The 141,621-nt window shown below is 42.3% G+C and overlaps 2 protein-coding genes across 2 annotated transcripts; one reads left to right on the top strand and one right to left on the bottom strand.

The window, feature by feature from the left end:
• Positions 1-23,801: 23,801 nt before the first annotated feature.
• TGDS (TDP-glucose 4,6-dehydratase) lies at positions 23,802-47,273 on the bottom strand. The gene is made up of 12 exons (XM_038759801.1): positions 47,203-47,273; positions 39,913-39,979; positions 39,178-39,246; positions 37,495-37,585; positions 33,774-33,916; positions 33,011-33,109; positions 31,975-32,034; positions 30,269-30,312; positions 29,750-29,915; positions 28,183-28,241; positions 27,225-27,322; positions 23,802-24,954 (listed from the first exon to the last, which is right to left on the bottom strand). The coding sequence occupies exons 1-12, from the start codon at positions 47,271-47,273 to the stop codon at positions 24,866-24,868; spliced, it is 1,056 nt and encodes a 351-aa protein (XP_038615729.1). The 3' UTR covers positions 23,802-24,865.
• Positions 47,274-52,684: 5,411 nt separating this feature from the next.
• On the top strand, positions 52,685-91,349 carry GPR180 (G protein-coupled receptor 180). Its single transcript, XM_038759541.1, has 9 exons — positions 52,685-52,829; positions 61,907-62,065; positions 69,784-69,984; positions 81,157-81,337; positions 81,480-81,529; positions 83,892-84,049; positions 86,006-86,197; positions 88,731-88,808; positions 90,050-91,349. The coding sequence occupies exons 1-9, from the start codon at positions 52,685-52,687 to the stop codon at positions 90,206-90,208; spliced, it is 1,323 nt and encodes a 440-aa protein (XP_038615469.1). The 3' UTR covers positions 90,209-91,349.
• The last annotated feature ends 50,272 nt before the right edge of the window (positions 91,350-141,621 follow it).

The following is a 141,621-nucleotide window of genomic DNA, read 5'->3' as shown; positions in this document are numbered from 1 at the left end:
GAATACAAGGAGGTTTATATCATCATCATCATCAATCGTATTTACTGAGCACTTACTATGTGCAGAGCACTGTACTAAGTGCTTGGTTCTTATATTTTACAATACTGTTTGCCCTCTCTAATTTCCTCACATTTCTTTTAAATGTTACCTGTCTGTCTGCCAAGCCAGAGTTACCTGTTTACACAGCAAAGACAGCTGCCTGGTAACAGTGCCCCAGCCCATCGTCATCATCATCTCTCCCACTAACATGGAAGATCCTCCTTGTATGACTGAAGCCAGGGAGCAAACCCATCTTAATTCTGGAATTTGGGGTGAGTTTCATGGCCAGGCCTTTATTTGAAGATTATATCCATGGTGTGAGAGATTTGGAGAGACAGGCATGGTCCAGAAGAGAGCTGTGAAGATGTGACCCATGGCTGTAGAAATAGTGTGCTCCACAGGGGAGTTTAATCTGTGGTTTTTGTTTCTAGAGCCATTTTGGTGGTTAGGTGGTAGGAGAGGTGGTTACCAAGGACCCCAGCTATGGGGGCTGGTCAGGGAGGGAGACAATTTGCCTGGTCTCCACTCAGAGGGAGAGGGAATGTTAACCACCACTTGCTCATTGCTTGCAGATCCCCCCAGGCCTAGCTGGGTTTCAAATACAGAGCATACAGGTCAGAACAACCTCCTGCTCCAGTGATTCCACTCTTTAAACTGCCCCTACCCTATACTGGACTCGGACGGAGCTATCTTCATTCCAGAAAGCTAAACAATCTCAGATTATTCAATTTTAGATTTGCATGCTGATCAAGTTTGAGCTATTTTGGAGATAAATCTAGATCACTGAACCTGAAATACATATATATTGAGATAAGGCCAGCCAAGTTGAAAATTATTTTTTAGTCAAAAACCAATAGCTTAATTTATTTTAGCATTATCCCTTCCACATTGTATTCTACGTGGACAGTTTGTTCCTAAAGCTGAGGGAGTTTGACTACTGAACTGTTCTGTTCGGTACTGTGTATATATAAGATCTTACAGACTATTTGACCAGCTGCTCAGGCTTTGACTTTCTGTCCAGCATTAACTGCACATATTCTACATGGAAACTTCCTACATGAAAATCAAGATGAAGGGATGGGAAATGTAGGTGGGGCAGCGGAGGCCCTGGGCATCAGTGGTGACTCCTTAATATCATTACTCCCAAGACAGCTAGGCCTGAGGCAGGAGGTAGAAACAGGGAGGCAAGAGAGGAACAGATCACGGGCCATAGTAGGAAAACTAAAGATTGAGAACAGAGAGGACTAAAAAGGAAGGCATTTGAAAAGGAAGAAAAACCAGAACAAGAAAACTCAAGTGGGAGAGTACTTGGCCAGCTGAGAGCTGCCACTTCTACTTTGGTAAGTGTGGGCCTATAGAAGTCCATAGGAGAAGGAAGGCAATGGACCATGGATACACAGGGAAGTACTTCAATCACTCAATCAATGGTATTTATTGAGGGCTTACTGTGTGTGGAGCGCTGTACTAAGTGCTTAGGATAGGACAATACTATAGAGTTGATTATCATTTGTTATCAATTGCTTCCTGTTTTTGAGAGTCAAACTTTTTCTTTCGATGTGTGTGTGTGTGTGTGTGTGTGTGTGTGTGTGTGTGTATTTCCTCTGTGGAGTGGGAGGTCCCCAAGGTTTGATTATTTTCATTGCATTTTTCCCTGTACCTACTGAGAGCTGGAGGCAATATAGTGCAGGATATAATTAACAGTGATGTTGATGATGATGATGACTGCAGTACAAAGCCTCACACATTTCATTGCCTCTTTTCCTGCCAACCAGCCTCCAGCCTCTCCCTTTTCCAAGCTGTGCTACATACTGTTGCATGGATCATCTTCCTGGAACATTGTTCAGCCTACATCTTTCATTTCCTCTAAACTTTCCCCTGGCTTCCTATGGCTCTGTGCATCAAGCAAAAACTTCCCACAGTCGGCTTCAAGGCTTTCCACCATTCACACCACTCACTTATCTCCAACAGTACCCCAACTCTCTCATAGTCTTCCCACACCAACCCCGTAGGTGTATCTCATTCTTGACTCTCCCACTTGTACGCCCTCGCTCACTACACTTCCCTGACTTATAGCCCCTGCTTCCCCACATCAAACAGACTCCAGTTCTCCCCACATTCAAAGTCCTCCCAAATTTCCACCTCCTCCATCCTATGAGTTCCCCCCAGTTAATTTCCCAACACCCTGGGACAGATCATCCCTTCATCCAACCCTAGCATTTTTCATTTACTCCCTCCTTAGCACCCCTATGTGTCTGCTAAATGTAGACTGGGAGCCTGTTGTTGGGTAGGGACCGTCTCTATGTTGCCGACTTGTACTTCCCAAGCACTTAGTACTGTGCTCTGCACACAGTAGGTGCTCAATAAATACGATTGAATGACTGAATGAATGGATGAATTTAGTTTGATCACCTTAATTTAAATCCTTTTATGTTTGTCTCAAGATCTTTATAGGCAGAAAATGTGTCACTTCTGTACATCCCAAGCAGCTAGTACAGTATGCTGTTTAAGTGGGAGCACAGTAAAATGCTACCATTATTAATACTACTATTTTTTATGGTATTTGTTAAGTACTTATGTGCCAGGCACTGTACTAAGGGCTGGGGTAGATAAAAGTTAATCAGGTTGCATACAGTCCCTGTTCTACATAAGGCCCACAGTCTTAATCCCTGTTTTACAGATGAGGTAACTGAGGCACAGAGAAGTTAAGTGACTCATCCAGGGTCACACAGCGGACAAGCGGCAGAGTCAGAATTAGAACCCAGGTCCTTCCAAGCCCATGCTCTGTTTATTACTACTACTACTACTAATACATCAGCAGCAGAGCAAACCAGGCTGTAGTGTGCAATGAGAAATCGGGCATAAGGAGTAGCGAGGCCTAGGGGAAAGTGCCCAAGTCTGAGTGTCAGAGGACCAAGGTTCTAACCCCAGCTCTGCTAGTTGTCTGCTGTGTGGTTTTTCTCAGTCTCCTTTGCTACCTTCTCCTCTGCCTCCCATCCCCTAACTGGGGAAGCCCCTCAAAGCACAGTTCTAGGTCTCAGTCAACACTTACTATGTGCCAGGCACTCTTCTAAGAGCTGGGATAGATACAAGGAAACAGGTAGGAGACAATCTATGTCCCACTTGGGGCTCACAATCTTAATTCCCATTTTACCGATGCAGTAAATTGTCACAACTTTTCTGTGCCTCAGTTTCTTCATCCATAAAATAGGGATTCAATATCTGTTCTCCTTCCTACTTAGAATGTGAGCCCCATTTGGGAGGGGAACTGTGTCTGGGGAACCCAGAAAGGGGAGGAGCCTAGGACTCCTCAGAGGCTTGGGTGCATTGGATTTCAAGATAATTTCCAATAGATTTTGCACATTTTACAACAAATAACAATTTAATATCATTAGTTGAAATGTGATAATTAAAAAACAAAGGGGTGGCAATTTCAATGCCAAAGTAATCAATCCACTCTTGCTCTTGCTATCCTATGGTCCAGTAGCTCTATTTCCACCCTGGCAGCATAACTGCAAATCATTTTGATTCAAGGCTGATCCCATTTAGCTTGCCGCAGACTATAATTCCCAAGCGATCCTCTAATAAAATCCTTTCCAGATATTGTTTCCCAGACAGTACCTGTAAAATACCTCTTTCCCTGCTTAGTCGAATGACTGACATGTACTAGTGTTTCTAGCCAAACTTGTGGTCTGAACATTGCCTGCCTGAATCTTTTTTGGTAGTTTTGCCATTTTTGCTACTCTTGGGCATCTTCTATTGGAGTTTGTCATTGCTGAATTTGTACTTTCCCTTGTCCATTAATATCAGGTTTCCAATATTTGAGTATGATTTTGTTCATTACATTTTTAAGCCGAGAATTCAACTTCAACACTGTATACCGGCATACCTGCCCCTTCAGAACCTAACACAAGCAGCAAGAGGGTTGTGTGGTTGCAACAACCTTTATTAGAAGCATGAACACACTAGTCCTAATTGCCTGGCCTGTCTGCCATTATAAGCTCCTAGCAACAAAAACACTTACGTAACTAAGGCTTATGAAAATAATGCACTTAATTTTGTCACTGAGGTCACAACCATATTGTTGATTTCTTTACAGTTTGAACTTTCTCTTCCATGAATTCTCTTTTGACACAAGAGTTTTGCTCTTTGGATAAGGTAAGATGGTGTTCTTTGCCTGTGAGTTTTTAGCGTGAGGTGTCTATACTCCCTCCCATCCCCACACAGTCAAATGAACTATCTGCACAGGATGCCAGTACAGCATCTGGCCTAATTTTTGAACTTTTCAATCAATCAACCAATCAGTTAATAGTATTTACTGAATGCTTAGTCTATGCAGAGCACTCTAATGAGCCCCTGGGAGAGTACGATATATATTTGTTATAGTATTTTTCTAGCTCTTACTATGTGCCAGGCACTGAACTAGGCACTGGGTAGATACAAGACAATCGGGTTGGACACAGACACAGTCCTACGTAGGGCTCACAGTCTTAATCCCCATTTTACAGATGAGGGAACTGAGTCATAGAAAAGTTAGGTGATTTGCCCAGGATCACGTAGCAGACAAGTGGCAGAGCTGGTATTAGAACTCAGAACCTGTGATTTTCAGGCCTGTGCTCTTTTCACTAGGCCATGCTGCTACTAATGATATGTTAGTACACATGATATCTGCCCACAGTGACCTTATAGTCTAGCGGGGAAGACAGACACTAAAACAAATTACAGATAGAGGAAGTCCCGTAGGCCTGTCCCGAAGAAGCACCAGACACTCTGCAGTGGAAAATGAGTCATCCCACACACAGAACCCTGACTAGAAAGGCAGAAACCCAGTGTTGGGGATGCGGTGTATTGTTACCAGAGAGACATGCTCATGGAGACAAACATTTGATCCACAGAGTCTCTATCCAGTTGAAGCATGGAAAATATTCCATAAACTCTGATTCCCAGGCTCCCTTTCTGCCATCTTCCCCATCTGCCCACCTTTTTGGATGAAAACCGTCACCTTTCCAGACCTAGAATCCAGGTGGTGCCTTCAGATTTTTACCACACTTTAAATGGTGGAAGCCTTTGATCTAGGCTACAAAAGAGTTTCTGGTTCCCAGATCCTTATCTGATTATATCAAAGGGCTCCCTGCTTTTGAAGATCAGGTAGAATCCTTACTTCTTTCTTACTGACCATTCTTACTTAAATGAAACGGACACATTAGCTCTGGCTTAATTAATTTCTCCTAACTTTTATAGAGTCAGGAATCTACAGGTTGTAGCCTTTGTTTAGCCCATGAGTAATGAGATGAATATAATTGCTCCTCAAAATCATTTGTAATGGAGGAACAAGGTGGATCAAGAGCCCTCATCTCTTCTAATTTTAGACACGATTTTGCATGTATTTTATAAGACTAACCCAATTAGCCTAAACATCCATATTTTGCTCCCATTACTTGCCCAGCTGTATTGACACATTGTAGACCCACAGACAACAATTTAGATAGAAAATCAGGACTCCTTAAACACTCTGATACTCAGCCCACCTGCCCGCCCTAAGCACTTATGTATATAGTCTTATACTCTCCTGTCTCCCCTACTTGTAATTTACTTTAGCATCTATCTGCCCCACATGATCGTAAGCGCCATGAGGACAGAGATCCTGTCTATAACTTTCTTGTATTCTCCAAAGCACTTATTACAGGGATACACTTACAGTAAACGTTCAATAAAAACATTGGTTGATGAATTAATTGATTGATCCAGTTATCACCAAAATAGTCTGCTTTCTGTTCTTAGCAACTGGGTGAGGGAAGCAACAGGGCCTAATGGAATTAGCATGGGCCGGGACTTAGAGGGGCTGGGTTTTATCCTGGCTCTACCAATTGCTGTGTGGCCTTGGGCAAGTCACTTAACTTTTCAATGCCTCAGTTGCCTTATCGTTAAAATGGAGTTTGAGTATCTATTCTCCCTTCTATTTGGACTGTAAGCCCCTGGTGGGTCAGGGATGGTGTCCAATTCAATTAGCTTACATTTACTCCAGTTCAGTGTCTGGCACATAATAAGTGCTTAACAAATACTACAGTTATTATAAGCAAGGCATGTTCCCTGCCCACAACGATCTTACAGTCTAAAAGGAAAGGCAGACATTAATATAACTAAATAATTTATGATATTATATAATTTATAGATTCATACATAAATGCTGTGGGATTGAAGGTGGAGTGAATATCAAATGCCCAAAATTCACAGATCCAAGTGCATCGATGATGTAGAAGGGAGAGGAAACCGAGGAATTAATTTAATAACAAATACCATAATCAATTAATTAACAGCTTCTCTTCTGCCTTCCCTTCCATTGTGGTATTGGTGAAGTATCCACTATGCACCAAGCACTCTGCTAAGTACTGGGGTAGATTCATTGCCATCAAATAAGGCTCAGTCATGGAGCTCACAATGTAGTGGGATGGGAGAACAGGTATTTCATATCTATTTTATAGGTGAAAAAGTGAGGCCCAGAGACAGTAAGTGACATCCACGGTAACACAACAAGCAAGCATAAAAATGAAGATTCAATGCCTGCTGGATAACCTTGGGCAAGTCATTTCACTTCTCTATGTCTCCATTTCCTCACCTGTAAATTGGGGATGAAACTCCTGTTATCCCTCCCTCTCAGACTTTGAACTCCATGTGGGGAGAGGCATTGCATGTGACACCTCATTATCCTTTAGCTTCCCCAGTGCTTAGCACACACTAAAAGCTTAGCAAATATCAAAATTATTATTATTAGAAACTGAAAACTGCCAACTGAAAAATCCTCTCCCTACTTCTCACGAACTCCAGGCCTAACGTGTCATAAATTAGTAGTGGACAGTTCAAAGATCAGAGCTCAAAAAGCCCCAAATTATATCTATCAGACAAACGTGCTGCCCTAGCTCTTGAGTTGCGCTGATGTCTAGTAATAATAAAAACAGTAATAAATTTGTTAAGCACTTACTATTTGTCAAGCACTCTACCAAGTGCTGGGGTAAATACAAGGTAATCAGGTCCCCTCATGGAGCTTACAGTCTAAGTAGGAGGGAGAACAGGTATTGAATCCCCATTTTGCAGATGAAGGAACTGAGGCACAGAGAAGTGAAATGACTAGCCCCAGGTCACTACAGACAAGTGGCAGAGCTGATATAACAGCCCATGTCCTTTAACTTCCAGACCTGTTCTCTTTCCACTAGGCTATGCTGTCTAATGGCTCAAGAAGAATCATTGGTCTTCCCTGCCCAGGTCAGTCCTTGTTAATGGTAGCCTTGCTTTAAATGTTCTCAATTTTCTGGGTTCTGATGGAGCCTTCAAAGATGAAGCAATCGGACATCCAGTTCATCAGAAGCTTCCAAATAAAATGCGGGATTCCTGATTCAATTTCACCACTCTAACTGCAGTTCAAAACCCTAATCAAGACACCATACCATCTGTCCTGATTTCTTAAGAGGCAATTACGAAAATCCACTGGAAATCTGAAATTAGCTCTCCTATGACTTCAAATGCTTTTCAGAGGTCAAGGATGAAGAACAGGATCTCAACAGCCAGTTTTTTTCCAATTAGCATCCCCAGGAATCTACCTTTGGAATCATCAATATTGATAGAATGCATTCTGCAAAATGAAAACGAAAATCAATACAAAATATACTCAATATGGCAAAACAATTCCAGTCTTTAATTCAGTATGAAGTTTCACTTCAGCCATAGAATAAGAATAAAAGACAAATCTTGGGTCTTTTAATTCCACAACCTGTAAATGGCCCCTTGGCTCAAGTAGGTTCTCTAATCTTTAAGTTTTAATTAGCTGCCCACAATTCATAGAACATAAGGAATTAAAGGGCTGATATCTCGATCTCCCAGGAAATGACACACAATTAACCTCTTTTTTCTGGTCAAAAGCTGAAATTGAGAAAGGGTAATGAAAATGTTAATCCGTTCCCATGGCAAGGACTATCACAGAATGGGAAAACAACTCAAAATCTGGAATATAGTAGGAGAGAAAGTCCTAAAATGAACAAAAAACACAAATGCATTTTAGTAGACTTTTGGTATTTGTGGCGAGTTACATCAATGAATCAGATGGGTCACCAAATACCTGGTAAAAAATGTCAAATTGTTCTTTGTACTTTATTAACCTACCTTTCTGTCTCCTCTCACTTTTTCAATAGATCATATTTTTTTCAATCAACTGAATTTAGTAGGCTTTTTCTGCATGCAGAGTGCTTAGTAAGCACTTGGGAGAGTAATAATAATAATAATAATAATTAAAGTATCTGTTAAGCGCTTACTATGCATGAGGTACTGTACTAAGCACTGGATAAGAGTTGGTAGACATATTTCCTGATGACAGTGGAGCTTCAATCAGTAATGAACACAGAACTACTGTCAGACAGATCTTCCAGAGTCTCATTTTTCATTTTGTCCAGTTACTTTGAGGATTCAGGAAGAAGAAACATTCCCCAGAGAGCCCAGATGAGATCCTCCATGGCTAAAACACTGAATCTCCAAACCTAGAGCTGGAAGGACCCTCAAGAAATCAACCTGTGGAACTGTCTGCTGGGATGAAGGGCAGCTCATCAGCTGGATTGAACTCATCAGATCCGGTAAGGGCACAAAACTGAAAACAAAACATTTCTGCCTGGGAAAAATTGTGTATACAATAGCAGAAAGCATCATGGCCTAGTGAGAACAAAAAAGGCCTGGGGATCAGACGGCCAGGATTCTAATCCTGGGTTAAGATTAGAAGGTCCTGGAAGGTCTTTGGATTCTGATCTGGATTTTCCACTTGTCTACTGTGTGACCTTGGGCAAGTCACTTTACTTCTCTGGGACTCAGTTCCCTCATCCATAAAATGAGGATTACTATTAGTAGTAGTAAAAATAATAATGATAATTATGGTATTTGTTAAGCACTTACTATGTGCCAAGCACTGTTCTAAGACTGGAAACCCCATGTGGGACAGGGACTGTGTCCAACCTAATTAGCTTGTATCAACCCCAGCACTTAGTACAGTGCGTGGCACATAGTAAGTGCTTAACAAATACCATAAAAAGAAAAAATCCTGGGTCCACCACCTGTCTGCTTTGTGGCTTTGAAAAAATCGCTTAATTTCTCTGTGCCTCAGTTTGCTTACTGGTACAAAGGGGATAAGATACTTGCTCTCCCTCCTACTTAGACCATGGGACAGGGACTGTGTCCAACCTGATTATCTTATATCTACCCCAGTGCTCAGTACAGTGCTTGCACAAAGTAAGGGCTTAACAAGAACCATATAAAAAGAATGTTCACTGCACACCTTTCATTTGAAAGGGCCTTAAAGTTAACTAATGCTCATGCCATTGGGAAAAACAAACCAGGTGAATCAATCACTCAATTAATCAGTGGTATTTATTGAGTGCATAGTGTGTACTCTTGGGAGAGAACAGTAGATGAATGACTAAGCCATCCTGACCACTGGTTATCTTTTCTATACATAGCGATCTTCAGTTTCTCCAGGTCCTCTAGCCTGTAAGCTCCTTGTGGGCAGGAATGTATCTACCAACTCTGTTGTACTGTACTCTCCCATGTGCTTAGCACACTGCTCTGCACACATTAAATGCTTTAATAAATGTCACTGGTCAATTGATGGACTGAGTGACCTGGAAGCTCTTTGGAATGAACCATTCGGTTCAGGCCAGTAGGAATAGAAAGTGGACAGAGTGGACAGAGTGATGCCATCCATTGATTTGCCTGGGATGTTACTCAAGTCAGTGGCCCTTACAGGATGATTTGGAAAGTAAAACAACACTCACTAAGTCTTATGTATACTGATATGAGTAATGTTATAATCGCTAGATCTGTTCACCCAAACTTTAGAGGTTCTTTCAAGTGCCTGGAGTTCCACTAAGGGCTCTGACTGTAAGGGAAACTTCAGATCAGTCTTCCCTCTCCTTCCACTTACAGGGAGAATTTCTAGGAAATGAAATCTCACCATTATGGGCCAGAAAGCACTCTGGGGGCATTCAGCACTCTAAGATGTCCCATCCCAGAAACAATCAGGACAGCTGTTGTGACACAAGGCTGACTAAACCATCGTGCAATTGTGGCAGCCACAGCAACTGTTAACCACGTTTCTTAGGGCTGGAGGACTTTTGTACCTTTGGCATTGCAACTGAGACAGTAGCTGACATGTACAGTTTGGCAAACCCAATATTCACAGCTCCTGGCTGTCACACAGTCTATCTGTCCCTAGCTCTGGCCGACAAGCAGCAGAGTGGTGCTTTGCTTTGGTTTTCAATAGCTTTGTCTCATGCAATCCCTCCTAATTAAACTTCATGCACCTTCAAAATGGGAAGAAATTACTCAGCTTTCAGGTAGGACTTTATATTATCAAAGGGCTTTGTTTTTATTAGTTTTGCTTCATATCATCCCTCTGATCAAATCTGTATTATTATAAAAATCCTTTTATATACCCAGATATGAATGACATAACTAAAAAGCTCAGCAAACTCTGAACACGAGCAGCAGCACAAGACACCTTAGTGTGGGAAAATAGAACAGCCTGGTCCCTGAAAAGATTGCCATCAGATTTGTAAAGAGGAGCTCCAAGTGACTGGTCACCTTGTTTGTTAATGTGTAGAATGCCGAAAATAATGCTTCAGGATCCTTGGGAAAAGTGATTGCTACCAAACGGTACAGTAAATGGGTTGGGCACATAAAATTTTTTTCCTACCGTCTGACTCAGAGGCTGCGTTCCTTGATCCAGAACAGTGCTCTGCACACAGTAAGTGCTCAATAAATACGATTGAATGAATCCAGAAGGGACATAGCAGGGCAAACCACACGCACGATAATCAATCTCTTCTCACAGAATCTCCAAACTGAAGCTGCAGGACCTAGTTTTTCCATTGTTTTCAACAGGTGACTCCATCATCATCATTTTCATCATCATCACTGTGTAGATTATAATTGCTCTATCAGAAAACATTTAACAATATCAATATGACATTTTTTAGCAGGAAAACTTTATCTTTAATCTTGAGATTCATGAATTGGAACTTTCAATAATAATAATAATAATATTGCTACTATTGTTATTGAAAGTTTGAGTGTTTTGCTGATATACATAATGCAATTTTAATATTTTCTGTATTTGTCTTTCTCCCGATTTTAATAAAGCAAAATATCATTTTCCTTTACTTATCCATTCCTTTATTTAGGCTGAAATTATGCCTTGTAGGTCTCTGCTAATGCTTTACATAAATAATCAATCTCCATTCTAAATAACTTTATGGATTTTTTTATAATAAAAGCATCTTTTAGGTATCTTATAATTTCCTCCCTTTCCTCCAATCGTCTCTTGATTAAGTTCTCTGCCATTGATTTTGATGCTCTATTATTGGATAAAATGTGTCTTATTTTATTTGGCAGAAACATGCAGTATGGCACTTTTCAAATTTGTCAGATTAACAACTCTGGGAAAATGTGCTGTGATTTTGGAAGTTTCGAAACATATTTCTAAACATATTAATCAAGGGCTGTAAGGTATCATATTCTAGAATCATTCCAAAATATAAAATACCTCCAGTATTTGATAGATGAGCTTTTTAAACTGAAACTGATTAAGGTAAAAGTCACACTAAGTAATAAGGACGGCTTAAAGCTGGGAATGGAGTTTTTCAACCATACAATAATTTCCCAACTACCAAGCAGCCAACAGAATATGCTGAAAAGAAGGGATATCTTAACTTCTCTTTGTTCCTTTGCTCTCTCACGTTACTTCCTTCTGGTGTCAAACACTGGTGTACATGCAAAATAATCACAGTCACTGACCTACAGGAGCATCTTTTACCCATTTAACTAAGCACAGTAAAATTCTGTATAAATTACCACTCTTCCTCCATAACAATAATAGTGGTATTTGTTAAGCATTTACAATGTGCTAAGCACTGGTAACATCCAATATAAGCAAATAGGACTCTGTCCCTGTCCCATAGGAGACAAGGGAAAACAGGTATTTTATCCCCATTTTTACAGGTGAAGAAATTGAGGCACAGAGAAGTCAAGGGGCTTACCTAAAGTCACACTCCAGGTAAGTGGCTGAACTCATCCTATCCCGACTGGATTACTGCATCAGCCTCCTTTCTGATCTCCCAACCTCCTGTCTCTCCCCTCTTCAGTCCATACGTCACTCTGCTCCCCAGATTTTCTTTCTACAGAAACATTCTGGGCATATCACCCCCTCCTCAAAAATCTCCAGTGGTTGCCTATCAAACTCCATATCAAGCCAAAAGTCCTCACCATTGGCTTCAAAGCTCTCCATCACCTTGCCCCCTCCTACCTCACCTCCCTTCTTCTCCATCCCAGCCTGCACACTCCACTCCTCTGGTGCTAACCTTCTCACTGGGCCTCGTTCTCACCTGTCCCACCTCCAACTCCTATCCCATGTCCCAATCAATCAATCAATCAATCGAATTTATTGAGCGCTTACTGTGTGCAGAGCACTGTACTAAGCGCTTGGGAAGTACAAGTTGGCAACATATAGAGACAGTCCCTACCCAACAGTGGGCTCACAGTCTACTTCTGGCCTGGAACGCCCTCCCTCCCCAAATCCGCCAAACACTCACACTTCCCCCCTTCAAAGCCCTACTGAAGGCTCACCTCCTCCAGAAAGCTTTCCCAGACTAAGCCCCCCCTTTTCCTCCACTCCCCCTCCCCTCCCAATCTCCCCACTTGCTCCCTCTGCTCTATCCCCCTCCCCACTCCACAGCACTTGTGGGTATATATGTACATACTTACAATTCTATTTATTTTATTCATGATGTATATAAAGCTATAATTCTGTTTATATTGATGCTATTGATGCCTGTTCACTTGTTTTGATGTCTGTCTCCCCCCCCCCCCTTCTAGACTATGAACCCATTGTGGTCTGGGATTGTCTCTATTTGTTGCTGAATTGTACTTTCCAAGCGCTTAGTACAATGCTCAGCACACAATAAGTACTCAGTAAATACAGTTGAATTAATAAAAGTCCCCTCAGTAGTGTTTACACCAGAGATTTCTCTATCTCTGCAGAATGGGGGAGGCAGATGATGAGGATGTTTGAGCTCAACTTAAGCTAGCTTTGGATGTAATACTGTAACTGTTCCTTCTCTGTAAAACATTATTTGGATTTTACTCCCTCTTCGATTAAGCACAGCATTTTAGTATATTAAACTCAGCCCAACCATGCATAGGGCTGTATTTGGGGGTGGGGAAAGGACCTGTTGTGGTAATTTGCTTGTTTTAATCGCATCTGTTAAGTGCTTACTATGTGCCAGGCACTGTACTAAGCACCGGAGTAGATACAGAATAATCAGGTTGGAGACAGTCCCTGTCCCACATGGGGCTCACAGTCTTAATTTCCATTTTGTGGATGAGGCAACTGAGGCTCAAAGACAAGAAGTGACTTGTCTCTTCTGAGACTAGAACCCAGGTCCTTCAGATTCCCAGGCTCATGTTCTATCTAGTAGTAGGCCATACTGCTTCTTATTGACTGTGGGAGAAAGAGGAAGTGTGTATGTATGTGGGGGGAGCTTAAAGAGCAGAAATCCTGCCCTGAAGTCTCTCCCTTCACTCATCATCATCATCATCATCATCAATCGTATTTATTGAGCGCTTACTGTGTGCAGAGCACTGTAGGATGTGAGGGGTGAATGAACTCTTCACCCAAACACGGTCCAGTGGAAAGTGCCTGGGCCTTAGAGTCAGAGGATGTGGGTTCTAATTCCTGCTCTGCTACAAATCCGCTGTGTGACCTTAGGCAAGTCACTTCACTTCTCTGTGCCTCGGTTACCTCACCTGTAAAATAAGGATTGAGACTGTGAGCGCCGTGTGGGACGGGGACTCTGTCCAACCTGATTACCTTGTATCTACCCTGGTGCTTAGAACAGGGTTTGGCACAGAGTAAGTGCTTAATAAATGCCACAATTATTAGCCATGTGAATGCCCCTGCCAACTTGCCGGTCTTTCTGATCTGGAAGGGTTGGGAAAAGAGGAGGGAAAGGGGGTGGAGGTAGAGAGGGAGATAGAAAGAGAGGTAGCGGAAAAAGCACAGTCCTGGAAGTCAGAGAACCTGAGTTCTGATCCTGGTTCTGCCCAGTGTGTGCTGTATGACCTTGGGCAAGTCACTTAATTTCTCTGTGCCTCAGTTCTCCCTCCTACTTATACTGTGAGCCCCATGTGGGACACGGACTGTATTGTGTAGTGGATAGAGCACGAGCACGGAAACCAGAAGGTCATGGGTTCTAGTCCCACTCTGCCATATAATAATAATGATGGCATTTGTTAAGCACTTACTATGTGCAAAGCACTGTTCTAAGCCCTGGGGAGGTTACAAGGCGATAGGTTGTCCCATGGGGGGCTCACGGTTTTAATCCCCATTTTACAGATGAGATAACTGAGGCACAGAGAAGTTAAGTGACTTACCCAAAGTCACACAGTTGACGGAGCCGGGATTTGAACCCATAACCTCTGACTCCAAAGCCCGGGTTCTTGCCACTGAGCCACGCTGCTGTGTATCTTTGGTCCGGCAGTCCCTTTGCTTCTCTGGGTCTGTTATCTGTAAAATAGGGATTGAGACTGTGAGCCTCACATGGGATTGTCTCCATTGTACTTCCCAAGCGCTTAGTACAGTGCTCTGCACACAGTAAACACTCAGTAATTACGAATGAATGAATGAATGACTGTGTCCAACCCGATTTGCTTGTATCCACCTCTGCGCTTAAGTACAGTGCTTGGCGCATAGTAAACGCTTAACAAATGCCACAATTATTATTAGTACCTATCCATGTTTGACACATGGTAAACGCTTAATAAATACCATTTAAAAAACGATAAAGGAGGGGAGAGAGAGATAGGAAGAGAAAGGAAAGAGAACAAAGGGCATCCTCCGGCAGCCTCACATCCGCCAAACTAGCGTACTTCCCCCCCCTCAAAGCCCTACTGAAAGCTCACCGCCTCCAGGAAGCCTTCCCAAAGGCCCCCCTTTCCTCCGCTCCTCCTCCCCTCCCCCCCCCCCGCTCTTCCCGCCCCACGGCACTTGTGTATATATGTACATATTTATAATTATAATTTTATGTATTTCATTAATGATGGGTATATATCTATAATTTTATTTACAATGATGCTCCGCCAATTGTCAGCTGTGTGACTTTGGGGCAAGTCACTTGACTTCTTTTTGCCTCAGTTACCTCCTCTGTAAAATAGGGATGAAGACTGTGAGTCCCACGTAGGACAACCTGATCACCTTGTATCCTCCCCAGCGCTTAGAACAGTGCTTGGCACATAATAAGCGCTTAACAAATGCTATTGTTATTATTATTATGCCTGTTTACTTGTTTTGATGCCTGTCTCCCCACTTCCAGACTGTGAGCCCGCTGTGGGCAGGGATCGTCTCTATTTGTTGCTGTATTGTACTTCCCAAGCGCTTGGAAGTCAGAGGTCACGGGCTTGGGAGTCAGATGTCATGGGTTCAAATCTTGACTCCGCCGCTTGTCAGCTGTTTGACTTTGGGCAAGTCACTTAACTTCTCTGTGCCACAGTTAACTCATCTGTAAAATGGGGGTTAAGATTGTGAGCCCTACATGGGACAACCTGATCTCCCTGTAGCCTCCCCAGAGCTTAGAACAGTGCTCGGCACATAATAAATGCCATTATTATTATTATTACTATTATTATCATTATTATTATTATTATTATTATGCACGTTTACTTGTTCTGATGCCTGTCTCCCTGCTTCCAGACTGTGAGCTCGTTGTGCGCAGGGATCGTCTCTATCTGTTGCTGTATTGTACTTCCCAAGCGCTTTCACATGTCTGCTGTGTGACCCTGGGCAAGTCACTTAAACGTCTCAGAGCCTCAGTTCCCTCATCTGTAAAATGGGGATGAAGACTGTTGAGCCCCACGTGGGACAACCTGATCACCTTGTATCCCTCCCAGCGCTTAGAACAGTGCTTGGCACATAGTAAGCTCTTAGCAAATGCCATCATTAGTATTAGTACAGTACGCTGCGCACAGTAAGCACTCAAGAAATGCGATTGAAGGAAGGCATTTCTGCAGTTTTAGGCCGCACGATCACCTCCCCCGCGGGTTTTCCAGGGGCTGAGAGTGTCCGGAGGTTTATTCATTCAATCGTATTTATTGAGCGCTTGCTGTGTGCAGAGCACTGTACTAAGCGCTTGGGAAGTACAAGTTGGCAACATACAGAGACGGTCCCGACCCAACAGTGGGCTCACAGTCTAGGGCTCACAGGTTTAATCGGGAGGGAACCTCCACCGCCGCCAACTTGTCAAAATATCAGGTGTGCGTGGAAAGAAAAGACGAAATGCCGAAGCCCGGGATCGAACCAGGGACTTTTAGATCTTCAGTCCAGCGGTCTTCCAAATGAGCTATTTCGGCCCCACACCACCCTTCTCTTAACAGCCTTCATCTCACCTTCCCCTGGCGTCCCTCATTGTTTTGTTTGTGTTTCTTCTTTTCAGGTTTAACAATCCCTTCGTTTTTACAAATAACCCTTACTCAGCAATATATTGGAAGGTTACTTGAATTCCTGAGCAGTTGGTGAGACTCTGAAATTCATTCATTCATTCATTCAATCGTATTTATTGAGGGCTTACTGTGTGCAGAGCACTGTACTGGGAATTCTTGTGAAATTCTGTTGTATTGTACCCTTCCAAACGCTTAGTGCGGCGCTCTACACCTAGTAGGCGCCCAATAAATAAGAACAATAATAATAATAATGATTGCATTTATTAAGCGCTTACTATGTGCAAAGCACTGTTCTAAGTGCCGGGGAGGATACAAGGTGATCAGGTTGGCCTACATGGGGCTCACAGTCTTAATCCCCATTTTACAGATGAGGTCACTGAGGCACAGAGAAGTCAAGTGACTTGCCCAAAGTCACACAGCTGACAATTGGCGGAGGCTGAATTTGAACCCATGACCTCTGACTCCCAATCCCGGGCTGTCTGATATCACTGATTGATTGATTGATTGTCTTCTATACTGTGAACCCATTGTTGGGTAGGGACCGTCTCTATATGGTGCCGACTTGTAGTTGCCGACATGCGCTTAGTACAGTGCTCTGCACACAGTATGCGCTCAAGCAATACGATTGAACGAATGATTGATTGAAATGGTTCTAAATATTTTCATTTGTCTGTCGTGCATCTAAACTCCAAGGCTGTGTTTACCTAACACTTGGTAGAAAAGAAGTGTGGCTCAGTGGAAACAGCACAGGCTTGGGAGTCAGAGGTCATGGGTTCGAATCCTAGCTCCGCCAATTGTCAGCTGTGTGACTTTGGGCAAGTCACTTAACTTCTCTGGGTCGGTTCTCTTATCTGTAAAATGGGGATTAAGACTGTGAGCCCCACGTGGGACAACCCGATCACCTTATATCCTCCCCAGCGCTTAGAACAGTGCTTTGCACATAATAAGCGCTTAACAAACGCCATTATTATTATTGTTACAGTGCTCGCTCATGGTAAGTGTGTCCAAATACCACTTGGAGTAGTGGTAATCGGAGTTGGAGTCATATTAGTAGTTGCTGTAGTGGTGGTAGTAGTAATCCCGGTCCTGCCACTTGTCTGCTGTGTGACCTTGGGCAAGTCACAAAACTAGGTATAAGGGAAGAAGATAATGATAAAAAGAAAGGGAGAGTGAGAAAAAAAGAAGGAAGGCAAGACAAGTGCTTAGTACATACAGAACTCTGAACACAATAAACATTTAATAAATACTATCGACTGATCGATTTATGAAGGGGAAGTTGAACCACCCAGGTGTACAGTTGTACAGGTGTACAATTTATAGTGCTGATTTAAAATGTACAAAGATTTTTTTGAACTAATCTTTCTTTCATTCATTCATTCATTCAATCATATTTATTAAGCTCTTACTGTGATGCAGAGCACTGTACTAAGGGCTTGGAAAAGTACAATCAGCAATAAAGAGTGACAATCCCTGCCCACAACGAGCTCACAGTCAGGGAGGGGAGTGAGAGACAGACATCAATACAAATAAACAGGCATCAATATAAGTAAATAAAATTACAGATTCATTCATTCATTCAATCATATTTATTGAGCGCGTACTGTGTGCAGAGCACTGTACTAAGTGCTTGGGAAGTACAAGTTGGCAACATATAAAGACAGTCCCTACCAAACCGCAGGCTCACAGTCTAGAAGGGGGGGAGACAAACAAAACATATTAACAAAATAAAATAAATAGAATAGTAAATATGTACAAGTACATATATATATATATATATATACACACACACATAAATTTATATTTATATTTATATATATATATATATATATATATATATATATACATAAATGCTGTGGGCCTGAGAGGCGGGGGAAGAGCAAAGGGAGCAAATCAGGATGACACAGAAGGAAGTGGGAGATGAGGAAAAGTGGGGCTTAGTCTGGAAAGGCCTCTTGGAGGAGATGTGCCTCCAGTAAGGCTTTGAAAGTGGGGGAGAGTGATTATCAGGTGGATTTGAAGAGGGAGGGTGTTCCAGGCCAGAGGCGAGATCGAGACACAGTGAGAAGGTTAGCACCAGAGGAGCCAAGTGGGCCGTCTGGGTTGTAGGAGGAGAGATGCAAGGTGAGGTAGGAGGGGGGCAACGTGATGGACTGCTTGAAAGCCAGTGGTGCGGAGTTTTTGTTTGATACGGATGTGGATAGGCAACCACTGGAGATTTTTGAAGAGGTGGGTGGCAGGTCCTGAACGTTTTTGTAGAAAGATGGTCCAGGCAGCGGAGCAAAGTATGGAAAGGAGTAGGGAGAGGCAGGAGGTTGGGAGGTCAGCAAGGAGGCTGTTGCAGTAATCTAGGTGGGATAGGATAAGCGATTATAGTAACGTGGTAGCAGTTTGGATGAAGAGGAAAGGGCGGATTTTAGCAATGTTCGGAAGGTGGGAGCTTTAGCTGGACTATTAGTACCGCAAAATGTATAAACTTCAACAACATTAAAAATAGTGGTAGGTTTCTGGGCTTCTCATGAAGTCCGGAGCATTCACCATGTTATGGGAAGTAGTAATATTCATGACAAGCCCAAATCCATCAGGTACTATTACATTTAAAAAATACCCTTTGGCATGAAAATCTTTTTGCTTATTCTCAGCCTCCAATTAGGCCTGTTTTTGTAGCTGTGGTTACTAGATGTGTCTACATATAAGATAAATTCTTTTGAAATTCTGTCACCTCCTTTGCCTCTGTATTAAAATGATGACCTTGGTAAAGAATACAAGCAAAAAAGCATGTATAGAAGGTTGAGCCAAGTATAGTTACTTAGGCTCATTAAACCACAAGTTGATAATCTCACTGTCATTGTTATGTTGAATCATAAAAGCACACCTTTGGGCATCCTTACCAGGCCAAAAACAACTAAATTTTAATTATGCTCCAGATCGACCAACCCAGCTTTCCATAGCCAATTCTCCCACCTCCACTAAGCAAATGCCTGTGAACCTTGCACAATGCCCTAAAGGCTGAAAAGCCTGAATCTGTCAAATGAAGAGGATAGGTGAGTTCCAGAGCCACGGACTCCTCATGAAGAATGTTCCCGGCTCCACTCTCTTTTCTTCCTTTTGATCAAGTTCATCGAACCACATATCCGCATAAACTCCTCCTAATAATTGAGTGCATCATATGCCAAGCACCGTGCCACACACTGAGGCAAGTACCAAATAATCCCTCCTACTGGGAGAGATTATTAAAGCAGCATAGCTTTCTAAATTAATGGAAAGAGCCCAGACTTGGAAGTGATAAGATGTGGGTTGTAATCCCAACTCTGCCATATGTCTGCTGTGTGACCTTTTTTCAAATCACTTCACTTCTCCGTGGTTCAGTTACTTCAACTATAAAATGGGAATTAAGTCCGTGAGCCCTATTTAGTGCAGGGACTGTGACCGATCTGACTACCTTGTATCTACGCCAGCACTTAGATCAATGCTCGACACATAGTTAAGTGCTTAACATATACCACAGCTATTTTTAGTATTAGGGAGGGAGAACAAATATTTTATCTCCATTTTACAAGATGGAGAACAAAGGCATGGGGAAGTTACGTGACTTGCCCATTAAGTGACTTGTCCAACGTCATAAACAGAGCCAGGACTTTTACCCAGGTTTCCTGATTCTCAGTACTATGATCATCCCACTTGGACAAATTATCTAGCAAGCATCTCAAGGAGGACTGTCCCTACAAAGGAGTATACAGGGTTTTAAGGGATACAAATCCTGGAAAATCCTACTCCTCCCAACAGCTATGGCTACCCTTCTGAAAGCAAGAATTTCATCCTAGATCATTTCAGATCATTATCAGTCATACTTTCTGAACATTTCCTGAAGAGCACTGAACTAAACACTTGGGTTAATACCAGAGTTGGTGGACACCTCCTCTACCTATAACAAGCTTTATGGACTGGGGATGAGCTTATAGTGCAGAGACGAGTTTACAGACTCAAAACAGTCCAAACCGCTTCATCTTGGCCAGAAGTTTTACAGTCAAAGAAAGAGCTCAAGAGTTACTTTGGTGTACAAAACATGGATCCTTCTCAGGGTATCTTGCGAGGCTAGTTCACTTCCCATCCTTCCAGCCCTCTGTTTTTGTCCTGCTTAGGAAAGCAGTCTTCAATCTGGGAAACTGTGACATTTACTACCTCCCTAAGGGAAGATGTAATAGTAGTAGTAATATTTATTGAGCCCCCTCTGAGTGCAATACATTATATTAAGCACCTAAGTACAAAACAAGCAAGTGACTCTCCCCTGCCCAGAAATTACTTCCATTCTAATTGGGAAGAAAAACATGAAAATATTTACAAATGGAGTAATTACAGTTCAATAGCATATACACAGTAGTGCTCAGGATGGGTATACAGAAGGGCAATACTGCTGGAAGAGTTGTATGATAAGTGGCATTAGGATGCCTGGGATAGGGTTATATTTCAGAGTAGAGGTTTTGTTGATCGGGGCGTATGTACCTCAGAGGAATCGCTTTCAAGCTTTTTTCAAACAGTAAATGGTTATTTAAAGAAGGTAGATATAGAGACCATGGCTAACAGATGGAGAAAAATATTCCCCAAAAGGGGTCATTAATACCTTTGGTAGACCAGCAATACAAGGAGAGTCTGACAATGGGTAAAAATCATTCAATGGTAACCAAAACAGTGAAAATTTGCTACCTAAACCAGTCCACCTTTTCTGTGTGTTTAGGGAGAAGGAAGGTGTCTGTCAATCGGCATTTCAACAGTTCTCTGAATACTCCCTAGCCAAGAATTCCTCTTCCAGACTAGGTTACAGCTTAGGCACATCCCACTGGGACTGCTTCCTCTAAAAACAAGCCATCGCCCCAGTCCCTGCAGATCTTATGCTATTCCCCACGCATGGCAAAAACTTAATGAAATCATACAGTTGGGAAGGACCTCAGTTCTCACCCTCAGAAAGAACCGTACCTCAAAACCAGAAAAGGAAGAATCAGTCCTTTAAGGAAGATTTCTGTAAGGTGCCTCCAATGGTTGCCCATCCATCTCTGCACCAAGCAGATACTTCTCACTCAAAATCAGCTGTCTCCCCCTTATTTGCCCTTATTCCTCTCCCACTACAACCCAGCCCATACACTTTGCTCCTCTAAAATCAACCTACTCACTGTCCCTCATTCTTGCCTTGCCCTTTCTCCTACTTGGAACCCCATCCATCAAAATATGTTATCACTCTCCCACTTTTCCAAGCCCTACTGAAATCATATCATCTCCCACTCCCTTCTGCATCACCCTGACTTGCTCCCTTTGCTCTCCCCCCAATTCCCAGCCTCACAGCATTTATGTATGTTTCTGTAATTTTATTTATTTGTACTGATGTCTGTCTCCCCTGTCTAGATTGTGAGCTCGTTGTGAGCAGGGAATGTTACTGTTTATTGTTGCACTGTACTTTCCCCAGGCACTTAATACAGTGCTCTGTACACAGTAAGCGCTTAATAAATGCAATTGAATGAATAAATGAATTAATCTTCTCCCGGAAACCTACCCAACTAGGCTTTCTCCTCACCACTCTATTTCCTCTCCTATGTACTTAGTCCCACCCACAAAGCACTTGGAGAAACCCCTACAACCCCACCTCCACAGCACTTACTCATACATATCCTTATATTTAGTTGGTTCCCCTATCTGTAATTTATTTACACATCTGTCCTGTCTCTTTTGTTGCCTTCTGAAAATTAAAAGGAATGGCAAAAGTAATGAAAATTTCAACTAGAAAAATCATATCTTGGCCTGGGGATATGGCCTCCCTTTCTAAATTTTTTTCTTGAAAGAATACAATCAGACTTAAGAATCAGACCCACATTTATGTATATGATGCATAGCATCACACAACTGCACCAACCATGTACTTAATTTATTTAAGGAGTTGAGTCCTTAGAACTTAGTATTTAATTTCATTGATGATTCATTCAGACCTTTAGTTTTGACTTTGCATACATAATACTGAAAAATATGACTGCAGAAATTAGAATTCATTCATTCATTCAATCATATTTATTGAGCGCTTACTGTGTGCAGATCACTGTACTAAGAGCTTGGGAAGTCCAAATCGGCAACATATAGAGACGGTCCCTACCCAACAACAGACTCACAGTCTAGGAGGGGGAGACAGAAAGCAAAACAAATAGACAGGAGTCAGTACCATCAGAGTAAATAGAATTATAGCTATATATACACATCGTTAATAAAATAGAATAATAAATATGTATAAATGCTATGGGGAGAGGCAGAGGGTAGGACAGAGGGAGGGAGGGGGGCGATGGGGAGGGGAGGAGGAGAGGAAGAAGGGGGAATACTAAAATAACACCAAGTAGAATATTAGTTTGACTAGTACATTAGCATCCCAAATCACATTGTCAACTCTAGAGAATTTAAAACCACAGATTCATTTATTCTTAGCTATGTGATCAAATATACTTCTGATTCATTCATTCATTCAGTGGTGTGCAGTGCACTGTATTAAGCACTTGGAAAGTACAATTCATCAAGAGATAAGAGACAATCCCTACCCAACAATGGGCTCAGTCTGGATATACACACACACACAAACGTGTGTACATATATATATATATATACATTTATATATATATACACATATATAGTTATACTTAAATGAAAATTGAATAGAGGTGGGACTTTCTAGCATTTTCTATGCAAAGGGAATTGCCCAGCCCATATAGCTTTTCTGACAAATTTTCTAGCAATGTTGACAATAGGCACACTGGGCAATTAACACCACTTGTAAAATTTAAATGGAATTTAACTACAGTTGAAGATAGAGATTAGAAGTCAGAGAACTAACCTGGTTCTTGCTTATTTAAAAGCAAGTTTCTTGATAGTGATTTTCCTAAATTGTAGAAAATAAAATTTTGAGAAAATGAAAACATAAGGATTAGTCATATGGGGAAGGGAATATGGAGTGACTATTGCTGTGTTATTACCTTTTACATGTTCTATTTAGTTGATCCAGGAAGTCATTTAGGAAAAGACATTTGAAGTGCATCATTAAACGAATTTCATGTTCTGGAAGGCTTCTATTCGGCTTGTTAATAAAACTATCCTCCTTACAAATACATCAAAGGTAGGCGCCACATTTAATTTATACTTTGTAAAACCTCACTGTACTCCATGTCATGCAACCCTTTGACTATTAATAAATGTAACAGTAAATCCACTGAGTCAGAAGATATATTTTTAAATGCTTTAATAATTTTATATGAACTTTAGAAATTAGAATATTAAAATGTTACAAGAAAGTACCCAACTGTAACGTCACACAAAAATATTTGAACATAGTAAAAATACAATTTACAAATAAATCTACATTTAAGAAAGTGGAATGCTTTTTATGATCAAAAATTATCCTAAATATATAATTAACTTTGTTTCCTATGAAATATTTTCTCCAACCTACTTAGACTACGAGTCTCGTGGGACAGAGGCTGTGCCCAACCTGATTAAGTTGTATCGCCTCCAGCGCTTAGATCAGTGCTTGATACATAGTAAGCACTTAAGTACCATAATAATAATAATAATAATATTTTATTTTTCTTTTCATAAGTTCATTATACACTTATAATTAGGCCATTAAACATTCAAGTTTTCCAACCTATGCATATTTAGTAGTGCATACTGTACACTTCAGTAATGAAAAACTAAGGAGAAGATATATTCACTCAATTGTATTTGTTGAGCTCTTATTGTGTGCGGAGCACTGTACTAAGCGCTTGGAAAGTATAATTCAGCAACAGAGATAATCCCCGCCCAACAACGAGCTCATAGATAGTACAGACATCACACACCCCAACTGCAGTACATTTTTTAAATTAATAAGCTGAAAGACAACTGAGTGTTATAAATTAAAATTATGTAAAATGCTATAGTTTTTCTCTCATTCAAGGTGATCAAATTTTAACTTGATATGCATACAGCTAACAAACTGTTTTGAAAATGTAAAAATATTCTTCTCATATTCATGTTGAATTTATGAAAAACATCACTTTTTAAAAGTTTAAAAAGCTTCATTAACATTATAGAAGTAAACCAAATTGTTAATAATCAATTGAATAATCAATTGAATAATTGAAATATACTTCATGTATTCATAGGATTCCAGAGACCACTCTGTCTTTGAGTATTTGTCCAAAAAGACTTGCATCTCCTCCCAACCAGAGAAATGATGGTTTGGGTGACTCTGGGGTGCAGACTTTCATCTTTGGAGGTAGAATCACTTGGTTTTCCCCCAAGTCCCTCACTGGATGAAAGGCTGTGTGACAGGAAATGGATCCAAAGCTTTTTCTGCATTCTTCCAGTTGTGAAAATTCTCCCTATACCATTCAACTGATTAGAAAATAATTAGTTAAATTAGGTGACATGAACAGGTTTTGGACTCTTCTTCCTGCTCAAGAAAAATGGTAAACTACAACAGCAGTTTGCTAAGAATATCGTTTTAAAAATAATACAGACTGCTAGAAGTACACAGATGTCTACTTAAACAATTAAGAATGCTTCATGCAGACCTTTCTCTCCATTAACAAGGTATTAAGCAGAATTTTGGTGGCTTATTCATGACCTTCCTTCCTCTCCCCCTCACCCCCTCTCCATCCCCCCAATCTTACCTCCTTCCCTTCCCCACAGCACCTGTATATGTTTATATGTTTGTACATATTTATTACTCTATTTATTTATTTTGCTTGTACATATCTATTCTATTTATTTTATTTTGTTAGTATGTTTGGTTTTGTTCTCTGTCTCCCCCTTTTAGACTGTGAGCCCACTGTTGGGTAGGGACTGTCTCTATATGTTGCCAACTTGTACTTCCCAAGTGCTTAGTACAGTGCACTGCACACAGTAAGCGCTCAATAAATACGATTGATTGATTGATTGATTGATTGACCTCAGTATAATTCTCTCTTGCTGACTGTGTTTTAGGCATTTCACATCACAACTGCCCCAAAGTCAAATCCACATTATTTGAAATTTAGACTAGCTGCTCTACAAGGAACTTGGTGATTATCCATGGATCACATTTACCCATGCTAACCCTACCCCAATTAACAAAGAAAATGGAGTTTCCTCATTTAGTCTGTTAAAAAAGTCAAAAATTCTCATGAGTTTCATTCTTTGATTCCATTTTCCTGGAGGTAATGAATGAATTTGCTTCTCAAATCACTGATTAAAGCTAGCACTTTCTCATCTCAAGTGACTGTGATTACATACTACAAGTGTATAGGCCCTTTTAAACTATTCATTCATTTTATTCAATCGTATTTATTAAGCGCTTACTGTGTGCACAGCACTGTACTAAGCGCTTGGGAAGTACAAGTCGTCAACATATAGAGACGGTCCCTACCCAACACCGGGCTCACAGTCTAGAAGGGGGAGACAGACAACAAAACAAAACATGTAGATAGGTGTCAAAATCGTCAGAACAAACAGAATTAAAGCTATATGCACATCATTAACAAAATAAATAGAATAGTAAATATGTACAAGTAAAATAAATATAGTCATAAACCTGTACAAATATATATATATATATATATATATATATATATATATACAAGTGCTGTGGGGAGGGGAAGGAGGTGGGGGGGGGGAGATGGGGAGGAGAGGAAAAAGGGGGCTCAGTCTGGGAAGGCCTCCTGGAAGAGGTGAGCTCTCAGTAGGGCTTCGAAGGGAGGAAAAGAGCTAGTTTGGCAGATGTGCAGAGGGAGGGCATTCCAGGCCAGGGGGAGGACGTGGGCCGGGGGTCGACGGCGGGACAGGCGAGAACGAGGTACAGTGAGGAGGTTAGCAGCAGAGGAGCGGAGGGTGCGGGCTGGGCTGTAGGAGAGAAGGGAGGTGAGGTAGGAGCGGGCGAGGTGATGGACAGCCTTGAAGCCCAGGGTGAGGAGTTTTTGCTTGATCCGTAGGTTGACAGGCAGCCACTGGAGATTTTTGAGGAGGGGAGCAACATGCCCAGAGCGTTTCTGCACAAAGATGATCCGGGCGGCAGCATGAAGTATAGACTGAAGTGGGGAGAGACAGGAGGATGGGAGATCAGAGAGGAGGCTGATACAGTAATCCAGCTGGCATAGGATGAGAGATTGAACCAGCAAGGTAGTGGTTTGGATAGAGACGAAAGGGCAGATTTTGGCGATGTTGTGGAGGTGAGATCGGCAGGTTTTGGTGACGGACTGGATGTGCGGCGTGAACGAGAGAGTGGAGTTGAGGATGACACCAAGGTTGCGGGCTTGTGAGACAGGAAGGATGGTAGGGCCGTCTACAGTGACGGAAAAGTTAGGGAGAGGGCAGGGTTTGGGAGGGGAGATAGGGAGTTCAGTCTTGGACATACTGAGTTTTAGATGGCAGGCAGACATCCAGATGGAGATGTCCTGAAGGCAACTATCAAAAACTATTTACCACAGCAGTGCCATTAGAATGAGGGAGTTTTATATTTGCTGCTCTACCTAAGGGCGAGTTTAACAGACCATTCTGAAACCAAAGAGCAAAATTTCTTTTGCTATTTCCATGACTCTCCACTGAAGTTCTACTTCTAAAATAAACTGTTTTGCCTTATCTTTCAAATCTCTCCACATCAAAATGATATCCATTAATGTAAAACATACTTGTTTTCTTTATTCCTTCTTTCCAAGGCACCTTAGGTCTCCATCCTAATCCATGCATTTTTTCAGATTTCATTGGGTACCCCATATCATTGGATGGTCTGAAGGAAAAAAAAAACGTTTAAAATTAAAGTTTCTGGGTGAAATTCCAAGAAACCGACTTCTCATTAAGCAAAGAAAAAAAAGGGAGAGATAGATCCTTGCACTTTCAATCTGGTTCTACATCAGGCAGAAATCAGACCTTCTTGAAGTGACTAAAGTTTGGATCTCCAAACCTAGCAAATTCCCCTAAGAAGTTCCTTTGTCCCATCTTTCCAAGTCCAGGCCTCCCCATTCACAATATGTTTACCAGTTTCTCCCACCTTGTCTCCCTGATCCTCTCGCTATTCTAAATCTAATTTTGTAACTATATTTTGCCTTCTGTGCTCCCCTGAGCCTTCCCACACATGGCAATTCCCAATCCCTCCCCAAATCACACCTCCCCCCCAGCTCCCTGGGGCTATGAAAAAAGTCTGAGTACATCAATTCTTTCTCTTCTCCATCAGTGCACATATACAGCACAGGCCTGAGAGTCATGAGGACCTGGGTTCTAGTCCCGGCTCCGCCACTTGTCTGCTGTGTGACTTTGGGCAAGTCACTTAACTTCTCTGTGCCTTAGTTACCTCATCTGTAAAACGGGGATTGTCCTGTGGGGGACAGGGACTGTCCCCAACCTTAATGTGCTTGTATACACCCCTGCACTTAGAACAGTGCCTGGCACATAGTAAGTGCTTAACAAATACCACAGTTATTACTATTATTTTTGCAGGTGGCTTACAGGTGTGGTCTGGAAGTAATGCACCAGAGGTGGGGGGGTAGGCAGGGGAGGAGGAATTTTTTGGATTCTTTAAGTCAAAGTGTATAAACCCATGCTACTGAAAGAGGACATTATAACCCTTCAATTTTTTCACCAGTTACTCACCTGTCATTAACATAATCAACCCAGTTTTCAGTTTCAGACTCTGAACTGGTCTCTTTTATCTACCCAAAAAGAGATCACTTTTAATTCAAACTGAAGCATAAAAGGTCATAAAAGCACAGTAATCTATAGTAAACTAAAGAGATTGAACACTTTCCCCAAAACTGCCGAAAAGTAGTTCCAATCAAAATTCCAAACACTTTTTTGAGTCATCTGTATTCAGACTAAGAACCCAGCTGTTTCTTCTTAGCTTCACATTAGTCAGAAACATATATAGAGGTTCTTTTTATCTATTCATGTTCATGGTTTTGTATTTGTTCAATCTCCACAAGACCATAGGTCACGTCTTCCATCTTCCTTAGTAATTTCCAAAAATACCTAATATACTAGATTATTTGCATTCAGGAGATACTTGATAAATTCTGATTGAATAAGCAAAGTAGAAAAATGACAAAAAATTGTAAATTCAAAATTCCTGGTTATTTGATTAATGGTTGAGCAAAAAAATAATTTATATCCTGAGATCTTTGAAAAAGACATTAGTCTGAAGAATTACTTTGATTTAGTTTCTTATTCTGATCCCTGAAAAGTCCAATTATCATTAGTAGGGAAACTACTGGTATAAAATTTACAGGGTGCCTAAAGACACTATTTTTCCTTGCATCACATTTAATATAAAGACTAAGAATGCAAGTAAAAATTCCCTACTGATTGCCTTGAGGAAATGAAGAAAACAATTTAACAATGTTTCATTAAACAAAAAAGACCATACCCTAATCTTTTTTACTCATAAGGATAGTTACTTAATAATAGAGAAAAGTTTTCGACAGAAATCTTGGATCACTTTCTATCACTGGAGCAAAGGAGCAAAACATTAAACATTTAATCAATCAATCAATGGTATTTATTGAACATTCATTAAAAGGCATGGTGTACTCTCACACCGAAAAATACTGTCTTTTATACCAGGGCTGCAATAGTGTTTGAAAGATGATATGCTGAATCATTTCCCAATAAGCACGCCTTGCATGGGGTAGCATATAGATTAAATAGTTGAACTGTAAAACAGCCTGCTAAAATAGTCATCCGGAGGCACAACAGCTGCCTATATAATTCACTAATTTTGAACCTATAATCATGGGCTGCAGCAAATTTATCAGAAAAAGTGGGGAAAGACGAGGGGAGAAACAATTTTATGGTCATATGACAACACAGATGACATTTACTCCTGAGATGTTGCTATTCACAGGGGCTGTTAGCATTTTCTACAGGTGAACCAGCATGGTTTGGTGGATTGTGCGCGAGGCTGGGAGTCAGAAGAACTTGAGTTCTGATACTGGCTCCGCCATCTGTCTGCTCTGTGACCCTGGGCAAATCACTTAAATTCTCTGTGCCTCAGTTACCTCATCTGTAAATGGGAATTAAGTCTGTGAGCCCTATGTAAGACATACTACCTTGTACCTACCCCAGTATTTAATACACTAACTGGCACAGAAAAAGCACATAACAAATGCCATAAAAAACCCTATACATATAATTATTAGCTGGATGGTTTTCAAAGGACACTTACCAATTGGATTAACTCTTTAGCAAGTTGGACGACTGACATCTCAAAATTGGTTCCAATGTTATAAATTTCACCTGGCTTCCCATTTTTTAAGACAGTGAGAAATGCTTCCACTACATCCGTGGCATAAAGGAAATTTCTTTTCTGAAGCCCTGAACCATGAATGCAGCTAAAGAGATTAAACACACTTTCCGTCAAATATAAGTAACCAAATAAATTATTCAGCTATTTAAGTGTTTTGTAGGAAAAACAACTCAGTTCTACAAATCCATTTTCTCATTCCTTGACAAAGTTAAACTTTATGCAAATATATGAACAAATTCTAATAGTATTATTCAAGGAAAAGTTTCATTTAAATGTATCTGAAAACTAAATTAGGTATGAAGGAAAATAATTAAATAGGAAATTTTATAACAAAAACAGTCAGCAACAATTGCCAGAAACAATGCCATTATTATAGACATCACCACCAATAACAAACACTAATTAACACTAAAACTAAAGGATAAAAAAAATGCATACCATTTCCTGTTGTGCTGTAATAGGGAGATAAATTTTGGAATAACCTATGAAGAACATTTACAGGTTATCACAGATTTGACAAACATTCAGGCGCTTTCCTCTTTACAGCTCCTGGCCCAAGAATCAAGGAGCTTTCTACAATTCCCCTGTAAGAGTTTTACAAGCAAAGATTTGCTAAAAATATACTGGACTTTCATTTTACTCTGAGAAAAAGCAACATAAAGTGGATCAGCCTAAAATGAAGCAGTCAGTGGACAAGGGATGGATGGGTTCCACACCATAAATAAGCAGCTTAAGTCATATTAAAGATGCTTAAAGCAAGGTCCTAAGAGTTTGCTAAGATAACCGAGGGGGAAAAGTCGGCCCCAAAGCTCTCAAGTGCTTCCCTAATGCCTTGCTCTTGAAGGGGGAGTGTAAAAATTGAAATGCACTACTGAGTTCCTAGATTCCATACACCAGTGCACCTCACATGAATGTGGGAGACTACTTGGAAGGCAAAAAACCTTAGCAAAAAAACAGTTTTATGGCATTAACTGTGAGACTCCCCTTCATCCTCAACTCCCCTAGAAAAAGTGTGCCACTGTATAAATAACTTTTATAAAACAGTGGACACCAATTACTACATTCTAACCAGATTATGTTCTAGTGATTTTAAAATAGTGTAAACTTTAAAAGTAAAAAAAAAACTCACCACTATATAATAATAAACAGACATCCTTAAGGCTCAATACAACATCTTCCTAATAATACTTTGTGGATTTCACATTACCATAAAAGATGTCTAGTACCTCCCAAGCTCTCAAGTCTAATTTGGGACAGCTACACTACTACAATGAAGGAATGGCAATGGAATAATTCATACTTTTCCATTTCAAAAGGCAGCTCCATTAGCCATAGCTTCCAAGCACTACAGGTTTCAGATGTCCTTGAAATCATCCAATAGTTCAAAAGACTAAATACAATTAAGAGCAAGTGAAAGACTGCTAAAATTCTACTTTAGTAATGTTGCATGGGGATCATTTGGTGAGCAAAAATTTCTACACACTGATCAGGAGTTTCTGACCAATCTTATGTATTATAAATTATTTATTTCTATTAACGTCTGCCTCTCCCTCTAGAATGTAAGTTTGTTTTGGGCAGGATATGTATCTGCCAATTCTGGTGTACTGTACTCTTCCAAGCACTTAGTACTGTGCTCTGCACATAGTAAGCACTTAATAAAAACCACTATGTGAATCAATCAATCAATATTCATCTCCCCTGGAAAGAGCCAGCCTGAGAGACCTCCCGGGAGGAACAGCAGAGAGTCTGGAGAGAACCTAGCAGAATGGTTCCCTATGGCCGGGCCCAGCTTTCCTGCTTTTCCTCCTTCCTCCTCCTCCAGGCTAGCTTTCTCTAGACACCTCCTCTTGCCCTTCTCCACTGCTGCCTTGTCCTGCATGATCTTCTCAGACTATGGGCCTCAAGTGGGACAGTAACTGTTTAACCTGATTATATTACATCTGCTCCAGCAATTAGCACAGTGCTTGGCACACAGTAAGCACTTAAATACCATAATCATTATTACTGTGATTCAGATTCTGCAGCTATGCTATCAACTGTGTCCCAGTTCTTTTGCATATTAAAGAGCAAAACACTTCTGAGAGCGTAACAGATGTGTGTATCTATATACATATATAAATACGATTGAATGAATGAGTATATACCTTTTCTGGATATTGATGTGGTCCATAAACGTTACTGCTTCTTGTGATGACAACTGGAAACTTAAAATATGAAACTTTGAATTAATGGAGAGGATAAAATAAACCTTAGTCTCAGGATGACAACAGGCGTGTAAAGGTGTGCCTGATTGGAAGGCCAACTTTGCCTTTATATATCTTTGCACATCTATTTTTTTCTTTTTCATTTCTAAAGAACAGTAATTTACTAGAATGTGATTTATAAGATTTCTGCATCCAAATGGCATTCCTCTCCCTGTTTAATCAAATGGAAAAACCATTTATTTTTTTTACCTATGGAATTTAAAGATGAACCATAGACTGTAGTAAAGCTTAACATCTACATGTATTTTAAGACACTCAGATGGTATTATTTGATGTCATCTAATTCATCTCCCTAGCTAATTTTCTTAGGTTAAGCATATAATTTCCATATCAATTCCCAATATATCCTAATTTCAACTGCTTCTAAAAACACCTGGCAGTTGTAGAAAGGAATATATTGCATCTAAAGGAAATACAAACTTGGGAAATCTCTTTTTAAAATGCCATTTACATCAATGCACTCCAAATTTGAAAGCATTTCTATTTAAAGGATTATCTGTAACCTCTCAGGCCCAAAATGCATTCTACCTGTAATACTGCAACCTCTCTTCTTCAACAGACAAGCATCTTAGTTACTTATTCTATTAATTTTGATGGTATTGACACCTGTCTACTTGTTTTGTTTTGTTGTCTGTCTCCCCCTTTTAGACTGTGAGCCCGTTGTTGGGTAGGAGCCGTCTCTATATGTTGCCAATTTGTACTTCCCTAGCGCTTAGTACAGTGCTCTGCACACAGTAAGCGCTCAATAAACATGACTGACTGAATGAACAAAAACCTTAGGAACTTGATATAGGTGGACCCTGAGTTTGACTTTTGTTTTCTCACAATTCACTTGAACCCAATCTTCTCAGCATATTTTCCCCACTTCAGTAAGAGAAAGATGAACGGTTGTTATTGCAAATGCAAAAGGACAAACCTTATATCTTTCCCAGTAAGACTGAACAAAGCATTCTGCAGCTGCTTTAGATGATGCATAAGGATTAGTAGGTTGTTTGGGTGAAGACTCATCAAATTCCTAATTTTTTTTAAAAAAAGACATTAAAAAAGACAGTTTTTTAAAAAGGCAGTTTTTTCTGCATGGAAATTTTAATTCAAGAGAAGTCAGAAGTGTGCTACAAAATCATAACATTTGGTAGATTCAAATCAATGGAATTTACTGAGTGCTTATTACTTGCAGAGCGCTGTACTAAGCCCTTGGGAGAATACAACAGAATTGGTAGGAATGTTCTCAAAAGGAGCTTACAACCTATTTAATTAGAACTTTGGTCATTAAAAATGCCAGTTGTCAAACCAACTGCCACATACTTCATTGATAAAATTAAAACCATTAGGCGCATTCTCCCTAAAATCTCCCCTGCTTGTCTCCAGTCTCATCCTAAGTCTGCCCCACCTTCAACTCTCCCATTTTACTCAGAAGTATAGCTAAAAATCTGCTGCCTCCTCTCAAAATTTCCCTCCATATGTGCCTCCAACCCCATTCCTTCTCACCTTAACCAAATGACTTTGGTAAATAGCATTTACTAGGCTGGGTGCCTTCCAATTCATACTGTTTGAAAAAGAATTATTACTTTAGCTTCTACGAGTACCGCATCTGTCACCAAATTAGAACTACAAATTGAAAATGTTATTAAAAAGAGTTACAAAAAATAGTTCAGGGAATGAATTTTTCCCCCACTCACCTGATCAAGGCTACCTCCATATACTTCATCTGTGCTGACGTAAATAAACTTCTCCACTCTGGCTTCATGGGCAGCGCTAACCAAAACGTGGGTGCCGTAAACATTCACATAGGTAAACTCGAGAGTGCGAACAAATGAGAGATCTGAAAAGATATACAGATCAAAAACGTTATGAGATGAATGTGCAACCAAATGGTATCAAATCTCTCTGACTTTGATGGGTGTGTAAGTTATGTGCTTAGCAGGTCACTGGCAGGGGAAAGGACCTACTTTCCAGGGAAAGATCTAGGAGAAGGGTGAAGACCAGCAGCCAACCTGTACCGTGGATCTTCAAGTTTTGCAACTGATTAAACATAGCCCAACTACAAACCCCTGGTGGCATGGATTTAATAAAACATCTTTGCCTCAAGCAGTCCCATAAAAATGAACTTTCATGGCCTAATGGAATATTGTATTTAGTCCCTATACACTCAGTTTGGTCACAACGCACGTTTTCAACATGAACTTTGGCTAGATTGCAATAAGGGTGCATACAGAAAATGTAAGCCTGTTAGAGCTAGGAGTTCCATCGTATCGAGAAATGGCTTACGTGTGTCCATTCAGAATGGGAATGGATATTAAAGAGCAAGTTATCCCTAATGTAAGGCTTTGCAGGAATGCCATCCTCACCTTAAAAGAACTGGGTGTATGACGAAAACCACATGAGAAAATATAAAGGTAAAATGTGACCAAAGTGAGTTACATAAAAACTACAAAAAAAACAGCTGATTGCTTTTACTAAAATTATTTTCATTTTCTGGGTTATTTTCTGCTTATAGTGCATATCCATAATATGAATTATTAAAAACCACAATTTATAAAATACACCGTTAAGCAGCAAAAAACTCTCTTCTAAAGTTAACAGCTTATGTATTGTCCTAAATACCAAAAAAAGAAGAAGCATAACAACTTTGAATAGCATAACATCAACTGTACTTTAAAAAAAAAATGCCTTTTTAAATAAAAATGTATTTACCACATTAGCAAGTTATTGTGCTGAACTTACAAACTTGGACCTCAAGGGCTTAAATCTCAGAGATAACATAGACACGCGAAAATAGGGCACAGTGAAACATAGACCAAGGGATATATAAATGAACTGTTAAAACTCCTTAAAAAACTTACTTTGCTACCCTCAAAAAATGCACATATTTCAACTTCAAACTACTCACTAGAAGAGATCTCTGGGAAAACCACAGTGTGGGAATGCCTTCCAAGTTGAATAGACCGCCCAACGGAGATCCTGGAATCTATAGGCCTTCTAATCTAAAGGCCTTCCCTGAGACCTATGGCCTAATCAATGAATCAATCAATTTATTAATCAGATTTGAGTGCTTACTGCAGACCACAGTCCTAAAAAGAGCTGGCAGACTTGTCCCTTGACCACAAGGAGAGTTCAGTCTAGAGGGACCTAGTACTGTTATGGTCCACCCCAAGTAGATGAGGATTCCCAGAACTAGGAACTATATTTTGCTGCAATATAAAACCTGGAATACTATAATATACTCACACTGCTGTAATAGGGACAGAATAGAGCTGGAGATGGTAGAAAGGACAACTGAACTGCTCAGGAAAAGTTTTCACGAGAATTCAATTCACATGATTAGAACTCTTCAGTCAAGACAGATAAAGGTTAAAAGGGAATTTTAAAAGTTTGTAAAATTTACCCAGGGCTTGCATAAGTCACAATTGCAGTTAGGCAAAGTGCACAATAGGCTAAGGGAACAATATCAATCATATTTATTGCGTCTGAAGAAGATGGGTTCTAGGCCAACAAAGGGAAGCACCTTGGCTCATACTGAGCAGACAAAAAATATCTGTGGTACAAGAGAAGTCTAGATAAATTCATGAATATGGACAAGGGATTCACAAGAGGATAACACTGGCAATGGTAGAGCTGTAAAAGAAAAGGTCAGGGATGTTAGAAGACATCTGCTGTACTGGTAGGAAATAGTCTAAGATGGACAATCGTTGTACTCTATGTGCCTCTATGTATCTCATCACCACAATTAGAGGTACAATGTACCAGTCATCTGACCCAATAATGACATTTCTTATGTATTAGGGTCAGAGACTGTGCTTGTTACTACACAGAGTAAGTGCTCAATAAATACGACTGACTGACTGACTCACTCAGCTGTATCATACAGCACAGCAGATCCTCTTTATACTCTTTTCAACACAGTACAAATGGAAGCTATTGTTGTATTGTACTTTCCCAAGCGCTTACTACGGTGCTCTGCACACTAAGTGCTTAATAAATACGACCAAATGAATGAATGAATGAAGATAGGCAATCTGGACCACACCATATTGATTTTTCAAGCTACCTGATGCCAAAGTTCATGTCAACTAAATACTTGATGCCAAGGTTCATGTCAACTAAATACCACTGATAAGTGTCAAATACAACAGCAACACGAATAAACACGAAGAAATGCAATGTTGATAACCCAGCTGTCAATCTAGCCCAGTAGGACAGAATATTGATATAATTCAGTATGACTTTTCTTTTATCAGTGGCATCAGGGCAAATTTAGAAAAGCAGTGTTAATAGTTGTCCTCCTTGCCAACTATTCTGACAGCCTCTTGTATTCCCAACTTTTATCCTTTATTAAAGTTTCACTCCCCATTAATCTATTTAAACCTTTTTTGAGCCTTATATCCTTAACTTTCCCCTGTACAATTTTTTTATAAATGTATTAATTAATTTACCCAAACCCTTCTTGAACTACTGACATTTTCTGCCTGCACAACTACCCAGAGTAATGAATTCTATGTGCTTACCATCTGCTCTAAGACAACCTTTTGTTTGTTTTGAATCTACTACCTTCAAACTCCCATGAGTGTGCTCCAGTTTTGGTGTTCTAGATTTAGAAAACAATTTCACGTTGGCCATGTCCACACCTTTCTACAATCACAGAAGGGGAGTGGAGGAAGGAATAGTCAATTTAGGGAGTTCCTTGCATGTTATGTGATTTTCGGGAATTCCCCGACAGTATCTCAAAATCGAAAATTCAAAAAAGACATTTAAAGCTAGGTGATTTTCAAATACCAAATCATGGCCACATTTCAAGTACAATGAACAGGCACAATATGCATTCAGTTATAGCAAAATGGGTGTTTTCACTATGGGTTTTCTCTAGAATGTGGCTGCAGAATCAGGGAACTTTCTTCCAACAAGAGCCTGCCTGAACACACCATGAGGGGATCCTAGAAGAAACAGACGGGCGCATGCATACAGTTGTGGATGTGGTGAATACAATATCAGCTTTTCTTAATGCGGGGTTTTTCAAGAATGCAAACTCCATGCTCTAGGAGAACTGGGCATATAATTAAGGACAGAGGGACCGAACAATGCTTAGACTCAAATTTTACAGAATTTTTCACCTCATATGTTTATATCTTACATTTGGACTATTCCTTGGAAAGTGTTCCTTGGTTGAGATTATATTCATTTTAAGCCCAGAGCTTTTTGTAGACAAATTGTAAATGGGTTTATAATGGACTAACCACTAAAATGACTCTGATCGCAGAAATACTAACTTCATAATTTTAGAAAACTTTGTTTCTGAATTACCACAAAAGGAGAAAAAACCCATTAAAAATGAAGGCGGTAATGGGACTATGGCAAAATACATATAATTTATAAATTAACAAGGTATTACCCAACATTGCTCACCTACATGGGTTTGTGCCGCAAAATGTAGTACTATGTCAATTTTCTCTGTTTCAAAAAGATGTTTTACAAAAGGAGCTTCGCAAATGTCACCCTGAATAAAACAATGATGATGACAGTAATGAAAATCAGAACCTCTTAAGTTTTTAAAGATTACATTCACTATAACTTGTTTTTCTTTCATGTGAAAAATGTTGATTATGGTTAAATAAAATCCATTCTACACTACTACATTAGCTACTGTACTAGAAAAGTCAATGAATGAGTCATGATACAGCTTTGTCAATTGTGTAACTTTTTGAAAATGCATACACACTGAATCCAGTATTTGGGCTTTCTCAGACATAAACAGTGTCTTGTGAGACATTCCGCAGCTAAAACAAATGAGAACATATTGTCATAAGACTCACTCACAAGACCAAATCAATGAAGTTAACATGAGTTTTCTCAAACCACTAAGATCAAAGACTATCCAGAAGCAAATATGAACTTTGGGGCTGTTAAAAAAAAAACACTTCTGGCCCAAAAAGGAAATAGGCAATTTACTGTGAAAAATAATACCCACAACATTAAAATATAATATACTTTTAAAGTAAGAAAAATCAGAAGTTTTTTAAAAGGCACAGTTTTTTATTTTTAAAACTTGATTTTTTGTGGTTTAAAAAGCAGTGTTCATTCAGCATTTAATCACTGTTCTAAACAAAAAAAATGAAATTGTACGTTGTAAGATACATTTGCACTCAATTTTTTTTTAACTAGAATGGAAAAGTACTCTAAAATGCTATTTGTAAGTTTCCAAACAGTAGTCTAAAGAATTTTAACGTGTTGAAGGCCTCACTCCTACCAAACCTCCAGAACCTTTACACTCTTTTCCACCCATTACAGGTCTTCTCCACACTCCAGCCTCCCCCTTTCTTGCCTTTCTCAGATGGTCTGAGTGCCCTTGCTCTGTTTATTTTAATCTAAGCTCTGACTACATTTACTTCAATCCAAACACGCTCAGGTAAGGATCTTTTTTTTCTCTCCCTTCTCCTTCCACCTTCCTGGCATTTCCAGAGGTTGTGACGGAAGGCTTATTCCATATTACTTATATGTGTAAAGAGGCACAAACAATATTGTGAATCCAGATACTGAAGGCTATCTTTCATGGGTCAAGGCACCTGCCCTAGACATCATTTGGGCCACAGCACACTTGCAGTGCTGGAACGAGATCTCCAGTGACTTTTATCCCAGGAAAATGAAGTACATTTTAACACGGGGGTTCAGGAATATTAACAACAGAATGATAAAGCGGCCACCTTTATCCCACCACTAAAATATCAGCACTGGGGAGCCCTGAAGCGGCAGGGGCGTAGTTAGCAAGTAATGGTTAAATTTTTTGGCAGCTTAAAGAGTGGCTTCTTATCTAATGGCTAGGTCCCTTGGCATACATTTCAATCAGCTTTCTTTGAAAAGTCAGTTCTCCCATTACACAAGTTTCACTATGTGTTTTAGATAAAGTATCACTGGGGATTTTGAAGAATGTTCTTTCAACAACATTTGCTGTTAGTACAGTGCTCCGCATACTGAAAGCACATAGTAAATACCATTCAAGGAGCTTACAACTCAGTGGTCTGTACTTCAAAGTTAAAAAAAATCCCACCAAAAAAATGAGCAACTTGCTATAATACTTAGAAAGTTTTTTACCTTTATAAACTTGTAGTTTTGTTTGTTAGATATGGTTTCAAGGTTTTTCAGACTTGCACAATAGTCCAGCTTAAAAGAGAAAAAAATGAATATCACAATGAAAACATAAACCACTTAATGACATCAACTTCTTTTGATAATGCAGTAGTGAATACAATGAATCTAAGTACAATGTCTTACTTTAAGAAATTCTGATATTCACAGATTTCTGTGCCTTGAAAAAAGTACAGCAGTTTATTCCTATGTCTAGATTTGCCACCATTACTCTAGGACACTTTCAAATTCTAATACAGACTAGATTTAAAGCTAACAAAAATTCTATTCAGAGAGAAATGTCACGGACCTACAGATTAAACTTTGAACATAAATTTCAACTATAACTTATTTTATTAAAAAATTAAATGGAATGTTTTTTATCTCCAGTGTAAACATTCTCCTTACGAATTTAGGACAGAAAAGAGGGTAACGAAGAAAAACTTCTTCCATTGTTAAATTAAAATCCAACAGCAGAATTTAAAGAAACAGTACAGAAGCATGAAGAGCAATGAAATCACTACAGTTTGTTAAAGAAATAAAGCTACTTAACTGGTGGTGTACTAAAGAACTTTATGCTCATTTTACTACCATGTACATAACTTGATAAATTGGATGAAAATAACTTCAAAAATACCATTAAGCCAGGATGGTATTTCTGTGCTCAGTATCATACTAAACATTTTTTATACCAAAACTTACCTTATCTAGATTTATGATGATATAGTTTGGGTAATTTTCTACTAGAGACAGAATTACATGTGATGCACTGTAAGAAAGGAAAAGAAACTTTTAAAAAAGAACTGTAGAAATATTAAAAAAAAAAATCAACCCAGCCTACTCGGCTCTAGGAGGAAAGAACATCACCCAAAGGTTACTTACCGACAAACCTTGTGTTCAATGACCAACTCCGCCCATAAATTTCATAAGTAGTCCAATATTCCTCCCATTCCCAAGCACTTATATACATACTCTTATACTCTGTGGCTTCCCCTACCTGTAATTTATTTTGTTATTTGTCTCGCCAGATTATCAGTGTTTTGAGGGCAAGCACTGTCTACTTCCTTTACAGTATTTTCTCAAGTGCTTATTAGCTCAGTACTCTGAACTAAAGAGTAAGCCCTCAATAAATACCACTGATTGACCAATGAGGAAAGCTCAACTTACCCTAGGCCTTAGCCTCTCCATCTGAAGAAAGGCTAGTTATCTAAGAAAATGATTTGGATAAACAGCTTAATGTCATAAATTGCTTCAAGATTCTCATATGAACAGTAGTCCTGAGATCTGCCATTGATTGGTTCGCAACTGACCTTTCAATTTTGCTTGCTAGGTGTTTCTGACTCAAAGAGTTTATTTTCCCCAACTACACTTCTTCTCATGTCCTCTAATTCAAACAAGTTAGCCGGCTAAATCACTCGATCAGTCACACTTACTGGGTGTTTACTATGTGTACAGCTCTATACTAAGTGCTTGGGAGAGTTGGTAGACATGTTCCCTGACTTACTATCTAGAGGGCTTACCCTTTGCACATGACTGTAGTGCCACCAAGCCATTTCACATGTCTGTAATGTTCTCCTATATCTTTAATAAATCAGGTCTTCCCTATCCTAAAAAAAAAAAACCCCTCCCTTGACCCCATGTGTCCCTCCAGTTACCACCTCATCTCCCTCCTACCATTCCTCTCCAACCTCCTTGAGCAAGTCGTCTACACACACTGTCTCCATTTCCTCTCCTCCAATTCTCTCCTTGACCCCCTCTGATCTGGCTTCCAACCCCTTCACTCCACAGAAACTGCCCTCTCAAAGGTCCTCAATGAGCTCCTTGCCAAATCCAATGGCCTCTACTCCATCCTAACCCTCTCAGCTGCCTTCGACACAAGCAACCGCCTCTCTAGGAAACATTATTTAAACTTGGCTTCACTGAAACTGTCCTCTCCTGGTTCTCCTCCTATCTCTCTGGCTGCTCATTCTCTTTTTTGGGCTCCTCTTCTGCCTCCCACCTCCTAACTGTGCGAGTCCTCAAGGCTCAGTTCTAGGCCCCCTTCTATTCTCCATCTAAACCCTGCTCCCTCGGTTTAAACTACCATCTCTGTGCAGATGATTCCCAAATCTACATCTCCAGCCCTGATCTGTCCCTTTCTCAGCAGTTTCGCATTCCCTTTTGTATTCAGGACACCTCTAATTGGACCTCCTTCCAACACCTCAAACTTAGCATTTCCAGAACTCCTTGTGTTCCCACCTGAACCCTGTCCGTCCCATGACTTTCCTGTCACCGTACTCAGCACCACCACCCTCGTGGGCTCATATGTTGCCAACTTGTACTTCCCAAGCGCTTAGTTCAGTGCTCTGCACACAGTAAGCACTCAATAAATACAATTGATTGATTGATTGATAAGCCTGTAACCCTTGCGTTAGCCTCGATTCATCTCTCTCATTCGATCTGTCCCCGAATCCTGCCGGTTTAACCTTAGCATCGCTAAAATCTGCACTTTTCTCTCCATTAATCCAAGTACTTATCCTAACCCACCCTGATGACTGCATCAGCCTCCTTGCTGACTTCCCTGCCTCCTATCTCTTCAGCACTTTTGTACATAACCGTGGCCTAGAAGATAGAGCAAGAGACCGGGTGTCAGGAGGACCTAGGTTCTAATTCCGGCACCATCACTTCATTCATTCATTCAATCGTATTTATTGAGCGCTTACTGTGTGCACAGCACTGTACTAAGCGCTTGGGAAGTACAGATCGGCAACATACAGAGACGGTCCCTACCCAACAACGGGTTCACAGTCTAGAAGGGGGAGACAGGACAACAAAACAAAACAAGTAGATAGGTGTTAACACCATCAGAGTAAATAGAATTATAGATATATACACATCATTAATAAAATACATGTGTACAAATAAAAGAGCAATAAATATGTACAAATATATACAAATACAAGTGCTGTGGGGAGGGGAGTAGGGCAGAGGGAGGGGCGTGATGGGGAGGAGAGGAAAAGGGGGGGCTCAGTCTGGGAAGGCCTCCTGGAGAAGGCTTTGTCAGTTGTGTGACCCTGGGCAAGTCATTCCACTTCCCTGTGCCTCAGTTACCTCACCTATAAAATGGGGATTAAGACTACAGGACATGGACTGTGTCCAACCTGATTAGCTTGCATAATAATAAAAATAATGGTATTTATTAAGCACTTACTATGTGCAAAGCACTGTTCTAAGCGCTGGGGAGGTTACAAGGTGATCAGGTTGTCCCACACGGGGCTCACAGTCTTAATCCCCATTTTACAGATGAGGTAACTGAGGCCCAGAGAAGTTAAGTGACTTGCCCAAAGTCACACAGCTGACAAGTGCTGGATCCAGGATTTGAACCCATGACCTCTGACTCCAAAGCCCATGCTCTTTCCACTGAGCCACACTGCTTCTCGGGTTATTCATTCATTCATTCATTCAATCATATTTATTGAGCGCTTACTGTGTGCAGAGCACTGTACTAAGCGCTTGGGAAGTACAAGTTGGCAACATATAGAGACGGTCCCTACCCAACAGTGGACTCACAGTCTAGAAGGGGGAGACAGAGAACAAAACAAAACATATTAACAAAATAAAATAAATAGAATAAATATGTACAAATAAAATACACATAAATACATACAAACACATATATACATATACACAGGTGCTGTGGGGAGGGGAAGGAGGTAAGGCGGGGGGATGGAGAGGGGGAGGAGGGGGAGGGGAAGGAGGGGGCTCAGTCTGGGTTAGGGTTACTATAGTACAGTAAGCGCTTACTATGTGCCAAGCACTGTTCTAAATGCTGGGATTGATACAAGATAATCTCAGTCTTAATCCCCATTTTACAGATGAGGTAACTGATACACAGAAGGTTTGGTGGCCTGCCCAAGATCACACAAAGGACGAGTGGCTGAGCAATCAATCAATCAATCGTATTTATTGAGCACTTACTGTGTGCAGAGCACTGTACTAAGCGCTTGGGAAGTACAAATCGGCAACACAGAGACAGTCCCTACCCAACAGCGGGCTCACAGTCTAGAAGGGGGAGACAGAGAACAAAACCAAACATATTAACAAAATAAAGCAAATAGAATAGATATGTACAAGATAAATAGAGTAATAAATATGTACAAACATATATACAGGTGCTGTGGGGAAGGGAAGGAGGTAAAATGGTAAGGAGGTAAGGTGAGCAGGGATTAGAATCCACATCTTCTGCCTCCCAAACCCGGGCTCTTTCCACTCAGCCTCGCTGCTTCTTGCTCTGCACGCAGTCATTGCTCAATCGTATTTATTGAGCGCACAGCATCATCATCAATCGTATTTATTGAGCACTTACTATGTGCAGAGCACTGTACTAAGCGCTTGGGAAGTACAAGTTGGCAACATATAGAGACAGTCCCTACCCAACGGTGGGCTCACAGTCCAAAAGGCTCACACTACAGCACTGTACTGAGCGCTTGGGAGCGTACCTCACAATGTAACAGACATATTCCCTGCTCACAGCCAACCGGGAATTAATTCCACGGATTGATTGACTGGGGCAGGCTGCCACTCCTCCTCCTCTCACAGTCCCTCTTACCCTCCCGGTGGGCAGGGAACCCGTCCACCAACTCTTCGTGCAGTGCTTTGCACACAAGTCAGCGCTCAATAAACACCAGTGATCGATCCCCTTCAATGTCCACTCTTCCTTCCAGCTTGGCCTCCTACGGTCCCTGGAACAATGTCACCCTTGAGTTCCCGACCCCACGGCGAGGCTGCCACGTCTCCTTTTGGCGGAGGCCCGGGGAGGACGCGTACACGGGCGAGGAAAGGAGAGGAGAAGAGGGGAAGGGAGAGGAGGGGAGGGGAAGAGGGCCGCCCATCCCAAGCCTCGCCCAGGACAGTTGGCATTAAGGGCCTGAAGAAGAAGAAGAGGTCACTGGGCTGGGCGTGCGACGGGCCTAAACCTGCGGAGCCCGAGGTTTGTCCAATCACATTTATTAAGCATTTATTCTCTAAAATCACATTTTAGAGAAGCAGCGTGGCTCAATGGGAAAGAGCCCGGGCTTTGGAGTCAGAGGTCGTGGGTCCAAATCCCGGCTCTGCCAATTGTCAGCTGTGTGACTTTGGGCAAGTCACTTCACTTCTCTGGGCCTCAGCTACCTCATCTGTAAAATGGGGGTGAAGACTGTGAGCCCCCCGTGGGACAACCTGATTACCCTGGAACCTCCCCAGCGCTTAGAACAGTGCTTTGCACATAGTAAATGCGTAATAAATGCCATCATTATTATTATTGAGCGTTTACTGCGTGCACAGCACTGTACTAAGCGCTTGGGAAGTACAAATCGGTAACATATAGAGCCGGTCCCTGCCCAACAACGGGCTCCCGGTCTAGGTCACTTGGGGCCACCAGCCGGGCCAGCCCGGTCTGGGCCTGGGAAGGGGAATGGGACGAAATAGCAATAATAATGATAATAACGGTATTTGGTAAGCACTTACTATGTGCCAAACGCTAGGGGAGATACAAGGTAATCAGGCTGTCCCACGTGGGGCTCACAGTCTTCAGCGAAGCAGTGTGGCTCAATGGAAAGAGCATGGGCTTGGGAGTCGGAGGGCATAGGTTCAAATCCCAGCTCTCCGACTTTGGGTAAGTCACTTAATTTCTCTGGGCCTCAGTTCCCTCATCTGTAAAACGGGCATGAAGACTGTGAGCCCCACGTGGGACAACCTGATCACCGTGTATCCTCCCCGGTGCTTAGAACACATAGTAAGCGCTTAACAAATGCCATCATTATTATTACTATTATTAATCCCCAGTTTACGGATGAGGGAACTGAGGCCCAGAGATGTGAAGCGGCTTGCCCAAAGTCACCCAGCTGATTAAGGTCGGGATTAGAACCCGTGACCCGGGCTCTTTCCACTAAGCCACAATGCTTTTTTTAAAAAAAAGGAAAGGACAAAGCAGGGCAGGGCTCCGAGCTCCGGATTTGGAAATTCCTACGGGCCAGGGATCGTGTCTCCCAAGTCTAGCGTGCTCTCCCCAGCGCTCAGCACAAGGCTCTGCACAGAGGAAGGGCTCGATAAATACCACCGATTGGCTGAGATTAAAATTCATTCATTCATTCAATCGTCCTTATTGAGCACTTACTGTGTGCAGAGCACTGGACTTAAGCGCTTGGGAAGTGCAAGTACAGAAGCGGAGTGGCTCAGTGGAAAGAGCCCCAGCTTAGGAGTCAGAGGTCATGGGTTCAAATCCCGGCTCCGCCAATTGTCAGCTGTGTGACTTTGGGCAAGTCACATAACTTCTCTGGGCCTCAGTGACCTCATCTGTAAAATGGGGATGAAGACTGGGAGCCTCCCGTGGGACAACCTGATCATCTTGTATTCTCCCCAGTGCTTAGAACAGTGCTTTGCACATAGTAAGCGCTTAATAGATACCATCCTTATTATTAAGTCACTCCTCTGGGCTTCAGTGACCTCACCTGGAAAATGGGGATTAAGACTGTGAGCCCCCCATGGGACAATCTGATCACCTTGTAAACTCCCCAGCGCTTAGAACAGTGCTTTGCACATAGTAAGCGCTGAAGAGATACCGTCATTATTATTAAGTCACTTCTCTGGGCCTCAGTGACCTCACCTGTAAAATGGGGATGAAGACTGTGAGCCCCCCGTGGGACAACCTGATCACCTTGTAACCTCCCCAGCGCTTAGAACAGTGCTTTGCACATAGTACGCGCTTAATAAATGCCATCATTATTACTATTATTATTAAGTCACTCCTCTGGGCCTCAGTGACCTCATCTGTAAAATGGGGATGAAGACTGTCCCCGTGGGACAATCTGATCACCCTGTAACCTCCCCAGCGCTTAGAACAGTGCTTTGCACATAGTAAGCGCTTAATAAATGCCATCATCATTATTAAGTCACTCCTCTGGGCCTCAATGACCTCATCTGGAAAATGGGGATGAAGACTGTCCCCGTGGGACAATCTGATCACCTTGTAAACTCCCCAGTGCTTAGAAAAGTGCTTTGCACATAGTAAGCGCTTAATGTTGGGTAAGGACCGTCTCTACATGTTGCCAACTTGTACTTCCCAAGCACTTAGTACAGTGCTCTGCACACAGTAAGCGCTCAATAAATATGATTGAATGAATGAATAAATGCCATCATCATTATTATTATTAAGTCACTCCTCTGGGCCTCAGTGACCTCATCTGCAAAATGGGGATGAAGACTGTCCCCGTGGGACAATCTGATCACCCTGTAATCTCCCCAGCGCTTAGAACAGTGCTTAGCACATAGTAAGCGCTTAATAAATGCCATCATCATTATTATTATTGTCACTCCTCTGGGCCTCAGTGACCTCACCTGTAAAATGGGGACGAAGACTATGAGCCCCCCGTGGGACAACCTGATCACCCTGTAAACTCCCCAGCGCTTAGAACAGTGCTTTGCACATAGTAAGCGCTTAATAAATGCCATCATCACAATTATTATTAAGTCACTCCTCTGGGCCTCAGTGCCCTCACCTGTAAAATGGGGACGAAGACTGTGAGCCCCCCGTGGGACAACCTGATCACCCTGTAAACTCCCCAGCGCTTAGAACAGTGCTTTGCACAGAGTAAGTGCTTAACAGATGCCATCATTATTACTAAGTCACTTCTCTGGGCCTCAGTGACCTCACCTGTAAAATGGGGATGAAGACTGTGAGCCCCCCGTGGGATCACTTTGTAAGCTCCCCAGCGCTCAGAACAGTGCTTTGCACATAGTAGGCGCTTAATAAATGCCATCATCATTATTATTATTAAGTCACTCCTCTGGGCCTCAGTGACCTCATCTGGAAAATGGGGATGAAGACTGTCCCCGTGGGACAATCTGATCACCCTATAACCTCCCCAGCGCTTAGAACAGTGCTTTGCACATAGTAAGCGATCCATAATAATAATTATTTGTTAAATAATTATAACAAATAATAAAAAATGCCATTATTATTATTATACTTACATGAAACCAGCGCCGCCCGTCACGAGGACCCGCTTGGTGAAGCGGGTCGCCTCCCCGGAGGCGGCCGACATCTCCCGAAGACGTTCGGCCCCAGGCCGTAAAGCAACGCCGCTCGGGACTGCCGTAAACGGCCTCCTCCCGGCTTTTCACTTGACGGCGGCCCCTAGTGACGGACACGTCACCGCGGCAACGGGCGGGGGAAAGCGGGTCCGGGCCCCAGGCTGGCGAGTGGCCGTGTTTTCGCACATGCGCAGTCCTGGATGTTGGGGGGGGGGGTCTCCCTACCAATCAATCAATCAATCAATCAATCAATCAATCGTATTTATTGAGCGCTTACTGTGTGCAGAGCACTGTACTGAGCGCTTGGGAAGTACAAGTTGGCAACATAGAGAGACAGTCCCTACCCAACAGTGGGCTCACAGTCTAGAAGGGGGACGCAGAGAACAAAACCAAACATATTAACAAAATAAAATAAATAGAATAGATAATGAACAAGTAAATGTACAAGTATTTATTACTCTATTTATTTATTTTATTTGCACGTGTTTATTCTATTCATTTTATTTTGTTAATATCCCTTCCCCACAGCACCTGTATATATGTATATATGTTTGTACATATTTTTTTACTCTAATTTATTTGTACATATCTATTCTATTTATTTTATTTTGTTAGTATGTTTGGTCTCTGTCTCCCCCTTTTAGACTGTGAGCCCACTGTTGGGTAGGGACTGTCTCTATATGTTGCCAATTTGTACTTCCCAAGCGCTTAGTACAGTGCTCTGCACCTAGTAAGCGCTCAATAAATACGATTGATGATGATGATGATCCCTACCCAACAGTGGTCTCACAGTCTAGAAGGGGGACACAGAGAACAAAACCAAACATATTAACAAAATAAAATAAATAGAATAGATACGTACAAGTAAATGTACAAGTATTTATTACTCTATTTTATTTGCACGTGTTTATTCTATTCATTTTATTTTGTTAACATCCCTACCCAACAGTGGGCTCACAGTCTAGAAGGGGGACACAGAGAACAAAACCAAACATATTAACAAAATAAAATAAATAGAATAGATACGTACAAGTAAATGTACAAGTATTTATTACTCTATTTATTTTATTTGCATGTGTTTATTCTATTCATTTTATTTTGTTAATATCCCTACCCTACAGTGGGCTCACAGTCTAGAAGGGGGACACAGAGAACAAAACCATATTAACAAAATAAAATAAATAGAATAGATAATGTACAAGTAAATGTACAGGTATTTATTACTCTATTTATTTTATTTGCACGTGTTTATTCTATTCATTTTATTTTGTTAATATCCCTACCCAACAGTGGGCTCACAGTCTAGAAGGGGGACACAGAGAACAAAACCAAACATAGTAACAAAATAAAATAAATAGAATAGATACGTACAGGTAAATGTACAAGTATTTATTACTCTATTTTATTTGCACGTGTTTATTCTATTCATTTTATTTTGTTAATATGTTTGGTTTTGTTCTCTGTCTCCCCCTTCTAGACTGTGAGCCCACCGTTGGGTAGGGACCGTCTCCGTATGTTGCCAACTTGTACTTCCCAAGCGCTTAGTACAGTGCTCTGCACACAGTAAGCGCTCAATAAATACAATTGAATGAATGAATGAACTTCATTTTGTTAATATGCTTTGTTTTATTCTCTGTCTCCCCCTTCTAGACTGTGAGCCCACTGATAGGTAGGGACCGTTTCTGTGTGTTGCCAACTTGTACTTCCCAAGCGCTTAGTACAGTGCTCTGCACACAGTAAGCGCTCAATAAATACGATTGAATTCATTCATTCATTCGTATTTATTATCATTCGTTCATTCAATCGTATTTATTGAGCACTTACTGTGTGCAGACCACTGTACTAAGCGCTTGGGAAGTACAAGTGGCTCCGCCACTGATATAATAATAATAATAATGGCATTTATTAAGCGCTTACTATGTGCAAAGCACTGTTCTAAGCGCTGGGGAGGTTACAAGGTGATCCACGGCCGCAGAGCCCTACTTAAGTGGTGCCCAAGCAGGGCACTGCCACCCTGCCACCCGGCCCGGCCTGGGGCACAGCGCCCATCCCCGGGAGCCTCACTAGAGAAGCAGTGTGGCCCAGTGGAAAGAGCACGGGCTTGGAAGCCAGAGGTCATGGGTTCTAATCCCGCCTCTCCCACATCTACTGTGTAACCTTGGGCAAGTCACTTCACTTCTCTGCGCCTCAGTGACCTCATCTGTACAATGGGGATTAAGACTGTGAGTCCCCCGTGGGACAACCAGATCACCTTAATAATAATAATACTGGTATTTGTTAAGCGCTTACGCTGGGGAGGTTACAAGGTCATCAGGTTGTCCCACGTGGGGCTCACAGTCTTCATCCCCAGAGAAGCAGCGTGGCAAAAGAGCACAGGGCTTTGGAGTCAGAGGTCATGGGTTCAAATCCCCGCTTTGCCACTTGTCAGCTGTGTGACTTTGGGCAAGTCACTTCACTTCTCTGAGCCTCAGTTACCTCATCTGGCAAATGGGGATGAAGACTGTGAGCCCCCCGTGGGACAACCTGATGACCTTGTAACCTCCCCAGCGCTTAGAACAGTGATTTGCACGTAGTAAGCGCTTAACAGACACCATCATTATTATTGTCATTATCCCCATTTTCCAGATGAGGTGACTGCGGCCCAGAGAAGTGAAGTGACTTGACCAAAGTCACACAGCTGACAAGTAGCGGAGCGGGCATTTAAACCCGTGTACCATCCCCAGCACTTAGAACAGTGCTTTGCACATAGTAAGCGCTTAACAGCGTGGCCCAATGGAAAGAGCACGGACTTGGGAGTCAGAAGACATGGGTTCAAATCCCGGCTCTGCCAATTGTCAGCTGTGTGTCTTTGGGCAAGTCAAATAACTTCTCTGGGCCTCAGTGATCTCATCTGTAAAATGGCAATTAAGACTGCGAGCCCCCCGTGGGACAACCTGATCACCTTGTAAGCTCCCCAGCACTTAGAACAGTGCTTTGCACATAGTAATCGCTTAACAGATGCCATCATTATTATTAAGTCACTTCTCTGGGCCTCAGTGACCTCACCTGGAAAATGGGGCTGAAGACTGTGAGCCCCCCATGGGACAACCTGATCAACTAGTATCCTCCCCAGCGCTTAGAACAGTGCTTTGCACATAGTAATCGCTTAACAGATGCCATCATTATTATTAAGTCACTTCTCTGGGCCTCAGTGACCTCACCTGGAAAATGGGGATGAAGACTGTGAGCACCCTGTGGGACAACCTGATCACCCTGTAAACTCCCCAGCGCTTAGAACAGTGCTTTGCACATAGTAAGCGCTTAACAAATGCCATCATTATCATTATTAGGGAAGGAGCGTGGCTCAGTGGAAAGAGCCCGGGCTTTGGAGCCAGAGGTCATGGGTTCGAATCCCGACTCCACCACGTGTCTGCTGTGTGACCTTGGGCAAATCACTTAACTTCTCTGAGCCTCAGTGACCCCATCTGTAAAATGGGGATTAAGACTGTGAGTCCCACATTGGACAAACTCATCACCTTGTATCCCCCCCCCGGCCCCGCCCAGCGCTTAGAACGGTACTTTGCACACAGTGTGACCAAGTCACTTAATTTCTCTGAGCCTCAGTGACCTCATCTGTAAAATGGGGATTAAGACTGCGAGCCCCACACGGGACAACCTCATCACCTTGTATCCCCCCCGCTAGCGCTTAGAACGGTGCTTTGCACGTAGTGTGGCCTTGGGCAAGTCACTTAACTTCTCTGAGCCTCAGTGACCCCATCTGTAAAATGGGGATTCATTCATTCATTCATTCATCCAATCGTATTTATTGAGCGCTTACTGTGTGCAGAGCACTGTACTAAGCGCTTGGGAAGTCCAAGTTGGCAACATAGGGAGACGGTCCCTACCCAACAGTGGGCTCACAGTCTAGAAGGGGGAGAATTTAAGACTGTGAGCCCCACCTGGGACAACCTCATCACCTTGTATCCTCCGCTAGCGCTTACAGCGGTGCTTTGCACGTAGTGTGACCTTGGGCAAGTCACTTAACTTCTCTGAGCCTCGGTGACCCCATCTGTAAAATGGGGATTCATTCATTCATCCAATCGTATTTATTGAGCGCTTACTGTGTGCAGAGCACTGTATTAAGCGCTTGGGAAGTCCAAGTTGGCAACATAGAGAGATGGTCCCTACCCAACAGTGGGCTCACAGTCTAGAGGGGGAGAATTTAAGACTGTGAGCCCCACCTGGGACAACCTCATCACCTTGTATCCCCCCGCTAGCGCTTAGAATGGTGCTTTGCACATAGTGTGACCTTGGGCATGTCACTTAACTTCTCTGAGCCTCAGTGACCCCATCTGTAAAATGGGGATTCAGTCATTCATGCAATCGTATTTATTTAGCGCTTACTGTGTGCAGAGCACTGTACTAAGCGCTGGAGAAGTACAAGTTGGCAACATAGAGAGACGGTCAATCAATCAATCAATCGCATTTATTGAGCGCTTACTGTGTGCAGAGCACTGTACTAAGCGCTTGGGAAGTCCAAGTTGGCAACATAGAGAGACGGTCCCTACCCAACAGTGGGCTCACAGTCTAGAAGGGGAAGAATTTAATCAATCAATCGTATTTATTGAGCGCTTACTGTGTGCAGAGCACTGTACTAAGCGCTTGGGAAGTAAAAGTTGGCAACATCTAGAGACAGTCCCTACCCAACAGCGGGCTCACAGTCTAAAAGGGGGAGACAGAGAACAAAACCAAACATACTAACAAAATAAAATAAATAGAATAGATATGTACAAGTAAAATAAATACATAGAATAATAAATATGTACAAACATATATACATATATACAGGTGCTGTGGGGAAGGGAAGGAGGTAAGATGAGGGGGATGGAGAGGGACTGTGAGCCTCGCATGGGACAATCTCATCACCTCCTATGCTCCCCTAGCGCTTAGAGCATAGTAGGCGCTTAACAAATACCATCATAATCATCATTATTATTATTATTATCATAACCCGGAGAGGAGGAGGCTCCGGGCCTCCGCCCAGGGGCCCCACTGAGCATGCGCGGGGGGACTCGTCAGCGCGCTCGGGCCCGAATGTCCCCCGAGGCGCCCCGAAAAGGCGGGAACCCCGGTTCGTGCGGAGCCACGCCCCCGCGCCGCCCTCCGATTGGCGGGCCGCGTTCCCGCCCCGCTGGGCTCGGCGTGTGATTGGGCGGGACTGTGTCAATTCCCAGGCCGGCCCCGCCCACCGCCCCAGCTGTCTACGTGGGCGCTGGCAGCCCGGGGAATCAATCCATCCATCGTATTTATTGGGCGCTTGCGGTGTGCAGGGCACTGTACTAAGCGCTTGGGAAGGACACGTTGGCAACACAGAGGGACGGTCCCTACCCAACAGCGGGCTTACAGTCTAGAAAGAGTGGGCAGGGGGCATCCTCGGTTGGTGATGCGGGGGCTGCTGGCGATGGTCCTCCACTGCTGCTGCTGTTGCTGGCTGCCCGGCGCCCAGGGCAAGACCCTGCGGGGCAGCTTCAGCAGCATCTCGGCTCGGGAGGCCCGGGGCCAGACCATCGGCCACTTCCAGTTCCGCGGTAAGTAGCCCTGGACGTAGTTAGTACACGTTGGAGACATCTAGAGACGGTCCCTACCCATCAGTGGGCTCACAGTCTGGAAGGGGGAGACAGAGAACAAAGCCAAACATACTAGCAAAATAAAATAAATAGGATAGATAGGTACAAGATAAATAGAGTAACAAATATGTACAAACATATATCCATATATACAGGTGCTGTGGGAAAGGGAAGGGGGTAAGATGGGGGGATGGAGAGGAGGACGAGGGGGAGAGGAAGGAAGGGGCTTGTTAATATGTTTTGTTTTGTTCTCTCCCTCTTCTAGACTGTGAGCCCACCGGTGGGTAGGGACCGTCTCTAGATGTTGCCAACTTGGACTTTCCAATCGCTTAGAATAATAAGCGGATAATCAATCAATCATCATCAGTCGTATTTATTGAGCGCTTACTATGTGCAGAGCACTGGACTAAGCGCTTGATCAATCAATCAATCGTACTTATTGAGCGCTTACTGTGTGCAGAGCACTAGACTAAGCGCTTGGGAAGTACGAGTCGGCAAGCGCTTAGAATAAGCGGATAATCAATCACTCAATCGTATTTATTGAGCACTTACTGTGTGCAGAGCACTCTACTAAGCGCTTGGGAAGTACAAGTTGGCAACATATAGAGACAGTCCCTACCCAACAGTGGGCTCACAGTCTAGAAGGGGGAGACAGAGAACAAAGCCAAACATACTAGCAAAATAAAATAAATAGGATAGATAGGTACAAGATAAATAAATAGAGTAATAAATATGTACAAACATGTATACAGGTGCTGTGGGGAAGGGAAGGAGGTAAGATGGGGGGATGGAGAGGAGGACGAGAGGGAGAGGAAGGAAGGGGCTTGTTAATATGTTTTGTTTTGTTCTCTCCCTCTTCTAGACTGTGAGCCCACCGGTGGGTAGGGACCGTCTCTAGATGTTGCCAACTTGGACTTCCCAAGCGCTTAGAATAATAAGCGGATAATCAATCAATCGTATTTATTGAGCGCTTACTGTGTGCAGAGCACTGGACTAAGCGCTTGGGAAGTACGAGTCGGCAAGCGCTTAGAATAAGCGGATAATCAATCACTCAATCGTATTTATTGAGCACTTACTGTGTGCAGAGCACTGTACTAAGCGCTTGGGAAGTACAAGTTGGCAACATATAGAGACAGTCCCTACCCATCAGTGGGCTCACAGTCTAGAAGGGGGAGACAGAGAACAAAGCCAAACATACTAACAAAATAAAATAAATAGAATAGATAGGTACAAGATAAATAAATAGAGTAATAAATATGTACAAACATGTATACAGGTGCTGTGGGGAAGGGAAGGAGGTAAGATGGGGGGATGGAGAGGAGGACGAGAGGGAGAGGAAGGAAGGGGCTTGTTAATATGTTTTGTTTTGTTCTCTCCCTCTTCTAGACTGTGAGCCCACCGGTGGGTAGGGACCGTCTCTAGATGTTGCCAACTTGGACTTCCCAAGCGCTTAGAATAATAAGCGGATAATCAATCAATCGTATTTATTGAGCGCTTACTGTGTGCAGAGCACTGGGAAGCGCTTGGGAAGAACAAGTCGGCAAGCGCTTAGAATAACAAGCGGATAATCAATCAATCAATCGTATTTATTGAGCACTTACTGTGTGCAGAGCACTGTACTAAGCGCTTGAGAAGTACAAGTCGGCAACATATAGAGACAGTCCCTACCCAACAGTGGGTTCACAGTCTAAAAGGGGGAGACAGAGAACAAAACCAAACATAATAACAAAATAAAATAAATAGAATAGATATGTACAAGTAAGATAAATAAATAAATAGAGTAATAAATATGTACAAACATATATACATATATACAGGGGATGAAGACTGTGAGCCCCCCGTGGGACAACCTGATCACCTAGTATCCTCCCCAGCGCTTAGAACAGTGCTTTGTACATAGTAAGCGCTTAATAGATGCCATCACTATTATTAAGTCACTTCTCTGGGCCTCAGTGACCTCACCTGGAAAATGGGGATGAAGACTGTGAGCCCCCTGTGGGACAACCTGATCACCTTGTAAACTCCCCAGCGCTTAGAATAGTGCTTTACACATAGACTGTGAACCCACTGTTGGGTAGGGACCGTCTCTATATGTTGCCAACTTGTACTTCCCAAGCGCTTAGTACAGTGCTCTGCACACAGTAAGTGCTCAATAAACACGATTGAATGAATGAATAGTAAGCGCTTAATAAACACCATCGTTATTATAATTATTAAGTCACTCCTCTGGGCCTCAGTGGCCTCATCTGTAAAATGGGGATGAAGACTGTGAGCCCCCCGTGGGACAAACTGATCACCTAATATCCTCCCAGCGCTTAGAATAGTGCTTTGCACATAGTAAGCGCTTAATAAATGCCATCACTATTATTAAGTCACTCCTCTGGGCCTCAGTGACCTCATCTGGAAAATGGGGATGAAGACTGTGAGCCCCCGGTGGGACAACCTGATCACCTTGTAAACTCCCCAGTGCTTAGAACAGTGCTTTGTACATAGTAAGCGCTTAATAGATGCCATCACTATTATTAAGTCACTTCTCTGGGCCTCAGTGACCTCACCTGGAAAATGGGGATGAAGACTGTGAGCCCCCTGTGGGACAACCTGATCACCTTGTAAACTCCCCAGCGCTTAGAATAGTGCTTTACACATAGACTGTGAACCCACTGTTGGGTAGGGACCGTCTCTATATGTTGCCAACTTGTACTTCCCAAGCGCTTAGTACAGTGCTCTGCACACAGTAAGTGCTCAATAAACACGATTGAATGAATGAATAGTAAGCGCTTAATAAACACCATCGTTATTATAATTATTAAGTCACTTCTCTGGGCCTCAGTGGCCTCATCTGTAAAATGGGGATGAAGACTGTGAGCCCCCCGTGGGACAAACTGATCACCTAATATCCTCCCAGCGCTTAGAATAGTGCTTTGCACATAGTAAGCACTTAATAAATGCCATCACTATTATTAAGTCACTCCTCTGGGCCTCAGTGACCTCATCTGGAAAATGGGGATGAAGACTGTGAGCCCCCGGTGGGACAACCTGATCACCTTGTAAACTCCCCAGTGCTTAGAACAGTGCTTTGCACATAGTAAGCGCTTAATAAATGCCATCATCATTATTATTATTAAGCCACATATATACAGGTGCTGTGGGGAAGGGAAGGAGGTAAGGCTGGGGGGGTTGGAGAGGGGAAGGAGGGGGAGAGGAAAGAGGGGGCTCAGTCTGGGAAGGCCTCCTGGAGGAGGTGAGCTCTCAGTAGCCCTCCTTCCCCTTCCCGTCCCCCCTGCCTTACCTCCTCCCCCTCCCCACAGCACCTGTATATGTTTGTACGTATTTATTACTCCATTTATTTTATTTGTACATATTTATTCTATTTATTTTATTTTGTTAATATAATAATAATATTCATTCATTCAGTCGTATTTATTGAGCGCTTACTGTGGGCAGAGCACTGGACTAGGCGCTTGGGAAATACAAGTCGGCAACATCCAGTGATGGTCCCTAACCAACAACGGGCGTGGGCCCCATCCTGGCTCAGTGGAAAGTGGCTTGGGAGTCAGAGGTCATGCGTTCAAATCCCGGCCCTGCCAATTGTCAGCTGTGTGACTTTGGGCAAGTCACTTCACTTCCCTGTGCCTCAGTTACGTCATCTGTAAAATGGAAATTAAGACTGTGAGCCCCACGTGGGACAATCTGATCACTTTGTAACCTCCCCAGCGCTTAGAACAGTGCTTTGCACATAGTAAGAGCTTAACAAATGCCATTATCATCATCATCATCGTCCTTGTGCGCCCAGCCCCCGCCCCGCCCCCCTGCTCATCCCTCACTCATCCCTTCAACCGTATTTACTGAGCGCTTACTGTGTGCAGAACACTGTACTAAGCGCTTGGGAGGTACAAGTCGGCAACATCTAGAGACTTGTCAGCTGTGTGACTTTGGGCAAGTCAACTTCCCTGTGCCTCAGTTACGTCATCTGTAAAATGGGAATTAAGACCGTGAGCCCCACGTGGGACAATCTGATCACTTTGTATCCTCCCCAGCGCTTAGAACAGTGCTTTGCACATAGTAAGAGCTTAACAAATGCCATTATCATCATCATCATCGTCCTTGTGCTCCCAGCTTCCGCCCCCCTACTCATCCCTCACTCATCCCTTCAACCGTATTTATTGAGCGCTTACTGTGCGCAGAACACTGTACTAAGCGCTGGGAGGTAAAAGTCTGCAACATCCAGCGACGGTCCAGAAACGGGCTCATCTCTCCTCCCCGGAGCCTGGGAAACGGAGTAATCAATTAGTAGCCTTATCTTCTCTGTGCCTCAGTTCCCCTATCTGTCAAATGGGGATGAAGACTGTGAGCCCCCCGTGGGACAACCTGATCACCTTGTAACCTCCCCAGCGCTTAGAACAGTGCTTTGCACATAATAATAATAATAATGATAGCATTTGTTAAGTGCTTACTATGTGCAAAGCACTGTTCTAAGCGCTGGGGAGGCTACAGCCCGTTGTTGGGTAGGGACCGTCCCTATACGTTGCCGACTTGTACTTCCCAAGTGCTTAGTACAGTGCTCTGCACACAGTAAGTGCTCAATAAATACGATTGAATGAATGAATACAAAGTGATCAGGTTGACCCACGCGGGGCTCAGAGTCTTAATCCCCATTTTACAGATGAGGTAACTGAGGCACAGGGAAATTAAGTGACTTACCCAAAGTCACACAGCTGACAATTGGCAGGGCCGGGATTTGAACGCATGACTGGCCCAAGGTCACACAGCTGACAAGCGGCGGAGCCAGGATTTGAACCCATGACCTCTGACTCCCAAGCCTGAGCTCTTTCCATTGAGCCACGCTATGCTTAATAAATGCCATCATTATTATTACTATTAGTGAGCGCTTACCTTGTGCAGAGCGGGGACGGTGTGAGCCCAACATCCCCCGTGAACCTGCTCACCCTGACGTCCCTCCCATCCCCATCCCGACTGTAGGCTCGTTATGGGCGGGGAACGCGTCCTCTAATTCTGTTATACTGTAGTAATAATAGTAATGATGCCATTTGTTAAGCGCTTACTACGTGCGAAGCACTACTGTCTCTATATGTTGGCAACTTGTACTTCCCAAGCGCTTAGTACAGTGCTCTGCACACAGTAAGCGCTCAATAAATACGATTGATTGATTGATTGTTCTAAGCGCTGGGGGGATACAAGGTAATCAGGTTGTCCCACGTGGGGCTCCCAGTCTTCATCCCCATTTTACAGATGAGGTCACTGAGGCCCGGAGAAGTTATGTGACTTGCCCAAAGTCACACAGCTGACAAGCGGCAGAGCCGGGATTTGAACCCATGACCTCTGACTCCTGAGCCTGTGCTCTTTCCACTGAGCCACGCTGCTTGTCTCCCGTGCTTGCTCAGTACAGTGCTCTGCACGTGGTAAGCGGGCAGTAAATGCCAATACCAATCAATACCGTGGGAGGAACCTGGGATCCGAAAGGTTTGAGAATCAGCGTGGCTCAGTGGAAAGAGCCCGGGCTTTGGAGTCAGAGGTCATGGGTTCAAATGCCGATTCCGCCACTTGTCGGCTGTGTGACTTTGGGCAAGTCACTTCAGTTCTCTGGGCCTCAGTTGCCCCATCTGGAAAATGGGGATAAAGACTGTGAGCCCCACGTGGGACAACCTGATTACCTTGTACCTCCCCCAGCGCTTAGACCAGTGCTGGGCAGTAGTAAGCGCTTAACTACCATCATTATCATTTGAGGTCTGAGCCTGAGGGCCCGGGGCCGGTGGGGGGCCGGGGGAATATATTTAGAACTGTAGACACTCTCCCAATCATTTCAAATAGTAATTTGGCTATTTCCACTAGTCCTGCTAAGAAGTTAAGTTCAGAATAAGCATGGCCAGTTTCAGCATTTTTCTTAGCTAAGGTAAATGAATTTGTTCATTTGTTGATCAGTTCTTGAATCATGTGGATAAAAATAACAATAAAGAGGCCTGCATCTGCATTTGTCTCACACCGAACAGTATGTTTTGAGCACTTAACTATGTGCCTAGCCCAGAATGAGGCTCATGAAGAAATACAAGACAAATCAATCAGTTGATCAATCAGTCAATGGGAAACCCATTCCCAAGGTGCTTACAATTAAATAGGGGATATGGCCGAGAAAACAATGAACAAACAATAAAGTGATAGTAAATAAATAATAGACACAAATTGTACTTTTCCCAAACACTTAGTACAGTGTTCTGTACACAGAAAGCACTCACTATTCCTTTGATGATAAAAAAATAAACAGATAAATAGTTAGATTCTGAAGTGACTGACCAGGAAGGGAATGAATCAGGGAATACTGTATTGAGGTAACATTTTAGGGAGGGGTTTGTAAGGAGAGATGTGGTTTAATGAGGTTAAGGAGGGAGTCCAGGGAAAAGGTTTAACCCTCCGTCAGAGGTAGCAGTCACAGTTCTGCTAATTATACCGTTCATTCAAAGGCTCTATTTTTGCTTTTACTGCATTGGCAAAATTCAGGTAAATACTAGTGAATTATTTAGAAATCTGTAAATATGCCGGCCACAAGGTGAAAGCAGATATTAGGAACAGTACTGGAGATTTATACCATACTCATCTCCCATAAAGGCTAGCGTTTCCACAAATGGAATATGGAATTTGTGTGCGTATATAGTGTAAATAGAGTTTCACATTTTCTGTTTCATAATCAATATCCTAAAAGTCAATTGGGTTATAACTAATTAGACTATTAGACTATTGATAATGAAATATAAAATGTGAAATTATATTTTTTAAAAAAAGTATATATAGACTGCCAGAGAATATTGAAGATAAGTAGTCTGTTTTCAAGGGATTCCCAGATAACTATAGTTGATAGAGGAGTGATTATAGTTATTAATTAAAACTGGCTGTTTGGATCAAATTCTTCAGCCCCTTTCACTGATTTTGAACTTCTGCGTTCATTACATGAACAGGTTTGTAGTTTTTTCCATGTTAATTTTGTTGCCTTCTGTCTTATAACCCAAATGGCACAAAGAAATGGAGATAGAAAGGGTAATTAAACATGTTTTTATTCCATTCCACTGGCAGCCACCTCTTACCGTTGGAGTGTCTGACTTTGCCGGGTTTAACATTGGACTAAGCATTGGGTCTGGAAAGGACTGAAGGAGTGCTCTGCACATAGTAAGCGCTCTGCACATAGTAAGCGCTCAATAAATACGATTGATTGATTGATTGAGTGTGACAAGGGCTAGATCCAGAACAAGATTGTGAGCGTCATGTGGGAGAAGGGCTGTGTCCCACCTGATTCACTTGTTTCTACCCCAGTGCTTAGAACAGTGCTTGACACATAGTAAGCGCTTAACAGATCCTATTAAAAAATGAGCCAACAGCTAGGTAAACTATGCAGTTCTGTAGAAGTTTGGGGTGATGTGGAGATGTGGACATCTCAAACAGCACTCACACCCGCTTTCTGACATATTGTGGGTTCTGGAGGGAAGAATCATGTCCATTGCTATATGTGCATCAAAGCGTAGTATAGTCTTTGGCCTTCAATAATGACACATTCATTTTTCTAAAGCACTTTCATATTAGTGAGCTCATTTTACCTCACAATATCAGAGATGGGGAGAGGCAGTTATTATTTCCATTTTACAGATGAGAAAACTCAAGCCCAGCAAGATTAAGTAAGCTGCCTCCAGCTGTAGAATTGGGACTAGAACCCACAACTCCTGCTTCCCAGATCTGTATTCTTTTTACCTTATCTCTATGCACCTGGATTGACTGCCTTCCTGCTTGAATATTTGTCTATAGCTCTATAAGCAGGCCATTTGAAACCATATATCCTTGATAATTCAGACTTAAGGGTTTCCAATTTCTCAATTCCACAGTTGACTCTAGGCCAGAATCATTTTCTCCAACTCAGTGTAGAAAAAACAGATTCTGAAGCAGAGTTGGTATACCTAAAATAATCATTCCACGGGTAGCATGAATTTGCTTGGCATGGAAGATCTTGGTAGTAAGTGCAATTGGAACCTGCGTGGTGTCTCTGATTTCCAATAATCCTAGCTTTCAAGCCTGCCAAGACCTAGGGAGAAAGCAGCTTGTAGATATAGGCCCTCCTTCCCATGCCCCACAGCACGCATGTAGGTATCATTATATTTAGTTGCTTCCCGTAGTCATAATTTCTTTTAATGTCTGTCTCCCCAATTAGACTGTAAATTCCTCAAGAGCAAGGTTTGTGTCTCCCAACTGTATTGCACTCACATGTGCACTTAGTATAGTTCCCTCAAAGTGCTCAATAAATATCGTTGTTGCCCATTCCTCAGATTTCACTCTAGAAGAGACAGGGATCTGAGAATAGGGCTCCCTTAATAGTTAGTCTCTCCCCACGACTCAGAATAACAGGTCCTTTGAGCCACAGGAAATTTTGAATGAGGCACCCAAAGAGCATCTCCAGCAGCAGATTGGCACTTAACAATGACTCACGGTGCTCTTAGCCACTCGTGGCCCATTGGAAGACTGTATTTTGCATTGTGGACTATTTAATCAAAAATTCATCAGACCTTATAAGAAAAAAATGCAAAACTTGAATGGAGTAAAAAGCATTTTGCAGGGAAATTCCCCTTTTTGTTGCCAACATAAGAACAATAAAAGGCCTGCTGTACAATTGTGAATGGGCAGGGAACATGTCTGCTAATTCTGTTGTACTCTCCCAAGTGCTCTGCACATAGGGAGTGCTCAGTAAATACTACAAATTGATTCATATAAACGTTCATTTGTATTAAAGAGTAAGGCCAAAAGTGTTTGTCCCAGCTGTGATTCAATTTGCATATCCTACTGTAGCTTTCATTAGCATTTGTAACCAAATTAGTTGATATCTTTTTATTTTTTAAATATCAAGGTGATCATCCTGTTGTGTGTCAGAATCAATAACAAAACAACAGCTGTTGTAAAAGAAGCTAAACTTTACCTATTCCAAGCTGTATCTTTCATTAGCATTTGCAACCAAACTAGTTGATATCTTTTTTTTTTTAAATATCAAGGTGACCATCCTCTTCTGTGTGTCAGAATCAACAACATAGCAACAGCTGTTGGAAAAGAAGCTAAACTTTACCTATTCCAAGCACAGGAATGGTTCATGCTGCAGGAAAGTACCCAGGATTACAGCTGCACAGAAAAATTTTCCAAAGCTCAGCTGACAGGTGAGTTCATTTTTGTTATTGTTTTCTCACACCATATCTATCCACCTCAGCACTTAGTACAGTGCCTGGGACATAATAAGCACTTAACAAATACCATAATTATTATTATTATTATTATTATTACAAGGGAAATATATTTGTTACACATTTGCCAGATGATAGGTTTAAGAAAGCTGTTATAATTATGAAATTGTATTCCTTGATAGTGACAATTTTTTTAAATTTAGCCTTCAGTGGTCTAGAAATCATTCTCTTTTAATGTTCTCTCTTCAGACTTTCAACATCATCTTCTTAAATCACCCCAACAAAACTAATGTTTCTTAACAGACTTGCAGTCTACAGTCATAAAACTGAATTCCTTTATGCTAAGTACAGTTACAGCATCTAAATTCTCCAATAATGAAGTTTAGGAGTCAAGCCTCTCCACAGATCACATCCTTTGCAATGTAGATGTACTGCATTAGTTAACTAATGAAAGCAGAAAACACCAAAGCAGTTACTGTGGGGATGTTCACTTTTCCGATGTTCATTTTCCTCCAGTGATGGAAAATTCTGTGTTGCCTAATGGAAGAAAGCTAGTCTAGGTTCTAATCCTTGTTCTGCCACTTGTCTGCTGTGTGAACTTGGCCAAGTCACTTCACTTCTCTGTGCCTCAGTTACCTCATCTGTAAAATGATTAATACTGTGAGCCCTACGTGGGATATGAACTGTGTCCAACCTGATTACCTTGTTTCTACTCCAGCACTTGGAACGGTCCCTGGTGCACACAGTAAGCGTTTAACAAATACCATAATTATCCCAGTAGACTGAGCTCGTTGGGAGCAGGAATATGTCTGTTGTACTCTCCCAAGTGTTTAGTACAGTGCTTTGCACACAGTAAATATAATTGAATGAATGGATAGGTGCTCGTCCCAGGCTCAGATTTAGAGCCCTATGTTAAGGAACATGGCTTAAGTGACCACCAGATTTCTGTTTCTTCCTTTCCTTTTTTTCTAGCCCAATCCATTTCCTAAAAGATGAACTAGTAATAATATTAATTGTTTTGTTTGTTAAGCACTCACTTTGAGCAGTGTGGCTCAATGGAAAGAGCACAGGCTGTGGAGTCAGAGATCATGGGTTCAAATCCCGGCTCCGCCAATTGTCAGCTGTGTGACTTGGGCAAGTCACTTAACTTCTCCGTGCCTCAGTTACCTCATCTGTAAAATGGAGATTAAGACTATGAGCCCCCTGGGGGACAACCTGATCTCCTTGTACCCTCCCCAGCGCTTAGAACAGTGCTTTGCACATAGTAAGCGCTTAATAAATGCCATTATTATTATTATTATTATTATGTGCCAAGCACCACACTAAGTGCTGGGGTAGATAAAAGATAATCAGATTGAACACCACCCTGTCCTACTTGGGGCTCACAGTCTATAGCAGGAAAACAGGTCATGAATCCCCATTTTTCAGGTGAAGAAACTGAGGCATGGTGAAGTTAAGTGACTTGCCCAAGGCCCATACTCTTTCCATTAGGCCACGGTGTTTGGTCAGTAGTGCTGTCTACCAATAGCTTCCAAATTTCTAGACCCCCAAGAGAGCTGCCAGAGGTTGTCAGAAGCATAGGGGAACTCTGAGGCAAGGAAAATTTGGAGGGGTTTTGGGAAGACCACCTGAATTTAAAGTCATGGATCTGGCAGGAGAGCCAAGAAAGCAACTTTTGAGAGATCCCTGCAGCACATCTATAAGCCTGGTGGACAGAAATCATGACAGAGGTCACCCTCCTTGAATGAAGGTTTTGGAAAGATCAAGCTGGATGGAGGCAGCTTAAAAACCAGACAGGCCCGATATAATACATGTCCAAATCCCTACTTGTTAAAGATGTTAAAATGTGGCAGATAACGGAAGAAGTTAATTATGCAGTTAGGTTCATTCAATCGTATTTATTGAGCGCTTACTGTGTGCAGAGAGAGTTGGAGCAGTAGCTGACACTCTTGTTCCATGTAGGCTGAGTATCCTTTATAGAATTGACTCTCAAATTTTGTATTTCCTCAAGTTGTTTAAGCAGCGTGCCATAGTGGAAAGACCACGGACCTTGAAGTCACAGGATGTGAGTTCTAATCCCGGCTCCACCACTTGTCTCCTGTGGGATCTTGGACAAGTCATTTAACTGGGCCTCAGTTTCCTCATCTATAAAATGGACTTTTTACAGATGGCATAGTGGACTTTTTACAGGACCAGCGTGTCCTACTGGATAAAGCACAAGCATGGGAGTCAGAAGTTTCTGGGTTCTTGTCCCAGCCTCACCACTTGACTGCTGTATGCCCTTGGGCAAGTCACTTCTCTGGGCCTCAGTTTTGTCAACTGTAAAATGGGAATTGAGACTGTGAGCTCCATGTGAGATGGGGACTGTGTCCAACCTGATTTGCTTGTATCTCCCCAGAGCTTAGTACAGTTCCTCACACATAATAAGTGCTTAACAAATGCCTTAATTGCTATTTGAAACCTACTCTCTTCTACTTATATTGTGAGCACCTATTTGGGACAAGGGAATGTGTCCAACCGAGTAATCTTGTATCTTAATACAGTGAGTGCTAGGTAAATAATAAGCTATTAACAAATACCATAATTATTATTAGTAGTAAGAGCAACCCAAGGATGCTTCCACGCCAGAGGTGAAATATGGTAGGTAACCATTTGATCTTCCTAACACATCCCCTTATCTGAAGTAAACTGTACTTCTTTTGAGGGGCAGGCCATATCTTGCACTGCTTGAATCAAATTATGAGGCCCAGTGGATAGTGTTATGGTTTCAGTAAAATATGAAGAAACCCATTATCTACTACTAATAAGCTAAGTTATTTTGGTTCCCAAGTTCCACTGTGACTTGGTAGGTTGTGATAGATAATTCAAATTAACCCAACCGCTTTTGGCATTAGCTTTTAGACTAGATCTGCAATCCAGGCATAGAAAACACCTGTGGGGGTTTTTTTGTTTGTCTGGGTTAGTGTAAAGTTGTGTACACTAGTCATAAGGATTGTTGATGTTTGTCAGTAGCAGTACTGCATTAGCTGCCAGACTACATTGTACTTGAGGAGAAATTCTTTGGGTAAGGTTTACACTCCTTTCAACCCATGTGTTGAGAGATGTAGAACCTTGCCAACTCACCAGGGTCATCAATTGGCTGCATTAGATCACCAACCTGGGTCACTCATTGAGAGACTAGGAACCAGCTCCAAGACAATGATGTCCCTTGTTTCATTGGAACTTGGGAAGAAGAGGTTTTCTGGAGCCAACTCAGCTCTCCCCGGGTGTCCTCAAAATGAAGGAAGATGGGTCCAACACAAGCAGGGGGATGTTCCAGTGGCTGATTTGCTCATCTGCCAGGGATCTATCCCCTCAAAACAATTGTCTACTATTTCAGCAAGTCATCATGTTCCCTGTGAAAGGCGGTGGAATTTGCTTAGCCATGCTGAAGGGCTGTTTCTGGCAATGAAAGAAAACTCCCATCTTCAAAGGCTGCATCATCGTCCTTTAAAGCAAGAAGATGCTTATTGCAGCAGACACCTGGAGCTTAATTAATTGATTCTAGTATTTGTTCAGCACTCACTGCGTGCCGGGCACTGTACTAAGCTCTGGGGTGAATCCAAGCAAACTGGGTTGGACAAAGTCCGTGCTCCACGTGGGGTTCACAGTCTCGATCCCCATTTTACAGATGAGGAGACTGAGGCTTAGAGAAGTGAAGTGACTTGCCCAAGGCCCCACAGCAGACAAGTGGCAGAGCAGGGATTAGAACCCATGACCTTCTGATTCCCACGCCCGTGCTCTATCCACTAGGCTAAACTGCTTCATCTACTTGCTCTACTTCTTATGATGTAAGGTAGGTAATGTAGGAATTATATTGTGCTGTTGCTCCAGCCCTTTCAGCCCCATGGGCCAGGACTAGTGAGGCGAGGGCCACCTAGCCCCAGCCCCTTTCCAAGCCCTCACTTGCTCACCTCTTGGCACCTGCTCACTATTCCAGTTAAAGATATTTCTTTTTAATCTGCAGCTCTTGGACACATCATCGCAGTGCTCTGCACATAGTAAGCGCTCAATAAATACGATTGATTGATTGATTGATTGATCGTTTTGGTTTGCAACTCTTCCGTTCATGAGCCTAGGCTACCCCTGATAGTCATTTTCTCTACATTCAGGCACATAATAGTAGTAATAATAATAGGAATAGTAGTACTTATTAAACATTGTGTGCCAAGTAACATGCTGAGCACCGGAGTAGAGAAAGATGATCAGATCGGACACAGTCCCTGGTCCAAACGGGGCGCACAGAGATACTTTCTAATTAAACCTCAAGCTATCAATATAATGACTCATCTGAGATAGGAAGAGAGTCCTTACTATGTTAACGTTCCCATTTTACGAGACTAAAGGCGCTTATAGTGTACTTGCTTTCTTCTAGGTTCTCTTAATGCACCTCATCATATGTATTGCACTTCTTTTTCCTTCTAAATGGTCCTAGGAATTTTAATCTTTTCTCATATGTTAATTTTATTCCTTTTCACTTCCCTCTACTAAAGTAATAGATTAAACCGTGACTTTTAAGAACAAAGAGTTTGGGAAAGATGGTTAAAGTTTGGAAGAGTAGTTCCATGCCCCTCTAAAAAAAATTGGGCAGCAAGACCTAGATGAAGACCTTGAGAAGCAGCACGGCTCAGTGGAAAGAGCATGGGCTTTGGAGTCAGAGGTCATGGGTTCAAATCCCGTCTACACCACTTGTCACCTGTGTGACTTTGGGCAAGTCACTTAAGTTCTCTGGGCCTCAGTTACCTCATCTGTAAAATGGGGATTAAGACTGTGAGCCCCCCATGGGACAACCTGATCACCTTGTAACCTCCCCAGCTCTTAGAACAGTGCTTTGCACATAATAGGTGCTTAATAAATGCCATCATTATTATTATTATATGAAAGGAATACAACCATAAATGGAAGCATTAATTCATACCAATTTTTCAGGCAGTAGCTGTTATTATTATGGCACTTAAGCGCTGTGTCAAGCACTCTTCTAAGAAAACTACTTGATAGCCATAATTATTTTTCATGTGATTTGATACTTATCTTAGTTGCCTTGCATGACATAGTCAACGACCCAATTGAGCAAGGAGCCTAAGCCCCACTTTTCTAGAATCTGAAATTGTGGCAACTGCAGGCTTTACTTACTTTCCTTCTTCTTTATTTGTTTGAGCCCTGAGGCCCTTCCTCTCTGGGAAGTAGCACGAGCCAAGTGAGGGGCAGAGTAGCCCTGGTGGTGAGCTATTTTTGTGTGTGGTATTTGTTAAGCGCTTACTATGTGCCAGGCTCCATGCTGAATGCTGGAGTATTTACAAGCTAATCAGGTTGGACACAGTCCTTGTCCCTCATGGGGCTCACAGTCTTCATCCCATTTTACAGATGAGGTAACGGAAGCACAGAGGAGTTAAATGAAGAGAAGCAGTGTTGCCTAATGGATAGAGCATGGACCTGGAATCAGAAGGACCTGAGTTCTAATCCCAGCTTCGCCACTTGTCTGCAGGGTGACTATGGCAAGTCACTTCACTTCTTTGGGCCTCAGTTTTCTCATCTGTAAAGGCCCATGTGGGACATGGACTATGTCCAACATGACTTACGTGTATCTACCCCAGCGCTAGTACAGTGTCTAGCACATAATACTTAACAAATACCATAAAAAGAAAAAGTGATTTGCTCCATGTCACACAGCGGACAAAGGAACCCAGGTCCTCTGACTTCCAGGCTTGTATTCCTTCTACTGGGCCATGTTGCTACATACTGCTTAGAACGATGTTCTGCACACAGTAAACGCTCAATAACCACAATTGATCCAGAGAGCTTTAGAGCATATTTCCATCTCCATGCAAGTCCACAATCCACTCTTTCTACTCTCTACTGTGTGAAGATTGTACTAAGAACTTGAGAGAGTAGACTATGATAGAATCTGTAGGCAAGATCTCTGCCCACAAAGTTGTTTTTTTGTATTGGGCTTTTTTATGGCATTTTTGTTAAGCGCTTACTATGTGTTAAGCACCATTCTAAGTGCTGGAGTTCATGTGAGTTATAATCAGGTTGGACATAATAATCCCCACAGGGAGCTCGCAGTCTAAAGAGGAGGGAGAATAGGTATTTCATCCCCATTTTACAGTTGAGGAAACTGAAGCACAGAGAAGTTAAGTGACATGCTGAAGGTCACACAGCAGGGAATTAGTGGTGGAGGTGGAACTAGAAACTAGATCCACTGACTCCCAGGGCCCTGCTCTTTCCACTAGACCACCCTGCTTTCCAGAGCATACAGAGCTCACCGTCTGCAAGAGGAGACAGACATTACAGAGAGGGGAAATGGAAGAGCATATACATAAGTGCTGTGGGGAGGAGGGTGGAGTGAATATCTAGTGCTTAAGGGGTACAGATCCAAGTACATAGACGAAACGGAACGGAGGGTGAGTAGGGAAAAGGAGGGCTTAGTCAGGGAAGGCCTTTGGGAAAGATGGGATTTTAGGAGTATTTTGAATGTGGGGAGAGTGCTGGTCAGCCAGATATGAAGGGAAAAGGGAGTACCAGGCCAGAGGGAGGTTATGGGCAATGGATCAGAGGGAAGAGGATGAGATCAAGTTATAGTGAGTAGGTTGGCACTGGAGGAGTTAAGCATGTGGTCTGAATTTAGTGGTAAATCAGTGAGATGAGGTAGGAAGGGGCAAACTAAATACTTTGCTAATGATAAGGGGTTTCTATTTGATGCAGAAGTGGCTGGGCAACAATTAGCGGTTTTTTGAGGAGTGGAGAGACATGGACTGAATGTTGTTTTAGAAAAATGAACCACATGGCAGAGTGAGGTATGGACTGGAGTGGGGAAAGACAGGAAGGAAACAGGTCAGCGAGAAGGCCGAATCAGTAGTCAAAATGGGATGTAAGTGCTTTGGTCAGTGTGGTAGCAGTTTGGATAGAGAGGAAAGGGAGAATTCTAGAATTGTGAAGGTTGAACCCACAGGCTTTAGTGACAGATTGAATACATGGATTGAATGAGACAGATGAGTCGAGGATTCTGCCAAGATTACGGGATTGTGAGACGGCAGATGGTGGTGGGAAAGTCAGGGAGAGGACAGGCTTTGGGTGGGAAGTTTTGGACGCATCGTTTGAGGTGTTGGAGAGACATCCAAGTAGAGATGTCCTGAAAGCAGGAGGAAATGTGGGAACACAGAGAAGGAGAGTGGTCAAGGCTGGAGTGGTAGACTTAGTAATCATCCGCGTATAGATGGTAGTTGAAGCCGTGGGAGCGAATGAGTTCTCCAAGGGAGTTGGCGAAGGTGGAGACTGTAAAGAGTTAATAGATGAGAGGGGGAAAAAAACATGAAAATAAATTACAGATAGGGGAAATGGTAGATTTTAAGGATATACCATTAAATATGCCTGTTATAGCCAAACTATTTTGTAACATGAGTTATTATCATTCATACCCTTGAAGAGAAATAGTTTTTTCCTAAATTTTAAGAATTTATTTAATGAATATTCTCCTGAGCATCAGAGGATAAGATCCTTTATACGTTTAAATGCTTTAAAATGGTTTTAAATGTTGCTTGTAATAATTCTTCAGAATAAAACCAATTTCCATCATTTCTTTGTCTTGTAAGAAATAACAGTTGATATTGTTTCATTGGTAAATGCTTATTTCTCATTTTGCTTTTTTTTCCTAGTGGCCTTAAATAACACAGAACATAATCTAACCTTATCCCAGATTCCATATCCACAAACGTGGTATGTGTTTTATGTGGACAAGTTTACATGCAAAGAAGACCACGATAATTCTGAGTTGGAAGATATCCCATATGAAATGGTGTTACTAAATCCAGATGCTGAAGGGAATCCATTTGATCATTTTAGTGCTGGAGAATCAGGTAAGAGTTATTTTCTTGAAATCATCAAATATGTACTATTGAAAATTGGTAACTTGTGAAGGACTGAAGGTGATACTCTTTCATTATCCCTTATCTGATCTAAATTATCCTCTATAATCAGAAATCATTTGTGTAACACATATGACTTAGTGGAAAGAGCATGGACTGAGAGTCAGAGGACCTGAATTCTAATCCCGGCTCTGCCACTTTCTTGCTGTGTGACCTTGGGCAAGCCACTTAACTTCTCCATGCCTCAGTTTCCTCAACTGTAAAATGGGGGTGAAATAACTATTCTTCCTTTTACGTAGACTGTGAGTCCCATGTGGAACAGGGACTGTGTTCAACCTGATTGCTTTGTGTCTTTCCCAGCACTTAGAACAGTGCTTGACACATAGTAGCACTTAACAAATACCACCAATAAAGAGTTTATCATTCTGGCTGATAGAAGTATTGAGAAGCATATATGTTCCTATCTATAATTCCATTTATTTATATTGATGCCTGTTTACTTGTTTTGATGTCTGCCTCCCCCTCTCTAGACTGTAAGGCCATTGTAGGTGGGGATTGTCTCTCTTTATTGCTGAATTGTACATTCCAAGGGCTTAGTAGAGTGCTCTGCACACAGTAAGTGCTCAATAAATATGATTGAATGAATGAATAAATGAGTTGGGATAGTATATTGAGGTTGAAGTACTGTGGGAATTGGGAATCCTGCATTGATTCCTTCAGAGGAGGCTTTATAACTCCTTGTCTCCATTTTCCCTTTCTTTCAACCAGTGTGCTTAAACAGTATGGATTAAGGCATTTTCAGTAAAATGTAGAATACAGCACCTTTCTTCGGGATACTGATGAAAATTGAGTATTTGGCAATATATATGGGAAGATGCTGTGTGACCTTATTCAACTTCTCTGTGCTTCAGTGCCTCATTTGTAAAATGGGGATTAAGACTGTGAGCCTTATTCATTCATTCATTCAATCGTATTTATTGAGCACTTACTGTGTACAGAGCACTGTACTAAGCGCTTGGGAAGTACAAATCGGCAACATATAGAGACAGTCCCTACCCAATGTTAGGCTCACAGTCTAATAATAATGATGGCATTTGTTAAGTGCTTACTATGTGCAAAGCACTGTACTAAGTGCTGGGGGGATACAAGGTGATCAGGTTGTCCCATGTGGGGCTCATAGTCTTCATCCCCATTTTACAGATGAGGGAACTGAGGCTCAGAGAAGTTAAGTGACTTGCCCAAGGTCACACAGCCGACATGTGGAGGAGCTGGGATTAGAACTCATGACCTCTGACGCCCAAGCCCATGCCCTTTCCACCGAGCCACACTGCTTCAGTCTAGAAGGGGGAGAAGGACTGTGGGACAGTGTCCAACTTGAACTCGTACCTACCCCAGCCCTTAATACAGTGCCTGGCATATAGTAGACACTCAACAGATGCCATTTAAACAAACAAACAAAACCTTGCTGCTTAATAGAGTGTAGAAACTAAACTCGTCTATTCGGTTTTCATTCCTTCAGAAAGATAACAGAGCATCCTGGAGAATCTTGAATTATGTCCATGCTTATGCAGTGGAAAATCAACATTTTGTTTAAAGCAAAATTCCCTGAAGACAAGTTTAGGCCATAGTTCTAAGCAAAATAGCCAGTTTCACCTAATTGTTGTTGTATCCTCCTGTACAGTGGATGTTGCTAATCAAAACAGTTAATTAGCAGTTATACTGGCCTTTGTGAATAGAAATCTGTCAATGGGATGCATGTAAGGGATGCATGAAGTAACAAGCTGAAAGTAGAAAGCTTGAGGCCAGTAGACCAGGGAGTTAGAAAGACCTTAAGAAAAGACTCACTCCCTGAGTTATTTTTAATGCACTTACTAGCTCAGTAGAGACAAACATGGAGAGCTAATTAATCCAATATAAGAAACATCTGTCAGTGTGTTTTAACCCTGTGAGTAACTAAAAGAGCAAGGAATGATTTGAAATTTTCCCAGTCTGGTAATACTTCATGGAGCCAACACACGCAGGGTTTTATATTGAATGTGTAGGTAGGTTTGGGATTTCAGGTTTCAAAAATTGAATGGCAAAAATGTTGGGGTGCTTTGCTTTTAGTTAGCTTGGCTAAGAATTATGCTTTAATTTTTAAAATTTCAGGTTTACTTTAGTTTTAATTTTCTATTTCATGTACAATAGCATACACAAGGCAAGCATATCTTTGGTAACATTTACTCTTTTTCAACAATTATAAATGATGATAGTGGCCAACAAATCCTCAAAAGCGTCTTGTTCTGGCAAATCCAGCATTTAATCCCAGATTTAATACTGTCCAATCTCGGTTTTCAAATAAGGGCTGTATATTCAAATGAGAAGAATGATAACAAAAGAAAAAAAGCCAAATTGGCCTCAGTTGTCAGTTACTCAATGAAATTCCAGTTTCCTTACAGAGTGTGGAAAAAGGAAAACCTTTGAAAGACATTTTGACGCAGTTATAAGTAATCAAACCTTTCAAATATAACTTTATAAAATAGATGTTGATAGTGGATATAAAGGCATTCATCACACAGATGCCCTAAATCATTTTTTAAATGATATTTAAGTGCTTATTATGTGTCAAGCACAGATCTAAACGCAGGGGTAGGTACCAGTTAATTAGAAGTTAATGAAAAGCAGCATGGCTCAATAGAAAGAGCCCGGGCTTTGGAGTCAGAGGTCATGGGTTCAAATCCTGGCTGCGCCAATTGTCAGCTGTGTGACGTTGGGCAAGTCACTTAACTTCTCTGGGCCTCAGTTACCCCATCTGTATAATGGGGATTAAGACTGTGAGCCCCCCGTGGGACAACCTGATCACCTTGTAACCTCCCCAGCACTTAGAACAGTGCTTTGCACATAGTAAGTGCTTAATAAATGCCATCATTATTATTATTATTATTATTATTATTATTAGATTGGACACAGACCCTTTCCCACATGGGGCTCACAGTCTAAGTAGGAGGGAGAAGAGGTATCCCCATTTTACAGTAGAGGAAACTGAGGTACAGAGAAGTTAAGTGACTGGCCCACGATCACACAGCAATAAATTGGCAGAGCTAGGGTTAGAACCCAGATCCTTCTGACTCCCAAGCCCATGCCCTCTCCACTAGGCCATGCTGTGACAGAATGAAGTTGGATTCACAATTGACTTGTCCATTTTGGCATCCAAAATGGTTAAGAAAAATCTCGAGTTTTTAATTGTTCAATTTTGAGGGGGTCTTTTGTTTTACCCAATTTAAAAAAAATTGGAAGAATTACAATTTTACTATACTATTCTATACTCTATATATGCACATACATAAATATGCATATACATATATATAGAATGGCCATATATATGTGGCTTGTATCTCCAGTGCCCATTCAGTGCTGCACAGAGATAAACAAGTAGAAAATTGAAGCAGAAAGGTCAGCATGTCTTTCAGCAGATCTCTACAATGAGGCAAACAGCTTTGTACAAAATTGAAAATCTTAAAAGCTGGAATGCTGTCCAATCCTCTATATGGCTAGATCTGGACTTACTCCAGAAGACATGTCCAGCTTGAGTAGTTTCACCAACAAACCGTACTCAGCAGCAAGTGGCCGGGTAATAGCTCCAAGAACGCAGACAGCTCAGCAGCACTGAGGCAGTCCTCACAGCCACACAGCTCTACTGGGTGGAACATGCGAGGAGAATTGGGTGATAAACAAAACTGTGGACACATGCAAACCAGAAAGGCAGAATGGATTAGTTAAAAGCAGAATGAAGCACACTCTCAATCAGTGTGACAAAGTAGCTGGTTGTTTAGACACCCCTGCAGCACCCAGGCCAGCCGGTCAGAAGGTTTGCCCTTCTCAAGCTAAAAAAAAAATCAAGATAAAGAGTTCAAAAACAGAATTAATAGCTAAAATAATATTGATGGCAGAAGTGATAATTACGTGAGTTACAAATTGGTAAACTGGCTGGGTGCTATGTTTTTGGTTGGGGGGAAATGGCTTCATGTAGAAGTGGAAAGATATTGGTAAAAAAGAGATACTGATCAATTGGAAAACCTTACTCTTGACTTCATAATACTAATAACACTAATAATATGGAGTTTATATAGATCCTTTCTTCCATGAACTCATAGCTGTTCACGTATTCTGTTTCATTCATCGTTACCAAATCATTTGAGGTGGATATCTTGCCAGTTTAGCTAGGGATCTAGTAGCTAGTGGACTAGAACTCTTGCTTCCTAGCTGCCAGCCTTAGCATGCCTTCCTTAAAAACTCTTGTTAATACTGAAAAGAAAAGAAAGTCTGTTGTACATGCACATGAATCTGTACCTCCTAAGGTCTTTATACCCACTTACCCCCGGCTCCACTTACCCCCGGCTCCACAGCACTTATGTAAATACCCCTGTATTCTCCCATTCCCTTATCAGTAACTCATTTTAATGTCTGCCTTCCTCTCAAAAGTGGTCATGTCTATCAACTTTGTTGTATTCTTCTCTCTGAAGCCCCTTGCAGAGTGGTTTGGCACACAGTAAGCACTCAATAAATACCATTGATTGATTGATGGTATTGATGATTCTGAATTCTAAAGAGATATGTGGGTCTCTTATGAGCTTTATTCATTCATTCAATCGTATTTATTGAGCACTTACTGTGTGTAGAGCACTATACTAAGCGCTTGGGAAGTACAAGTTGGCAACAAATAGAGACGGTCCCTACCCAACAATGGTTTCTTCTGCATCCTCTCAAGCATTTTAGTAATGTTTTAGTTGTACGGAGGAGTAGTAGTAATGGTGAGGTGCAAAAAATATTTTTTCCTCTTGTTATTTCTGCAATGTGTGCCTCCACAAAGTCTCTTTTTTTCCATTTCAGAAATATATTCTGGGGTACACTTTTCTTAGGCCACTTCACATTTCTCTCTGTAAGTTCTACCACTTTCTGATGAAAGTTGGCTAACTAACACATATAACGAGAAGAGCTTTGTATTTGAATGTCCTGAAGCACATAGTCGCAATTAAGACAATTTTCAATTCTTGCAAAATGTCTTTGTATTATTGTATTTCAAAAAAATCATGGCATCTGAGTGAAGGACAATTTACCATATCTTGTGTATTATGCAGGCTTATTCGCTGAGTAAGAAACCACTTTCAGCATGTCATCTTATTCTAATAGACAAGTTTTTCTTGATCATGAGCATCATGTCAAAGAGCAGAATAAAATTACAATGTTCCAAAAGAGTCAGAGGTGTTAACATTTAGTTGAATTGAAACATGGTACATATATAGGTACACTTTACTGTAAATAGGTCCAGCTGTATGGATATGGATTTGTGGAGCAGCATTTCCTAGTGGAAAGAGCACTGGCCTAGGAGGAAGAGGATCTGGCTTCTAATCCCAGTTCCATCATTTGCCTGCTGTTTGTTCTGGGGCAAGTCACTTAACTTCTCTGGGTGCCAGTTTCCTCATCTGTAAAATGGGGTTTAATACCTATCCTCCTTCCTACTTTGACTGTGAGTCCCCATTATGAGAAGCAGCGTGGCTTAGTGGAAAGAGCATGGGCTTCGGAGTCAAAAGACATGGGTTCTAATTCCAGCTCCGCCACTTGTCTGCTGTGTGACCTTGGGCAAGCCGCTTAACGTCTCTGTGCCTCAGTTACCTCATCTGTAAAATGGGAATTAAGACTATGAGCCCCACGTGGGATAACCGGACTATCTTGTATTTACCCCAGCACTTGGAACAGTGCTCGGCACATAGTATGTGCTTAATAAATACCATAATTATTAATATTATTATTATTATGTGGGGCAGGAACTGTGTCCCACCTGATTAATTTGTAGCTACCCCAGCCCTTAGAAGAGTGCGTGACATATAGGAAGTGCTTAACAAGTACCATTAAAACAAAATGATATATCCTTTCTCATGGATTCACTGCCTAGGTAGTATAGTTCCACAGACCAATAAGGATATATAGTTATTTACATAATGAGGAAGCATAGTCATAATCAAACCTAGCCTCAGCATGTAGCATTGCAGTGGACCATTCGGGGGGAAAAAAAACAACAACAGAGAACAGTCCAGCATAGCAAACCACTGTCAGGACAGAGGGGCACATTTCGGGAAGAGACTTCAGAAATTAGTCCAGAAGAAACGTTTCAAGGAGTCAGTAAAGCAGCAGTCCAAGAGGGTTTCCCTTCTCACAGGCATTCAAACCTCCATCCACTGGACAAGTCAGTCTAGGCTGTCATATTGGGAAGGAAAGGTTTACAATTGGAAATCCGTGACCTTCTCCCCAAACCTGTAGCTAGTTTGTTCAGGAAGAATGGGAAATGACCTTGAGAGAACAACAGCTCGAGGACCAGGTTAGAAACCCTATGATTGATTCCAGGATACTGCCCTTCTTGGTGCTAACCTGATGAACAGCTGCAGCAGCCTCCCAGAGGTACAACTGAAAGTTTGGCTTGATTAGTTATGATTGTTAAGGTAACAATGGGGGTTTGTTCACTCTTCTGAGGAAGAATGGCCCTTCATAAAATCAAAATCGTAAGCTGAAAAGAAAATGAACGAATTGATAACCTACAGTGGTTTTGTTAGAATTGTATTCGCTCCTAAGATTATTGAATCATGATTTATTTTTAAAATTTCTTGTATGAAATTAAGGCGATAATGATTTATGCAAACTCTAGTGAAATTGTACTTTGTGAATCAAAAGCTGCTTAAATGCCACATAAGTGATTCCCAAACTAATTCGCTTCATACTTTGCACTCTGAATAATTTCCTCTATTTTGAATATAATTACTTTATGTGGTGGGTATCCCATTCATTCTGAAAGTTCCCAATCCTTCCGTCATATACTTCTTATTTAAAAAACTTTATTTCAGTTATTTCTAAAACGTTAATACTTTGGAGACTCTAATTGTATAGCCTGTTTACAAGTTAATGAAACAACTTTATTCTGTATTAAAGTTATTCGGAATAAAATACGTGAGAAATCGAATATAGTATTTTAATACATTAATACGAAGAAATAGAGTGAATATTATTTCAATTTTATTTTAAGAACAAATAAAAGCAAATTTTAAAAACCAATCCCCAAACCTACCATTTTTTTTCTTTACCCATTCGTTATAAATAGGTGTAGCTGTACTAGTTCCCAGTTTAGACCCTTGTCCCCAGAAGCATCTGATCTGGGGCTACTGCTCAGTAATAAAGCTCAATTCTTCTCTAAGTCCAAGGAGAGTTTTTCCCTAGTGCAGTTAATTTCCGTAGAATGGACTTTATTTCCTATTATGTGAAATGAGGGTGACACCCAGTGGCTAAAGTGTCGATTAAATTTTTTTCTTACTTTTTTTTTTAATCACTTTGTCATGTATTTTTTTTGTGGCATTTAAGTGCTTACTATGTGTCAAGCATTACTCAAAGTGGTGAGGTTAGATACAAGCTAAGCAAGCCAGATACAGTCCCCATCCCACATGGAGCTCACCGTGTAAGTAGCAGGAGAAAAGGAATTGAATACCCATTTTGCTGTTGAGTAAACTGAGGCATGGGGAAGTGAAGTAACTTGCCCAAGGTTACACAGCGGGCAAGTGCTGAAACCGGGATTACAGCCAGGTCCTCTGACTCCCAGGCCCGATTTTATCGATTTTATCCATTGTGCCATGATGCTTCCCATGGTTGAAATAATTGGTTGAATCATTTGTTGAACTGATCCCTTGCTATTCGTTTGTTAGCAATAATTGAAATAAAGTTTTGCAAATAAGAAACATAACAAAAGGATTGGGAACCTTCAGAATGAATGGTACAGCCGCCACATTTGAAACTGAAACTTTGGGTTTTGTTTTATTTTAAAAGAGAATTTTATGTCATGGCGTATTTTAAGAAAATATCAAATTCTTTATGACAGGTGAGCCCCCCACCTGATTCAGGTATCTGATTCCCACCTCTGTATTCTCTCCCAGCACACAGAAAAGTGCTTTGCACCCAATAAAGGCTTAGTAAATACTACTGCTATGGATTAGCCAACTTTCTCCTGGTGAAAAATCACCAGGCTCAAGTGTGCACCAAGTGGGAGGTGCCCCCATAATGTCAGCACTTTCCGTCTTTACTTTCTTCTCCTGAGCATGTGCCACCTCCCAAACCTAGAGGTTTTCCAGGGAAAAATTAATCTGCAGCTACAAGCAGGGGAAGAAATGTGGAGCCACATGCAGAAGAGAGCATAAACTAGCCAACTTCGCTCCTAACCCAAACCACCTCCCCCTTTTCCTCCATTTTACACATTCCTTAATCAAACATATTCATTGACCACTTTTGTGTTCAGAGCATTGTACTGTTTGACAGAGTTGGTAGGCACTTTCCTGCCCACAACAAGTTTACAGTGCTTCCTTTCTCATATCTCCTACTCCCACACTCCTTCTTCTCATCCTGTTGCCCCCCTCCCCAGAGACCAGGTCTTCCCCTCCATTCATCTTTCCTTCACCCTTTTCTTTTCCCTTCTTTGTCTCCCTGCCTTTCTGTCTTCCAGCTATATTCACATTATTTTTCTGTCTCCTTTTACAGTATCTCTATTTGTCTTCTCTGCCTCTCTTCCCCCACCTCTCTGGCTGTATCTCACCTTTTCTGTCTTTCTATCTTTTCTTCTTCGCCTCCACTTCAGTCCTCCCTCTGGGAAACAGGAGTCATATGACTTGCACGGGACACGCCACTCACCCAGGCGTCCCGTCCCTCTTCTTGCAGAAACAGCTAACCAGAGTTTGACTCTTGCTTATGAATGCTACTGTGGCCAGGGTGTATCAGAGAGGAGAAGCAGGGAAGGGTGGGGCAGTCCTTACAATTCCCAGTGGGTGGGCTGGTGAAATCTTTCCCTGGGCCATTCTTTGGGAGCATCAGTTTGACAACCCAGTTTTTTCCGGTGCCATTCGAAAAGCTAAACTTCTTCAGAAAACCCTATCTGGTTAGCACATAATGACAGTAACTGAGGTTTTGTTAAACGCTTACTGTGGGCCAGGCACTGAACTAAGCGCTGAGGTGGATACAAGCAAATCGGGTTGCACACAGTCCCTGTCCCACATGGGGCTCGCGGTCTCAATCCCCATTTTACAGATGAGGTAACTAAGGCGTAGAGAAGTGAAGTGACTTGCCCAAAGTCACACAGAAGACAAGTGGCAGAGCTGAGATTAGAACCCACAAGTTTCTGACTCCTAGGCTGTGCTCTATCCACTAGGCCATGCTCCTTCTCATAAACTACCTCACTACTGCCCAGAGTAGGCCCTCAGTAAATACTACTGAAAGGGCATAAGGAGGTGGAAAGACAGTCCTTGGAGGGGAAGGTCCCGATGATCTTCCCTGCTCCAGGCACTGTCTCTAGTTCCAAACTGACATGGCATCCACAACAGTCCAACATTTCTGAAGGCTGTTGCCGGTTCTTGGCTCCCAAGGGATGGAGGAGGAGGGAGACAGGGCCTGGGCACTCTCAGCCACCTCCTTGGGATGTGAGCGACCTGCCACAGAACCTGACGCACCCGTGATTTGACAGGCACTTCTGATTTCCAACTTAAATAATGACAAAGCATTTTTGAAATTGAAAACCAGTATATCTGGACGTTAGCAGCCAGCTGAATTTCATACTGGAACCATTGTTCTCATTAACTCTCATGTACAAAGCTGCATTATAGAGTTCAGTATTGCTAAGGCTGTTTCATTCATTCATTCAATCGTATTTATTGAGCGCTTACTGTGTGCAGAGCACTGTACTAAGCGCTTGGGAAGTGCAAGTTGGCAACATATAGTGAATAGTGAAGAGAGCACGGGCCTCAGAGTAAGAAGGTCATGGCTTCCAATCCTGCCTCCTCCACTTGTCTGCTATGTGATTTTGGGCAGGTCACTTCACTTCTCTGGGCCTCAGATCCCTTATCTGTAAAATGGGGATTGAAGCAGGGACTGTGTCCAACCTGATTTGCATGTATCCACCCCAGCACTTATCATATTATTATTATACAGTGCCTGGCACACACAGTAAGTGCTTAAACACCACAATTATTAATTATTATTATCATTTAAAAAGGGTACTGGGGTGTTCCAGAATAAATTAAAACTATAATAATAATTGTGTTTTTTGTTAAGCGCATCCTCTACCACTGGAGAGGATACAAGCAAATCGGGTTGGACACAGTCCCTGTCCCATACGCTTAGTACAGTGCTCACCACATGGTAAGGGTTCATTAAATACCATTGAATCCTATGCCCACAGTAGCACTCAATAAGTACCCATAACTGAACACAAAAGGATCTAAAAGAATGCAGAATTGCCTGATTGCAAAAGCCATGATTCCAAACAAGACAAAACTTCAAAATACTTGCACAAAAGCGAGGACAGCTGAACTATATGTATCCAGAGTAACGCCTGTCTTTATCGCAGAAGTGAAAAGTCGGCTCTGCGTTTTACTACAGATACGTAGTCCCTAAGTAGAGAAATAGTTTCAGTTTAAACACTTCCCATTAAATGGCCAACAGTTTGGATTTTACAGACATTATTCTGGGAGTTTAATAATAATAATTGTGGTATTTGTTAAATGCTTATTATGTGACATTCTATTTATTTTATTTTGTTAGTATGTTTGGTTTTCTTCTCTGCCTCCCCCTTTTAGACTGTGAGCCCACTGTTGGGTAGGGACTGTCTCTATATGTTGCCAACTTGTACTTCCCAAGTGCTTAGTACAGTGCTCTCTGCACACAGTAAGTGCTCAATAAATACGATTGATTGATTGATTGATGTGACAGGCACTGTACTAAGCGCTGGGTGGATACCAGCAAATCGGGTTGAACACAGCCCCTGTCCCACGTGGGGTTCACAGTCTTAATCCCCATTTTACAGATGAAGTAACTGAGGCACAGAGAAGTGAAGTGACTTGCCTAAGGTCACACAGCAGACAAGTAGAGGAGCAGGGATTAGAACCCATGACCTGACTCCCAGTCCCACGCTCTATCCACTGTGCCATGCTGCTTCTCACCTCGCCATGCTGCTTCTCAGCATCGAGATTTCCATCATCAAACTTATGCATCATTTTTCATTTCTAAAACTGATCACCAGAGATGTTTTTGATAGGCTTTTTCTAATTGGCTTACACCTGACTTTGTTTTACTGAAGTAGACTGCCTTTTCTTCTTTTTACAGGGTTACATGAATTCTTTTTCCTCCTTGTCCTAGTGTACTTTGTGGCTGCTTGCATTTACGCTCAGTCACTGTGGCAGACAATAAAGAAAGGAGGACCCATGCATACAGTCTTAAAGGTGCTGACAACTGCATTGCTGTTGCAGGCTGGTTCAGCTTTTGCTAATTACCTTCATTTCTCCAGGTAACAATATCACTGCAGTTCTGTTTAAATCATTTATGCTAATTAATCTTTCAAGGTTATTCTAATATAATTGTTAATAATGTGTTTTCTTTTTATTATCTTTGTTTTGAAAACTAAAAACAACCTTCTTCATTTTTTTCAGTTACTCCAAAGATGGCATAGGTGCTCCTTTAATAGGTAGTTTGGCAGAATGTAAGTATCTTGTATTGTACTCTCCCAAGCGCTTACTACAGTGCACTGCACATAGTAAGCGCTCAATGAATACTATTGATTGATTAATTGTTCTGTCTTTTCTCATCTTCGATGCCTGTTTGAACAATTCAACCGTACCATCAATTTTTGGTAATAACTGTTTTAGTTGGAAAATTAGTTGGAAAATTGGAACATTGAAAAACGTTGCAATGTGGGATTAATTTGAAAATGGATCAAAATATTAAATAAGCCCCATACTGTGACAGATTTTCAAAGGTGTCCCATCCTGAAGATGTCACATCCCAGAAGGCACTGGATCTTTAGTAAAATCCTGGAATAGATTATTAATGGGTTGCTGCTCTTCTTCCTAGAGGCTTTTGTCAGGAACTTCGTCGAAGTTCCCAAGACCATTCCCATGATTTGCCTTCCATATTAGTACCCAAAAAAACCTATTTAGTTCTTGTTTCAAATTTCACATTCCAAATTAGGTAATTCCTTTTAGGGGTTTAACATTCTTTCCATTTCCAAGGATTCCATCATTTTCCCCAGTACTACCAAATGGAATAGCCCATGGTTTTCTTTTGGCTGTCTATATGCATTACTTGTCCATGTACCCATTCTGTTTGATAAGCCTACTGATTATTGTTTCTAAAATGCAGTGAGTGTGATTTTCCTGTAAATAGGTACAAAATTGATTGCTCCTATCTCTCTAGCCAAGATAACTAAGATAATATTTACAGTCACCTCTTTATTTAGTTCCATGTGGTTTAACTGTGGTTTTAACTGTGGGACTTTTGATTCTCCTTCTCCCAATTGCTTTTTTGCCATTCAACAGCTAGCCTTTTCCCTTTTTTAAAATATCCATTCCAGTGACAGCAATGATAGCAAGCTGAAAGGGTAATAAAATATATTTTTTTTTACATGCCACATGGAACTGGTGCTATACTTTTAGGTCAGAAATAATCAGTTTTCAATAAACTCTGTGTAAAACTTGCAGTGTTCACTGCAGTGAACTGTTCTGAGGGGCTTGGTCTGAACAATGCCTTGAATATGAGTTTTACTTTTACAACAATCTATTTGCTGCTTCAGGGAATGGCCTCCTGGTGGCACAGCCTACCAAGGCATCGGGGATTTTATTTTTCTTTGGAACTGAAACTGGGTGAAGCTGCATAGATTAATTTAGGGTATCACAAAAAGTGGTCATGAGGATCATTTCAAAAATATTTCATATTCACTCTTTCGTTTAATTCTGCCCCCAAAAAGGGAAAAAAAACCAGCTGTGTTTAGTCAGTGCAGGACTGGACTTGATCACTTCTGAATAGCAACTTGCATAAAGGGGGAAATCAATTGAGAAGAAAGCATAAAAACTAAATCAAGTAAGCCCACACAATGCTCTCACATTGATTCTTTTAGAGATGATCTCTGGACAGTATTAAAACACTTTTTTTTGGAGGGGGCTTTGGGAGCTTTTTAAACAAAGAGTAGGATCATTATGTGTATTCTTTTTGTGGAGTTTATAAAATGAAGAAAGCTAAAGACCCCAGGAAACTTTTCTGATACCACAGTTGGTGTTTCTGTTTTTATTAACTTTATCAGTGTCTGTTTAAAAAGATCCAGATTTACTTTCCATAAAAGAAGTTACACTAAAACACAGAACTAAAAAAACAGAAATGAAATAACACAAGGATTGGAAAAGATGCAATTTTTTTTCATGGTGGTAAAATGAGCTTTTGGGGTGTGGTGATGCTGAATTTATGAGCAAACATGTTTGAGATAAGCAAGAAAATGTTGGAAATAATAGATTATAGTTATTAGTATACATAGAGAGACATACTATGTAAATTGTGATTTGTCCTGAGTGAAATGATTCAAAAGAATTACATTTACTCACAAATTAAGGAGTCATTAATCTAGTCATTCTCCAGTTCTTTAAAGTAAGGAATATGCTCCCTCTGGGCTATAAACTCATTGTGGGCAGGAGACATGTCTATGTTTATGAGCAAACATGTTTGAGATTAGCAAGAAAATGTTGGAAATAATAGATTATAGTTATCAGGATACACAGAGAGACATACTATGTATGTTGTGATTTGTCCTGAGTGAAATGATTCAAAAGAATTACATTTACTCACAAATTAAGGGGTCATTAATCTTGTCATTCTCCAGTCCTTTAAAGTAAGGACTACGCTCCCTCTGGGCTATAAATTCATTGTGGGCAGGGAACATGTCTACCAACTCAGTTGTTTTGTACTCTACCAAGTATTTAGTTCAGTGCTCTGCACAAGTAAGCACTCAGTAAATACGATTGATCGATTGCTTTGTTTATAACTCTGTAAACTTACTTTTGTCTCCCGTCAATCAGTGTGTGACATAGCTTCCCAGGTACAGATGATGTACTTACTGCTGAGTCTGTGCATGGGTTGGACATTAGGCCGAATGAAGAAGTCTCCAAGTCGGCCCCTCCAGTGGGATTCTACACCAACGTCCACTGGCATAGCAGTCGTCACTGTCATCACACAGGTCTGAATTGATGCTTTTTCCTCTTGCTGTCTGAATTGCGTGGGACAGAAATACACAGCACTTCAAATTTTTGAATAGCTCACACTCTGTACAATTCAAAGGAAAGAAGGAGTGTAGCCTAGTGGAAAGAACATGGGTCTAAGAGTCAGAGGCCCTGGATTCTAATCCCAGATCTGCCTCTTTTCTGTCATGTGTTGCCTTGGGTAAGTCCTTTAACTTCTCTGCGCCTCGACTACTTTGTAAATGGGGATTAAATCCTATTCCCTCCTATTTAAACTGTATCCTTATGTGGGACAGGTACTGTATCCATCCTGATTATCTCATATATTCCCCAGCGCTTAGTACAGTGCTGAACATATAGAAAGTACTTAAGTAGCATTAAGAAAAAAAAATAATCACAGAAATTTGTACTATAATGTGAGCTTTTCCTTAATGTGGGATTCTGAAAGAAGGCAACCCTTGCATTATAAAGAGAACTGGGTATACTAATGAATTATACATAAAATAGAAATGAAAATGTGTATCTGAGAGTGGCAGTGAGCTGGATGTTCTGAGATTATGTGTGGTGCTTTTGCATTAATTAGAAAAAAGCATGTTTTACAATATGGATTTGGGGCTCTATCTTAAAAAAAGTAAATGGGATAGTTCAGTAGAGAAGTGGAAGCAGCCATCTCAGACATGGAAAACAGTTTGAGCAAAGGTTTTACAAAGGAGTGGTGTTATTCAGTCTGTCACCAAATCCTGTTGGTTATTCCTGCACATTTCCAGAATCCACCTCTCCCACACTAAATAAACTTTCACCACATTAGTCTGTGTCATACATATCCTGGCTTGACAACTACATCAGCCTCCTTGCTGATCTATGTGCTTAGTACAGAATTAGATGCACAATAAGCTCTCAATGAATACTATTGATCTCCCCCCTACCATTCTTTCTCTTCTTCAGTCCATACTCCTCTCTCTCTTCTACCCATTTTTATAAAACATTGTTGTGCATAGGCTTCCCCACTCCTCAGGAACCATGGTTTCCCCTCCATCTCCTCATCAAGCAGAAACTCCTAACCATCAATTTCAAGAACTCAATCAGTTCTCATCCCACCCCGCCCCATTATCCTTGCTCTTTTTCCACTAGACCCCAATTTGCATACTTGGTTCCTTTCAATCTAACCTACTCGTTGTGCCCTATTCTCAGCTCTCTCAGTATTTGCCTCTTGTTCACACCCTCCCTTCTGCCTGGAAATCCCTTCCCCTTCATATTTGGCCAACCACTGCTCTCCCCATCTTTAAGGCCCTCCTGAAATCACAGCTTCTCCAAAGGGAATATAATTCTAATCTTCAATTACTTATCTATATTATTTCATTTTCCTTAGGCCTTAGTCTGGTACACTGCACACCCTAGGAACTCCGTGAATACTATTGATTGATTATTGATTGAAAAGTTTGTGTATGGAGAATGGCGAGCATATTTCCCTGAAAGGGAGTGCTGTGTAGTAAGTGGTCGATACACAGGGGGCACTCGATTCATTCATTCATTCAATCGTATGTATTGAGCGCTTACTGTGTGCAGAGCACTGTACTAAGCACTTGGGAAGTACTAGTTGGATAAATGGTGTTGATGATAGGAGTGGTGCTTGCAGGTTTGTAGCAGAAGATGGGAGCTGTTATGTATGCAGAGGCTGTTGATGTGGTGCCCTGAACCCTGAGAAAATGGGATTGTAGTTTATCCAGAAGTCAGATGTTAATTTACTGACCGTCTTTAGCTGTTAGGAAAAAAACATATCTTTGAGCTCTTGTGTATAATTTTATTCAATAAAACCTCTCCATTCCTAGTTCATCACATCAGGGCAGGGTCTGCCTGATGTGGCAGCTTCCTGAGGAATGTATACCGAAGTCACGAAAAGATGAATTTAAATAGGAGCAACATTTGTGCAAATGTAATTTGTTGTTGTTTTGCAGAGCATATTGCTGTTGTGGGAGCAGTTTGAAGATACCAACCACCACAGTTACCACGCACACCACAGCTTAGCCGGAACGCTTCTCATCATTTTAAGGGTTTGCTTAGCATTGTCACTGGGCGGTGGTCTCTACCAGATCATCATGGTGGAAAGAAGTACACTGAAAAGGGAGTTCTACATTACATTTGCCAAAGTGAGTTCCATATACAGCATAGTTCATTTCCATTAGTCATTGTCTTACGATACTGGTGGGTAGCTTGTCGTGGCAGGCAAGAGATGTGGGCACCTCTCTCTTTGGTAGTGCTACTGATTAATTCTGTGGCTTTGGGAGAAGCTGATGTCCAGGCTGGAGAGTTTAATTCATTGCTTTTCAAGCCCAGTCCATTTAAGTGATCTTCTATGTTGAATTGGCACTGTCCCACCCTGGGCTTTTCCCCCCCAAGGTCCCCTTCCTTTTGAAAATAGGCTCGAGGACTGCAGGTGGCCAACAACCTTCCCTGCTTGAATTACCCTAGGAAATCAAGTCCGTTATAAGTCATCTGAGTAACTCATTTTCAGAAAGGCCGTGGCCCACTTCAGTGCGGACCCCAGACACTTTTCTGATTCCCTGAAGTAGAGAAGCAGTGTGGCTCAGTGGAAAGACTCAGAGGTCATGGGTTCAAATCCTGGCTCCACCAATTGTCAGCTGTGTGACTTTGGGCAAGTCACTTAACTTCTCTGGGACTCAGTTACCTCATCTGTAAAATGGGGATGAAGACTGTGAGCCCCCTGTGGGAAACCTGATCACCTTGTAACCTCCCCAACCGTAGAACAGTGTTTTGCACATAGTAAGTGCTTAATAAATGCTATCATCATCATTATTATTATTATTATTATTATTATTAACCTGGCTTCCACAGGAAGCTCAGAATTGACCCAGGATACTCAAGGCAGCTGGCCTTTGGACCAGTTCCCTTCCCCAGCTCTGATGAGGTTTTAGAAATGCAGTTGGTCAGGCAGCAATCAGCAGACTGGAACAATTCTTTCTGAAATGAGGGTATCACCATCTCCTGTCCTGCTGGACTGTTGTAAATCCCAAAGAGACATTTATTTTCAAGAGGTTATAAAATGCTCTGGGCTTCTCAGTCAGTCAAGAGTATGTATTGATCCCCTGCCGAGAGCAGAACACTGTACTAAGCTTTTGGGAGACTAAATGTTTCCATTGTATTTATTGAGCGCTTACTGTGGGCAAAGGAAATAGGAATAGGAAAGAGAAGCCTGTAAGTTAATCAATCATATTCATTGAGCACTTACTATGTGCAGAGCACTGTAATAAGCACTTAGGAGGGTACAGTTCAATAGAATTAGCAGACCTGTTCCCTGCCCATAACAAACTTATAGTCTAGAGAAGTGAAGGGGGGGCTCTTGGTAGAGAAGCAGCGTGGCTCAGTGGAAAGAGCCCGGGCTTAGGAGTCAGAGGTCATGGGTTCTAATCCCGGCTCCACCACATGTCTGCTGTGTGACCTTGGGCAAGTCACTTTAGTTCTTTGAGCCTCAGTTACCTCATCTGTAAAATGGGGATTAAGACTGTGAGCCCTGCATGGGACAACCTGATTACCTTGTATCCCCCCAGTGCTTAGAACAGTGCTTAACATAGTAACCACTTAACAAAATGTCATTATTATTATTATTCACATTCTTCTCTTCTCTTGCTTTTTCTCTCGCTTCTCTGGCTTGAGTCTTTCAGTAGTTGTAGTGTGGGTAGCCTAGTCTATCATCTGCCTCCAAGTCTAAGTTCTGTACCCACGAGCATTTCATCAACGATGAAAGCAAATACATCTGGGCAATCTGGTCCGTTCCTCAGAGTCTTTAACCAATGCATGGCAAGACCTGATGCAGACTGAGGCTCCCTAACTTCCCATACTGGGCACTACCTCAAAGTCTGCAGCAAGCTGCAAAGGTTTCAGATAAACAGAGGGAGAAGGGAGGGGCGGGGGAGCTCACACAAGGGGAAGCTTCACATCTGCTTCACAGTAAGAGCTCAATAAATACGATTGATTGAGTGATCTGCTAGCCAATCAATCAGTAGTATTTATTGAGAACTTACCATGTGCAGAGCACTGTACTTAGCTCTTGGGAGAGTACAATACAATGCAGTTGGTAGATATGATCCGTGCCCCCCAAGAGCTAACGGTCTAAAGTGGGAGACAGACTCTAATATAAATAAATAGAATGTTAAGTGAGAGTTCCTCCTGGAAGAAGAATACTCTAATTTTGGTCCCTTGGAGAATTGTTCGGGAATTTGATGAACTGAAATGTATGATATTCTTTCACCTGAGTCTACAAAACAAAGCCAGATTTTGAAGTGTTGAATAGGTTGACTCCAGACATGAGTTTAAAAAAAATGATGTATTAGTTCACAGATAATGTGAGAGTTACATTCTTGAAGAACCCTGACTAAGGAAAACTAGCAATGCAGATCGCACAGGCTGACCCATTACACATGTGTGCATGTAACTTTCTCCTACATCTTATTGCGTTCTACCCAGACAGACTCATGTTCCCTAATTCTCTATCTAAAATGCAAAGGAACATCTAAGTGTACTCTATTCCTACTCATTGATTTCTTAATAGCAGAAGAATTAAATATTGGATTTGCTACTTGAAATGGTTCAAGCCCATATTAATAATAATCAAATGTTGGGGCCTAAGAGGAAAAACCATAGAATGCCTTTCTTTTCTTTCAGGGCTGCCTCCTATGGTTTTTATGCCACCCAGTTCTTGCAGCGATAGCTATGATTTTAAATGACTACCAAAGAGAAAAGGTATGTTCAATCTAAACTATTTGTTTAGGAAGGCCGGTAATACACAAATTCTGAAACAGTTCCACTTACCCCTATTTGTTGGGATATTTCCAAGTTTTCAGAGTAGTTGGGAAGGTAATAGTAATACTCAGGTTGAAGTTCTCTGGACTGTAAACTCCTTGTGGGTAGGGATCGCATCTCTCAACTCTATTGCATATTTCTCTCCCAAACGCTTTGTAGCGTGCTCTGCACACAATAAGCACTCAATAAATGCCATTGCTTGTTTGATTTTTTGATAGAAGGTTCTGTAGAGTAAGAATAGTATAGTATTAAAATGAAGCAAAAAAAGGTTTCCTTGGCATTTCAAATTTAGATAAAAAGGAGTTTCCCTAGATTTTTTTTTCTTGCTAATTTTTAAATCGTTATTGAAATAACAAGATGAGGCTAGAACACACTGTGTACCGTAGCTAAATAAAACTCCTCTCCAAAATCCCTAGTATAGTTCATTCTTCAGGTAAATACAGGCCAAAACCTAGTGGATTTGCATGAAACTGTCCTGTTGCTTTTAACATGCTGTAGTTGAGAGAGAGAGAGAGACCTGCCCCACTCAAATATGCTTATTTTTATTTGTGTTGATACCTTCTTAGGTGACTAACCCATCATTCCACAGTAGAGTGTTGCCAAGAGCTCTCTCTTTACAAGCAATGTAGTGTGTGCATGAAAGCACAAATGTTTTCTGAGTCTGAGGTAGTCTTTAAAGGATAGATAGGTAAGAAGGTAGTCTACTAAATAGAGAAGCATCCTGAACATTTGAAAGACCTTTTAGAATACCGTCAAGGTTCAGGTATGAAGTTTTATTCCAAATACTCTATTTTCCAGGAACTTATTTTTTCCCTCTGTGTGTAGAAACTCTTTATTACTGGAGCATTCTTCCCTGAGAAGTTGGTCTAGTGAATTACTCTTTTGTGCTCCCATGGTTGTCAGCAAATACACTGTTAAATGATTTTGGGTGGGGTTTTTTTGTTTGTTTTTTTTTTACCTCTGAGAAAGTGCAATTCTAAGCAGGTAGTATTTTTCTTTTAAAATTTGCTTCAATAGAATATTTTCTTAATGCAGTTTAAAGGAGTGAAATAGCATTTTTTAATTACTATGTGAAAGTGGCCTGATAGATCGAGTATTATTTCTATACTAATGCATGCAGAATGTTTACCTTTTGTTCTGTGTTAAAAAAAAGACTGATTTCTTCTTTCCCCTTCTCTTAGGTTGTTACCATGGGTGTTATCCTCTGCCAATCTGTTTCTATGGTTATCCTCTACCGACTTTTTCTGTCTCATAGTCTGTACTGGGAAGTTTCTTCACTGTCTTCGGTAACACTACCACTGACAGTAGCATCTGGACACAAAAGCCGACCGCATTTCTGATCTGTGGTTAAGGGCAAAGTAGATACATTTGAGAGGAGGGGCAATAAGGATCTCTTTCACCACTCTGCATTCACTCTGTGAGAAAGCTGAACAATAAAAGCAGAGTAAGCTATTGGTTCTGCAACAGAGCAGTATCCAAAATGAAAAAATCCCGTGGAAGAAACGGAGTCATGAAGTGTATTTAAAATGGGAACTTTTAAAGAGACATTGTTCTTTAATGAGCAGTCATTTCTGAACAGAAACAAAGGAGAAAAAAGCTGTTTACAGTTTTGTTTGAGATTCTTTTCACTACATGTTTCTTCATCTTGTATCAATATAGCTGACTCAGGTTTGAAGGCTTTATAAAGAGTAATCAGTTAAATGATTACCTGCTCAAACATGTCTAAATTGCCTCCTTATGAAATCAGTGTAATGCACTTGAGGAAGAGTTGCTTTCTTTCAGGAAATACAGTTTGTGTTTAAGTTTGAAGGGCTTGGAAAAGAAAATCACTTCAGGATATGAATGTAAAATGTTCACAGTTAATGGTTATAAGCCTGTCTTTGTGCAATGGGGAAAAATCACACCTTTTCTACCACTATGAGCTGTGGTTCTTTTCTTATGACAAATATTTTTAATAAAATTAAATTTTTAAATATTATATGGGTGAGATAGGCTAAGTGCTCAGAAGAAAGCTGTTAGTAAATTATAACACTGAGGTGAAGAAAACAGCAGTTGGCATGTTTGAAAAGAAAAAAGGAAAATGAAATGTGTGATATGGTACTAGAATTTTAATCCTGATATAATTCATTTCTCTTACACTGAATCCTCAATCATAATTAAGCCATATACGCAGATTAAATTAACAGAAGCATTTCACATAAATGTGGGTTTCAGTCATCAACTAACCATGAATTCCTGCCCAAGGATACTTAATCAGGATTAAATTTTCTATGAATAATTGAAAAACAAAATACTCACTGGATTTGTTATAATCCATGTTGGCACTGTGTTCTAAGTAGTTGCCATCTTGAATCCATTGTAATAAAGCCATACTTACATTGCCTGAGTTTTGAGAATGCCAATTTAAAAATATACTTTCTAGAAGTACGTGTTTATTGGAAGTGTGATTAAATGTTTGACAATTGAAAATCTCCTCTCTACAGCATGCATATTTCCAGCAATCGTTGCAAGATTTTTTTTTCCAGTTTTCATTAGTCAGATGATTCAGACCTTTCATTTCAATCTCCTGGATATTACTCTGTGAGGATTTTATTTTCTAGTAAAGGTATTGCATTTTTAAAGAAAAAATAGCAAATTGACCATATAATTAATCTTTTTGTATTAAAACAGTTAATGATAGAGTTCATTTTAAGAATAGTCATGGCTTTGTCTTTGTTAGACTTTGACCTCAATCCTAGCCTTGTTTGAAATTAATAGTATTCTGTTTAAAGTATTATGACTAAGATAAAATGGCAACATGACAAAGTGCAGTATGCTCATTAAATCATCTCTTTAGCAGTTCTTTGTAAAATTCATTTCATAAATGAGAACTGCAGGTTCAGGCTGGAAAATCTGAGTTGTTTGAGTTTCACAAGATCCGCAGAACGGTCACAGCTTTCTTTTATTAGAGTCACAAATAACCACAATCAGTTTCTTTAGCGTGAACTGCAGGTAAATTAGCTTAAATGAATCCAAGAAGTGAAGCCATTTCATAGGCATTGCAGATCTCTAACCTTTGTAGGTATCACTTTTAAAATTTCTCCTGCAAAGAAAAAATTACTACACCTGCAAATAATGACAAAAAAACTACAGTTGGATGCAGTGTTTAAAGCTTTTTCCAAGCTTTAAAAAAAAATTCATCCTGAATTGGGAGGTAGTCATTTTTCTACTTCTGTAGTATTGTTTTATTAATGTACTTTTGTCATTCTGGGACCCATTGCTTAACTAAAGAAAAGCAATACTTGCTATAACGTTCTCTACCGAGTTCAGAATTCATTATAGGTCTGAGTCAAAATAACTCGCAACCTCTAACAAGCAAGAGCATTCATTCCCAACTCTCACCGCACCAACTCACTTAAAAGCACAAATTTATTTAAGACATATTGTTATGGTAACTAGGCCTCTTAACTGTACTTGCCCACTGAGGGAACTGTTACAAAAAATTGAAAACTGTTTCTCTAGCAGTTAGATCCTGCAATTCCCTGGTTAATAGTGCCTTTCACGTAAGAGTTTTTCGTACCCGTCTTGGACTGAGTGGTTCCTTCTCTGACCTTGTGTATTGCATAAAGCACGAAACTTGTAGGGATTAATGATTTCTCTTTGTCTTGTTTTTGGTTTGTAGGGGTTTTTTTGGTGTGGTATTTTGTTTATATGTTAGAATTGTGGTTAAAGTGAAAATGCAATCAAATTTATTGAGCTCTTACTCTGTGCAAAGCACTGTACTAAGCTCTTGGGAGAGTACACTATTACAACAAATAGACACCTTCCTGCCCAAAATGAGCTTACAGTCTAGAGGGGGAGACAGACATTAATATAAATAAATAAATAGATAAAAAAAAAATATCCATGAAAATGAGCAGTACGCATGTTTGGAGTTTCACTATAATTCAAAGCTTTTTGTGATGCCTTGAACAATGTTCTTTTATAACATGGGGGTTATGGGTTTGATGAACCCTACATTTAGAAAGACTTGTTCTACTGGACAGGCGCCTTGACTGATAGTGCAAGTTGTACGTGACTGTTTCTTTTGACCCTCCATCGTGTTTTGAGAGAGTTGCTCATTGTTGGAAGTTCCCTATCAGTATTTTCTATTCAAAATCTATTGTGAACAAAAGTATTTGTGGAAGAGCGGGTTGTATTGTTGCATGTCACTTAAGATTTTTTACACTACTATGATAGAAACTGCCAAAGAATGCACAGGTTTACAGATGTCCCTATTGCACCATCTTGCCGTAATGTCACATGGTTTTAGCACTGTAAGTAATGCAGGCAACCTGAGAACCATATTTCCCATATTATATGTTGCAACATATAATATAGGCATATTATATTTCCTATATTATATGTTGCTAACTTGTACTTCCCAAGGGCTTAGTACAGTGCTCTGCACACAGTAAGCGCTCAATAAATGTGATTGATTGATTGATTTCCCAAGTCTTTGCCCAAGTTTATAAGCCAAAGGTGAGAATTTTCATTCCTCTCTTTATTCCCACCCTACTCCCGCGACCATCTGGGCCAACTGATAATTCAGTAGCCGGATGATTTTGCAGCCAAAGAGACTCAGGATCAGAGCTGGGCTAGGTCTCTGGGGGCCAAACAGGAGCTGGAGTGCAGGACCCATACATTTCTCCCTCCCCTTGGCTCCAAATAGCACCCTTCCCCTTCAGCAGTCAGGAGAAATTCCCACTGACATGTGCAGCAGGAAGAGAGTGAACTGGGTGGGAGGTGGGGAGGTCACATGAAGTAACAACGAGGGAATAATGTGTAATAATAATTGTGGTATTTCTTACGCACTTACTATGTGCCAAACACTGTATTAAACAAAGGGTAGTTATAAGATCATCAAGTCGGATACAGCCCACGGTGCTCCCAGCCTAACTGGAAGGGAGAACAGGTATTGAATCCCCATTTTACCGATGAGGAAACTAAGGCTCAGAGAAGTTAAGTGACTTGCCCAAGGTCATGCCACTGACGAGTGGAAGAGCCAGGATTAGAACCCAGGTCATCTGACTCTCAGGTTTGCCGTGCTCTTTCCACAGGGAAGAAGGAAAAAGAGGGGACAAGTATGGGGGCAAGTAAGTAATATGCCACAGAAAGCTTCTAATAGGGAAATACTGTAAGATCACTGTGTGCATGGAATGTGTCTACTATTTCTGTTGTAGTGTACTTTCCCAGGCGCTTAGTACACTGCTCTAGAAATAATACACACTCAATAAATAATAGGTGTTAAGCACTTAATATGTGCCAAGCACTATTCTAAGTGCTGGGCTAGCCGCAAGATAATCGTGTTGGACACAGCCCCTGTCCCACATAGGGCTTCACAGTCTTAATCCACATTTTACAGATGAGGTAACTGAGGCATAGAGAAGTTAAATGACTTGCCCAAGGTCTCACAGCAGACAAGTGGTGAAGCCAGGATTAGGATCCAGGTCCTTCTGACTCCCAGGTCTGTTCTCTGCCCACTAGGCTACACTGCTTCTCAACTCTTCCCTGTACAGCCCTAATGGCTGCAGATTAGGGAACAGTTCAGTTTTATGAAGTGCACTCCTCTCCGTGAACCAGGTACAGCGTGAGAAACGTGACATCATAATCTTCCCCTTTTAAATGTAACCAGCCAGAAAGCTAAAAAGGATCTGGAGCTCCATTATTTTGTAGTGTCCAGAGGTAAAGTTGGTTAATGTATTGAGTTCTCTTTATTGTCCGGTTTCAGTGATTTCAAAGTCGGCTACAAATTGACGATTAAAGGTGATGGAATTTCCTGAATTCAGTTTGAAAGCAGGGGCATTAAAGGCTAAGCCGTTGAACAGTCCTCCAAAGAGCCATCTAAAAATGAACGTTGGGTCTAGTATGGAAAAGTCTGGGTTTTACTCACGTTAACATTTGGAAGGGGGGGTGGTCAGCTGAACGGTCTGAAAGTATGATGGCCATCTGAATTGGTAAATGTGCCCCCATACCTCTCTGTGAGTAGTCATAACAGTAAACATAGGTCTTGGATCTGTTTAGGCCAAATGTAAGAGAAAGAATTGTAATAAATTTTGAGTATGTGATCTATAGCTCTGGTACTTTGTGTCTGACTTGGTGCCATCAGATAAACTTCTATATGGGTGTAATAGAAGCAGGGAAACTTTTGCAGTCCTAAATATTGTTTTTAATCTGAGGATGTTTTTAAGTATGAACGCATGCCTTTTTAGGTCCCGCTAACAAAAATTCACCTTTGTGTAAGAGTGTTACTCTTAGAGGAAGCCCACCTAGGGGAGAAATAGAACATGGAAGCTGAGAGACTCACAAAGAAAAAGTCAGGGAGGTCTGAGATGTTCTTTCTTTCTTTGGCTCCCGGTGCCACTGCCCCCTCCATTATGGCTGAACGTATGGGACCTTCTTGGATGCCTCAATCCTACTTCCTCTCCTAGGGGAGGGAGACCAGTGTGGTAATTTCATTAAGCTGATGGGTAGCTGAGGAGGTAACTGCCATGCCTGCCTCCCAAGGCCATTTTTGCCAGAGCTCTGCGTCCTCCAGGAACGAGGACGGTGAGAAGGGGTGATTTCAGAATATAGGGAGTGTAAGAAAAGGTGTGTGTGGCAAGAAGACTATTTATTTTTTAAAGCATAGCTTACCTATGTGATTGAAAAAGAAAGTAGGTGTGATTGGAAAATGTTCAAGATTCTAGCTAATGTGCATAGTACTGCATTCCAGCTTACTCCCACACAAAATAAACATTTAGGTTACATTTAATAAATCTTCTGCCTATTTTCCAGGTCACTCAAGCATGGAAAAACATGTTTGGTTTTTGGTTTTTTTTTTCAGTACGTGAACAACTTCCCAGAGTAAATTTTTTATAGCAGTTGTCATTTAGAGATGTTTGACTATTGTAAAATGTGCAATTTAATTGCTGTGCTTTAAGTTCCTTATAATCTTTGAGCAACATGAAGGACAGTTTGTTCACTCTTTTGTTCACTCTATGCTACTTAATACTCTTTGAAATGGCCTATGTTCTCAAATGAAAGTTCTTTTTTTACAGTACTTGTTAAGCACTTACTAAGTGCTAGCCCCTATACTAAGTGCTGGGATAGATAGAGGATAATGTGGTCTGACAGTCACTGTCCCATGTGGGGCTCAGTCTAATTCAGTCTAGTTCTCTTAAAATTCCTCAATAAAATTCTATATTAGTCTTCCCTAAAGAGCAGCATAATCTCCGGGGAAGCTGATGCACATAATGATGCAAGGGAGGAGAGCTTAGGAGGGATTTTTAGGAAAAAACAGAATTTAGAAGTAAAATTGGATCTGTTTTTCAAGGCCTCCTAGAACTCAAAACTTATAGGTTCACTGTGCGCCTTCACTGAGCTGAAGTGTGCATGTGTTTTCTGCTTTTCCAGCTTTAAGAAGTTCATCTCCAGCCCCTGGGATTTTTGTTGTCACCATTCATCACTGTCCCCTGCAAACGCCCTTTCAGTTCTAAAATCATTATTTTGACTTCTTTGAGTCAGAAATTCTGAACTCTACACTCATTTCTACTGTGAACTGTGTGAGCAAATTATTTCCCTACCCCTTACTTTCTCCTTATTCTCCATATGAACCAGCCCTAGACTCATCAAAATGCATCGTACTGTTCAGAGTTCTTGACACTACGCTGGTTTATTTGCTGTCATGCTCAAACTCCTGCTATGAGTTTCAACAGCCATGGCATGTCTAAACTGCATTATCTTTAAAGTGTTGGCACTACTGAAAATTGAAAGGAGCCAAATGCATAAAACAAAACATTTCAAAGGGTTTCTGGGGATATGTTCTGAAACCAGGAAGTGCAAGTTGGATTGAGTGAGTGAGAGAGTGTGTATGTCTGTAATCCGTGGCTCCCATTGCTGCTGTATTTTGTCTCCATGCATAGTAACTATTTATATGTGCTTCATGTGAGCTGTGGGAATCTGATTATTATAACTCCAACAGCACATGTAAGGTGTGCTTCTTTGCCTATAAATCAATATTTATATGGTGATTTATGATTAAACATTTAGGAATGAAAACTCAAAACAATGGGCGTAGGACCCAGATCTAATGGTCTGTTTTATGGAGGAACAATCAGAATATAATAAGTACACATTCTAATAAAGGTAGAGGCACTGGAACAGATGAAAAGTGAACACTGTTTTTTATTGCCATTTGAGACTGTGCAGAGCTGGACACAAACAGTAAAGGGTTTAAACTATCGTATGCTTCACAGTGTCAGAGGGTAATAAAATGAGAGATTCTACTGCCTTCAAGTGCCAGGATGACTTTCCATTTATAAGATCACATTACTGTTTTAATACTTTTCTTTTCAGTTTGATCTTTTTATATGGAGGGAGGCTTCAGGGGATTTGAAAAAACACACCTCCCTGTCTTGTTCCTTTTCAAAGAATCAAATACCATCTTCTACAGGTATCTCACACACTATTGGAAATTAATGCAGTTTTTTGTTTTCCCCAGCTAGAGATCAATTCTGTATAGGGTAGAAATGTTTACGTTAACACTATTGGGGAATTTTGTAATATCTGTCATTTGAGGATCTTCCAGGGCTTTATGAAAGTTAAAAAGCCCTATGAGAACCCCAAGATGTCAATACTGTTTTCTGGTTGATTCTGGTGGTTTGGATGAGAAAATTGAGAAAGAGAAATGCGAACTGTGACTTACTTAAGGGCTGAGATTTTGAAGGTTAAGCCAGGGCCCTCAGCCTTCAATAATAATAGTGACATATATAAAGCAGCAGTTCATGCTGAAAAATATGGGTCAAACTAAGTGCTATAGCCCCTAAAATGGCTTACTAAAAGGTCCGGAATATACTAGGACTGTCTATGGCAGAGTCCGAAGATTTGTTGTATAAAATAATTTTAACTAGGGTTATTTTTTCCCCCCTTGAATTCTTTAGACTTGCTGTGTTTGTAAGGAATTCCTCACCTCCCTCAGGGCTAGTGGACAGCAGTAGGGGTAGATGAACAGCTATTCTGCTCCAACGCTGCTTCCACTTTTATCACTAAATAGTTTCCGTCATCACCGGTCATTACAGCATAAGACCCTTGTAGGCAGGGATTGGATCATTTCTTTGGTTATTCCCCAAGAGCCTACTGCAGTGCATTAATGCTATAACTGCTATTCCGGTCACTGTGGAGAAGTAATGTGGAGGCTGTGGCTGTGCAATTATAGCCTTTGTTGTTGTTTTTTTCATAGCATTTGTTAAGTGTATTTGTTGTTTGCCAGACACAATACTAAACACTGGGGTAGATACAAGCTAATCAGGTTGGCTACAGCTCTTGTCCCACGTGGGACTCACAGTATTAATCTCCATTTTACAGATGAGTAACTGAAGCACAGAGAAGTCGAGTGACTTGCCTGAGGTCACACAGCAGACAAGTGGCAGAGCTGGTACTAGAATCCAGGTCCTCTGACACCCAGGCCCGTGCTCTTTCACTTAGGTTACGCTGCCCAATTGTCTTCCACATCTGACTCAAGCTCCTGAGCCTCACATTCAGCTACCTCCCCTTCCTGGCCCCCACACCCCCAACCCTAAAGCTGGCTAAGCTCACTCTATTTTAGCCCTTTAGTTGAATTTTCCCTCAATCCCCAGGAGAAAACTGCATAAAATATGTTCAAGGAAAATATCTTTCAAGCTAATGACGAAAGCCATAAAGCCAAGCACATTTACAGAGGTGGCCGCCCTAACTGATTTGTTTGCTGAAGAATTCAGAAAAGGAGCTCAGTGCATCATCATCATCGTCAATCGTATTTATTGAGTGCTTACTGTGTGCAGAGCACTGTACTAAGCGCTTGGGAAGTACAAGTTGGCAATATATAGAGACAGTCCCTACCCAATAGTGGGCTCACAGTCTAAAAGGGGGAGAGCAGGGTGGTGAGGACATGGAGGGGGAGAGAGAAAGGGTCTAGGAGGGGGAACGGTGAAAGGAGGAAAGTTCAAAGATGGAGAGGGAAGATTTTCAATCAATCGTTGAGCACTTACTATATGCAAAGCATTGTACTAAGTGCTTAAGAGAGTATAATTCCATATAATTAACAGACATTGCTCGGCCCATAATGAGTTTTCCTAAAAAAGGTTTACTAAGGGGACTTATTAAGGGGCACTTAACAGATACTACCGTAATGATTCCCTTCATTCTCTGTACTCTAGGCAGTTTGCTTTCTAGGACAAAACATTTTCTCCAACTCCATGATCTGCCAGTTTGCTTTTAATGAAATGAGACACATTAATAATTATTATTATTGTTATGAATAATAATCATAACTGTGGTATTTATTAAGCATTTACCATGTGCTAGGCACTGTACCAACTGCTGGGGTGAGCACAAGCAAATCAGGTTGGACGCAGTCCCTGTCCCACTTGGAACTCACAGTCTTAATCCCCATTTCACAGATGAGGTAACTAAAGCACAGAGAAGTGGAGTGAGTTGCCCAAGGTCACACAGCAGACATGTGGCAGGTCCAGAATTAGAACCCCTGTCCTCTACCTCCCAGACCTGTGCTCTTTCCACTAGGCCACACTGCTTCTCCAAGTGAGGGAAATATATCTGTAAGGTTTAATCTCGGCCCTGACATTCAGGCTTTACAAACTACCCAAACTCTCTGCCTCACTTTCCACAGCTAGAGAATGTGAAAAGGATTCAAGGACATCGTGATGATTGGTTATTTATTATTTATGAAATTCATCGAGTAGAGAAATCACATACCTGAGAAGAGAGCGAAAGTGACACAGAACACAAGCTGGCAGGCTGATGTACACATACAGTACGTCAGAGAAGAAGCGTGGCTCAGTGGAAAGAGCCCGGGCTTTGGAGTCAGAGGTCATGGGTTCAAATCCCGGCTCCGCCACTTGTCATCTGTGTGACTTTGGGCAGGTCACTTCACTTCTCTGTGCCTCAGTTCCCTCATCTGTAAAATGGGGATTAAGACTGTGAGCCACACGTGGGACAACATGATCACCTTGTAACCTCCCCAGTGCTTAGAACAGTGCTTTGCACATAGTAAGTGCTTAATAAATGCCATCATTATTATTATTTTTACAGGGAGGAGGAGAAAGTGCCTAGTACAGTGTTCCGTGCACAGTAAGCACTCTATATATACCGTTGATATTGACTAATTATCAAGGACTAAGTGCTGGAGCAGGTCTGACACAAACACTTCTTACAGTCAGTTTTAAAGTACTCAATTAGCTTGTTCCATTCTACCTCACTTCACTAATATCCTACTATAGCCCAGCCTATACACTTTGCTCCTCTAGCACCAGTTTACTCACTGTGCCCCAATCTCGTCTATCTCATTGCTGAATCCTTTCCCACATCCTCCCTAGAGCCTGGGTTCTGCGGTCTGAACAGCAAAAGGATGACTTCAATATTATGTAGCCTCTCCACAACTACCTTAACAGAAATCCTTTTCTGGCCCTAATACCATGACCCTTACCTAAAATTTCAGTTTTGTGTGCTCTGATCTTAGTTGGGCACTTAGTATGTGTGTTTTATTGGGCACCGATACCCAAGTGAGATCAGGTTTTTCCCATGGTACAATACTTGTCTATAAGTGCTTTGAGATCTTTAGATGAAAGGGCCTCTGCAAGCACAAACTACTTATTTATATTTATTTCATCCTCAGTACACATTTGGTTCCTCAGTGCTCTGTCCTAGATGGTTTTGCTTAAGGCAGTAATTAAAATTCCTTCTTATATTTTGAATTCTTAGAGGAACACCATCTTCTTTAATGATGCTTTATATAGTGTTACAGTTTATGACCTCACGTTGTAAAGTGGATTTTATGTGATACCATCCAGGGTCTGCCCACAGACAGAACTCTATTACGCATATTCAGTATGTGTGTGAGATGGGGTGGGAAGGCGAGATGGCGTTTTATAGTGAGAGACTGCTTTGCAGTTAAGCGGAGGTTAAAACACTTGCCAACTGAGAGCAAAATTTCTCAAAGCCGCAAACTGATCATTACTTATTAGGGGACCCTTTCACACTGTCACTCACATCAACAAGGTGGTGCACATTGCTTATTTGGAATAATATTTGGGATAAAATAATCTGAAGAATTTGGTTATAATTGCTAAGGAATATTTCATCAAAGGCTGAGAAAATTCAATGGAGAAATGCTATGCGAGCAGGCAGTTTCACAAATCCATGCGTGTGTGTGTGTGTGTGTGTGTGTGTGTGTGTCTGTTTGTGTTCATTCAGTAGCAGCAAATGTTTTTTCAAATATATTCTATTCAGGTGACCCTGGGTAAGACAATTGAATTCTCAATTGTAATCCAAGTATAAAAAGTCTTTCTTGGAATTTAGGGTGGACCAATATTGACATTTTAAACATCTGTTTTCAGGATTTTTTAAATGCTATCTTCAATATTTTCATCAGGCCAAAACTTGCCATGTGAGGTTCAGAGAATATAAGAGAAAATAGTTTTACAAGTATGTTTCCCTGTGTTACATGAGTGCTTTAATTTAGGAGTTAAAAAAAAATCTTTGAAGTGTATCAGCCCTTACACGTTCCCAAGATCTGGAGGATTAGGGCCTTCATTTGCATTTTTGCACTTGTTTAGCTCAAAATAGTTCAAAATAAAAACCAAACTTTGGCAAGTGATTAGTCCATAATAGGATTTTATTGCTTCTGGTATTACTAGAAAAAAAATTAAACAATGTTTTCCTTTGAAGAGTGTCTGCTGCCTCATGTGGAGCAACTACTTTTGAAAGAGGTTTTGTATGGGTCTTCAATCAGCTACAGACAAGTTGCCTAATAACTATGAGGATGTAGTGTGGAAGTATATTGCTCAGGAATTGCTTGCAGGTCAAGTCATACCTCTTAAAAAAATAAATTATCGAGTAAATGGATCAGTTGAGTACTCGTGTGACAAATAAGCTTAGGCTGAAAGTCATTAAGTTTCTCTCCCGGGATTCAGTCATAGGAAGAAATCAATCAATCACTGGTATTTATTGAGCCCATACCATCTTTCGGGTGATGTATTAGAAACTTGAGTGGGTACCATACAAGTTGGTCACTTGCATCAGTGCCCACAAGGAGCTTAGAGTCTAGAGGGGGAGCCTGACATTGAAAGAAATTGTAGTGAGGGGAAATGGCAGTGTGTAAGGATGTGTAGATAAGTACTGTGGGGCTGAAGGTAGGGTGAACATCAAGTGCATAAGGAGCTACAGAGCATAGGGATGCAGAAGGGAGAACAAAAGTGGAAATGTGGGCTGGGACAGGGAAGATCTCTGGAGGAGATTAATTCATCAATCATTCAATCCAGTGCTTAGAACAGTGCTTTGCACATAGTAAGCACTTAACAAATACCATCATTATTATTTACTGAGCACTTATTGTGTACAGAGCACTGCACTAAACACTTGGGAGAGCGCAGTACAAGAGATTTGGAAGGGGTAATAGAGATAATAGAAAGCATCAGATCTTGCTGCACTGGGCCAGTATCTGAGCGCAGGCGATGGCTATCCATGCGGCTTTAATAATGACAAAACCATTCCTAACATCCTCATCCAGACTGTCATGCAATTCGCCCCTGGTCTGATCCCTTCCTAAAAGACTGGCTAGGCCTTCAGCATAGTGGCCAGGGTTTCAGTGGCAGTGGTGTGGAGAACTCAGGCCCCACAGCAGCCCAAGGCAGAGCAGAGGTGACAGGAAGGAGATAAGATAGAGCAGCAGCCCCAGTCACTAGCTTCCCGAGGCTCCCACCTGTGCTTCCCACCTCCCCTCATTCCCTTGAAACCCGGAAGAGGTGGACTACTGCTTAACATGGGAGAGCAGGCATGAAAAATCTAGGAAACCAATGAGTGAATAAATGGATCAATCAGTAGTACGCACAGAATGTCTGTGTGCAGAGCACTGTACTCAGATCTTGGAAAAGTACAAAAGAGTAAGCAGACATGACCCCCTGACTTCAAGGAACTTACAATCTAGCAAGGGAAACAGACACTAAAATAAATTACAGGTAGGGGAAGGAACTGAGCATTAAATATAGTTATACAAGTACTGTGGGGAGAGGCGAAAAGTTCCTAAGTGCTTAGGGGTAGAGACTAAAGTGCATGGGTGATTTAAGAGGGAGAGAAGCAAGAGCCGAAAGTGTACACCTCCTGACTTCACCAATAGCTATGTCTTGCCTACTATGGTGTAATAACAACAACAATAATAATAGTAATACTTTATAAATGCTTAGTTTGTCACACACTGTACTCAATGTTAGGGTAGATATGTTAATGACAGTCCCTGCCCCAAACAGGACTGACATCCTAAGCTGTAGGGGGAACAGGTATTAAATCATCATCATCATCAATCGTATTTATTTAAGAGGGAGAGAAGCAAGAGCCGAAAGTGTACACCTCCTGATTTCACCAATAGCTATGTCTTGCCTACTATGGTGTAATAACAACAATAATAATAATAATAGTAATACTTTATAAATGCTTAGTTTGTCACACACTGTACTAAATGTTAGGGTAGATATGTTAATGACAGTCCCTGCCCCAAACAGGACTGACATCCTAAGTTGTAGGGGGAACAGGTATTAAATCATCATCATCATCAATCGTATTTATTGAGCGCTTACTATGTGCAGAGCACTGTACTAAGCACTTAAATCCTCATTTTACAGATGAGTAAACAGGCACGGAGAAGTTAAGTGACTTACCCAAGGTCACACTGTAGTTGAGTGGCAAAGCTAGGATGAAAACCCAGGTCCTCCGACTCCCAGGCCTGTGGTCTTTCCAGTAGGCTTCTAGCAGAAGAAATCTGGTATGAGTTTGTTTTTCCCCTGTGTGTGTGACTGTCATCCCTACCTGGTTGTCATCTGTCTGCCCCCTTTACCAAACTCTGCATTTCCCTCCCTCCATGTTTCTGAGTCTAGTGCTCTCTCTATTTCAAACAAAAACTCCTTACCACTGGCTTCCCGATTGGCCTGCCCGCCATCACACCGCGTGGCCCCCGCTGCTCCCGGAAGGCTCCCCTGCTTCCACCCCCACCCACTTAAGCGACCTTCCTTCTAGTGCCCCCCAAACCCCCTTACCGATCCGGTCCTGACTGACTCCCCTCCCCCCACCCTGGGAAAAAGGCCAAGTTACATTAACGACAACCTCATTCACACCTACTCAGCCTTCCTGTCATCATCATCATCATCATCAATCGTATTTATTTAGCGCTTACTGTGTGCAGAGCATTGTACTAAGCGCTTGGGAAGTACAAATTGGCAACATATAGAGACAGTCCCTACCCAACAGTGGGCTCACAGTCTAAAAGGGGGAGACAGAGAACAAAACCAAACATACTAACAAAATAAATAGAATAGATATGTACAAGTAAAATAAATAAATAAATAGAGTAATAAATATGTACAAACATATATACGTATATGCAGGTGCTGTGGGGAAGGGAAGGAGGTAAGATGGGGGGGATGGAGAGGGGGACGAGGGGGAGATGTCCCGCCACCGCCGCCGGCCCACGTCCTCCCCCGGGCCTGGAATGCCCTCCCTCTGCCCATCCGCCAAGCTGGCTCTCTTCCTCCCTTCAAGGCCCTACTGAGAGCTCACCTCCTCCAGGAGGCCTTCCCAGACTGAGCCCCTTCCTTCCTCCCCATCGTCCCCCTCTCCATCCCCCCTCCCTTCCCTCCCTCCCTTCCCCACAGCACCTGTATATATGTTTGTACATATTTATTACTCTATTTATTTTACTTGTACCTATCTATTCTATTTATTTTGTTTTGTTAGTATGTTTGGTTTTGTTCTCTGTCTCCCCCTTTAACACTGTGAGCCCACTGTTGGGTAGGGACTGTCTCTATATGTTGCCAGCTTGTACTTCCCAAGCGCTTAGTACAGTGCTCTGCACACAGTAAGCACTCAATAAATACGATTGATTGATTGATTGCTTCAAAGCACTCAGTCACCTTGCCCCCTCCTACCTCACCTCACTACTCTCCTACTACAACCCAGTCCACACACTTTGCTCCTCTAATGCTAACCTTTTTACTGTGCCTTAATCTCATCTATCTCATTGCCGACCCTTTGCCCATATCCTTTGGCCTGGAATGCCCTCCCCTCCTCAAATAATAATAATGTTGGTAAAGCCGACAATTACTCTCCCCCCCTGCAAACCCTTATTGAGGGCACGTCTCCTCCAAGAGACCCTCACTGACTAAGCCTCCCCTTTCCTCCTCACCCACTCCCTTCTGTGTCACCCTGACTTACTCCCTTTGTTCATTCCCCTTCTTAGCTCAACAGCACTTATATAATAATAATGGCATTTATTAAGTGCCTACTATGTGCAAAGCTCTGTTCTAAGCGCTGGGGAGGTTACAAGTGATCAGGTTGACCCATGTGGGGATCACAGTCTTAATCCCTATTTTACAGATGAGGTAATTGAGGCACAGAGAAGTGAAGTGACTTGCCCAAAGTCACACGGCTGACAATTGGTGGAGCCGGGATATGAGCCCATGACCTCTGACTCCAAAGCCGGTGCTCTTTCCACTGAGCCACGCTGTCATTTATTTATATTAATGTCTGTCTCCCCCTCTACCCACCCAGACTGTAAACTGGCTGTGGGCAGAGAATGAGTCTCTTTATTGTTGTACTGTACTCTCCCAAGTGCTTAGTACATATTCTGCACACTCTAAGTGGTCAATAAATACGATTGAATGAATGAATGAATGTTTCTGTCTCCCTTTCTCCTCACCCCATCTCCCACGAGCCCCAAACACTTATGCGCTCTTTTTGGTCAGGAAGGGCACACAGTAAGCACTCAATAAATACGATTGAATGAATGAATTTTGGACCCAGCTCCAACTTCCACCTGGCAGAAACCTGGGGCCCTGCCTGTGATAGGGCATCCTCAGTAGGGAAACATGTCCACCCAGCAGGGCTGCATGTGGGTTATTTAGACCGCTATGGGATCACAGAAGGTAGTCCCTATTTTCCCAGATTTCACCGCACAAGACAATCCAATTCTCCATTTTTTAAAAATGGTAATTGTTAAGCACTTACTATGTGTCAAGCACTGTTCTAAGTACTGGGATAAATACAGGTCAATCAGGTTGGACACCACCTGGGCCTCACAGGCTAAGTATTGAATCCCCATTTTACAGTTAAGGAAACTGAGGCACAGAGAAGTTAAGCAACTTAACCAAGTCACACAGCATACAAGTGGCAAGTGGCAGAACCCAGGTCCTGTGACTCCTAGGCTCATGGTTTTCTCACTAGATCACGCTGTTTCCCATTTCCCTCACAGGTCTATTTTTTTATGGTATTTGTTAAGCGCATGTACCAGGCACTCTCCTAAGCACTGAGGTAGATACAAGATAATCAGGTTGGATACAGTCCATGTCTCACATGGAGCTCACAGTATTAATCCCTATTTTGCAGATGAGGCAACTGAGGCACAAGAAATTAAATGACTTGCCCAAAGTAACCAGCAGAGAAGTGGCAGAGACGGGATTAGAATCTAGGTCCTTCTGATTCCCAGGTCCATACTCTATCCACTATGCCATGCTGCTTCTCTGTCCACGAAGAAGGGCCAACCTCTGGCGGCTAGCGTTTCTGGCCTGCTCGTGGCCCAGATCCTGGCAGGGGCATCTGCCTCCTTCATGAGGCCCTACTTGCTCAGGACTGCAATTGGAGAATCTCTACAGCAGCTGGCTCCAGTTGCCACTTCAGTTGCTCTAGCCCTCTAATGAAGCAGGCAAGACTAGACAAAAGCTAGATTGGGACCCCCCCTCAGAATTGGAAAAGGATTTGAGGAGGGCAGATGGGCGGCGATTTGTGGAGAGCTTGGTCTTTTATTTCCGTCTTGCAATTATAATTGGCTCTGGGCTAAAGAACTGTTACTTCACCTGCAATAAGCTGCTGAAATTGCTAGCGGAGAACTGCGGATTTGGTGCACTGACTCCCTTTCTGTTGACTATCTAGGTATTGAATTTTTTCTAATTGAAGTGTCGGGTATTTAGTTAAGAACTAGAACGATGGCACCTTTTTAAGGTTAGAGAAAAATATCATATCAAAATTTGACCAGGTTCTTTAAAATGTATTTTTTCTTGGGTTTGGATGCTGCAAAGGTGGCATTTCACTAGCATGGTGTTGTCCCCTGGATAAGGTAGCTTTTTAAGTAAGATGATCAGTTCTATGACAGTTAAGTGTTTGTCATCAAAGATTCAGTGGATAACACAGAATGCTTCGTACAAAGGAAACATAATACAAAAAACTGTTGGAACTAAGTATAAAAAATTAGTTTAATTCCCATTTCTCTAATAAATCTGTTTCTTAAGGGTTTTACCAGCATGCCCCTACCTCCCTCACATTCTGTGCATAATAATAGCAATAATAATAATGATGGCGTTAAGCGCTTACTATGTGCAAAGCACTGTTCTAAGCGCTGGGAAGATTACAAGGTGATCAGGTTGTCCTACGGGATGCTCACAGTCTTCATCCCCATTTTACAGATAAGGTAACTGAGGCACTGAGAAGTTAACTGATTTGCCCAAAGTCACACAGCTGACAATTGGCGAAGCCGGGATTTGAACCCATGACCTCTGACTCCAAAGCCCATGCTCTTTCCACTGAGCCATGCTGCTTCTCTAGCTACACACTCCAAACAAACCCAAAACAAAGGCTTTATAAAGGTCTTTAATATTGCTCCAAAGTTTAGCCAAATAGAGATTTCCTCACCATGTTCATGGTTCCCAAAATGCAATCTCTAGAATGCCATAGGAATAGATAATAATAATAATAATAATAATAATGACAATGATAAGAAGAATAACTGTGGGCTTCTAACAGCGCTTAGAAGCAGTGTGGCTCAGGGGAAAGAGCACGGGCTTGGGAGTCAGAGGTCATGGGTTCCAATCCCGGCTCTGCCACTTGTCAGCTATGTGACTTTGTGCAAGTAACTTAACTTCTCTGGGCCTCAGTTCCCTCATCTGGAAAATGGGGACTGTAAGCCCCATGTGGGACAACCTGATTACCTTGTATCCCCTCAGAGCTTAGAACAGCATTTGGCACAATGTAAGCGCTTAACAATTGCCATTATTATTATTATGAATAATAATAATATGTACCAAGCACTTTTCTAGGCCCTGAAGTAGATATAAGATAATGAGGTTGGACACAGTCTTGGCTCACAGGTACTGAATCCCCATTTTATAGATGGGGAACTGAGGCACAGAAAAGTTAAATCCCAAGGTTGTTTGGCAGAGATGGGATTAGAATCCAGGTTTCTCTGACACTTTCATCCCATGTAGAGGTGAAGTAGTGCTGTACCGTTGGCACAGCCTATAGCTAAGGCCTAGTGAAAGGTGGCCAGGGCATCAAATCTACCATCTGAGAACTCTGCCGCTCCCCTGGTTCTGAACACATGGAAGCCACATCCAACAGTATTTGGATGTTTGGAGTGTCCCCTAAAGAAATAGCCCTGGTCGAAAGCATCAGGTTGCTTGCCTGGGACTTCAACCAGAGTCCTGGGTGGGTTCATCTCCCACCACCCCATTACCCAGGGGGATATCAGCGTGGCTCAATGGAAAGAGTGTGGGCTTGGGAGTCAGAGGTCAGGGGTTCGAATCCCGGTTCCGCCACTTGTCAGCTGTGTGACCTAGGCCAAGCCACTTAACTTCTCTGTGCCTCAGTTACCTCATCTGTAAAATGGAGATTAAGACTGTTAGCCCCAAGTGGGACAACCTGATCACCTTGTATCCCCCCCCAGCGCTTAGAACAGCGCTTTGCACATAGTAAACGCTTAACAAATACCACCATTATTATTATCATATCGACCTAAGAGCCTTCCTCAATTCCAAACATTTGATGGCACTCCCAGGCAACACCCTGTCATCCTACAGTAGAAAAGCAGATGGTTTAGACACACAGAAATTATTCATTCAGGCACCAATTGCTATTTCCATGATTCACTGTGACTCCCATTCCTCCTGCAGGTCTGTAACCTCTCCTTTTATGAAAATCCAGGGACTCAGTACAACTCTGTCAGCCCATACCTTAAACCGGTCAGTGTCAGTCAGTTGGGAGGAGTGGAGGATGAGGAGAAGACATTTGGGGTCCTTGAAAGAAAAACTGGAGGTTCAAAACTGGTCATGTGACAAAATCTGGACCTGGTTTTGAACCTGGACATGGTTGACTGCTGGTGTTCTCTTACTAGTCACAAGGAATAAGGATAAAAGGGGCTCAGCCTGAATCCTACCATCTCCCGTACACACTCTTCCCAAATTTCTTCCTATAAATATACAGAATGAGGACTTTTAGCCGTCTATTGGAACAGAGAAGTGTTCATGAATCTCAGTAGAGAGACCACTAGGGGGGATCCTTATGCCATCCTGTGCAAGAAGAATGAATCAACTCTAGAAAACAACCGCAAGTTTCATTATTTTAAATTGTCATTAGATGACTTGAAGCAGGCGCAGCACACTGGAACTGTAATTCAATCTTTGTAAGCAAACCCATATCTCCACCTAAAGCGATCGGAAGCCTGTAAACATCCCTTTCTTGTTTTAATTGCGAAAGGATTAATGTAGGCTTTGAAGTAATATCTCTCCCCACTACCTGCTTCCAGAGGCGGCTATTCCTACAGCATCATTGCCGGTCTCAACCTAGGGGCCTGGCCCTGCCCCGGACCTGGAGAGTTTGCTATGCTCACATGCAGACGCCCTTGGCTCCCAATCTGAACTGCCTCAATTCCCTTAGCCCAGGACCTTGTACAAACCTGCTCAGCCTTCTTCTCTCCCTGGGATTTTGGAGAGGGGAGAGCGGAAAAGGAGAATTCAAGGAACAATCAATCAATCAATCGGGTTTATCAGGCACTTACTGTGTGCAGAGCACTGTAGTAAGTGCTTACAAGAGTACAATATTACAGAGTTGGTAGACAGATTCCCTGCCCGCAACGAGCTCACAGTTTAAAGGGGAGGTACAACATGAAGGATTTGGGAAGGGCAAGACCAAGGTTCCAAAGAGGTAAGGGAGGAGCAATCCTGATTCCCGAATTGGGAACGGCAATCCCAATGCCCATTTGTTGGCGGCTAAGAGGTCTGATGAGGAAAAAGACGGTCCCTCAACAGTAGCCATTTAAAAAGCCCCCATCAGCAGCCAACCCTCCGTTACCCACTCAAGTTCAGCCAACTCTGTCGTACTGTACTTTTCCAAGTGCTTAGTACAGTGCTCGGCACACAGGAAGTACTCAACAAATACTGTTGATTGACTGACTGATTGATGCATAGATAGCACCATCAGGGACTGGTCTGAGGGAGCAGGCTGCGGATCAAAGCCAACTTTGAACCTGGAGGCCGCCTCCTTCGTGGCCACATTTGAGCAAAAAGAGGCAGGAGGATAAGCAGGAGAGCAGAGGGCATGCGTGCAAGATTCCCACAATTGTTTCAAGTCACTACACACTGATATTTCATTTGAGTCTGGCTAATCCAGGACACCTTTCTTTGAGTCCAAGGGGGGAAGAAAAAACAGAAAGAAAGAATGGAAATGAAATAAGTACACTACTAAAAGAGCAAGGAGGAGCAGAGCAGCTTTGGGTAAAAGAGGGCAATAAAAGAGCCTTTATAAATACTGAATGGCGGAGGCTTTCGCTTTGCCAAGCAGGATGTGAAATTCGGTTTTCTTTTTCTTCTTAAAGCAGCTTAAAAGGAAAATTCTTCACAGAATCTTAAGGAACTTTTTGACACAACAGCTGCAAAATCTATTTTCTAAACAAAGATTTATACATATTTATATGAGCTAAATCCAGATTTTTTTTAATAAATCATTCTCAGAACTGCAGAGGTAAACTATATGTAAATACCTCAAGTAATAGGCTTGTAGTGCAAATCACATCATTTTATCTTCAATTTTGCATTCGTTTTTCTGGCTTAAAGGTGCATCAGAGATATGCATTTTAGCATATTCAGAACACGGGGCGTGAAATTAAATGTTTGACAGAGTGAGAAAAATATACAGACTTTGGAGATGCCTTAAAAATAGTAATTTATGCAGATCTAGAGGAGTGAAATCATTTGCAATGGAGTGACCCTCTCTCCAGGAATTTTTCGCTCAGTGTTCTTCTCTAATCTCCTGCTGTATCTTCATTTTTCATTGAACTAGCCAGTTTTCTGCGAAGCAGTCTTGTAGATAAGGGAAGTGCTGAAAGAAGAAGAAAGAAGAAGCTCAGTGGGTCCGTTTCCATTGCACTTTTACCCAAGGCAATGGGCAGAATTTAACGGATTCCTTCCAACATATGTTTTTGCCAGATAAGTAAACAGTGTGTGTCGGAAATGAAAAAGCATTTGCAATTTAATGACATTCCAGCTCTCAGCTTAGGCTGGCGTGCTGTGAGGCGAAAAGCAGAAAAAGAGAGGAGAGGAGAAAGAGAAAAAGAACAAAGTTCATCTTCCCTTTTGTGCATTTTGATCAAGGAAAATATGACTTCTTTCCCCCTCTTGTTCTCGCTTTCTTTTTCTTCTTTGGGCTTCTTTGTCTCACCCATTTACATTTTTTTTCTTTTCTCCTTTTCTGTCCTCTGTTCACTTTTACCTTTTCCTTATATTGCCACTGACTCATTTCTCTTTTCTCTCCATTGTGCCAACTTATTCATCTCTTTGGGCCATTCAGGTTTACCTATAAGAAGCTGTTTATCCTACAATGTATCTTTTTTTCCGTGTTGTATTCCTAGTGCTATAGCTCACAGTCAACAGGATTGTTGGAGGGATTAGAACGTTTCATTTCAAAGCACTACAAATCTGCTCTCCTTCCTTGGGTCCTTGCTCCTGCTTCCTCAGATACTTGTTTCATTTCACATTCATTGCATTCTTTAGTTTTACTCCCTCACATCCAGGGACCCTGGACTCTGACCACCACGCTTAGCATCCTTGAGCTGCATTTGGATTATGCCCATCTTGGGTAACTTTGACCTCATCAGGAAACGTAAGTCAGGGCAAGACAGTTCAGATGCTGTTGGTTTCATCTCTTCTTTTGTCAGTGGAGACTCTTTTGTTCACGTAGCACTTACCACTACTAATGGGTGTGGTCCCTTGGTCCCTTTTACTCTCTGAGGGGCAGTGTGTGTGTTTGCAGGAATTGTGTGTGTGTGTGTGCGTGCGTGCGTGCGTGCATGCGTGTTGGAGGGAGGGCTCTGTGACTGACTTTATAGAGTTTATAATGTAGAAGGTTTGGACCAGAGGAGTAATAATAATAATAATGATGATGATGGTATTTAAGCGCTCACTAGGTGCCAAGCACTGTTCTAAGCACTGGCACTGTTCTAAGAACTCTCTATTGGCCTTTGAGTCCCAGTATACAGCAGAGCAGGCATCTCATGATCCCAGATCATAACTGTAGGAAGAGGACCTGGTATTTTCAGTCAGGCTGACCATTCCCCAGCATCCCCTTCCCCCAAGTGGATCTTCTGCTAGAAAAAGGGCATTCCAAGTAGCTTGGGCTTTTGACACTTTGCCTTCTCAGTGTGACAGTCTCAGAGAGAAACAGAGAAGGCAGCCCTTACCGAGAATCTAGTTCCCTTTTGGAGGACAGGAAGATGGATTTCTACTGCTGAGTTATCAAGACGAGTTTAGGGTAATATTGCAAATTTGAAATTCCACTTCAAGAACAGCACATAAGAGGATCCACTTAGATTCCCAAGGTTGAGAGCAATTGGAGAGACTTATGATCAATTGTAACTTCTAGCACAGAAGTCTTGGATGTATTTTAAAAGATGCTTAAATAAACTTCTGCAGTCTAAAGTCATGTGTATGTATTTACCATGAAATGACATCTTCCACACCTCCCAGATCCGGCACTTGGTAAGTAAAAAGGAAATCTGTTTGGACATAAGGATGTAAAATAGCTGGAGGTGGTAATTTAATCAAGCAAGGATATATTTCAATGTTTTTCTGGTCTTCCAGGCATTAGCACTTTAAATTCATTATGTCGGTGTGACAGATCTCTGCAGCCTTAAGGATCTAAAAATGAAATCCTAGAAGTAGCGTCTGCTAGGGGATATATATTGAACTTAAGAGATTAAAATGGGATCACCATTGCAGACAGAATAGACCATCTCACATTGCTCAGTTTTTACCAAGTGTATTTTGCAGATGTGACAGAGAGTCTTCCCTAATTATAGGACCTCTCTCAAGGCTTTCTAACTTTTATAGCGATGAACTGTACAGAAAAAAAAAAACAGTGTTAGCTTCTGTGTAGATGCAATATGAAAATGCTTTCCATTTAGGATTTTCTTTATCAATAATTTAATAAGAAGAGTACGAGTAGTTACACGCAGCTTGTGCTTAGTCTTCAAATCATGCATGCTTTTCCTATAAGGCAAATAACAAAAGAGCCAAATTAAAAAGCAGGTCTTAACGTAACTGGGACATTAAATGCACTGTATCATTATGCCAATTTAGTAATGTTAATGATCTGTAATATTAATACATCATACTGGAAAATGGGGAAGAGTTGCCATAATTAAATATATTAAGCTACAATTAAAAAGTCATCTAAGCTGTCGTAAAGATTTGAGCAATGATAAGAGTGTTCATTATATTACAAACCTCTCTGACCACGTTACTCCTTTGGTGAAAGCCCTGACTACATTCAGTGGGTATTCAGACATGTCCAAATAGAAGCCACATACACAGTCAGCGGTATGTCCTATAGGACCTCTTATCAACCATTTCCATCACCTGCTGAAGTTTCACACTTTCTGGTGGGGAGAATCAGCACTGAGAAAGGAGCAACCTTTTAGCATATCACTTCTAATTCCTCACGGAGGAAAAGAAAGATTGGAAAGTGCAACATACACTCTCATAAGATTAGGGTCATCTTTGCAAATCAGATTTCAAACTGCATTGGCACCTAGCATTTTGATGTTTAAAAATGGAGATCCTGGAACGTTCATGCCTAAACCCAAGTTGCCTATCATCAGATGCCTGATAATATCTTAATTCTCTTCCTCACCTATTTGAAGTCTCAATTGTAGATGTGAGCCTAAAATTCAGAAACAGTGTCTGGTGGGAAGAGGATAAACGAGAGTGGGCCATGTTGGAGTAGGATTGAAATGCGAAAATGAGAACTTCAGATTTAACTGCCCTTAGTTCTAGACCTAAGGGCTTTGTATTTGACAAAGAGGCACATTTAACTGACGATCACCAGATAATAATGGTTTCTGTCCATCCTTACTCAGGAGTAGACTGAACCATGACGTTTAAAGTACAGAGCTGCACTCTTATTATCTCCACTATTGCTAAACCCCAAGGGCTCCCTTCTAAATCATCTTTCAGTCTCCTGTTCTGACATGATTCTGCAAGGTATTCCCGGCTGTCCCCAGGAATATAACTGGTGGATAGCTGGGCCCAGGTGTTTTTTGGCCACACACACACACAAAACAACAACAACAACAACAACAACAACAACCATCTTTGAGTTTTGGGTTCTCCTTCCTCCCTGCTGAGCTGATTCAAGGTACGTGGGTTTCCCTCTGATTCTCTCATTCCACTCTCCTCCCACAGGACCTCTGCATACATTCCCCTTCTCCAATTCCATTGCAAACTGAACAATCAATCAATGGTATTTATTGAGTGCTAACAGGGTCAAGCGGGCTGTACTAAGCCCTTGACAGAATACAATACAGTAGAGTTGGTAGTCACTTTCCCTGCCTCCCAGGAATCATTGTTGTTGTTGTTGTCTTACGCAGTCCAGGCATGTCTGACACATAGTGACAACATAGACACATCTCTCCCAGAATGCCCCAACTCCATCTGCAATCGTTCTGGTAGTGTAACCACAGAGTTTTTATACCACAGTTGTTGTCGTCCCCTTGAGGCAGGTAACCAGAGAAATCAATCAATAGCCCATTTCAAGTGCCCTATGTGTGCAAAGTACTATACTAAATGGCCAATAGAGTAGGGAAGGAGTGAAAGGCATGATCCCTGCATTCAAAGTGCAGGTAATCTAAACCAGGGCCTTCAATCTGATGTAGGTAGAAACTTCAACAACATGTAAGGTAAATCAACATGACTTAAATGACAAGAGCACAGGCTTGGGAGTCAGAGGGCATGGGTTCTAATCCCGACTCTGCCACTTGTCTGCTATGTGACCTTGGGCAAGCCACTTAACTTCTCTTTGTCTCAGTTATTATTATTAAGTGCCGTCGAGTCATTTCTGATTCATAGCGACTCCATGGATGTTCTTTATCCAGAGTGTCCTGTCCTCTGCCATAATCCACAAACTTTCTAATGGTTCTTCCGTTATCATTGTTATGGTCTCTATCCAGCTACCTCTTCTGCCTTTTCTACATTTTCCCCGGGCCTTTCCTAGCATTAGTGTCTTCTCCAGAGAATCTGTCCTCCTGGTTATGTGTCCAAAATATGTTAATCTAAGTTGAGTTATTTGGCTTTCCAAATAACTTGGAATAATTTGGCTTTCTAGACTGTGAGCCCACTTCTAGACTGTGAGCCCACTGTTGGGTAGGGACTGTCTCTATATGTTGCCAACTTATACTTTCCAAGCGCTTAGTACAGTGCTCTGCACACAGTAGGCACTCAATAAATACGATTGATTGATTAATTTCCAAAGACCACTTTGGTTTAATTTGCTCTAAAATCCATTTGTTTGCTTTTCAGGCAGTCCCTCATCTGTAAAATGGGAATTAAGGCTGTGAGCCCCCTGTGGTACAGGGACTGCTTCCAACCTAATTACCCTTGTATGTACCCCGCCACTTAGAACAGTGCTTGGCGCAACAAATACAAATACTATTATTATTATTATTATTATTATTATTATTATATCCCTGTTAGAGGTGACTTTGGCTGGCAGGGACTCAGAAGCCAGTTTGGCTGTTCACCTCATGTTGCCCCTGATCAATCAATCAATCAATCAATCGTATTTATTGAGCGCTTACTATGTGCAGAGCACTGTACTAAGCGCTTGGGAAGTACAAATTGGCATCACATAGAGACAGTCCCTACCCGATAGTGGGCTCACAGTCTAAAAGGGGGAGACAGAGAACAGAACCAAACATACCAACAAAATAAAATAAGTAGGATAGAAATGTACAAGTAAAATAAATAAATAAATAAATAAACAGAGTAATAAATATGTACAACCATATATACATATATACAGGAGATGCCTCTTTCATGTGGTCAGAGAAGAGTGATCCAAGAGATTTCCTCATACCTCTCTCTCAGGAGCCATGTTTGGATGTGGCCACTATCTAGATAACCCTGGCTACTGTTCTTCAGGCCCGCTCCAGGAAGCAACATGACCTAGTGGAGAAAGCACGGGCCTGGAAGCCAGAGGACCCAATACCAGTTTTTCCCTTCAATTTAGCCTGTCAATTCAATGTGGTATTGGGACTGAATCTGATCTGATTTTATTGTATCAATCCCTGTGCTTCGTACATGTAATAAGCACTCTGTTATACTGCACTCTCCCACATAGCACAGTGCTCTGGCAGTAAGCACTCAATAAATACATTTGATCGATTGTCATCGTACTCTCCGAAGCACTTAGTACACAGTAAGCACTCAATAGATACAACTGATTAATCTAAAGGACTCTCTCACAGTGGCCTATTTTCTCAACTCTATACCCTTGTAGGGATGTAGCTACTGGTGGCTACTGGGTTGGTCTGAATGGGGTTGTCTGGAAAATGTCAGGTCTTACCTCCCAAGGTAAAAGAAAGGACTGTCAATTTAATCTCCCAGCTGCTGGGAGCTAGAGGGATCAGTCTAAGAGGAGGAGTCATTAGAGCTCAAGTTCCAGGAATTAACATAAGTTCAAGTTCAGGACAGCCTCTGGGGGCCAGACCAAGGACACAGGCAAATCTGCATTCACATTGCCCTTTAGCATTCCTCTTAAATAAAAATGATTTTCTTCCTTTGTTTGTAGAATTCATTATCCTCTTGCCACCTCAGTCTTTGCAACCACAGCCAAAGAGGCTATCAATGAAGCTCTCTCACATTAAAGCTTTAATGCCCTTGTAGAAGCATTGACTCTTTTTCTTTAATTTCTTCTGTTTCTTATCCCAAAATTAACATCCCTCTGAATTTGGTTTCAATTTGGCCTGTCAGGCCAGTCAGATATATGTAAACTGAGTCTTCATTAATTTGTGCCTCCTAAAATTGGACTGTGAGATTTTACTGTAACTGTGGATTTTGATTATCTACTCTGTCCTTGTCTGGCCTAGTGATAAGAGCACAGGCTTAGGAGTCAGAGGTCATGGGCTCTAATCCCCGCTCCATCACTTGTCTGGTATGTGACCTTGGGAAAGTTGGTTAACTTCTCTGTGCCTCAGTTTCCTCTTCTGTTAAAATGGGGGTTAAGAGAGTGAGCCTCATATGAGACAGGAACTGTATCCAACCTGATTCCCTCGTATCTACCCCAGTGCTTAGAACAGCACTTGGCACAGAGTAGGTACTTAACAAATACCATTATTATTATTATTGTTATTATTATATAAATAAAAAATTGGATATTGCATATGTAAGCTTATTATGATCAGTTGATGTGTCTGCTAATTCTGTTGTACTCTCCCAAGTGCTTAAAATAGTGTCCTGCACATAGTAAATGCTCAATAAATATCATTGATTGATTTATAAATCCTAAATTGTACTAGGACATGGATTTTTAAACCTTGTCTTCGTTCATTCTTGATTACTTTTTTAATCAGCTGCAACTAAGTCTCATCCTCATAAACATGATTGGCTACAATATTAAAAGTCACTTGTACAAAACTATGGAAAATACTTCCATTTTATAAATATTTGTTTTATTGTTTTCATAACATTAATAGGGTTAGAAAAATTTTTTATTAATCATCTTTTTAGCTGTGATTAAGCCAAGCAAATTTCCCCACATCCTTAATCAAAATATTTTAAACTTGTCTTATGATTTGAATTTTAATCATCAATTGGAGGGGATGGAAAAAGCTGAGGAGGCAGGAAGAGGGGAGAGAATAAGGTTGGAATTAGTGGAAAGGGAAGTAGTCTTTGTTTCAATTTGGAATGAATCACTAGGTGGTGCTAATGAAGTACCTAGACATCCTGGAGAGAATTATACAGAATTATGCAAGTTTACATCTCACCAATTAAGACGCTGTTACTATAGAGATGGACAAGCCAAGATTACACAGATAGAGCAACTCTATCTACTTTCTCCTCTCTAAAGAACGATTGTTCTAGTCGTATTTCTGCTCTGCATTGTACTGTATGTGCCTGCATTGTAGAAGGCCTGCATGCACAATGAAGTAAAATGGTTGGGTTTTGGTCTACATTTTATCCTCTTTCTGAACAAAATCTTGCTGTCATGGCTTTATCCTCAAGAAGTGGGAGAAAGCCTTTTAGTTCACTTGAATTTTTACCATACCATAGTTGTTCCTCAAAGTGCTTTGCAATTCAATGCACTGAGTTCATTTTTTAAATCGTGTGCACCTCTGCTTGGTGTCAATAGTGCTGAAGGTGGAGATAATGATATGGAAGATGTCTGTTTCTACCTGGTTAATCCAAATCCTCATCTAATACATATTTATTACTCTATTTATTTATTTATTTATTTTACTTGTACATATCTATTCTATTTATTTTATTTTGTTAGTATGTTTGGTTTTGTTCTCTGTCTCCCCCTTTTAGACTGTGAGCCCACTGTTGGGTAGGGACTGTCTCTATATGTTGCCAATTTGTACTTCCCAAGCGCTTAGTACAGTGCTCTGCACATAGTAAGTGCTCAATAAATACGATTGATGATGATGATGATCTAAGTACCTTCTTTAGACTGTGAGTGGTATGCATGCAATTTATTGCATCAGAATTTGCAGTGGCAAAATCATGATTATTATTATTATTATTAATGATACTTGGTTAAGCACTCACTGTATGCCAAGTATTGTGCTAAGTGCTGGGGTAGATACAAGATAACCAGGTTGGTCATGATCCCTGTCCCCCAAAGGGCTCCCAATCTAAGTAGGGGGAGAACAGCTATTGAATCCCCATTTTAAAGATGAAGAAACTGAGGAACAGGCAAGTTAAGTGGATTGCCCAAGATTACACAGCAGGCAAGTGACAGAGCTGGGGTTTGAACCCAAGTCCTCTGCTCTTCCCATTACGCTCTTTCCACTATCTTGAATTGATAGATCTTGAATCCATAGATTCAAGAATGGTTACTAAAGGAAAAAGGGATGTGAAGGGGGGAAAATATTAGGAGTGAGAAGTAGCATTGGAGGAGAATGGGCCTGAGTCAGAAGACCTGAGTTCTAAAATTTGGAGATACGGAGGTGCTGAATATTTCAAAATTGTCTTTAGGAAATGGTTTCATCCACTTTACTATTTAGTACAGTACAAGAATATTCTCTCGCTATCCTGTTTACAGTTTCCTGTTTCAGTTAATGTTCTAGTTACACTCTTTTGAATTAAAGTAAATATTTTGCTAGTCAGGAATGGGGCAACTTCAGTGTTTCTCTGTAATATCTCTGCATGCTGCTTGTAACTCCCACCACAAAAACAGCTATTAATTATTAAACATACCTAATAAACCACTCCAATTTAGCATCATAGGAATTATATGTTCCATGGAACTTATAATTCTATGGGTGATTATATAGCCACTGAATTACTCCATTTTATTACTATGAGAATCACAAGCTCTACATCAACTTTTCACATGTTTCCCTGTTGGGAAGAGACACTATTGGGCTGGAGATGTGTAGTATAAGAAGAAATAACAGAATAAAGTGAAGAAAAGAACCCTGGATTGGAATTCACAAACATTCTCCTAAACAGAAAGATAATCGTGGCTTTCTTAAAAGGTTACTAAACCAAACAGTTTTTATTTAGCATTTTAATCTTTCTTTGATCATTTCTCCAAACACTAGCTCCATTCTATGCCATTTGATTGTAAGATCCTTACAGGCAGGGATTGTATCTATGGACTGTATCATAATCTCCCAAGTGCTTTAGTACAGTGTCAAGTCCTCAGTAAATACCACTGATCATAGTTTCCTAACCCTGAAGTGCCAAATGTAATTTAGCATTTCAATCCCAGTGGAAGTACTAGACAGAGGGTCTCTCCTTGGTTCATGTTTAGGCAGCCAGAGGACTATTGTCATCTTAGAGCCTAGCCTCCCCAGCTCCCAAACTTCCTGATGGGAAGAGAGATGTAAGGTCTGGAGTATGGTGAAATTGCCCAAGTTCAATAAGGCCTGGGTGTCAGGACTGGGAATCAGATCTGGTTTCAAATCCAGGCTTTGCCACTTTCCTGTTGTGTGACCTTCGACACATCTCTTAAGTCTCTGTGCCTCAGTTTCTTCGTCTTTGAAATGCAAGTAAATCTCCCTATTCCTTTGACTGTGAGCCACATGTGATTCCTGTGAAATGGACTATGTCTCATCTTGGAGAAGCAGCATGGCTCAGAGCTTTGGAGTCAGAGGTCATGGGTTCAAATCCTGGCTCTGCCAACTCTCAACTGTGTGACTTTGGACAAATCACTTAACTTCTCTGTGCCTCAGTTACCTTATCTGTAAAAAGGGGAGTAAAATTGTGAGCCCCCTGTGAGACAACCTGATCACCTTGTAAACTCCCTAGTGCTTAGAAAAGTGCTTTGCACATAGTAAGCGCTTAACAAATACCACCATTATTATTACCTAACTTTGTATCTATCCCAGTGTTTGGCCGGTAATAAGAGCTTAACAAACACTAATATTCTTGTTCTGCTTATTAGTATTATGAATTTTGAGATGTGTGAACTGGGGACAGTACTTTCATTATACAAGTTGTCCCTGAAACCGGAAAAAACAAGTCCTGAACAATGCATCAGCTCCTCTACCTTGGGAACTTGGTTTCTGCCAGCCATATTCTCCCTGACTCCAAGCAGTCCCTTATAGGCTTGATTATAAAGAGCCCATTGAAGTCAGGTGTTATCCAACAGACAATTACTCTCCCCTGCTTCATAACCTTACTGAAGGCACATCTACTCCACTAGGCCTTCCCTGACTAAGCCCTCCTTTCCTCTTCTCCCACTTCCTTCTGCATCTCCCTGACTTGCTCCCTTTATTCATTTCCCATCTCAGCACCACAGCACTTACATATATATCTGTAATTTATTTATTTAATTTAATGTCTGTCTCCCCTCTAGGTTGTAAGCTCGTTGTGGGCAGGGAATGTTTGTGTTTATTGTTGTATTGTGCTCTCCCAAGTGCTTAGTACAGTGCTCTGCACACAGTAAGCACTCAATAAATATGATTGAATGAGTGAATGATTGACTGACTGACTGACTGGCTGACAGAAAGGCATCTGGCATCATAGCCTTACCATTCAGGGGTGAGACTCACTGAAAATGGATATAAAGCTAGACAAATGAGCACCCTGGAAGGAGGCAAACTCCATTTGAAACAACCTGACTGACTTTTCTCAAATAGTTGAAATTCAGCAATTATAATCCCAGTATAATAAAGTTTGTAACTCTCTCTCTCTCTCTCTCTCTCTCTCTCTCTCTCTCTCTCTCTCTCTTTCTCTCTCTCTCTCTCTCTCTCTCTCTCTCTCTCTCTCTCTCTCTTTTCCTTCTGTGTTCCCTATCTGCAGCTGAAGGAACCGACATGGAGTCTGACTCCTCACTCCTTGGTGTTTGGTTTCAGCAAAGTGAGTCCTGACATTTAGAGGAAAGCCCCTTTCTTGGTCAGATAGAGGACTAGAATCTTCTTCATTTTTCCCCAGCAATGCCTTCTTTTTGGCATGTCAGGCCCAGGTTGGCTGTCAGATTTGGGACTAGCAGCCCAGATCAATCAATCAATCAATCAATTTTATTTTCTGAGCACTTACTAAGTGCAGACACTGTACTAAGCACTTTGGAGAGTACAGTCCTAAGTGACTGTTCCCTGTGTGTTATCCCATAGAGGCATGCCTGTGGAGTATTCCTGGCACAACTCACTCCCCCTCTCACTGCCACAGAAGAGGAAAATTGAGCCCAAACTGATTTTCATTGATCCTTTCCTATCCTTGATGCTCCTTTCATAAGGAGTGCAAGTCTCCTAGTCTGAGTGTGGGGAGGGGCTTCAACTGCAGTGCTCTCAGAAGTAGATTGAATGAGTTCTCCAGTAATCTTGCAGGTTCCCAAGCAAGACCTTCAGGCTACTCTGGTCAGGAAAATCCAACTTTATGGTCATTTTAAGGATTTTAAAGTTGGTCAGAAGGGATGAAATTAATCCGTGAACAAGAAAAGGTCTTTCACAGGGCATTAACCATGTTGCTCATTTTAAGCTGATCCTATCTCAGGGGAGAAGACTAGAGCTCCACATAGTCTGAGATCTAGAGAATAGGCCTGGGCCTAGACCGATTTCTGATTTAGAACACTACCCTGGTGCCGGCAAGGGCCTGGAGTGGCCATTCATCCAGTTTTACACAGGACAGTCCAGTTTTCAGCTGGCCTGCTCTTATCCATACTACTGTGGAATTGGACCCTCATGTTCCACAGCTCAGACTCAGAGCCAGCTCCCATATGGACTTCAGAAGGAAATGCAAAACTTCTGGATCACGTGGACAGTTCACACACACCTCCTCCCCACCATCCCCTTGCCTAGAAAAACATTCTAGGATTTTGTGAAATGGACACAGCTCTGCAAAATGGAGCCTGAGATGTCATCACTTAAGCTGCAGGCTCAGCAACAGTCAGGTGACATCACAAGTATCTCTTTTCCAGTATTCACAAGGGGAATCACTGGCCACCCTCCTATGGCTCCCCCCAAAATTTTATTTTCACATGACGTTTGGAGAGCATTCCTCCATCTGTACAGGTGAAAAGTTAAGGAACGATCTTTAAAATAAAAATCCCTCATTTTTTCAGCCCTTTTCACTTACATATCTCTGACTGATCTAACAAACTCTTTGGAGTTGCCTCTGGTGGATATTAAATATCAGAATGGCCATCTGAAAAAAAGCACAATAGCAAAAAGTGTCACATCTGGACTTAAAATAAAGGAACCCTTAAATCCCTAGCCCAGGAATCATGTTCCATAAAGCCATTTCAATGCATAAACATGAGACATCTTTTTTATTTTATTGAAGAGTATGTGTTTTATGAATGATTTTACCTGAGTCCATTCACATTCACAATCGCGGAAAAAACAGTTAGCAAGGTTACAGATTGTGGCAGAAGATAGGATGTTCTGGAGAAAATTTATCCAAAGAGTCATTATGAATAGGAAATAATTGGATGACATTTGATAATAATAATTAGAAAACATAAGTGCTGGAGCTGGAGTGGAGAGGGTGAGTGAGAAGCAACATGGCTCAGTGGAAAGAGTACAAGCTTGGGAGTTGGAGGTCATGGGTTCTAATCCAGGCTCCACCACTTGTCAGCTGTGTGACTTTGGGCAAGTCACTTCACTTCTCTTTGCCTCAGTTACCTCATCTGTAAAATGGGGATATAATTCACTTTATATCCTGTAAAATGTGCTCAAGGGATTAAGCACTGAAATGGAGAGCTTCCTAAATAATATGAATGGTTGAAGGAAAACTAAGGTTTCCTTTCTCTTGGATACTTATTCCTCGTATTTGCGGTTGTATTCATTTGGGCAGTATAGTCTGGTAAAAATTGCCCTGGTGCAGAAGTCAGAAGACCTGGCTTCTGATCCCACTTCTACTAACAATGACCTGCTGAATGACCTTGGGCAAGTCACTTAACCTCTTTGCACCTCAATTTTCTCATCGGTAAAATAGGGATAATAATACCTGCCACACCTTATCTCACAAGGCCATTATGGGGCTAAAATTAGATAATTGACGTGAAAGTGCCATAGAAAAATTTAAAAGCACTATATAAGTTCAATGTATTACTGCAAACAACTGTGCATGCATTATTTTGATTTCAAATGATACACGCACAGTGACTTTAGCTATGATGTATATAGGGAGCAAATTTAGACTCTGACCCCTGTAGAGGATACGGATTGTTCTGGTCTGATAACCTTGTATCTTCCCCAGTGCGTATCTTAAAAATATCCATCATCATTAATTATTATACCTATAAAGTTGTTTTAAATCAGGCAGAAAATTCTAAGTATATGCTACGTTAGAACAACAGGGGCTGTAAATTCTCGGTAATTTTCAGTTGTTTGTTTGTGAAAAATTGGTGAAGGGGAATTTCAAAATTACAGTAAAACAAGCTCCCTCTGAGTTACATAATTATCTAACATTAATTACAGTGAAAATGAACATAAAGTACTGGCCAACCCACTAATAAGAAGGATCTAATGTTACCTGCCCCATTCCCTACTCATTGCTCACAGCCTAAGAAAGATGAAGGGGAAGAGGTATGACCTAGTGGTTAAAGCATGGGCCTGGGAATCAGAAGGATCTGCATTCTAATCCTGGCTCTGCAACTTGCCTGCTCTGTGACCTTGGCAAGACAATTCACCTCTCTGTGCCTCAGTTACCTCAGCTCTAATATGGGGATTAAGACTGTAAACCCCACGTGGGACAGGGACTGCATCCAACCTGATTACCTTATATCTACCCGGGCACTTAGAACAGTGATTGATGCATGGTAAATGATTAATAAATACCATCATTATTTTAAATGAAAGGTAGAATGCCATGATACCCATCATCAATCTTTAATGAATGCCCACTTGAGCATGATACTGGCCTGGGCTCCAAACAGAGCCTTTTAAATAGATCCAGTCCCTATCCTCAAGGATCTTACAATTTAGGAACCTAGTCTATATATCTATCACACCGAGGGTTTAGTTACATATTGTAATCACCTGATGTAGTACAGTTTAATCCCAGCAACCTTTGTTTAATGATTCTCTTATCATTCTACCACAAAAGACTTAAGGCCTGCAGTTTTATTTAATTACATAAGAATGAAAGCAAGAAAGCAATGGTTACTTTTCAGTTCCGCAGGCCAAAGCAAGGGTTCCATTATTCTATGTGCTCTTTGTCACAAGCCAAAAAGGAGGAAAAGGAGAGAAAGGCAATGTGTTCTTTCTGTAAGACATAACAGCTTCATGTTTACTTCCTGGTGGATTCCTCCCCTTTCAATGAAAAGCACATATGAAACATATGAGCACTTTTTTTTAACCCCAAGAGTCTAAGTGGGCCATTGTTGAAATGAGTAGAGATGAGAGAGATACTATTAAGTAACAAAGATGTAGAACTTTAGCTCTGTCCTCCAATATTTTCATACATGGAACAGAATTCACAGATAAAGTTCATGTTCAATACAGGGAAAATGCAATACAATGCAATGCAATGAATGGAAAATGCTTTACAAGTTTTGTGGCTAAAGAAAATGATCTGTGAAAGGGACAAGTTTAGAATGAAGCCAACTCCTACTGGGCCATTTTCTCCACAAGGACTCAGAAACTGCCAGGAAGTAAGTTTGTGGGCAGTGATCATGTCTACCAGTTCTATTGCATTGTACGCTCCCAAGCACTTAATACAGTGCCCTGCACACAGTAAGTACTCACTCAGTACCTGTGATTGATTAGCCTCTTAAGGAGGTAGATTCCCGCTCTTAAGCCCAGGATTTCACACACCTTGTTACTGAATTAACGTACCACCGAAGCATCTAGCTTAGGTCCAAGGAGTGACTTAAGCACAGAGGAGAATTGGGTTCCACTTTCCCTGCCCACAACAAGCTTAGCCAGAATATTCCCCCTTGACTAGGTTTAATTGGATATATTGGACTCAATTCTCCTTTTGATTTATGGGAGGCCCTAGAAATGTCCCCCTCAGTCATGGGTGGAGAAAGAGAACTTGTCTACCCTCCCCCTGGGCTCTGGTGAGAATCTGAGCAGGAGATCTGCTGTTCAAGAAAGCCGGTTGGCTTTGGCCAGCCCCCCACCCCTCTCACCAACACACACACCCCTCCGGCCCCCCGCACCTATCAGCACCATCCTCAACTTCATTGGTTGATGCCTTCTGGGTGCAGAGCACTGTACTGGGTACTCGGAAACACACCAAAGAAGTAAAAGTCACCAGCCGGGCCCTGACCCAGGAGCGTTTCCAGCCAATAACCTACTCCTCTGGGCTCCAAGACAAGGGTTGTATTCAAAAATCTCTGGGTCAGTAAGTCGGTCAGTGAGCACTTACTGTGTGCAGACCACTGTACTAAGTGCTTGGGAGAGTAAAATATAACAATAGACATATTCCCGGTCTAGAGGGGGAACTTATCTGATCTGTACTGGATCTACCCCAGAACCTTGCACAGTGCTTGGCACATAGTAAGCGCTTCACAAATACTACAGTTACTATTAACATATCGAGGGCTTACTGTGTGCATAATGTTGTATTAAGTGCTTGGGAGAATGTGAATGTGAGCCCGTTGTTGGGTTGGGACCGTCTCTATATGTTGCAAATTTGTACTTCCCAAGTGCTTAGTACAGTGCTCTGCACACAGTAAGCACTCAATAAATATGATTGAATGAATTAAAATTAGGCATATGGTCTCTCTGCTTGTCAGTTGTGATTGACTGACTGGTAGGGAAAACCTGCAACCGCTCTTATTCTTCATTGTACGCAACTCAATTCACTTGTCCATTATTTGTATATATTAATATAAATATTGAAATTATTGATGATATTATTGTTAATAAGAGTAACAATAATCAGTGTGTTTCTTAAGCACTCACTACAGGCCACTACACATTAAGCACTAGGGTAGATACAAGATAATAAGAAGGGGTATGGCCTAGTGAATAGAGCACACGTCTGGGAGTCAGAAGGACCTGAGTTCTAATCTTGACTTTGTCAACTGTCTGCTGTGTGACCTTAGGCAAATCACTTAACTTCTCTGTTCTTGTTACCTCATCTGCAAAGTGAGACATGGACTGTGTCCAACCTGATTAACTTGTCTCTACCCCAGCACACAGTGAGCACTTAACAAATACCATAAAAAAGGCAGCTCAGACACAGTCCTTGTCCCATATGGGGTTCACAATCTAAAGGGAAGGAAAACAGATTTTGAATCCCCATTTAAAGACTAGGAAACTGAGGCACAAAGACGTACTATAGTTCTTATTGTATTTCTTATAGATCTTTATTCTTGGGGTTGTTTGTTTTGCGTCTTTCGGCAACATCTCTTCCCTTTTATTCTTGGGAGCCTCTTGCAAGCCCGGGACAGTAACTTAATTACCAGCTTTGTATTTTCCCCCAGTTTTTAGTAGCGTACCCTGCATTCAGCGGGGGCCAAATAAACACCATGGAATGAATAAAGGGATCGGAGCTTCTGGTGTTGCCAGAAACATGTCATTCTGGCCATAGGAGCCCAGGTGTCTCCAGTTCCTCCTCCTTTTCTTCTTTCTCCTCTTCCTGCTCCTCCACCACGGGGCCAGAGCCAATGCCATTGCCAACATAAACAAAGGGCTTTCCCTCCACCTAATCCTTACACTTTCTCTCCTTCCTCACAAGCTGTTAGCAATGGGCTAGTGGTTCATCTGCCAACTGGGAGGACCCTTAACTGTGAACCAACTAGAAATCATACAGTGCAAAGGAGACTCATTTTTTTTTAATGATTTATTAAGCTCTTACTATGTGCCAGGTACTGTACTAAAACACAGGGGTAGATACAAGCTAATTAGGTTGGACACAGTCCATGTCCTACATGGGGCTTACAGTCTTAATCCCAATTTTGCAGATGAGGTGACTGAGGGCCAGAGAAGTGATTTGCCCAAGATTACGCAGCAGATAAGAGGCAGAGCTGGGATATGAAACCTTAGTCGAGGGATGAAGGTTCTATTTACTGTGAAGGAGACTTGAAATTTTTTGAAAGCAGAGGGAAACGAGCCTCTCTTTCCTGAAATTATCCCATCACCTTGTCGTCTATTGAACTACTCCAAAATAATCAGGCCACCTCCAAGTTCCTACCCATTTGCCATGGGTTCAAATCCCGGCCCCGCCAACTGTCAGCTGCGTTACTGGGCAAGTCACTTAACTTCTCTGTGCCTCAGTTATCCCATCTGTAAAATGGGGATTAAAACTGTGAGCCCCCCATGGGACAACCTGATCACCTTGTGATCTCCCCAGCGCTTAGAACAGTGCTTTGCACAGAGTAAGCGCTTAACAAATACCATCATCATTATTATTATTATTACCCAGAGACTCCCGAAAAGAGATCTTAGAAGCAGCATGGCTCAGTGGAAAAGAGCCCAGGCTTTGGAGTCAGAGGTCATGGGTTCAAATCCCAGCTCCGCCACTTGTCAGCTGTGTGACTTTGGGCAAATCACTTCACTTCTCTGTGCCTCAGTTAACTCATCTGTAAAATGGGGACTAAGACTGTGAGCCCCACGTGGGACAACCTGATCACCTTGTAACCTCCCCAGCGCTTAAAACAGTGCTTTGCACATAGTAAGCACTTAATAAATACCATTATTATTATTATTATTATTAAATCAGTGGTTTTCGGGAGCCACTGGATGGTGCCTTGGTTTGGCCACTGTGCGGCAGTAAAACTCCTTGGGCAGGAACCCCCTGTTGCAGTGACAAAATTGTTCATATACACTTCTAACACCCCTAAACCACACCAAGCACAGCCCCTTCAGATATTCATGCTACTATCTTCCTGCCAAGCCCCTGTGGAGTCCTTTTTAGACTGCTGCAGCAGGGAGAGGATAAGTCGATGGTGAAAGAAACTTGCACCAACCTCTTTGCTTCACATGCTCTCCTCTCCCTTTCACAACCGCGTGAATTCCCCTTCTTTCGATGCATATCTGCGGCAACTGCACACCTGCCACTCCTTCTCATTGCCACGGGCTGAGAAGCTAGCCCAAGACCTGAGTGTTTGCTGTGTCCTTGTACAGAGCTTCAGCACGCATGTTTAGGAAGAACTCATTCTTAGCTGGTGTCACTTGAGAATGGTGTAACACGGGGAGGTAAAGATTTGAGCAGTTTTAGAGTAAATCTATTAGTGCAAATAACCAATCTATATCATTCCAGCTCCCCAAACCTCTTTTTCCTGGTTTTTGTCCTCCCATGCCTCTCCTTTCTGAAGAATGGAAGGCAGGTTGGAAGCTGGATCCTACCAAAATGAGAGCTCCAGTTACAGCTCACCTTCTTTCTGTCAATGGTGGGTAAGTCTATGCCCTCTTTCTGGCCCCAGCCACTGCAGGAGTGACCCTCCTCACTCCTTTTCTCTCCTCTCTCCCCATTTATCCCCTCACAGACCCGACAGTGTTAGCCTTGCCAAATTTCCAAGACCACAATGGACCTGTCTCGTTTGGCATCACCATGACCTCTGCTCAGCCCCTGCCAGAGCCACAGTAAGCCTGGATCTTGTTGCTCACCAGGACCTTGAGTAGCATTACCCAGACAACCGTAGGTCCACCTCTCACCGTCCTCTCCTATGCAAGCGGACACATGTCTAAGCCTCCTACAGGATTTTGAGGTCCTGTTTTGTTCACTGAAAATTATTGGAATTTAGGGGACTCCAAGTGGGACAAGGCCTGTTAGGGCAGGGCTGAAAGGGGCCTGAGAAGAGGGGAAGAAAAGTGGGAGAGAGAGAGAAAAAGGGGGGAGAGGGAGAGAAAAAGGGGAGAGAGGAGAGGGGGAAATGGAGAGAGAAGAGGAGAGGGCAACACCTGCCCTAGTGTGGCTGGAACTAGGTCATTCCAGCTCTGCAGGAAGCCTCCATGAATCGCTCACTCACTAATTCATCCACAGCAAGAGCAATCCAGCTGTTGCTGCTGTAGACAAAAAAGAGAAAGAGAAAAAGGAAAAGACAGAGCCTCCTCCCTCCTAATTAATCTGTGAGACCCATGTGAGACAGGCACTGTGTCCAAATGATTGTCTTGTATTCACCCCAGCGCTTAGTACAGTGCCTGGAACAAATAAGAGCTTAACAAATACCATAAAGGAAATAGAAGAGGAGTCCCCCAACCTGACTGGAAGTAGGACTCCAACGAGCCCTGCCTTAGGTGGTGGACTAGAAACCCCCAGGTAGAATGACTATCCTCCTTAATGTGAGGCAGCTGGTCACCCTATCTTTCTCCATTCTCCCCAACAAAAGATCTGTGGCCGGATGCCAATTGTCTGACACTGCCTTCTCCCTTCTGCCCATCTCAGTCCCCATGTCCATGGGCACCCAGCTCTGACTCAGCCTCCCCATCAGAGCCAAGGAGAAGCAGCATGACCTAGTGGATAAGACACAGGCCTGGGAGTGAAAAGGACCTGGGTTCTGATCCTGACTCTACCACGTCTGCTGGTTGACCTCGGGCAAGTCACTTAACTTCTCTGTGCTTCAGATATCTCATCTAAGAAATGGGGATTAAGACTGTGAGCCCCTTGTGGAACATGGACGCTGTCCAACCTGATTTGCTTGTGTCTATCCCAGTGCTAAGTAGGGTGCCTATCACATAGTAATCACTTAACAAATACCATTAAAAGGAAAGAAAGGAGGAAGCATAGGTAAGGCTTCCTTATTACTTGTCCCTGTCATTCTTGTTCATCTACTCTGGCTATTTAGTTTTGTCTTTTTCCTCTCTTTCTTTTGTCTCTCCACTACAGATCTCAGTATCTCTTCTCTCTATTTTCTTTTTGGGTCTATTTCTGGCTGTGGATTCTAGATTCTGGACTCTATATCTCTGGATATGTTCTTGGCCAGGAATTTCTAGCTGTGGCCTCTCTTAGTGATCTCTTTCCTCCCTTTTTGTTTTTCACTCTCTCTTTGGAAGCCCGTGTTCTCCCCTTCCTCCTTCCCTCAAAAGGAAAGGTCTCTCAGCTACACTCTGCCAACAGTCTAAAGTTATATTAATTGTTTCAGAATGCACAGCTATAAAGGTTAATGATTGAAATCAGAGTGGTTACTACTGGAACTGTTTACAGTGGTGACCCCAGTTTGTCAGAAGACAATTGCTCCTTGTTAAGGGTGAGAATATCTGTTGACTTCCTACCTCTTGAAAAGACCTGGTAAGAATGTTAAGGTGATAAAACTAACACCGGTAAACACAAAGCCCAAACAGCTACCATTCAGTCAAAAGAACTCTTCTTTTTGCTTCTTTCCTCACATATGCGGAGCTGATGAATGTGGTTAAAGAGCCACTCTATGATTCACTGAATTATGTTTGAATTATATTTCAGCTAGGGGTTCAGTGGCTAAAAAAAAAAATCCATCTCCTGAGCTGAGCATAAAATAGCTTCATGGTTACTTGGTTGTGAAGAAACTTCTAAATTTTCTTTACCTGCAATACAAACAATTTTAATATGTTTCTTCCTGTAAGATTTTTCTAAATTATGCTTTCAAAATTTTAGGACTCATCTAACTGACCTGTGAAACTTTCCCCACAATGAAATTTTCATATCACCAAATTGGGAAATATCTTACTAAATGTGATACAAGTAGCAATAGATAGAAATGCACATCTATGTATATAGATCTTATATATATATATACACATGGGACCTGGGGTAGTACTCCTCAGTCCAACAATGAAGAGTGGGTCTAAGAGTGAGGAGACCTGAGTTCTAGTCCCACCTCCTGCTATGTGACCTTAGTCAAGTCATATAACCTCTCCACTTTGCTTCTTTTTGCCTTACAGGGGATTTTTGAAATTTTTAAAAATAAAAAAATCAATTATATTTTTAAGAATCAATGTCTTTGGAGCATCCTCTGTATGCAGAAGCTAGCACTAAGCACTTGGGAATATAACACTAAAAACTCAAGAAACTTCAATAAAATGGGGGAATCAAGAAGGCATAAATTGCAACTATATAAAAGCTAAAGGAATAAGAGCATAAACAAAATTATAATGACAAATGTAGATAATTATATCAACAGTTAAACAGATATACATGCATATGAGGCTAACGAGTAATGAAGGGTTGATATAAGGAAAGATGATGCGAGCTGACCATGATAGGAAAATCAGGGGGAGTAGTAATGTTAGGGTGAAAGATGGTTTTATTTTTGCCATACTTGATTTAAGGTGCTGGTGGGGTAGCTGTGTGTTCACGACTTGGAGAGAAAAAGAGATGTGAGGTTCTAAGGCAGCTGAAAGCATGAGGCTGGTGGGAATCAGAATAATAATGGTATTTGTTAAGCACTTACTGTGTGCCAGGCTCTGTACTAAGCATTGGGGTGGATACAAGCAAATCAGGTTGATTCAGTCCCTGTTCCACATGAGGCTCACAGTCTCAATCCCCATTTTACAGATGAGGGAACTGAGGCCCAAAGAAGTGAAGTGAGTTGCCCAAGCTCACCCAGCAGACAAGTGGCAGAACTGGGATTAGAACCCATGACCTTGTGAGTCCAAGGCCCGTGCTCTAACCATTAGACCATTCTGCTGCTCTGTGAACAGAGTCACCCATGAAGAAGTGAGGTCTGAAACCATGCGAGTGGTTGAACTTCCCAAAAGAATGGGTGTACATTAGGACAAGGCCTCGTGGAGAATGAAGAACCAGCAAAAGAAACTGAGGAGTAGTAGTCAGTGTGATAGGAATCAATCAATTAATAAATCAATCATATTTATCGAATACTTACCATGTGCAGCACACTGTGCTTAGGTCTTGGGAGAGTACAATACAACAGACATATTCCCAGCCCACAAGGAGCTTACAGCCTAGAGAAAGAAAAGAAGGACAGTATGTGCCAAGGCCTGAGAGGATTTCTAGGTGCAGGGCATGTCAATAGGGTCAAGGAGGATCAGGCCAGAGTACAGCCCATTCCATTTAACTAAAAGAGGGCCAGGGAGTCTTGCCAAACAGTTTCAGTAGAATGAAAAGGGTGGAAACCAGATTTCAGTAGATGGAGAAGAGAACTGGTGGATGGAAGTGAAGGCAGCGATGATACCTAGCCCATTGAAGGAAATTGGGCAGAAATGGGAGGATGGAGAAGTGACAACCGCTGGAGGGATTGATGTGGTGGGGTCGAGGGATTAATGTTCTTTTTACTGTGAAGGAAACTTGAACTTTTTTTAAAACAGAGGGAAAATATTCATAGCAATAAGACAGCGGAGGGGTGTGGGAGTATTTTTTTTGAAGTGGATAGGGTGAGTCAGTTGTGGAAACAAGTCTGAGAACAAGGAATGGAATCCTCTCTAAAAGAAGATAGTGCAGTAAATATAGAATCCCACAAGTAGCTACTAGGTCCTGAGTTCGGAGAAGTTCAAGACTGTGAGGGAAGTTAGAAAATTAAGATAAGGTAAGAGCCACCCCTGACATATCCCAGAGATTAGATATTTTTCCCAAAAATTCTGGTGCCTCTGCCATAAGACCAAGTAACTTTGGGTTTCTAGAGCTGGCTAGGAACCTGTTGGCTCTTTACTTCCAACAGGGTTCAGGACTGGTTGCATAGCAACAAGTCCCCTCCCCACTAGTGCTTCCCACTTCCTAATGCCTAAGTGCATGAACACCACTTGCCTCAAGCAGAAACTCACTTCCAGTAGCTTCCACCAACTTTCATGGTCTTGCAAATCAAATTCTTTGGCTCTTCTCAAGTTCACCTTCCAGTTGCCTTGTCTCTTGACTCTTGCATTTCAAATCTCTTTTTCGCACAGTATCCCCTGCCTGAGAGCGCCTCCCCCTTCAAATTTACCAGACTGCAACTCTCCTCATCTTCGAAATCCTCCTAAAATCTCAGTTCTGCACTCCTTCTCAGCACTTTTGAATATATGCATATTCAGTTGATAAATGTGTATACTTTTTCACTTATTTCATATTGACAAACTCGTGCTACTAAACGTTTTCATTTTATTTTTCCTCCTGCTCCCACTATTGCAGACAATTTCTGCCTGCCTGCCTCCCCATTTGACTTTAGTGCCAGGAGGGCAAAGGACCATTGCCTCTTTTCTTCCAATGTACTCCCCCAAAGTGCTCAAGAATTACCAGTGAATGATTTATTTTTCCAAAGCCCTTTCTCAAATTTATTCTCTGAACACTGAAACCACCCCAACCCTTACTAAGCCCTTCTGAGTATCCTACTCAAGGATGCTTTGTGGTGGCTCGGAAATACTGTATTCTGATAAGGCAGACTACGCCTGTTCTCTCAACCAGGTGTCCTGTTAGGCAGTGGGGGATTGCTACTGCAAAAGCAACTCGGCACATGTCCTGCTGGTGCTGGGACTTACCTACCCCTTCTTAACCACCGGAGTCTGTGCATTGCTCACCCAGTAGGCAAGAGTCCAGAAAAGTGGCACGTATGCATTTTCTTGGATAAAGTGAGCAAGTGTTCCCTCTCAAAAACATCCACACCCCTGATGCCCTTCCTCTGCCAGCAGCTTCATGTTCGAACCTCAAGCCCCTCTCCTACACCCTTTCTGCCTCCCTTGGACACTTCCCTCACTCTTCCCACCCTTCTGGGCTCTGCTCCCCTACCTCCCTCTCTACCACCCTGCAGCCCTCCCCGCTCCAAACCCAAACGAGAGGGCATCATGAATACCTTACTTTGGCTAAAACGGCCACCCCAGCTCCCTACCTCAAAGCCTTAGAACCTGGCCCAGACGGCGTAGAGTGCTCCCTGACTTCTGGTTTTAGTTAAGACCCCCTGTGGGATGGCAATCAGGGGGTGAAGAGGAGAGGGCAGAGCAGTCCTGCAGATTCCTACATCCTCACCCATCTCCAGCAGGGGAAAGCCATGAACAGATTCCTGGGACAAACGGGACCTGGCTTGTCACCAGGGCCAGAACAGAAGTCTATAAACCTCACCCTCCACACTTCCTCCTTCTTATTATGCGCCGAGCACTGTGCTAAGCTCTAGGGTAGATTTAATCAGATCAGACACAGTCCCTTGCCCCACCAGGTGCTCACGGTCTAAGAGGGAGGAAGAGCAGACATGTAACCCCCATTCTACACCTCGCTTTCTCTGCTCCTTTCCCCTGCCCCTCCCTCCCCCTCCTTCTCTCCAAGTCTGCAAGCGGTAGGACGGCTGGAAAGTTGGTGTCGGGCCGCATCTCTAGCTCAGCCCTCAGAAGATGCAGGTACCGACCCGGGGGGCTGACTTGAGGGGCAACGGGTCGGCCGGTGAAGACGCAGGCCATCGGGGCAGCTGGAGCGGGATCGCCGGAGGGCAGCCCGAGGGGGCGGAAAAGACCCCAAATCGGGTCATCCTGACCAATTTAGAGGCTGCCTGCCTCTTTCTGGCCTCCCCCAAACCTGGCACTGATCTGCTGCGCCCCGAAGCCCCAGCCCCTCCACGTCTCCGCCTCCCTCCCCACATCCCCCGTCCCCCCATTTGTACTTTCCAAGCGCTTAGTCCAGTGCTCTGCATACAGTAAGCGCTCAATAAATCAATCAATCGTATTTATTGAGCGCCTACTGTGTGCAGAGCACTGTACTAAGAGCTTGGGAAGTACAAGCTGGCAACATATAGAGGCAGTCCCTACCCAACGAGTAATAATAGTAATAATGACATTTATTATCATAGTCCTATCATTAGGACTATGTGCAAAGCACTGTCCTAAGCGCTGGGGAGGATACAGGCTGATCAGGTTGTCCCACCAGGGGCTCACAGTTTTAACCCCATTTTACAGATAACTGAGGCACAGAGAAGTTAAGTGACTTGCCCAGGGTCACACAGCTGACAAGCGGCGGAGCAGAGATTTGAACCCATGACCTCGGACTCCACTGACTTCCACTGAGCCACGCTGCTTGTCTCGGACCCCCGTGCTGCGAATGTAGCTCGGAAAAGTCGGTGGGAGCAGCCTCCCTCCCTCCCACCCCTCAGCTCCGGCCCTTTTAGCTCCTGATCGCCGGCGTCCAAAGCCCGGCCCGGCAGGTGCGCCTCGCCACCATCCAGGAATAAAGTCGGCCGGGGGCCCGGCTCCTGCCTCATTCCGGATTTTTTCTCGTTCAATGTGATCGACAGAGGGTAAAGGAAAGCGGCGGAGGAAGGTGGGTTTCCAATAACCGCCCAGCTATCGCTGCCGGCTCTGGAGTTGGGGCGGGGGGGAGATGGGAGGGGTCCCTGCCGCCCCTAGGCGACCGCAGCTCTTTTTCCTGTCTGGGAATCTGGGCCCTGGATCTTTGAACTGAAGGCGAGGGGAGGGAGGAAATCGCTTTTCCTTCCTTCCTTCCTTCCTTCCTTCCTTCCTTCCTTCCTTCCTTCCTTCAATCATATTTATTGAGCGCTTACTGTGTGCAGAGCACCGGACTAAGCGCTTGGGAAAGTACAAGTCGGCAACATAGAGCCCATTATCAATCAATCAATCAATCAATCAATCGCATTTATTGAGCGCTTACTATGTGCGGAGCACTGTACTAAGCGCTTGGGAAGTACAAATTGGCAACACATAGAGACAGTCCCTACCCAACAGTGGGCTCACAGTCTCTGAAAGGGGGAGACAGAGAACAGAACCAAACATACCAACAAAATTAAATAAATAGGATAGAAATGTACAAGTAAAATAAATAAATAAATAGAGTAATAAATATGTACAACCATATATACATATATACAGGTGCTGTGGGGAAGGGAAGGAGGTAAGATGGGGGGATGGAGAGGGGGGCGAGGGGGAGAGGAAGGAAGTTGGGTAGGGACCGTTTCTATATGTTGCCAGCTTGTACTTCCCAAGCGCTTAGTACAGTGCTCTGCACACAGTAAGCGCTCAATAAATACGATTGAATGAATGAATGGAGAGGCGGTCCCTACCCAACAACGGGCTCACATACAGTACGTACATACATACAGTACACATACATACAGTACAGTACACCCATGCAGTACGTTTTTATTCCCCTCCATGTCCAAGGGGCTCTGGCCTAAAGCCTGGAGAAGGAATTAGGTGTGTATTTTTCATATACAAACACACACATACACACACACGGCAGGCCTGCAGAGCCTCTGTCGGGAACTATGAGTCTTGTTTTATCTAGTAGAGCTCTCTCTTCGCAGTTACACAACTCCCTGCAAACTGGCTTTCGTCGTTCACCCGCCACCCTCCAGAACCAGGCACACAGAGAATTTCCTAGCTTCACCTTCCCGTTTAGAGACTCTTTCCTCCAAACTCAGTCTGAAGATAAAGGCAGGCCCCGGTACACATTTCCCCAACGACACAGGCATTTCTCTCTTCAGGACGGCAGAATCTGTGTCGAGACAGAGAGGACGATAGAAGCGCAGCTAGAGATAGAGAGCTAACTATTAATCCAGATGGATAGGTGTTGCAGGCATCTGGAAAGCTGAGTCTAGGGGTGTGTGTGTGTGTGTGTGTGTGTGTGTGTGTGTGTGTGTGTGTGTGTGTGTGTGTGTGTGTGTGTGTATCACAACGTAGTATCTCTAATAGGCGGCAACTTTGCAGCTATCCCAACTGGGAGAGTCGGACTCACCCTGACCCACGCGAGGCCGAAATGACCTGTTTCTATTAAAGTCCAATTAGCAGTGGTGGTGGTGGCGGTGGGAGTGTCGGGGCGATCATTTCATGGCAAGGATTCCAGGAGACAATATGCTCAGGACAAAGGGCAATGTAAACAGATTAGAGCAGGGGAATTGGGTTGCGGATAAGCCCTTTCCCCTCGCTCCCCAAACTCACGGATGGACATGGGAGTAGAGTCTTGGAGGACAAAATGAAGCGGGGAGTTGAGACGACGGTCAAAATAATTCTGAGTTAGAAACACCTGTTATTCGAGAATAAAGTCTCCTTTTTCTGGTCTGATTATCCAGTCTGCCTGACCTCGGCTGTACGTTTGTTCGAATAATTATTCAGTGTTTAACCCTCCCCCTGCCTGTGTAGACGACAGGGCGAGGGAGATGGAGACATGGTGTATCCACTGGCTTCCCCAATTCCGAAAGCTTCTCACTTCTGTGGCGGCAGGAGGGTCGGTCCTGCGGGTAAGGGCCACGGGGGCACAGTTTGCGGAGGAAACATTCATTCATTCATTCAATCGTACCTATTGAGAGCTTACTGTGTGCAGAGCACTGTACTAAGCGCTTGGGAAGTGCAAATCGGCAACATAGAGAGACGGTCCCTACCCAACAACTGGCTTACGGGTTAGGAGGGGGAGACAGACAACAAAACCAAACAAGTAGACAGGTGTCAATACCGTCAGGATAAATAGAATTATAGCTCCACGCACATCATTGCTAATATAGAGTAGTAAATAGGTACAAATCATCATCATCAATCGTATTTATTGAGTGCTTACTATGTGCAGAGCACTGTACTAAGCGCTTGGGAAGTACAAATTGGATAAAATTAATAGAGTAATAAATATGTCCAAATATATACAAGCGCTGTGGGATTGCGCTCCCCCTCCCTCCCTCGGGTTTCTCTCTCTTTCTCTCTCTCTCTCTCTCTCTCTCTCTCTCTCTCTCTCTCTCTCTCTCCTCTCTCTCTCTCTCTCTCTGTCTCTCTCTGTCTCTCTCTCTCTCTCTCTCTCTCTCTCCCTCCCTCTCTCTCTCTCTCCTCTTTTCCCAGGCTCGGGAAGACGGTCTCAGGACCCCCAGGGCCGCCCAGGGGTGAAGACGGACGGAGCCCTCCTGCAGTCCGTTGCACCGTGGGCACCCCCGGAGCACCTCGGCTCTGTACAACCAGGACAGGCGCTCCCCGGCCCGGGTTCAGCCTCTCTCTCCAGCGCTTAGAACAGTGCTTTGCATATAGTAAGCGCTTAATAAATGCCATTATTGTCATTATTATTAGCCACCCGCCGCCCGTGGGGTGCGGGATGGGACCAAGGGAGAGAAGTCCCACCGCTGCTCCCGCTACCGTGGCTGCCGCCGTTCTCAAACGAAACTTTCCAGTGATGGCTCGAGCGGGATTCCCTTCCCCTTGCCTTCCTCCCGCTCTCCGCCTCTTCCTCATCATCTCACCGGCAAAAGGGAACGGGCGCGATTGTCCCGCGGGTGGAAGTAGGGCTTGAGGATGTTTGGAGGGGGGGGCGGGGAGGAGGCATGGGGAGGTTGCCTCTATGCTTTTAGACTGTGAGCCCACTGGTGGGTAGGGACTGTCTCTATATGTTGCCAACTTGTACTTCCCAAGCGCTTAGTACAGTGCTCTGCACACAGTAAGCGCTCAATAAATACGATTGATTGATTGATTGATTCAAACTGACGGTGTCCCCCAACTGTCAGTTGGGGCCATTGTACCCCTGGAGGCTCACGACCTCCCCCCAAACCGTGTCCGTGGGACCCCCGGAGCGTCAGCCGAATGGCCCAGCATCCAAACCCCGCCTCCAACACTGACCTTGACAGTCTGGAAAAGGAGCATTCGGAGAGAAATGAATAGCGAAGGGTTACTGAACTCGGTTAGTCCCCCAGGACGGAGGGGAAGGAGGACGAAACGGAAAACTCTCCCTCCAGGTGCCTGGATCCAGGGGTTGGGGATTTTGGAGACGGGTCAAGAGTGAGAATTTCCTTCCGCGGAAGGTAGAGTTTTCTTCCAGCCGCGGTCCGTTAGCCGAATTCTGACGGCCAATTATGCGCTAACGACTCTTTTTCTATCACATCCCCGATCAGTCCCTTTGGGGCTTTTTTAAAAATTTTAATATTGCCGAATGTTGTTCCCAACGACTCATGGACGGAGTGACACTGTTTTCCAAGTCCTTCACACTCTTTCATCCTAAACTGCCCCCCCTAAACACTGTCCAGGATTTCAAGTCTTCTCCTGCAAATGCCTGGTTACTTTCAATCGTTTCTGAAAGGAAAATGGGGCGCGGGGAGAGGATTGAAATTGGCACGCCAGTAGTTTTTTTTTCCGTGAAAAGAGTTCGAAGGAAACGTCGTTCGTAATTTCCCATAAGAAATCTAGTTATACTGGTTGACTTCAATAGGAGAATTATTTGCCTAGAGGCGTTAAATGAGTGGAAATGTGTCCTGCGTCCCAGGCTCCTGTTAATATGCTAATAAAATTAAATCAAGGAAAGCGACCAGGTGGTATGCAAACTTCTGTTTGTCCAAAACTTCCCCAACCCGAAAACTTCAAGTGGGTAGGAAATCTGGAGATACACATACGCACACCTACTTTTCCACGAGAATGGGAAAGCCGAAACCGGTTTTATTTCCTCCAGCAAAGTGTGAATTCCTCCGCTACAAGCGTGAATTACTGATAGAGTCTACCTGACAAAGCGAGCGATTAGGAAAATAGCAAAAATTGTGTGGTGGTGGTGTGTGTGTGTTGGGGGGGAGGGCTTCATCAAAGAGAAATTACAAAATTGCGACCTATCAGTCAGTTGCTTCTGTGCAATCCAACTGACTTCCGTCACCTCGCATGTGCCATCTTCCTCCCCAGAAATAATAATAATAATGGTATTTGTTAAGCGCTTGCTAGGTATATGTCGGGCATCGTACTAAGCGTTGGATAAAGAGTTAGCCATACAGGCGGCCTCCTAGGCACCTTGAACTGCAGATGCGAAAGACCCAGCTCCACCAATTGTCAGCTGTGTGACTTTGGGCAAGTCACTTAACTTCTCTGTGCCTCAGTTCCCTCATCTGTAAAATGGGGATGAAGACTGTGAGCCCCACGTGGGACAACTTAATCACCTTGTATCCTCCCCAGCGCTTAGAACAGTGCTTTGCACATAGTAAGCGCTTAACAAATGCCATCATTATAATTATTATTACCCAGCAGGTCGCCGATTCCTCAGAACTCCCCCCCTTGCCCCTAATTGTTTTGATTTTGCTCCTCAGCGCAACTCTGAACGGGTCCTGCTGGAAAGAGCGCCTCGCGGCTTCTTAAGACCCGTCAAATTTCTAGGAATTTGCATGTTTTAAAGAGCGGAGGATCGTATTACACTTTGAGCTATGCAAAGCCACTCTTGCCCCGGCGCTTTTGGGTCATTTCGTCAGCCGCCTGGAATTTCTCTACCCGGATTTGGGAATTGGAGGCTCTATTTTTTCTCTTGCGGCCACCTGCCAGGGGAGACAGAAATGACCCAACTAGACCGCTTAGCCCCGCTCACCCGGAGCCCCTCAAATTGAGGAAAGGCCCCCGACCAGGGCAGGTTTCTTGGAAAGAGCTCGCTTCTCTGTCTTTGATATAGGCTCCATCGTCCTTCGCTTTAATGTGATGGAATGCGGCTGCGGACTCAGGGACCTTGGTCTTTTTGGGAAGTGGCACAGCGCGTTTGCAACTCGACCTGTAGGTCGGGACCCAACACAAACGTCTCCACCTCCTTTTCCGAGGGATGCCTTTAGAGTAACCCACGCACCTGCGACCGTACACCCCCGCCCCCATAAACACGCCCGCCCTGCCTCGGAGTGGATGGGGAGCGGGGGAGGAAAAAGGGGAGGTGGGGGGCGGGAGGGATTCAGGAGCAATTCCCTGGGGCCTGACAAGCGGACCCTTTCTGGCCGTGAAATCTGGCCTGGCAGTTGCCTGGCAGATAAACTTCCTTAGAGGGCTCAGCCAGAGCATCGCTTCTTGGAGAGAGAGAGAGAAGGCGATCCCTGAGACTCAGGTGAAATAGCCAGTAATACACTAGCCAAGGAGGGTACTTTCCCTGCTCCTCCAGACGAGATATTCGCTCTTGAATAGGATATTTCTTTCCTTTCCTCTCTTTTTTCTCTTTTTTCTCTTTTCTCTCCTTTCCTTTTTTTTCTCTTTTCTCTCCTTTCCTTTCCCTTTCCTCTCCATCCAAACTGCTACCCTGCTCATTCAAGCTCTCATCCTATCCCGTCTGGACTACTGCACCAGCCTTCTCTCTGATCTCCCATCCTCGTGTCTCTCTCCACTTCAATCCATACTTCATGCTGCTGCCCGGATTATCTTTGTCCAGAAACGCTCTGGGCATATTACTCCCCTCCTCAAAAATCTCCAGTGGCTACCAGTCTCCCCCTTTTAGACTGTGAGCCCACTGTTGGGTAGGGACTG

This window comes from Tachyglossus aculeatus, chromosome 17 (genome assembly GCF_015852505.1).
Source record: "Tachyglossus aculeatus isolate mTacAcu1 chromosome 17, mTacAcu1.pri, whole genome shotgun sequence".
NCBI lineage: Eukaryota > Metazoa > Chordata > Mammalia > Monotremata > Tachyglossidae > Tachyglossus > Tachyglossus aculeatus.
The sequence above is the reverse complement of the archived record's forward strand: the minus strand, read 5'-3'. Positions and strand labels throughout refer to the sequence as shown.

Coding starts and splice junctions, on each gene's coding strand:
- TGDS (XM_038759801.1), bottom strand. CDS start 47,273: ATGTCGGCCGCCTCCGGGGAGGCGACCCGCTTCACCAAGCGGGTCCTC. Junction 33,917..37,494: donor TGCGGCACAAACCCATGTAG/GTGAGCAATGTT, acceptor ATATCTTTTCAG/ATCTCTCATTTGTTCGCACT. Junction 28,242..29,749: donor CTAAAGAGTTAATCCAATTG/GTAAGTGTCCTT, acceptor CTTTTTGGGTAG/ATAAAAGAGACCAGTTCAGA.
- GPR180 (XM_038759541.1), top strand. CDS start 52,685: ATGCGGGGGCTGCTGGCGATGGTCCTCCACTGCTGCTGCTGTTGCTGG. Junction 81,338..81,479: donor AATTACCTTCATTTCTCCAG/GTAACAATATCA, acceptor CATTTTTTTCAG/TTACTCCAAAGATGGCATAG. Junction 86,198..88,730: donor TCTACATTACATTTGCCAAA/GTGAGTTCCATA, acceptor CTTTTCTTTCAG/GGCTGCCTCCTATGGTTTTT.